The following is a 144,179-nucleotide window of genomic DNA, read 5'->3' as shown; positions in this document are numbered from 1 at the left end:
GGCTTGACGAGAAGCCAAGCTAATAGAAAATGTGATAAAAAGAGTCGCAAGGTTTTAAACGAATTTTAATGGGTTCAAAGATTGACAGAAATCACAAAGTATATGAAGTTGCTCGAACGTTTTGTACAAGTACTGTATATACGGTGGAAAATCGTATTCTTATCTATTTTATCTATTTATTTATTTATTTATTCATTTATTTATTTATTTATATATTGGCGCGCTGTTCTTTCATCGAGCATTTATTTCATGTTTATATCATGCTTTGCGCGCTGTGAAGGAAGGAAGGAAGTTTGTTGAACTCATTTCGAATACGCCAGCTAATCAGTACGGTCCAATCAATCCGCGAGCCAATCAGCGTGCTCCTGAGAGCAATCCGTGACTGTCGGTGGTGCTGATGAAGACACCAAAAAACAAACAAACAAAAAAACAAACAAAACAAAACAAAACAAAACAGCGTAAAACAAAGCACTCGTAATGAAATGTGGGTCCCACCTTTTATTACGATCGCTCTTTTCGGATATCTCAGCTATTTCGAAACCAATTTTCATCAAACAAACGTTGAATTCCTCTTGGCATTACATCCTCGTTCGTATTTTATATAAGAGGTTTCTCATCATCTCACACAAATGACAATCTCATACTTCACCTTTACGACTATAAAACTTGCCTTAAAACAAATCAAAGTGGTGGTACACTTTTGGCTGAGAAGGAGCTCAGGCTTCAAACTATGCTATATATAAATAATGAAAGTTCACGAATTGACTCCATGAAGAAATGAAGAAACAAACTGGTGAATAAACTCTTGCTTTATTGGCCAAAAAAGCATTACCAGTTTTTTTTTTTTAATCTGTATATATATTATTATATATATATATATATATTATACACACATATACAATGGTGCATACTTATTGTTATTAGATAATGAAAAAGACATCCTATACAATATAAAAGAACATACTGTATAATCCTGGTTTAATTGATTTTTTAATGAAAATTGGTTTTGAAATAGCTATATACATAGAGGTATCCAAAATGAAGAGGTTTTGCTTGGATATCTCGGCCATTTCAAAACTGATTTTTATCAAATAAACTTTTTCATCTTAGAATTTATGATTTGCTCACAAAGTCGAGCCGTTAAACAATAAATGAAACAAACAGAAAAGCGTTGATTTTTTCAATCATCAATTGTAGTCAGTGCTCACACTCATCTCAATTGTCATGTCATGGAGGTATTCTTTTCTACGTCCATGGTCATACCTTGCACTCTTCCCTTTATCATTACAAACCTCAGTCTATCACACTTTCCTTTCCACAACTGACGGCTTATTTACAGTCATAAATCAATTGAGTCCATTCATTTCAGGTCACTAACCTGATCCCAGTCTCCAATCGTGAAGCGTGTGGTCTACCCTCTGTTCAGACAAAAATAATAGTAATGTTTTCTATTCATTATCAGCTTTCTTTTCCCATCTTAAATCATCTTGTCTTCTCTCAATTTCTTCTGTCCACTTTGTGCCTTATCCAGCCCCGACCCCACCCTTTTCCCAACTGTGCGTATAGTCAGAGGAAAAATAAAACCATGAAATACTTCATAGATGGAGTATCCATTAACCACTGAGTGACACCATTCTGTCATCAGCTCTATACCGGTGTCCGGTCTGTGTTCTCACTCTCGTCATGCCGACAAGAATTCCACTGTCTTCCCGCGGCACACGAACTCAAAGTAATAATAATAATAATAAAGACCACCTTTCCGGTGGAATTAACAATCAACATCCTCCCAATGTATTACAATCGAATCAATAATATTATGTCACTGTTTCTACGTATCGTCTTTATCAACATGTCGGCTTTCTTTCCCCATCTTAAATCATCTTGTCTTCTCTCAATTTCTTCTGTCCACTTTGTGCCTTATCCAGCCCCGACCCCACCCTTTTCCCAACTGTGCGTATAGTCAGAGGAAAAATAAAGACATGAAATACTTCGTAGATGAAGTATCCATTAACCACTGAGTGACACCATTCTGTCATCAGCTCTACCGGTGTCCTGTCTGTGTTCTCACTCTCGTCATGCCGACACGAATTCCACTGTCTTCACGCGGCACACGAACTCAAAGTAATAATAATAATAATGAAGACCACCTTTCCGGTGGAATTAACAATCAACATCCTCCTCAATGTATTACAATCGACTCAATAATATTATGTCACTGTTTCTACGTAATATATCAACATGATTCCTGAATAAAGACACCTGCATTGTCTCTCTAAAGTTGTTTCTCATTACCGAGATATCAAAACGTCAAACAGAGAGGAAGCGGGATGCCTTTGATTGCGGCAAAGATTTAATTATCAAAGAAACCTCAGAGAGTATTATAAAATCTCCTCCCCCATTTTCGTATAAAACTCCTAAAAACGCCCAATGTCACATCAGTCATTGGTGAAACATCCTATAGGCTTCTTTTCGAACGAGAGAGTTGTATTGTCATTTTCATCTTGTGAGATGGCTGTTGCTCAACCTTTGGGCAGAAATGTGCCGAACCAGGCAGAGTTTGAAGGAATAACTCTAACCGAGATTGGTCATCGATTCAAACATGACGTCGACGCCATGGTTCGCTGGTGTCGGAACCATGGACTTCTTCCGACACACATGGACTGTCCTGCTTGTGGCCAACCATGTCGGGAAAGACCCTACAACAGGGCAATTGACGCTGTCACGTGGCGTTGCCCATCCCAAGTCTGTCGGAAGACTGTGAATATCCGAATGGGAACATTTTTCGAGAAAAGCCACCTGCAACTCTGGCAGGTTATTGCGCTGTCCTATATTTGGTCAACGAACTGTGGTCGGGCGAGAGGGCTACCTCAGGACGTCATCATGAAGGAGACCGGAGTGTCCAACAAGACGATTGTTGACTGGATGCAGTTCTTTCGAGATGTCTGTGTGCAATACTTCCAAAACCACCAGCACCAAATCGGCGGTCCCGGCGTCCTTGTAGAGATCGATGAATCTCTTTTCGCAAGACGAAAAAATAACGTCGGACGCGCCGTACCAGAAAAATGGGTTCTTGGTGGATATGAACCCGCCCGCAAGATAGGTTTTCTGGTTGAAGTCCAGCAGCGGGACGCGGCAACCTTGCTTCACGAGATCCAGCAATGGGTGGCCCCGGGCAGTGTCGTCTGGACAGACATGTGGCGAGCGTACAACAATCTGCCAAACTTGCCAGGACAGTATCAACACGGAGTTGTAAATCACAGTCTGAATTTCGTGGACCCCAACACTGGAGTCACCACGAACAGAGTGGAATCGATGTGGCAACGGGCCAAGGCCAAGTTCAAAGCGCAACAAGGACCGACAAACCGGGAGATGATTGGGGATTACCTGGCAGAGTTCATGTGGTCCCAGCGCTTCTCAGAGAGTCATTTCACCTGTGGACACAGATCGCCACGGACTTGTACCCCGTCAATTAGCTAGCTCGTCTTGTTAACTCTTTTTTTTTTCACGATCGATATTCCGAGTTACCTTTTTTGTTTTCTTTTTGTTAGAATCTATATTCTGACTTTTTTCTTGCCGCTGACATTATTTTATTAGAATACTTTTTACATTACATCTTAAACGTATTTTCGGGTTACAACACTTTAGGTGATCTGCTGTTTATTTTGCAAAGTAACGTGGTCAGTAATTTGTCGTCACATTCTGATTGAAGAAGAGTACAACTTGTAATTGTACATGAGATATCTTGTATATTCTTGAGGTGTTTTTTCTTTTTACAATCGATATTCTGAATTATATTTTCGCCGCTATCGTTATTCTATTAGTAGGATATCTTATATATTATACTTATTAGTTTTATCAGGTTACAACATTTAGCATTATTAAAGGTGATCCGCTGTTTATTTTGCGAAGTACGTGATCTGTAATTTGGCATCACATTATGATTGAAGAGAAGTAATTGTACATGACATATCTCACGTATCTTCTTTTTTTTTAGGTCGTGCATGACAAGCATCTGTTAGGCTTGAAAGTGTGGCAAATTGATTATGCACCTCTGACGTCTAAAAAATTTACGGTATTTTGTCTGGATTTCTGTATTGCTTTGCCGATGTTATCCCAAATTCCAGTATCAATATATGTTGTAACCGCGACTATGACTTTGTCGTATAGTGTGCCAACTTTGAGAGTCGTGGCATTGATGACAAGACTTCAAATCTTCCACAGGTTGCGCACGACTGCATGTCATACACGAAGAGATGCTTTTGATGTGTTTAAGGAGTTACTGAATCCGCTATTCGTCTCAACTTGGAATTTAACTTTTTTTCCCTTTCTTTCATGCAGCACTCACTGTGGTTGATGTACTTTTGTTTTTATTATTTTCTCTGATATCTTGATGTTTCTTTAACCGAAGCTTCCCTTAAAGTATACTGAAGTTGATATCATAATGATTCAGTATTCCGTTCTTTTTGACAGGATTTACATTTTTTTTTTTAAATAAGACAATCTCTTTTTTTTTTTTTTTTTTTTTTGGTTGGAAGTCTATCATGTTCGGAACGTCGTGAAGGATTATCGAAATATATATGAAGAACAACTAACTCATATACATTTGTGTTATTGCATTCTTATTTTCTTTTTGCAGTCAATAATCATTTTGATGTTTGATGTGCGTGTACGCGATTGTGCTGCAGGATAGCTGATGGATGTGGTTGTTTTCCGAGTCTGAATGCCAGAATGTCGAACTATAGACAAGAGCCGTGAGTACATTTATAGGTTGTGATAGCATAACAATGATGGGGAAGGAGGATCGTATCGCACATCTTTGAGCGTGCCTGCACACACACACACACACACACACACACACACACACACACATACACACACACCCTCATGCAAGAATTTGTTAATTTTTACCGGATTAAGCCAACAGAAATAAACTTGGCGGCCTGTCACCTGCTGTCATGGGCCCCGAGGCCCTTTATATCTGCATGTGTATGTAACTATTATACAAATATACTCGGTACCTCTGCCCATAGTTTTAACAAGAAACTCTCAAGGCCAGCAAGTATGTGATATATTATGGAGTTAATTGTCCATGTGTGGTTGCCATAGTATCTAAAAAAAAACAACAACAAAAACTAAAACAAGTTAATGCTACAAAATATTTTTTTGTGCCACAATAAACTGTTGGTAACGAAAGCATGAATGCGATTTCTAATCTTATATATATATATGTATATATATATATATATGTATATATATATATATATATATATATTATATATATATATATATATATATATATCATTATACGTGTATATCCATATAATCATGACCATTCATTACATTTATGCCCATACTGTTATGATCATTTATTGGATTCATTTTCCTCAACGCCAGAAAATTGTAGCCACTCCATTCACAAACATAATTATACCCTTTAATTCATTTTCCTTCTTTTCATTTCAAGAAATCCTTTTTCTTCCCAGTAGTATTTTCATTCTTTCTTTCATTCTAACTTTTATGTATTTCAATTTTAACTTGTTTTTAATTGTAGTTATCTTTTTCTTTCAAATCTTTCCCTCCATCACGTTTTACTGATTTACTTGAGTATGTTTTGTTCCTTCTTTCTTAACTTACATCAGTCTATTTCTTTTCGTATCTCTTTATCTATAAGATCGTTATGTTTTTCTGTCATTTCCAGTCAATTTTTTATATTTCCATTATCCTCCTTTCTTTTCTACCTCTTCCACATCTCTTTCCTTAAAATGTAGGTTCTCCTACCTTCTAAATATTGTTATCATTCTGTTTTCTTAAAGGGGAAGGCTAGTAACTGATCAGTGGGAATCAGTGGAAATGCTGGGAGACGATTGTTCCAATCCTTATGGGATTCATTCAAGAGTACATTATATATCTATTGTTGTGTGAAAATTATTTGCTTCAGAATGGTCTCGTATTCAAGTAATGTGCAGTTAAATGTTTCCAGGTTAGCATGCCTGGTCAGTGACAGGGCATTAAGCTGCACATTACTTGAATATGAGACCGTTCTGAAGCAAATAATTTTCACACAATAGATATATAAATCCCACAAGAATTGGAACAATCATCCCCCAGCATACGCACTGATTCCCACTGATCAGTTACTAGCCATCCCCTTTAATCTTCTTCTATTAAGTATTTGTATTCACGAACTTTCTCATTCTCCCTTCCCATTTTTCTTTTTGTCCTCTTCTTGCCTCTCTTCTCTTTCCTTTACCTCCTTCCTCCTTTTCTTTGATTTAGTGTCACCAGTAAGCCATAATTCACATTTTAGCTATATAATTGGCATATTGTTTTTATTTCCTTTTCCCTTATTCTCCCCTTTTTGTCTCTGTTCTCTCGAATCTACCCCCTCCCCCTCTTTCTCTTCAATTTTGGGGGAAACAGAAAGCCATCATTGACATTTAAGGTACATTCTACCTAGTAAAAAAAAATTGATTGTATTTCTATTAAGTATTAATATTATTCTAAATGCCACATATCCAGTGGCGGGTCCAGCTGGGGGTACAAGGGGCGCAGAACCCCTTTATTTATCACTAAAAACAAAAGAAATTAAAAGGAAAAAAATGAAATGAAGCACGGGAGTGGCACCAGAAATATTAGTTTCCCCCCCCCCCTTTTTTACAGAATTCCTGGATCCACCCCTGTCATTGTATCCACGCGTTTTCTCCTCGCGTCTCCACTGTCCTTTTTCGTTACCTCCCCCACCCCCCCCCCCGCATCTCTCCTCTCTCTCCCGTTAGTATCCCTCCCATTCTTGAGTCATACCAAGGAGGTACTTGGTCATACGCAAGACGTACATTCACACTACACACACCCACACAAACACACACACACACACATACACACACACAAACACATGGACACATGATATTTAACAAGAACTCTGGAAATCACGTACGTTGCCGCAAGACATCGCGATTCATGCCGAGGGAAAGAAAAAAAAATTGTTTTTCTCATTAGAGATACCATACAAATATCGTTGTGATTGCTATGGATATGATCGCTAGCTACACACATTCAGCTCAACACTGGCCTGCCGTACTGCACTGAGCCCCAGCGCTGCCGGCTGCTGGCGCGTGGCTTGGGTACGTACAGTATGTTGAGTGACCGTACCGATTGCTTGTGTTCAAATGTGCTATTTCTCCACCAAAAGTGTGCAAACAGCGAATGTCCACAGTCAAAAGACAATATGATGCCTAGATGCAAGTAATTTGACACTGTTGAACATTTAGGGTGAGTTTGTGCATATTTGGAGACCATTTGACAAACAGGTGCGAAAGTACACTAGCGCCGTTGGTTTTGTACTGTATGTGCGACAGCGTGACATTACAAGTAATAAAAACCTTCAGTTTACTTACAAACACACCAGATTACTTTCATTTCTCACTTCTCATGAACTTTGTCTTTGATGGATACCTGTCGAATATTAGTATCACATGTGATGATGATCAACACGCGATGCGTCGATGGCGTTCAAGTTGTTCGTTTGCGTTATAAATCGCCAAAAAATCGCACAACGTATTATAAATCGCCCAAAAAACACACAAAGGATAATGGTTTATGAATAGTCATTGGCTTACAAGCCGCTTATAAATCGCCACTGACGTCATCAAATCACACCAAATGCTTGAGAGAACTATTATTTGGGATGTAACTCGCCAAAAAATCGCACTCGGGATAATGGCTTATAAATAGACAATGGCTTATACACCGCTTATAAATTGCCGATAACGTTATCAAATCAGGCCAAATCGCAACCAGTCATTTCCTTATGAAAGCATTTGCAGTGTTCCGATAGAGTTTCCGACGAATGGGGGCGCCTTCGGCGTTCCGGGAAGCGATTTTTTTTTCCGTAACCCTAACGCGTCGAAATTGCCAATTGTGTCACTTGAGCAAAGACTATCAGTGTACTTGGCTGGTTTTGTACGCATGCGCTTGGACTTCTTACTGTACTGCTGTACAGTATGTACACATATACCAGTGGCATGGTCGTCTGCTAACACAGAATCAGATTCGAATGTGAATGGCACGCCCTTCAAACATAACAACGGGTTTGTGTGTATGTGTGTGTGTGTGTGTGTGTGTGTGTGTGTGTGTGTGTGTGTGTGTGTGTGTGTTTAAAAAAGAAGGTGATTCAGCAGCACAAGTGTGTGCGTAAGGCAGATATGGATTGGCTTGAAGTTACTAAGTAATCAGAAAGCCTTTTCTGAGATATTCATGCAGAATTCTATGTCAAGTAATACGCTACGCATGGTTATATACACTGTAGGCCTATATTGTACTGTGTGTAAGAAAAATACGATTTAGAAGCACAAGAGATAAGAATTCAGCTGCTTATTTTTGTTCAAATTAATTTCATTGTAAACATGGGCCTGATATCGATGAAATTCTAATGAAGAATATCATCTTTTTTAAGTTTTTTTGTGTATTATTCTGTTCCCACTGCAAGTACACACTCAACAGTAACACGTTCCCATTAATCGAAGTTCCAGATGAAAATGAGAAGTGAGGACACAAGTCGTACATGGTAAATTGGAGCTTTATTCGAAGACGTTTCACATGAGCAAGCCATTTAGCAAGTACAGTATATCATTTTACAAAACTCGGCACTCGGTATATCGTGTACAACATAAGCAGGGAGGTGACTCACCTTGCTGGTATATTAGCAGGGAGGTGAGACACAGGACACAGGAGGGTGCCTTTTTCAAGGTAAGTTACAAATCACTGGTCACTTTCACTGACAGCGATCACTTGTGTTCAGATTATTTATGGGCTGCCTTACGCGGCAGCCTCAAAAGTGGAGTGAGCGTCAGGTGGTGTCCGTTGACAAGCCACAAATGATTTTTTTTTGGGGGGGGGTAGGATAACAGCGCTGATTGATATAATGATGTATACATAGGCCGTGAGGTAAAAGAAATTTCATTTCAATTCAATTCAATTCGATTTTATTGTCCGTTTCTGGAAATTTGTTTTGTTAGCATGCATACAAGTTACATCGATACATACAATATACAGAGCACACGTTTAACATGGATACATAGACATGATAAACGCACAAGAGATATACAGCAATACAATGTCAATGTCATTGTCAGAAATATATAACATTAAAGAAATATTAATCTGTATAAATCAACGTTGTGTTGGGTGTGGTGTGCATTAACATACACAAGTGTGTAAATATGTATCAGATTTATAATAACTATATAAAACTTTTAAACAATATAAATTAATACATCTTTACGTCTCAATAAGTGATTGTATATATAAAAATCTCGAAGGCTATTTACGTGCGTGTGTGTGCGTGTATATGTGTATACGTGTGTGAACGTACAAAAATGTAAGTCTATGTTTTTTGACAAAACCGTATAAATTACATCCATACGATTGTTCTTTTGTTTTTGTTTTACAACAGCTGAGATAGTGTATGATATAGTAATTTGCTAGTCAACTGTTAGGATGGCGTTAACAGCTGTCTGTGAAGGGTTAGTGTATAGGATCGCATTTGTATAACATAAAAAAAATCGACGGTTTAAAGATGTTAAAAGAAATGACAGTATTCAATGAAACATTGTGCCAACATCCATGTGACGTTTACATGAATGGTTAGTCCAGCGTGGCAAGACATAACTACGTGCATGTATAAGGTTGAGCCAACATTGGTTCGAAACCAAGATGTGCTCCACTAGGAATTAATCACCTACACAGTGTTCAAAAATTCATTCTGCCCCCCCTCCCCCGCAGAAAAGTGGTGATTTGATGTGCTCGTCACTTAATTTATGAAGAGTATTTTGATAATTTTCTCCTTCGTAGGCATTTGTAAAGATATCATTGAGAAATTTATTTGAAATGTATTTTCCATGATGTTTTGATGAAGTAATAGAACTGATGTCACAGAGGTTATTTGTAAAATATTTGGAGTGATTACTAAAGAGGATGAATTTAAAATGGAATACAAACATGTATTTTAAAGGTCCTGTTTACCGTTGAGAACAGTGATTTAAAAAGTGTTCAAGAAATCACTTTTGATGCATGTGTAGGTCATTCCACATCCCACCATATAAAACGTTTTCAATAAAGCATGAAATATAAGGAGATATCACTATTTTTCTCAGTAAACCATAACTGTAGACGGTTTAATCTGGAAACATTTTTATTGTAACTATTGTACACATTTTGTATATCTAAAAATACATAACATCGATGATAATGGTTCAAATATTTACATTGGTTGTTTCTATCCCTAACGCACATTTAAGAACTACTTTGAAGCACCGATGCTGGGTTTTTGTTTCATATGCAAAAGGTAAATGATGCCTTTACGTTAGAATATGAAATTTTGCATACATGTACTTTCTTTTCTATTCTCTTGTATAGGAAGTCGCTGGAAACGTAATAGATTGCCTGATTTTCTTGATCGATTATAATTTGTTGAAGATTAGAATGATACCTTTCTTAAGAAAGTTTTCCTCAATCTTTAACCAACAATATTTTCGTATTTGCCAAGGGATTTTTTTTTTAAAGAAGTTATCTTTAGTTTGGACTTCCCCTTACTTTAGGTTTCAGACCTGTAAATTCATCTATTTCAACGTTTGACGTTGTATCTCAGATCAGCAAAAGTTGTCGATTTCTACAGCCTGGATGCATTAGGATGCGTGCAGAAAATGCACAGAAATTGGTTAGGAAAAACATATATCACAAACATATATCACTAATAGTAAAGTAGTCATATGAGCGGTTGAATTGGCAGAAAGGGATGGAACAAACTTTATGAACATCCCAGCTAGCAGACGGAGGTCAAAAAGACGTCTCAATTTGGTCGCAACTACATGGTCAAAGTTGTCGCAAGTCTGAAAATGACCAGAAAATGACGTGATTTCAACGTCTCCTTGAAACGAATTTATCACGTCATGTTATGGACCTCCTGATGTGTTACGTCAGTTTTGCGACGTATTTATTACCTAATATTGGTGACATATTGATGACGTAAAATTTACGTCAATTTTGCGACGTAATTTTAACGTCATAAACACGTATTAATGACGCAATCTACGTTGGTTTGCAACGTATTCATAGCGTTATTTAAAGGACGTCTTAATACCGTAATATATACTTTGTTTAACAACGCATTTATGACGTCATATGAGCGACGTATTAACGTGAAATTTTCTTCAGTTTTGCGACGTATTTATGACGTCATTTTAGCGACGAACTAAAGACGTAAAATTCAAGTAAATTTTGTGACGTATTATTCACGTCGTATTTACGACGCATAAGTGAAGTAAAATTACCGTTGCTTTGCAATGCATTTATCACGTCATTAATTCACGTCATATTAATGACGTATTATAACGTGAAATTTAGGCTACATTGTTTTGGGGCGTATTTATGACGTTATATTAGCGACATGTGAACGTTATGTTCCCGTCAGTTTTGCGACGTCTTTGTGACGTCATATAATTAGGCCTACGAATTAAAGAGTTTTATAGTTATATGTTTTTTTGCAACGTGTTTATCACGTCATATTAATGACGTATCATAACGTTAAATTTACGTTGATTTGCGACGTATTTATGACGTTATATTAACGACATGTGAACGTTATGTTCACGTCAGTTTTGTGACGTCTTTATGACGTCATATAATTAGGCCTACGAATTATAGTTTTGTAGAGTTATATCAGCTTGTTTTGCAACGTATTTATCACGTCACGTATTTATGACGTATTATAACGTGAAATTTAGGCTACATTGTTTTGGGACGTGTTTATGATGTTATATTAGCGAAATATGAACGTTATGTTCACGTCAGTTTTGCGACGTCTTTATCACGTCATTTTATTAGGCCTACGAATAGTTTTATAGAGTTATATTGGTTTGCTTTGCAACGTATTTATCACGTCATATTAATGACGCATTATAACGTTAAATTTATGTTGTTTTGCGACGTATTTATGACGTTATATTAACGACATATGAACGTTATGTTCACGTCAGTTTTGCGACGTCTTCATGAGGTCATATAATTAGGCCTACGAATTATAGTTTTGTAGAGTTATATCAGTTTGCTTTGCAACGTATTTATCACGTCATATCAATGACGTATTATGACGTTAAATTTACGTTGTTTTACGACGTATTTATGACGTTATATTAGCGACATATTAACGTTACGTTTACGTAAGTTTTTCGACGTCTTTATAACGTCATATAATTAGGCCTACTAATTATAGAGTTTTATAGAGTTATATCAGTTTGCTTTGCGACATACTGTCGTCAGAATGACGACATTATCACGTCATTACTGTCGTCAGAAAGACGTCGAAACTGTCAACAATAAGAGGAATTTTTGTTCAAATGGAAAATATAAAAATGACGTCATTATTTAGACTTCAGAAAGGCGCAATAATTGTCGTTTGTTTAACATAAATAAGCAAAGAAAGCAGACATTATTTAGACGTCTTAAACTGACGCCAGAAAGTCGTATTTCTGCTCAAATGGATGACGTCTAAAAGACGACATATTTGTGACGTCTTTCTGACGTCTGGGTTGTTATACAAAGACGTCATCAAGACGTGTAAATTACTAATTTAAAGACGAGACTGACGTCAAAAAAAAATCTTTTAGACGAAAATAAACAAAGATACTGGACGTCATATTAACGTTTCAAACTGACGTCAATATGTCGTATTTTTGCTCAAAAGGAAGTTGTCCAAAAGACGTCATATAAGAGTCGTCTTAATGACATGTAAATCACAATTCTAAAGACAAGATGTACGTCAGAACGTCATGAGCACGTCGTTTACACGTCAATTCATGACTTTTTAACGTATATTGGAAAAGAAAACAAGGAATACATCTGAAAGACGCCTTTTCTTCAAGAACAAGGGAAATGGACGTGATTTTGACGTCATTTTGAAGTCGTGGCAAGTTGGTTTATCAGTATTTCAGTTTAAGATCTAATAAAGCGCTTGTGAGCACCTCAAGGTACAAATCATGATAAAAATCTAACCTACCCTACTCCTGCAAAATGTCCTAAGCCTTATATCTACGTCTACCACCTATTCATAACATAGTTGCTAGCATTGTTGTATCAGAAGAATTTGTAATGCTTTATGACATGGTTGCTAAACTAGGTCACAGCAGGCTCAATCTTGAAATATATAAATATGTGTTCATAAAACACGCTGAAGTTTGAATAACAAACATTTTTGTAACAATAGAGTGCACAATTTCTGACACTTTTATGATTATAACCAGAATGTTTACTTTTTCAGACGTGAACAACGACCAGCTGTGACCTCGCTTTCATTTTCTTTCAGAATAACTCTTGATTACGATTTTTACGTTAGCATACACGAAACTTTGCAAGTAACGATATACTGCACACCTACCACACCCACACAAACACATAAACACACAAACACACAACACACATTGCACGCACTCGCACATACACACAAAGACACACACACAAAGTGCATGGAAGGTGCAATCATTGCACTTTCAGGCGCCCGCCGTCGAGTTTTCGGTGCAAAGAAAACACACACACACATTGCAACATTGCTGACAGATTCCTACTTTTGTCCAGGCTTGGTATGGAGCTATATAGGACACCATAATATGATGGCTAACATCGTTTAAACGTATATCAGTTTCCTATAAATGCATATTATAAAAACGCGTAAGTAGCGTCTGTGACTCTGAACAGATGCTTGATGTTCCAACTTAATGAAAAGACCTTAAATTTGGCTAATGTCGGGTAGATTAATTTTCTTTTGCTTATCCTTCACCATTAGAATAAATGAAATTAATTTGTGCCAAATAACAACACATTATAAAACGATCGTTTCAAGTCGCTTCCACAAATGCGTATTACTCATAAACTCATGAACCCACCTGGGAATCTGATACCAGTTAATGCCAGGTGATTGTTTCTATATCTAATATATCGATCATGACGTTTCATAAAAAGTTACGAGTATAACAGGAACTCGAGTTTTGGAGCGCGCTCGGTAACCAGCTAACACGTGTGAATGCGGCTAGTGTTCTTATAAACAAACAAACAAACAAATCAGTGTTTTAATATTCAATCATTTATCTTCATCATCCATTGAATCGACTTACAATAAGGGTGCTAGGCCATGTAGGCATTGAAGGGAGGGATCGAGTAGGAATATATTGATAGTCGCAATGCTTATTTAGACTGATGAAAATGATGAAGCTGAAAATATGCAAGAGATTTCGTGAAGTTGTTGATGGATTGGTGACATGAAAAAAAAAAAGTATTGATAAGTGCAATATGGTGGAGGAAGATTGCTTGTGGTAATTTGTATACGATGGTAATACGAGTAGCAATCATGGTGATGATGATGATGATAAGATGATATCCAGTTGTGAAATGATAGTAATGATGTTTATGGTCGATCCCACAGAACTCTTTTCTGTGATCGATCCCTCAGTTTTATAATCTAATTGAAGCAATGATGGTAGTGATGATTGCTTGATATTAAAGAAAACCAAAACCCAAAAGAGCAATATGGATTGAGTAAACGCAGCAACATTAGTGAAAGTTTGAGGAAAATCCGACAATCGATGCAAAAATTATTCATTTTTATAGTTTTGGTGTTGTAATCACTGGATAAGGAGAGTACTAGAGTCCATGACGTCATGTGTGGACAACAATGTAAAGAAAACATGAAGAGAATTCCACAAAGAAATCATTTTTCATGAAAATTACACATTCCATCAACTTAATTGATACTGACATAAGTTATGTTAAAGGCAGTAATCATTCCCCCTACTTTCTGAAAGCGGTTTTTATAGTATCCCCTTATCCAGTTGTACCAACATCAAAACGTTAAAAATGCATAACTTTTGCATCTTTTACAATTGTGCGATTTTCCTTTAACTGTCACTGATGTGTTTTACTAATGTTGCTGCTTTCACTCAATCCACATTTCTCTTTGGGTTTGGGTTTCCTTCACTGATGGTCGTTTTGGTAGAGGTAACGAGGCACTTGATGAGGAGAACTATAGGTTTGGCAATGATAAAGTGAACATCAAAAAATATAGACCTATTATCTATATTGATAGATCAATTCAAACCGTACGTGATATTAGAATGAAAATGAGTTGCTGTTTGCTTTATAAACGCTGTTTCAAAATGCCTTTATAAAGTTGATTGAATTAATATATTAATATAGAGATTTTATCGATCGAAATCGATGATTACTCTCCCCCAGCTTCTCTTCGATCCCCATCTTCATCTTGGATGTTAGTGCATGAGAATTTCATCATAATTATATCTTGATCTATGAACCTGAAATAAAAAGGAGCCTACTACGCCTTTCTGAATCACTTTTTTAAAAAGCACAATCATCGTGAGGTTGGAGAAGTATAAACCCAAATTAACCAAGTAGTGTATTCATGTTACCCAATTAGACCTAATGCCCACTTCGAATCTGATTCTGCGTGGCTTAATAAACATGATCAATGTTAACAATAGCAATTGCTGCAGTTGTACCCCTATATAGGCCTATATAATACTTATATCATAATTCATTCCAAGCTTAGATTTCCAATTTACTTTTGCAAGATATTGATGAAAACTTCGAGTTTGCATCTTAACAACAATTTGTACTCCATGACTGAATTTCTCTTTTCTAATGTTTTCATTGAGACACTCAGCGATTAGAAACATTGTAATAAGCGCTTTATAAATGATATTTATTATTGTCATTAACAGCGCAATTAAGTCTTGCGAGACAAAGGAAAAGTGTCAGCAGACGGCGAACAAAACCACAGGAATATCAGTAGTGTAAGCAGACGGCAAAGCAGAACGCGATGCCGATGGCGAAGTGGAAACACGCACACAGACACAACACACACACACACACACACACACACACACACACACAAAGCCGTTGTTATGACAGTTCACAAGGCGGCGTGCCATTCTCACATTCTAATCTGATTCTGTGGTTAGCAGACGACCATGGTACTGTATACAAGAAAGCAACACAAGTATCGCAACCAACTAGTACACTGATAGTCTTTGCTCAAGTGCCACAATTGGCAATTTCGACGCGTTAGGGTTACGAAAAAAAAAAATCGCCGCTTTTTTTTTCCGTAACCCTAACGCGTCGAAATTGCCAATTGTGGCACTTGAGCAAAGACTATCAGTGTACTAGTTGGTTGCGATACCTGTGTTGCTTTCTTGTATACAGTACCATGGTCGTCTGCTAACCACAGAATCAGATTAGAATGTGAGAATGGCACGCCGCCTTGTGAACTGTCATAACAACGGCTTTGTGTGTGTGTGTGTGTGTGTGTGTGTGTGTGTGTGTGTGTGTGTGTGTTGTGTCTGTGTGCGTGTTTCCACTTCGCCATCGGCATCGCGTTCTGCTTTGCCGTCTGCTTACACTACTGATATTCCTGTGGTTTTGTTCGCCGTCTGCTGACACTTTTCCTTTGTCTCGCAAGACTTAATTGCGCTGTTAATGATAATAATAAATATCATTTATAAAGCGCTTATTACAATGTTTCTAATCGCTGAGTGTCTCAATGAAAACATTAGAAAAGAGAAATTCAGTCATGGAGTACAAATTGTTGTTAAGATGCAAACTCGAAGTTTTCATCAATATCTTGCAAAAGTAAATTGGAAATCTAAGCTTGGAATGAATTATGATATAAGTATTATATAGGCCTATATAGGGGTACAACTGCAGCAATTGCTATTGTTAACATTGATCATGTTTATTAAGCCACGCAGAATCAGATTCGAAGTGGGCATTAGGTCTAATTGGGTAACATGAATACACTACTTGGTTAATTTGGGTTTATACTTCTCCAACCTCACGATGATTGTGCTTTTTAAAAAAGTGATTCAGAAAGGCGTAGTAGGCTCCTTTTTATTTAAGGTTCATAGATCAAGATATAATTATGATGAAATTCTCATGCACTAACATCCAAGATGAAGATGGGGATCGAAGAGAAGCTGGGGGAGAGTAATCATCGATTTCGATCGATAAAATCTCTATATTAATATATTAATTCAATCAGCTTTATAAAGGCATTTTGAAACAGCGTTTATAAAGCAAACAGCAACTCATTTTCATTCTAATATCACGTACGGTTTGAATTGATCTATCAATATAGATATATAGGTCTATATTTTTTGATGTTCACTTTATCATTGCCAAACCTATAGTTCTCCTCATCAAGTGCCTCGTTACCTCTACCAAAACGACCATCAGTGAAGGAAACCCAAACCCAAAGAGAAATGTGGATTGAGTGAAAGCAGCAACATTAGTAAAACACATCAGTGACAGTTAAAGGAAAATCGCACAATTGTAAAAGATGCAAAAGTTATGCATTTTTAACGTTTTGATGTTGGTACAACTGGATAAGGGGATACTATAAAAACCGCTTTCAGAAAGTAGGGGGAATGATTACTGCCTTTAACATAACTTATGTCAGTATCAATTAAGTTGATGGAATGTGTAATTTTCATGAAAAATGATTTCTTTGTGGAATTCTCTTCATGTTTTCTTTACATTGTTGTCCACACATGACGTCATGGACTCTAGTACTCTCCTTATCCAGTGATTACAACACCAAAACTATAAAAATGAATAATTTTTGCATCGATTGTCGGATTTTCCTCAAACTTTCACTAATGTTGCTGCGTTTACTCAATCCATATTGCTCTTTTGGGTTTTGGTTTTCTTTAATATCAAGCAATCATCACTACCATCATTGCTTCAATTAGATTATAAAACTGAGGGATCGATCACAGAAAAGAGTTCTGTGGGATCGACCATAAACATCATTACTATCATTTCACAACTGGATATCATCTTATCATCATCATCATCACCATGATTGCTACTCGTATTACCATCGTATACAAATTACCACAAGCAATCTTCCTCCACCATATTGCACTTATCAATACTTTTTTTTTTCATGTCACCAATCCATCAACAACTTCACGAAATCTCTTGCATATTTTCAGCTTCATCATTTTCATCAGTCTAAATAAGCATTGCGACTATCAATATATTCCTACTCGATCCCTCCCTTCAATGCCTACATGGCCTAGCACCCTTATTGTAAGTCGATTCAATGGATGATGAAGATAAATGATTGAATATTAAAACACTGATTTGTTTGTTTGTTTATAAGAACACTAGCCGCATTCACACGTGTTAGCTGGTTACCGAGCGCGCTCCAAAACTCGAGTTCTTGTTATACTCGTAACTTTTTATGAAACGTCATGATCGATATATTAGATATAGAAACAATCACCTGGCATTAACTGGTATCAGATTCCCAGGTGGGTTCATGAGTTTATGAGTAATACGCATTTGTGGAAGCGACTTGAAACGATCGTTTTATAATGTGTTGTTATTTGGCACAAATTAATTTCATTTATTCTAATGGTGAAGGATAAGCAAAAGAAAATTAATCTACCCGACATTAGCCAAATTTAACTGAAGGTCTTTTCATTAAGTTGGAACATCAAGCATCTGTTCAGAGTCACAGACGCTACTTACGCGTTTTTATAATATGCATTTATAGGAAACTGATATACGTTTAAACGATGTTAGCCATCATATTATGGTGTCCTATATAGCTCCATACCAAGCCTGGACAAAAGTAGGAATCTGTCAGCAATGTTGCAATGTGTGTGTGTGTTTTCTTTGCACCGAAAACTCGACGGCGGGCGCCTGAAAGTGCAATGATTGCACCTTCCATGCACTTTGTGTGTGTGTCTTTGTGTGTATGTGCGAGTGCGTGCAATGTGTGTTGTGTGTTTGTGTGTTTATGTGTTTGTGTGGGTGTGGTAGGTGTGCAGTATATCGTTACTTGCAAAGTTTCGTGTATGCTAACGTAAAAATCGTAATCAAGAGTTATTCTGAAAGAAAATGAAAGCGAGGTCACAGCTGGTCGTTGTTCACGTCTGAAAAAGTAAACATTCTGGTTATAATCATAAAAGTGTCAGAAATTGTGCACTCTATTGTTACAAAAATGTTTGTTATTCAAACTTCAGCGTGTTTTATGAACACATATTTATATATTTCAAGATTGAGCCTGCTGTGGCCTAGTTTAGCAACCATGTCATAAAGCATTACAAATTCTTCTGATACAACAATGCTAGCAACTATGTTATGAATAGGTGGTAGACGTAGATATAAGGCTTAGGACATTTTGCAGGAGTAGGGTAGGTTAGATTTTTATCATGATTTGTACCTTGAGGTGCTCACAAGCGCTTTATTAGATCTTAAACTGAAATACTGATAAACCAACTGGCCACGACTTCAAAATGACGTCAAAATCACGTCCATTTCCCTTGTTCTTGAAGAAAAGGCGTCTTTCAGATGTATTCCTTGTTTTCTTTTCCAATATACGTTAAAAAGTCATGAATTGACGTGTAAACGACGTGCTCATGACGTTCTGACGTACATCTTGTCTTTAGAATTGTGATTTACATGTCATTAAGACGACTCTTATATGACGTCTTTTGGACAACTTCCTTTTGAGCAAAAATACGACATATTGACGTCAGTTTGAAACGTTAATATGACGTCCAGTATCTTTGTTTATTTTCGTCTAAAAGATTTTTTTTGACGTCAGTCTCGTCTTTAAATTAGTAATTTACACGTCTTGATGACGTCTTTGTATAACAACCCAGACGTCAGAAAGACGTCACAAATATGTCGTCTTTTAGACGTCATCCATTTGAGCAGAAATACGACTTTCTGGCGTCAGTTTAAGACGTCTAAATAATGTCTGCTTTCTTTGCTTATTTATGTTAAACAAACGACAATTATTGCGCCTTTCTGAAGTCTAAATAATGACGTCATTTTTATATCTTCCATTTGAACAAAAATTCCTCTTATTGTTGACAGTTTCGACGTCTTTCTGACGACAGTAATGACGTGATAATGTCGTCATTCTGACGACAGTATGTCGCAAAGCAAACTGATATAACTCTATAAAACTCTATAATTAGTAGGCCTAATTATATGACGTTATAAAGACGTCGAAAAACTTACGTAAACGTAACGTTAATATGTCGCTAATATAACGTCATAAATACGTCGTAAAACAACGTAAATTTAACGTCATAATACGTCATTGATATGACGTGATAAATACGTTGCAAAGCAAACTGATATAACTCTATAAAACTATTCGTAGGCCTAATTATATGACCTCATGAAGACGTCGCAAAACTGACGTGAACATAACGTTCATATGTCGTTAATATAACGTCATAAATACGTCGCAAAACAACATAAATTTAACGTTATAATGCGTCATTAATATGACGTGATAAATACGTTGCAAAGCAAACCAATATAACTCTATAAAACTATTCGTAGGCCTAATAAAATGACGTGATAAAGACGTCGCAAAACTGACGTGAACATAACGTTCATATTTCGCTAATATAACATCATAAACACGTCCCAAAACAATGTAGCCTAAATTTCACGTTATAATACGTCATAAATACGTGATGTGATAAATACGTTGCAAAACAAGCTGATATAACTCTACAAAACTATAATTCGTAGGCCTAATTATATGACGTCATAAAGACGTCACAAATACGTCGCAAATCAACGTAAATTTAACGTTATGATACGTCATTAATATGACGTGATAAACACGTTGCAAAAAAACATATAACTATAAAACTCTTTAATTCGTAGGCCTAATTATATGACGTCACAAAGACGTCGCAAAACTGACGGGAACATAACGTTCACATGTTGCTAATATAACGTCATAAATACGTCCCAAAACAATGTAGCCTAAATTTCACGTTATAATACGTTATTAATATGACGTGAATTAATGACGTGATAAATGCATTGCCAAGCAACGGTAATTTTACTTCACTTATGCGTCGTAAATACGACGTGAATAATACGTCACAAAATTGACTTGAATTTTACGTCTTTAGTTCGTCGCTAATATGACGTCATAAATACGTCGCAAAACTGAAGAAAATTTCACGTTAATACGTCGCTCATATGACGTCATAAATGCGTTGTTAAACAAAGTATATATTACGGTATTAAGACGTCATTTAAATAACGCTATGAATACGTTGCAAATCAACGTAGATTGCGTCATTAATACGTGTTTATGACGTAAAAATTACGTCGCAAAATTGACGTAAATTTTACGTCATCAATATGTCACCAATATTAGGTAATAAATACGTCGCAAAACTGACGTAACACATCAGGAGGTCCATAACATGACGTGATAAATTCGTTTCAAAGAGACGTTGAAATCACGTCATTTTCTGGTCATTTTCAGACTTGCGACAACTTTGACCATGTAGTTGCGACCAAATTGAGACGTCTTTTTGACCTCCGTCTGCTAGCTGGGATGTTCATAAAGTTTGTTCCATCCCTTTCTGCCAATTCAACCGCTCATATGACTACTTTAGTATTAGTGATATATGTTTGTGATATATGTTTTTCCTAACCAATTTCTGTGCATTTTCTGCACGCATCCTAATGCATCCAGGCTGTAGAAATCGACAACTTTTGCTGATCTGAGATACAACGTCAAACGTTGAAATAGATGAATTTACAGGTCTGAAACCTAAAGTAAGGGGAAGTCCAAACTAAAGATAACTTCTTTAAAAAAAAAAAAAAAATCCCTTGGCAAATACGAAAATATTGTTGGTTAAAGATTGAGGAAAACTTTCTTAAGAAAGGTATCATTCTAATCTTCAACAAATTATAATCGATCAAGAAAATCAGGCAATCTATTACGTTTCCAGCGACTTCCTATACAAGAGAATAGAAAAGAAAGTACATGTATGCAAAATTTCATATTCTAACGTAAAGGCATCATTTACCTTTTGCATATGAAACAAAAACCCAGCATCGGTGCTTCAAAGTAGTTCTTAAATGTGCGTTAGGGATAGAAACAACCAATGTAAATATTTGAACCATTATCATCGATGTTATGTATTTTTAGATATACAAAATGTGTACAATAGTTATAATAAAAATGTTTCCAGATTAAACCGCCTACAGTTATGGTTTACTGAGAAAAATAGTGATATCTCCTTATATTTCATGCTTTATTGAAAACGTTTTATATGGTGGGATGTGCAATGACCTACACATGCATCAAAAGTGATTTCTTGAACACTTTTTAAATCACTGTTCTCAACGGTAAACAGGACCTTTAAAATACATGTTTGTATTCCATTTTAAATTCATCCTCTTTAGTAATCACTCCAAATATTTTACAAATAACCTCTGTGACATCAGTTCTATTACTTCATCAAAACATCATGGAAAATACATTTCAAATAAATTTCTCAATGATACCTTTACAAATGCCTACGAAGGAGAAAATTATCAAAATACTCCTCATAAATTAAGTGACGAGCACATCAAATCACCACTTTTCTGCGGGGGAGGGGGCAGAATGAATTTTTGAACACTGTGTAGGTGATTAATTCCTAGTGGAGCACATCTTGGTTTCGAACCAATGTTGGCTCAACCTTATACATGCACGTAGTTATGTCGTGCCACGCTGGACTAACCATTCATGTAAACGTCACATGGATGTTGGCACAATGTTTCATTGAATACTGTCATTTCTTTTAACATCTTGCTGTTAACGCTATCCTAACAGTTGACTAGCAAATTACTATATCATACACTATCTCAGCTGTTGTAAAACAAAAACAAAAGAACAATCGTATGGATGTAATTTATACGGTTTTGTCAAAAAACATAGACTTACATTTTTGTACGTTCACACACGTATACACATATACACGCACACACACGCACGTAAATAGCCTTCGAGATTTTTATATATACAATCACTTATTGAGACGTAAAGATGTATTAATTTATATTGTTTAAAAGTTTTATATAGTTATTATAAATCTGATACATATTTACACACTTGTGTATGTTAATGCACACCACACCCAACACAACGTTGATTTATACAGATTAATATTTCTTTAATGTTATATATTTCTGACAATGACATTGACATTGTATTGCTGTATATCTCTTGTGTGTTTATCATGTCTATGTATCCATGTTAAACGTGTGCTCTGTATATTGTATGTATCGATGTAACTTGTATGCATGCTAACAAAACAAATTTCCAGAAACGGACAATAAAATCGAATTGAATTGAATTGAAATGAAATTTCTTTTACCTCACGGCCTATGTATACATCATTATATCAATCAGCGCTGTTATCCTACCCCCCCCCCCCAAAAAAAAAAAAAATCATTCGTGGCTTGTCAACGGACACCACCTGACGCTCACTCCACTTTTGAGGCTGCCGCGTAAGGCAGCCCATAAATAATCTGAACACAAGTGATCGCTGTCAGTGAAAGTGACCAGTGATTTGTAACTTACCTTGAAAAAGGCACCCTCCTGTGTCCTGTGTCTCACCTCCCTGCTAATATACCAGCAAGGTGAGTCACCTCCCTGCTTATGTTGTACACGATATACCGAGTGCCGAGTTTTGTAAAATGATATACTGTACTTGCTAAATGGCTTGCTCATGTGAAACGTCTTCGAATAAAGCTCAAATTTACCATGTACGACTTGTGTCCTCACTTCTCATTTTCCTCTGGAACTTCGATTAATGGGAACGTGTTACTGTTGAGTGTGTACTTGCAGTGCGAACAGAATAATACACAAAAAAACTTAAAAAAGATGATATTCTTCATTAGAATTTCATCGATATCAGGCCCATGTTTACAATGAAATCAATTTGAACAAAAATAAGCAGCTGAATTCTTATCTCTTGTGCTTCTAAATCGTATTTTTCTTACACACAGTACAATATAGGCCTACAGTGTATATAACCATGCGTAGCGTATTACTTGACATAGAATTCTGCATGAATATCTCAGAAAAGGCTTTCTGATTACTTAGTAACTTCAAGCCAATCCATATCTGCCTTACGCATACACTTGTGCTGCTGAATCACCTTCTTTTTTAAACACACACACACACACACACACACACACACACACATACACACAAACCCGTTGTTATGTTTGAAGGGCGTGCCATTCACATTCGAATCTGATTCTGTGTTAGCAGACGACCATGCCACTGGTATATGTGTACATACTGTACAGCAGTACAGTAAGAAGTCCAAGCGCATGCGTACAAAACCAGCCAAGTACACTGATAGTCTTTGCTCAAGTGACACAATTGGCAATTTCGACGCGTTAGGGTTACGGAAAAAAAAAATCGCTTCCGCGGACTTTGGGTCAAGCTTAAATCGTTTACCTGTATAGAAAGGGCGGGGATACACACTTATCGCAATAATCGGGATTTGAGAGTGATACAGTCTATTACTTTTCTTCATCTTTCCCCCGACAAAGACCATGGTAATTCAAAACAAACAAACAAACAAGCAGGTTGCATTATATGGGATGCCTTCTCCAGGATAGGCAAACCAAACAGCAAAATCGCCCATGCATGGAGTGTGGATGGCAGAATCTGTGTGTCGATCAACACATCAAGTGGCGGTACTCTGAAGAAGATGGTACACTCTAGAAGGGACTTGGATAGTTTGTGAAATCTTGCCAAAATGTGAAACGACGAACATGAATCTACACACAGTGTATTTATAATGTATGACATATAAAAAGGCCGCTTTTGGCTCTTTGGCAAATCTCCAGGTGTAATGTATAATTTAATTTGATTTAGTTTGATAAGTTTTTTTTTTTTTTTTCAGGAAAGCTTTTGCATACTCCAATACCCTTTTTTCCTTCATACTCCAATACCCTTTTTTCTTCATAAGTCTACATCTTATTGCATTTTTTCAGTTGATATTTGATATGCATGTATATGCAGCTTTATTTAATGTATTTTTGTGAAAGTAATTATAACCCCGTGTATGTGTATGTTTCCTTTGTCCAAATTGTGTACTACATGTCGTAGGCAAACTGTATTAAATACCTCCAACTCAGATTGTGACGCGTGTATATTGAATGGTCATGAAGACGAAAGCATTTCTAGTGAATATATGACTCTTGATAATGTGAATTATATTCTTCCAAATGATTTTAACGACTTGATGAATAACATTTGTGCAGAAAACAACAATGTTTTGTCAATGGTACATTTCAATTGCAGAAGTGTGAAGAAAAACTTCGATAACCTTTGCAGCATTATTGCCAGTATTTCTTGCCAATTTTCATGTATAGCATTGTCAGAAACCTGGTTAACAGATGTTGATTCTATTCATATACCAAATTATACGTTTTTTGGAAGTGGGAGAAATGATAAACGTGGGGGTGGGGTTGGATGTTTGATAAGACAAGATTTACGGAGTAAACGGCGCAAAGATTTAGAAGTTTTTGATTCATGCATAGAAACCATATTCATAGAAGTATCTTTTAAAGCAGGTAATATTATTTTTGTTATTGTTTATAGGCCACCTGGGCAAAGTGTATATGACTTTTTATCTGCATTGGAAAAACCGCTAAGTGCAATAAGTTGTGAAAATAAACAGTGTTTTATTGTAGGTGATTTTAACATAGATCTTTTGGCCACCACTCAGCATGTCCATAGTTTTATTGATCTTTTAACATCTTTTTCTTGTATTCCACTGATTCTAAACCCGACAAGGATAACTCAAGAGACGGCTACTCTCATTGACAATATATTCACTAACAATGTTGAAAATATTTTAAAAAGTGGTATTCTTGTAAATGATATTAGTGATCATTTAAGTGTATTTGCAATTGTCAATCATCAAAAAGATAAATGTTCCCAATTTAATTTATGTAAACGTTTTGTAGATGATAATAGTATCAATAGATTCAATAGTTTATTACAATCTGTAGAATGGAACGATATAAATGAAAGTAATGATGTTGACGGAAGATTTGATATTTTTATGACTAAACTGTCTACTGTTTATGATGAATGTTTCCCTCAGAAAGAAGTATTGTATAAAAAAACAGATGTAAATCCATGGTTTACAAAAGAATTGAAAAGAATGTGCAGAAAAAAACATATTTTGTATCGTAAATACATGAAGAACCCCACAGATTATAGGAAATCGGTTTATACCCAATACAGAAACATAGTTTCCCGTTGTATTCGTCAACAAAAGAAATGTTATTATAAAAGCCGCTTTGATAAAGTACGTAAGGATATGAAAGGGACATGGCGTATAATAAATGATATTTTGAATAAAACAAGGGACAAAGTGCAATATATACATCTTCAACACAATGATAAGGACATATCTGATCCTCAAGAAATTGTTAATTTGTTTAATGATTACTTCAGGTTTATTGGATCCGATATAGTAGATAAGATACCGAATACATCCAGAAAATTCAATGATTACTTGTGTTTTAGAAAGTCTTCTGCTTCTTTTTTCATGAAACCTATAAAGCCAAAAGAATTATTTGATGTTGTTTTAACATTTAAAAATAACAAGAGTCCAGGCTGTGATGAAATTGATTCTTATGTGTTAAAGCAATCTATTCAAAATCTTGCCAAACCACCGTGCAGTATCCTTAATCTATCTCTTGAACAAGGTGTATTTCCCACATCATTAAAAGTTGCTAAAGTTATACCAATTTATAAGAAAGGTGATACTTTTAGTATATCAAATTACAGACCAATCTCTATTCTATCTGTTTTTTCCAAGCTATTCGAAAAACTCGTACATAAACGTCTTCTTTCTTATTTGTGTCATGCTAGGATTTTATATCCCAAACAATTTGGATTTAGACCTGGGTACTCAACGTATATGGCTCTCCTTGACTTTTGTGATAGAATTGCACAGGCATTTGAGAAAAAGGAGTTTGTTATTGGTGTCTTTTTAGATCTTTCTCAAGCATTCGATTGTATAAGCCATGATATTCTTGTACACAAATTAAGTTTTTATGGTGTTAGAGGTATCGCTTTAGAATGGTTTAAAAGTTATCTACAAAATCGTAAGCAGTATGTATATGTAAATGGTTATTCTTCTCCAACTCAGAACATTAATGTTGGTGTGCCACAAGGCTCTGTTTTAGGTCCGTTACTTTTTATACTGTACATAAATGATCTGCAGTACTCAAGTAGCATTTTACACTCAATTTTATATGCAGATGATAGCAATTTATTTATCTCTGGCAATGATATCACTAGTACCTGTGCAATATTGAATAATGAATTAGCCAAAGTTCAAGATTGGTTTTTAGCAAACAAATTAAAGCTGAATATTGACAAGACATCATGTATGATATTTAAAACAAGAAATAAAGTGGTAAAAGTTAATGATATTGATATTTGTATTGCAGGTATCAGCCTTCCCATTGTACATACAGTAAAATTTTTAGGAGTTATACTAGACGATCATCTGACATGGAAAAATCATGTTGGGGATGTATGTTTTAAAGTATCTAGGGCAATTGGGGCAATAAATAGAATAAGTGCAATAGTTCCTCCTGCCGTACTCTTAAGTTTATATCATACCATGATCTTGCCTCATTTCATGTATTGCAATATCATCTAGGGGAACTGTGCAAAATCTCTTTTAAACCGTATTTATATTTTACAAAAACGTGCAATAAGAATTATTACCCATTCACAGCCCCAAACCCACACAGGTCCCTTGTTCAAAAAGCTAAAATTGCTTTCTGTGTATGAAATTAATAAATGTGTTACCTGCACATTTGTATATTCCTATATTAACAATATCTTGCCACATTTTTTAGACAACTGCTTCATTGAAAACAATACTCGTGTTGTATACAGTACTCGTCAAAGTAATAAGTTATATATTCCATTTTATAAATACAATGCTTCTAGACGTACTATAAGGTATGCTGGCCCACTTTTGTGGAAAAATTTACCAGACAACATTAAAAGTACCATTAGTCTTTCGTCATTTAAAAGAAAGTATAAACAATTTCTTTTGATTTAGTAGTTTCGTTTGACACACGCATGAATGACTTAGATAATATATTGCTTGCCTAATCACTTATTTATTGTAATGTTTTGTCATCTGTATAGTCCCATGTATTCTGTAATGTTTTGTTCTGTGATAGTAATTAATAATCGTACCATTTTTAATTGTCAGGGATCAGCCTTTGAAAGGCCTTTATGGCCTATTGTTGATTCCTCCACGTGTTATACATTTATTGCATTGCATCTTGCATGATGTAAGTTGCGTTCACGTAATGCTTGTATGTCTTTTTATCTACCCTGTGGAAATAAATGAAATGAAATGAAATGAAAAATATCAGAACGTACAGAATTTCTGTGTTTCATGTATGTGTAGGTCATCTCTTGATGTATAGCAGGCATTTGTTGTCGTTTTTACAGCGTTTCCTGATAAATGCCTATAGCAAAAACCCAACACAATTTTATCAAGGAGGGAAGGGAACTTATAAAAATTTAAATATAGCATAGTTTACTCTCTAAAAAAAATCGAGTGAAAATATTCACTCTTGAAGGAGTGAATACAAAAAAGAGTGAATTTATAGTGAAATTGGAGTGAATTTCGAGTGAAAATGTTCATTTTCACTCATTTTAGAGTGACCTCAGGGATCACTCGAAGATTTTGGAGTGATCCCTGACGTCACTCTAAAACGAGTGAAAATAAACATTTTCACTCGAAATTCACTCCAATTTCACTCTAAATTCACTCATTTTTGTATTCACTCCTTCAAGAGTGAATATTTTTCACTCGATTTTTTTTAGAGAGTACAGAAATCAGACATGTAGATAAGGCAATCATATACATCCGCATGGCCGATTGTAATCTCTTACTTTGATTATCAAACATGATCGCCTGCATTGACGTGCTTTTTTTCTAATTTCTTGAACTTTGCCTCATTTTCTCTTTTTTTTAAACAATTGTTCGAAACATTTGATTTGAATCGTATCACAGTCTGCTATCCCACAACATAATATTCCATTTGATTCGTCACCTATTGTTGGTTGGGTGACGCCAAATGTTGGAATCTCGAGCGATGATACACGGCATTTTGTTTGTTGGTTTTCGTCTCATCGCTCAAAAGAATTTTGACTACGATTACAGAGGTATCATCTACAAGACATAACTGATGGTTTACAGAAGTGATCATCAATTCAGTATAAGGATTAATCAAGTCGCGAATTCACTTTACCCATCATGTCTAATCGAACTACGACATTGTGTGGGTAACCGCGCCTTTTTATTCTCATATTTCAAACTAATTCTTGACATAATCAAAACAAATAATTCTTTATATAATTTCTCAAAATACTCAAAAGATGGCCTAAGTCAAAACTTTCTACAAAGATTGCATACAGCAATCTTTACTGGCCTAAACAAGTTTTCTAGAGTTATCTGTTCCCCCTATGACGATGACTTCGATTGCGTTTTGTACTTGTATCAAACTACTTTCAAAACAACTATTACCTATATAGTTCGATTGATGAACCAGTCTTTTGAATTCATAACCAACATTCGTAATCGTAACCATACAGTAACATAATACTGTCAATAAAAGTTGGAAAATGTAAATGCTATAATAGTAGCGCAAAATAAATGAGTAACGATTATCTTCATACATTCTAATTCCTAAGTGATGTCGCTACGAAAATGACACATGGTTTGACGACTGCTTCAAGCAAATAAAAGTAAAAAGGAATGGGATATACTTCTAATGATAGTACCACGCCGTACAATGCATTTCACTGTATTTGGTAACGTTTGGTTACGTTTCTGTGCGCTTTACGTACAGAAAATAAAAGGCAGATTGATGCTATCAACATGCTAACACACAACGCATTCAAAATGGTTTTTTTTTTAATACACCGTGCACAATCTAATGTTTCAGTATACGGTTTGAAACTTTGAATTTGCGAGTCCTTTATAAAGTTATAAGCAGGGTTATTACATTATCAAGCAAAAATTAAAATATTTAGGGATTCGGATTTGCGCAGAAGACTAACAGTGCCATAATTATATGGCGATCGTTCGCAACAGAGATAATCCTCTTCAATAGATATACAATGTAATTCTGTTTTAATGAATTGAAAGAGAAACAAAAAGAAGTCAAATTTTTATTTCATTTAGCTTTCTCACCAATTGAACTTGATTTGATCTGCCATGCATGATACATGTATCGCTGTGCTTAATTCTATTAAATTATTTAATCGGCGTGCTTGTTTTTTATGCAGAATATCACAAGTAAGTTTAATTCATTGAAGTTCATAATCTTGTACATATGGCGTGTTCGTTGTTTTGTATTTTCATTTTTATAATATACCATGTGTCCATTATCTTATTCTGACCACGAAATTATGGCGACTGTTTAAATGCGGAGCATGTACTGGAAAACTAATGTCTCCTGCCAGTATAGACAAACTAATTTCTAGTCTACCCCCGCTTGAAATGGAAATGAAAAAAAAAAAAAAAAAACGAAGTTCGACTTTCAATAGGTTTCAACCGTTTTGTATAGTGCCTGATTCATGTAATGGACACAAGTCTTTAGCACATAAGCAATCACACAACTTTCGGGAATAGATGTATGTCTTAATGATTGTATCTCACGGAAGAAAACTCGTCTCCTTGCCTGAATTTTAACTTCTTCCTGTTCAAGCTTGCGTGAAAGAAATAGTTGAACATCAATCGCAATCATAAAGAGAGGCACATCCTTAAGAATAAGCACAGGAGTACTGAGACAGACTACGAAATAAAAACAGGCCTTTTATCACTATTGACAACGCATGACATTGAAATGCTTTTTTTTTTATTCCTTGGGGGAGGGGGGGGGGGTAATACAATTGATTATTCTGAAGGTTCGTTAATCACACAATGAAATATGATTGGCTATTAGCTTAGGTTCGTTAACTAGAAAATTAAATGCGGTTCCTTTACCTTAAAGTAATCAAGCAATCATTTTTTCTAATAAGGTTTGTGAATACAAAACGAAGTGAGGAAGGCCTAAGTATTGATTCCGAATATTTGTCAGTATTATTATCTGTATACTCCACTTCTAAAATGCAGAAAGATTGTAACTGCAAATGTGATGTGAAAAAAAAAAACCATTCAGCTTAAGCTACAAGTTGATGGTATTTTGTATGCTATGGTATTACAAAAGTGACTGAGAATAAGAAGTATATTTATGATACAATCATTGTAAACCAAACGTGAAGCTGTCAAGCCTACATCAACCTTTGCTTCTGATACGTATAATATGTGCAGCATTGGCAAGCGTGATAAGCGATAATTACTGTGCACGCAACGCCTATAAAGGAAATGTGCCTAATGTGGTGGGAATTCAGAATGCTACGGCTGTATACAGCTGCAGCAGAACAGACGCGAAAGCAGTCTTTGATGCTCTGCAACATTACGACCATGTGCGTAATTTGAGGGGTTTTAGGACACGCAAAGAACACGATCTCAAAAGACGACTATCGTTTATTAACTTCATTGAGTTTTTCTACCGATGCTGTCTTTTGAACCCCCGCCTACAGTAAGTTCTCAGGTTCTATTTGGGTATTGGTACTTGCTAAACGCATCCTCTTTAGTTTCCATTGACAACAACATGGGAGGAGAATGGAAGCGATCAACGCCCTCGCTAAAAGACGCTTCTCGTAAGACGCATTGCGTGCCCTTTTTTTTTTTCTTTCTACTGTTTCCTATTGTTTGTGAGTTAAAAACTTGCGGCAAACCACAACGCAACCGACACACAACGCGTACCGACTCATTCATGCGGCGGCAGCGGCACGGACACAAACGCGCCGAAGTTTACATTCGGGCTGCCGTATTGGTCAGAATCGTTAATGATAGACCTGTCCTGCGATTGGTTGATTATCTTACACACCCAAGCTATTGCCTTATATGGTAGTGCGTGCGATGGAGCGTAAACGCCGTCGCCAAGCAGGACTGTTGTATTGTTTCGTCCCGTGAAAGAAACAGGTTGTGAGCTTGAACATAGCCTGAACTTTGAGAGTGAGTTTCTCCGTTGTTCAGAAAATGGACTGACATCATAAACGTACTTAATATTCGTTGTTATGATCTATAGGGATGTCGAAACGAGTTGTATTACATATCAGGGTAAAGCTTAGAGTCTGTAGAATTCACACATGGGCATAACTACGATTTCATTTTTTGCGACTTTTGACAATTACTCACTTGCATACACAAACACAAAAGATTTTGCATCCTGCCCAATTAAACCCATCTGTGTTTACTATATGCTAAAATCCTGGGCTATGTGTTATTGACCTGCTAGTCAGACTGGTACCTTATCCTGTTCCTCACGGCTACATTCGAGGAGCACATCGTCACTCTAAAGGAGGTACTGAGGAGACTGAGGCAGGCGAACCTGACGGCAAGACCGACTAAGTGCTTCATCGGGTACCGGAGCGTCGAATTTCTTGGTCACTGTGTAGGACAAGACGAGCTTCGACCAGTCCAAGACAAGGTAAAAGCCGTCCAAAATGCATCACGACCGAAGAGAAAGAAGCAGCTCCGCTCCCTTTTGGGCCTTGTCGGGTACTACCGACGATTCATCCCGAATTTCGCCGCGATAGCCGCCCCATTGACAGATCGCACCAAGAAAGGGGAGCCCACAGTCACTAGATGTAGTCTGGGTGCCAAAGCCACTTTTTGGACCTAACCTTGCTTTACCGTCCACCCAATGTTTTTTTATGGTTTTACCCTATTTTGGGGGTGCTGAATCCGAATCAGGATGATGCAAGTCTTGCATCCTTGAGGGTTTTGAGATATTCAAGATGGCCGCCAAAATGGCCGCCCGAACTGGAAATTCCCACGTATTTCCTTCTAAATGGTGATGAATTGAAAACAATTGATGGTTCTACCCTATCTCTAGGGTGCTGAATCCGAGTCTGGATGATGCAAACCTTGCATCCTTGAGGGTATTGAGATATTCAAGATCGCCGTCAAAATGGCCGCCACAATCGAAAATTCCCACGTATTTCCTTCTAAATGGTGTGAAATTTAAAAAAAAAAAAATCGGTGATTATATCCTATTTGGAAGGTGCTGAATCCGAATCTGGATGATGCAACTCATGCATCCATGAAGTTGTTGAGATATTCAAGATGGCCGCCAATTAAAACCGGAAATTCCCATGTATTTCCTTTTAAATGGTGAGTTGATGGTTCTACCGTATCTCTAGGGTGCTGAATCCGAATCTGGATGATGCACCTCGAGATAGTCAAGATGGCCGCCAAAATGGCCGCCAAAACGGAAACTCTTATGTATTTCCTTCTTATAAATGGTGAGAAATTGATAACAATTGATGGTTTTACCCTACAGATTTTTTTTTTTTTACTGACAGATTTCAGGTTTTCGTCAATGGCACAGTTTGGAACTGATATCTTTTGAGTTGGTACGATACAAGTGTGCCAGCAATGAACCCTTCAAGACTACAGATACTCTTGAATAATTGCAAGATTACACTGCTTCCTCTACATATAATGGATAAGTTTTGAACACTAACAATCAATGGACAAGACATGTTCATCTAAATCATATTGTGATAGTGATGTAGAGAAATGTACTGAAATTACCCAACATTACCTGTCTTAATCCATGAGCAGTTTTAATCTCTTCATCCATGAACACTCAAATTGGTTATTTGGTTTATATTGGTGGTCTTGATGACATTGTTGAAGACACGAGTGGGACATTTTTGTAGTTATGCTTCAATTTTTTTTTTCGGCAATATATGATGCAAGATTATATGTGTGTATATGGATTATATAATATCACAGGTAACGCGCCGTGAAAAAAAAAAAATGAACACACACAAAAAAACAACGAACGACAACATGGAAGGTAATAATTGATAATCCAGTACTTACGAATATCATAATCGTGCAGAGTGCTTTTGAAATTACCCTTATTGATATCTACTATAGTGGTCATGGATGCAACCATTTCCAATGACGTAATCAGAATATGCGACTAGTTTCACAAGAATACGAGGCGACTAGACTCGTCAGGATACAAGACAAGACAGTTTCAACACCAAATACCAACATGCCATAATTTAGGTTTACGTTTCAGTATGATGTCAATATCACTTTTTTTTTTGCAGTACGTGTTAAAGTTCCGTTTGAGACATATCGGAATATCTCAGTATGTATACAATACCATTCTGACAGTCATTTTGGATGTCAATAACATTTGGCTGATTTGACAAATTCGCTCAACTGAGTTGAATTTAAGAATACGAATAATTGTTTTTCACCCTGCATGGTTTTAATCCCCCGCTTCGCGTTCATTTCATTTCATTTCATTTCATTTTATTTCATTTCCTGCCAAAGCATATAATATGACAATTGCATATAAACAAATTAAGTACAATGTAACTTTTACATTTCCAAATGAAATTTAGATACACGTCATATGTTTACATGAATCAATATAACATACTTTAGTTGAAGAAATACATGGACAAACTGTGACTGAATCATAACAAAGAAAAGGTCGGAAATGGAGGGGACTGCTAAAAAGCGTTACAGCACAGTACTTCACCATTTAAGTATAAGGAAATGTTAAGGAGTTTCCGTTCATGCAGGACATCTATAGATGTCCCAAAACCTTCAAAGACCTTCAGCACCCTCGAAATATAATAGGGTAAGACCATCAATTTATTTTAAAATTCTTACCATTAAGAAAAAATATATTAACATTAGAATTTCTGCCACTTATATTGGCTGTCATCTTGGACGTCTAAAAACCCTAAAGAATGGACGAATTTCAGCAACCAAGTTTCGAGGGTGCTGAATAGGTGTCACATTGAAAATGCATTTCCAGGTTGTTTCATGTACATCACCTATCGGTCATTCAACTAGACAAACATGTTTACGTGTAGGGATAACGAGACAAAGAGTGCGAGTGAGGGAGCGAGAGAGAAAGCGAGAGCGAGAGAGAGAAAGTGCTAGGACAGGTGTAAATGTTTTACAAGTCGCGCCATCGATGACCGAGAGGAGTTCATTTATTTTTGCATGTCAATTAATGTAGAAAGAAAAGACAGGGAATAGCTCCAGTTCCGGGAGAGTGCTGTATAGGACTGGTGTTTTCGTTCAAGTCCTTTTAGTTGTATCAAATATTCCAAATGCCTCGAAAAGGAGTGTCGTAGTCGAGTAGCAATTTAACAGTAGAGTTGGATCTTTTCGCGGCAGACACCATTTTGATTTCACCGAGAGAACATTGAGTTAGCTCTGTGATGGCAGGAAACCAACCTGCCACACCCAGGCGCCAGTTGGCAAGATAAATTTGTGTCTAAGCCCAATTTCGTTTGCGGCCAGGAGCCGTCCGTCCACCTTACCGTCAGCCTGTATACTGGCTGATTAGAGTTCAGATTTTGTTTGCTGCCAGAAGGCGTATTCCAACAGCCTTTGCAGCCTTCCAGTGGACAAGAAGAAGAGGCATTTTGGTTATATTACACCGGTCATTGGTCCGTCCACCTTACCGTCAGCCTGTATACTGGCTGATTAGAGTTCAGATTTTGTTTGCTGCCAGAAGGCGTATTCCAACAGCCTTTGCAGCCTTCCAGTGGACAAGAAGAAGAGGCATTTTGGTTATATTACACCGGTCATTGGTAAGTTAAATTGCGATTTGATTTCTGCTTTGTCGTGTATTAGGATGTGAATGTGTTTCAGGGCACCACTAAATAGCCCCGGAAAACCCCGTGAATAAGTGATGAAGTATATTATAATGGTGTACAGTCTCTGAAAACGATGTGGTGATGTTTGATAAGCTATACACTGTTATATTTCCAATGTTTGAAACATTTCACGATGTGAATTTTGTATGTTAATTGGATAATAATGCAGTTTTCAAATTTTCACTGTGATGTCAGGAGTTTAAGATGATAATCTTTTTGTGTGTGTGATTAGAACACACCCCATTGGTATATGTTGCATTTAAATAATTTTGTAGATGGCGCCAAGGCCGAGGTCAAGTTTAGGCTACTCCCAGGCAGACGCATTCCCAGCCGAGTGACTGTGTCCGCCCCTCGCTCGGGAGAAACTTGGACGCCAGTGAATACGGAACGCGGGTCCTCGCGACACTTTGGAGCTAAAATAGCAACCTCGCATACAAGGACGCTCCACCCTCGAATTAGTTATGTTCTGGAAGCGGACAGTTTGACATTTCAGGTGATTCTGTGGACAACGCAGGTGAGCGATGAACTTGGCGGGTGCATGACACCCTGTAGACATGATTGGTTATGACGTGGAGGTGTCGCTGAAGTAGAGAGATGAAGGTCATGTTAAATTTGTAAAAAGATGAATATAATGTGCATATAATTCGAATATTGGTAGTTATACACTCCATGATAATTGCGGGTTAGCACAGAACCCGGATGTAAACGGAAGCAGTGTAATTGACGACAAGTGTTATAACCGCGGTAAACCGTCGTGCGTGCAGGCTGGTCATCTCAGGATCAGCACTACGGTGGTGTGAACCAAATAGTGTTGCGCTTGATAGCAGATAGTGTATTGTCAGGGATAACGAATTGATAGTGAAGCTGTTATAATTATTCTGAACAAGTGTCAAGCCAAAATTACAGGTGGAACCGGACCAAGACAGGGTCCCGTTCACATGGTTGTCGAATATAAGAGTATTGTAATTTAATTTATCCCACTCAGAATTTTGATTTTGCATTTTTTGTTGGTCACAACTCCTTGATTTCAGTCCTGTAAATATTCCACAAATGGTTATATTAAATTGTACCTTAAAGTGAATGGCACGAGTGTGACTGAGTTTTATTTGAGTCCGCCCATGTGACAATAGAGTTTAAAATTTTCGAATTTTTGACAATTATTTTGGCGGTCATCTTGGACATCTCAAAACCCTTAAAAAGAACACGAAAGTTGCATCAACCAGGTTCGGATTCAGCACCCACGAAATAGAGTAAAACCGCCAATTGTTTTCAATTTTACACCATTTAGAAGGTAATATAGGCATAGGGCTTACATGGAAATTTTCGTTTTTGACGGCCATTTAGGGGCCATTCTGGCGGCCATCTTTATTATCTCAAAACCCTCAAGGAAGAAAGAGCTGTAGGCCTATCCTGGAGCTTCAAATTCAGCAAACTCAGAATAGTGTAAAACCACCAACTGTTTTATATTTTACACCATTTAGAAGGAAATAGGGGGTCTACATATGAATTTCCGTTTTTGGCGGTCATTTTTGGCGACCATCTTTATCATCTCAAAACCCAGGATGCAAGAGTTCTATCCTGAGCTTCGGACTCAGCACTCTCAAAATAAGATAAAAACCGCCTAATTGCTTTCAAATTGTCACCATTTAGAAGTAAATACATGGGAACTTCCGTTTTGGGCGGCAAATGTTAACGGCCATATTGAATATCTCAAAATCTTCATCAATGCAGGAGTTGGTTCTGATTCAGCACCCTCGAAATAGGGAAAAACCATCAATTGTTTTCAATTTCTCACCATTTAGAAGAAAATACATGGGAATTTTCGGTTTTAATTGGTGGCCATTTTGGCGGCCATCTTGAATATCTCAAAAACTTGATGGATGCAAGAGTTGCATGATCCAGATTTGGATTCAGCACCTTCCAAATAGGGTACAATCATCAATTATTTTCAATTTCACACCATTTAGAAGGAAATACGTGGGAATTTTCGGTTTTAATTGGCGGCCATTTTGGCGGCCATCTTGAATAGCCCAAAAACCTCATGGATGCAAGAGTTGCATCATCCAGATTCGGATTCAGTACCCTCGAAATAGAGTTAAACCATCAAATTTTTTTTTCAATCTCTCATCATTAAAAAGGAATCAATATGGGAATTTCCGGTTTTAATTGACAGCCATTTTGGCGGCCATCTTTAATATCTCAAAAACTTGATGGATGCATGAGTTGCATCATCCAGATTCGGATTCAGCACCTTCCAAATAGGGTACAATCATCAATTATTTTCAATTTCACACCATTTAGAAGGAAATACATGGGAATTTTCGGTTTTAGTGGCCATTTTGGCGGCCATCTAGAATATCTCAAAAGCTTCATGGATGCAAGAGTTGCATCATCCAGATTCGGATTCAGCACCCTCGAAATAGGGTAAAACCATCAATTGTTTTCAATATCTCACCATTTAGAAGGAAATACGTGGGAATTTCCGGTTTTAATTGGCAGCCATTTTGGCGGCCATCTTGAATATCTAAAAAACTAGATGGATGTAAGAGTTGCATCATCCAGATTCGGATTCAGCACCTTCCAAACAGAGTAGAATCATCAATTATTTTCAATTTCATACCATTTAGAAGGAAGTAGGCCTACGTGGGAATTTTCGGTTTTGGCGGCCATTTTGGCGGCCATCTTGAATATCTCAAAATCCTCAGGGATGCAAGAGTTGCATCATCCAGATTCGGATTCAGCACCCGCGAAATAGAGTAAAACCATAAAAAAAAAAAAACATGGGTGGACGGTAATACAAGGTTCAGCCTCTGGCACTCAGACTAATGGGGAGATGCGGAGGAGATGGCCTTCAACACATTAAAGAAGAAGCTAGAGAAGGAGCCCATCCTCCACCTTCTCGACTTGGATGCACCCTTCATTTTGAGGACAGACGCCTCGGACATTGGCCTGGGAGCTATCCTCCTACAAGAACGAGATGGAAGGAAATTCCCAGTCGCCTATGCCAGTAGGAAGCTCCTCCCAAGAGAACAGCGCTACTCCGTAATGGAAAGGGAGTGCCTCATATGGGCAACACAGAAGTTTGAGGCCTATCTGTTTGGTAATTAAAGCACTCCGAACTCGAAACTGACCATCCACCGCTCAAGTGTATCGCACGATCGAAAGTGGCAAACGCAAGGATCCTACTATGTGCGCTTGCTGTTCAGCCATATCGATTCACCATCACTGCGATCAAGAGTAGCGAGAATGTAGGTGCTAGTTATCTCAGCAGGATCCCTGAAACCTGAACTTAGTACTGTCGCCTAAGCAGGGAGACCTGTTTTCTTTCTCTTTCAGATATATTGACACTGAATTCCACCCCGATGTGTATTTGACAGGAGAAAGCCACTCCGCTCCTTTTTGGGCCTTGGCGGGTACTACCGACGATTCATCCCGAATTTCGCCGCGATAGCCGCCCCATTGACACGATGAGTTGAGTGAGCGCCTAGGCAGCTCCTCTCCTAGTCTGGGCTCCGTCCCCTTTTCCTTGGTGCGACCAAGAGAGGGCGCAAATTTTCTGATTGCGATAATCGAGAGACTGCGCGCCCACTCGGGTATCGCAGTTCTCGGCGTATCGCAATCCTCGGGTGTCACGCCCTCATACGGCTTGTCGCGTACACTGAATCACCCCTACGAGTAAAAACAGTCCAGAAGCTAGACTACTCCTCTCCAAGCTCTCCAAACTCTCATCATCAGTGCCGAACACTTTACGTGATTTTACTGATTATTTTTCCTATCAAAATAATAATTCTTTCTTCTGTACACCAGTATCTACTCATGAAATAGTAGATATATATGAAGAGTTTGTTTGCAAAAACCGATAAGTCCATTTTTAAAGATTTGGAAGTACATTCTCTGTTATAAAGTACAAAATAATACCTTTTAAATGATATATTGGTCACTACATGTAAAGATATATTTTTGAAGTTATGGTCAAAAGAAGCAAAACTTTTCTTATTATTCTCTTTATTTTTCTTGACCTTTAATAGCAAATATCTCCATTTGACAAATATGGACTTATCGGTTTTTGCAAACAAACTCTTCATATGTATCTATTCAAAGTTAAAAGGCAAGCGGTCCTGATAAATATCGCGCCAAGAATTATAAAAGAATGCATTCATTGTTTTGTTGAATCTCTTTGTTATATTCATAATTTATTCTTGCAGTCTGGTGTTGTTCCTGATAATCTTAAGATAGTTAGAATTGTTCCATTATTTAAGAAGGATAATTCAGAATGTATTGTAAATTATAGACTGGTTGCAATTCTTTCTATTTTTTGCCAAAGATTTGGAAAGACTTATGTATTATCGTCTTTCTAATTTTTTGACCAAAAATAATATATTGATACCAGAAAAATTTGGATTTCGAAAATATTTCTCTACATGTTTTAGCGTAATATCCTTCACAGATTATATTTTGCAGAAAATAGATGATAGTAATTATTGTTGTGGAGAATTTACGAATTTGTCAAAAGCATATGACACCATCGACCACAAGATTCTACTAAAGAAATTGTATTTATATGGAGTGAGAGGTGTACAATTACATTGGTTTGAAAATTATTTGTCCAGTAGAAAACAGTATGTGATGGTCGATGGTGTCAGATCCTCCTACTCTCTGTAAATATTGGTGTACATGGTTCTGTTTTGGGTCCTCTACTTTTCTTATTTATGTTAATGATGTAGTAAATTGTTTCATTTTTTGCTGATGATACAGTGGTCATGTTTTCACACAAGAATACTGCTTCATTGATAAGGACAGTGAATGCACAACTTCAATTATTTATTTTTGAATTATAATGAAACGAAGTATATTATTTTTTACTCTATAAATAAAAAAGTATCATTGAATAGTGACACTTTTATGATAGATAATAATGTTAATGAAAGAGCTGAATCAATTTCTTATACTTATCAATGAATCCCTCAGTTGGAAACTTCATATATCCATTGTTTCTTCAAAAATCTTACGGATCGTTGGGATTTTATCAGAACTCAAACATTCGTTAACCAAGAAAAATATTGATTATTATTTATAACTCTATTGTATTGCCACATTTAAATTACTGTAATGAAACTTGGAGAAGAACATATAATGCACATATAAATAAACTTGTTCTTCAAAAACAAACAATACGTTTAATAAGTAATGCCCCATATTATAGCCCCATTCTACCATTGTTTCTTAAATTACAGATTTTGCCATTGCATGACCTTGTCAGATTGAATATCCTTATCTTTATGTTTAAATACCATAGAGGTATGCTCCCCTCTGTATTTGATATGTTTCTAACAAACTCTTATTTTCACATGTATTCCACTCGTTCTCGAAGTAATTTACGGTATCCTTTTACTCGTTTGACTGTACAATCCCACTCTATTTGGTTCACCGGTGTAAGTGAAAGGAATTTATTAAGTACTGCTCTGAAATGCCATGCAACTCTTTCTGGATTTGAGTGCTTACTGAAGTGTTCTTTCTGTGAACAGTTAGCCATGACAGAGTAGTGTAGTAGTAAAATGTATGTATACTGCATGTGTGTGTGTTGTGTGTATGTGTGTGTGTGTGGGTTTGTGTGTATGTATATAATATGTACGTATTGTGATGGTGTTTTATCTATAAATTACTTGATTTCACACAGAATCAGTAGTAATGTATGTTGCTATTGTAAAGTATTTTCATGTGTAGGCAACCTAACACAAGCACAAGATGCTTTCAAGGCTGCCTGGCTCTCATTGTAAATACCACTATGATATGTTTTTGTGTTATATTTTGCCGAATAAATGGCCTTAATTGGCCCCAAACAAATCCAAAATTATTTTAAGCGCCGCAAAGTTAAGCTACATGTATAAACGCAGCTTTGATAGCGCGTTTCGTTATAGTCGCATCGATATTTTCCTTTTCTTTTTCCAAACATTCTCTCTATGCTTATTTTTTCTTCTTAATAGTGTGAGTTGAAAAAAAAAAACCCACCAAATATAAAGGTAAAAAAGCGATGCGAACTTGCACTTTATTACGTGACAAGTATATCAACAATATTGTATTAAAGAAAAGATAATTACAGAGACTTTAAGTCACATTTTCAGCGGCGCAAAGTTAACTCTTTACTCAACGAAGCGTTGATAGTGCGAGGTTGCTCCTATTAGTTCCATCAGTATTTTCTTTTGTTGTACAATCTTTTTCTTGCTCTTTTCTCTTCTAAATTGCGCGATTCTTGAAATTAAAACAAGAACGCGAAGAAAGGATAAAATGGAATGCAAACATTCACTTTAGTTACGCGATTTATGTCAGCTCTTAGCTCTGAGTAGTCTGGCTGACGATAGACTAAGTCCTGTTCCTCATGATAATCCCTAGCTAATATGTTCAAAATAAAACTAAGATGTGAGCGTGCATGATCCTAATGCAAATGAGAGGAGAAGGGGGGGGGGTAAACTGGTTGCATTGTTACATAATCTCCCCCTTAGTGAATTAGAACATAATAAAATCATTAGTTTATTTATTTATTTATTTATTTATTTATTTATATGTTTTATTTTCACAGGGTGGCTCCGTCAGTGGGTTAAACACTGTTGTTCTTGGAGGCCCTGCATGAACACATACATACAAATAAACACATGATAATCATACAAAACCAACATCAAAATCAAATTTGCAGTATCAAATCTGTATATATGTTAATATACTGTATACTGATATATGTTATACTCAAAATTTAACAAATATTATGCAACACATTACATCCTCATATCCTTAAATTTCCCCTACCTCAGAAAGAAAAAAAAAACACACAGAAAAAACAACAACAAGAACAGAACTATACTTGGGCACAGTGGAGTGCCCTCCAAAATTGGGCTGAAAACGAATGTTTAGATGGAGCATGCCTTAAGTTTATTGGTAATCTGTTCCATTCGAGTGCGCCGGTGTATGAAAAAGACTGTTTCCCAGCATTAGTTCGAGTTCTAGTTACTATTAGCCCGTCAGAGACTGCTGATCTAGTCTGGTAGTTGTGTGTATTACAAACTTTCTGAAACAAGAGTGACAGGTACTCTGGATCGTCCCCATTTAGTGCCCTTTAAACCAGTTTGCACCTTTGAAGCTTCCACCTATCCTCTATCGTGGTCCAGTTTAGTTGACTTAGTACGTAGTCAGTAGATGTACGTTTGTCTACCCCTAAGACTATTCTGGCCATTCGTTTGTGTTGTCTCACAATAATATCTTTTGTAGTAGAGGGACATTTTGACCAGGCGATGCTGCAATAGTCAAACAATGGGAGACCTAAAGAGTTTGCAAGAAGTTTTAGTGAATTCAGAGGTAGGGATTTTTTTCAAACGACTCATCAGACTTAATCTGGAACTTATTTTCTTACTTGTATGATATACATGTTCCTTCCAGTTAAGAGCCGGGTCTAAGTGTACCCCAAGATATTTGTAAGACTATACTTGCGAGAGTGTGTGGCTCTCCAGCTTTATGTTGACAGGATTTGGGATAGCAGCTAGTTTTTGAAGCGTTCCGAAAATCATAAATTGTGTCTTACTAGGGTTAAGTATGAGGCCATTTTCTTGTACCCAGTTGTTAACAAGATCTAAATCCTTATTTAGATGAAATTCAAGTTCATCTACATGCTTAGCACTGTATGTTAAAACAGTATTGTCAGCATACATTATGACCTTGCTCTTGAAGGTGACACTGGGTAAGTAATTTACCATTATGGTGAACAGTAGGGGTCCGAGGGTTGAGCCCTGCGGTACCCCTGACAGTATTGTACCCCAAGTTGACGCAGTATCCCCAACTGTTGTTTTTTGCTGGCGGTTTGAGAGATAATTTGTAAACCATATGAGTTCAACCCCTTTTATTCCATAGGATGTCATTTTCTGTAGGAGTATTTCATGGTTTACCGAATCGAATGCTTTTCGGAAGTCTAAAAACACCCCTCCAGTAAGTACACGTTAATCCATGTTCTTTATACAATAGATCAGTAAGAAAAGCTAAAACAGTGTCTGATCTATGATTTTTTCGAAAAAAATTATTGTTCGGGTGCCAGCATTTCATGTGCCACAAGATACTCGGTCAACTGGAGGTGTACGGCTCTTTCAAAGACCTTCATTACAACAGAAATAACTGATATGGGTCTGTAGTTATTTGTATCGTCAGCGTTGCCCCCTTTGTGTATGGGGGTGACACAGGCTTTCTTCCATTCTTCAGGGATGAGCCCAGTACGCATTGAAACATTAAACAGGTGAGCTAGATGGCTGGAAATGATAGAGGCAGCTGCCTTCAGCAGTTTTGGATGTATCCCATCAGGACCGGTTGATTTAGACGTTTGTAAGTTTTGTAGTTCCTTTTGTACAAATGCTTCATCAACTTCATGAAAGGAAAAAACTGAATTCACATAATTTCTTTTATAGGGTTTATCACATGTTGCGGTGTTATTTTTGTCTTTACAACTTGACCTTGCACCGACAGATATGAAGAACTTATTGAACTCTTCAGCTATCTTTCCTTCATCTAGCTCAGATGCACCATTAATGATTAAAGAATTCACCTTCCTATTCAATTTCTTACAGGGTGTTACAGTTTTGAGAATTTTCCATAATTCTTTGGAATTTATACGGTTTTCAACAATGCTTGCATGATAGTATTCTTTCTTGAGTGTCTTCCCTAAATTATTTACATAATTTCATATCTGTTTATACTGCGCCCATTGAGCAGGATTGTTTCCAGAGTCTACAAGCTTTTTCAGTCTATCCCGCTCGTGAGAGAGCTTGATATATTCATCATTGACCCAGGGAGTTTTCTTTCCCCTTACCCTACGTGTTACTACAGGAGCAAACTTATTACATATATCGAGGAATTTTTGTTTCCAAACTTCCCAAGCAGTGTTAGGATTTTCTTCAAGTAAAACTGGCGACCAGTCTACGTCCTGCAGAGCTAACGTAAATGCGTTATCATCAAATCGTTTAAATGAGCGGTATCTTATGGTACGAGGAGGTAACTTTGGTTTACACAATCTTCTAATTACATAAACAAGGTTATGATCACTGACACCAAAATATATAACGTTACTTTCCCTAACATTCTGTGGATTGCTGGTAAGTATTACGTCCAAAAGAGTACAACTTGTCTCTGTTATTCTGGTTGGAGACTCAATTAACTGATACAAACTATTCTGGTTACAGAGCTTCTTTATTGGTTTTGATTCTGTGGTACATAACATGTTATAGTTTAAATCACCGAGTACAATCAATTCTACGTTTGAGTTTGACACTCTAGAAATCATCTGTTCAATAAGTAACTGGTACTCACACGGTGCCCTTGGTGGCCTATAAATTGTTCCAATAAGTATACCTTTACAGTTCTTAATCTTTACATCTATCCAGAGGGCTTCAATGCCGCTGCATTCCAAATCAATTCTACGGTGATAGGATATTGATTCGTCCACGTATACTGCTACTCCACCACCACGGCGATTTCTGTCCAGCCTTTCAAGGCAGAATCCTTCAATAGCAACTTCCGAGTCCGAGACGGTTGAGTCCAAGTGCGTCTCTGATATGGTTATGATGTCAGAATGCCGACTGATAAATTTTCCCTTCAAATTATCATACTTTGCGGTGAGGCTGCAAACATTAAGGTGAGCGATTTTAAGCCCTTTCTCCTTTAGGTGGATAACACCCCCCGTGTCCAGTAGCTCTTCCCGTATGGGACCTTCCTCGAATTCCAGTGTGGGAGGTAAGTTTGTAGGAGGTAAGTTTGTAGTTTGAGCATTCTTTCGTTTCCCCCTTCTAGTCTTGTGTCGTCGGGCTATTCCGAGTTCAGATATTGTCTTCCACAGTTCCTGTGGAAATCGCTGATGCTGGCATATGTTCTGATTTACGTTGAGGCTTTGCAGGTATTTAAGGTCGTAACATATCCTATCTGTTCGCTGTGAACTGTGTTCACTGATGTGTTGTTCACTTTTACCTTTCGAATTGGGACCAGGGTTAGGCACTGGCGTAGCCAGGGGGGGGGGGGGGCGATGGGGGCGGTCGCCCCCCCCCCCCCCCCCTAAGATTTGGACCGGGGATTTGGGAGGAGGAAAAAAAATGCGTGTATACTGTTTGCATGCACATGAAGCGGGTCTCCTTTGCAACCTTTCATCAAATAAAATATTTTTTTTTTATATTTCACTCAAAGTGTGCACCAGATCGTTGAATTTCAATTCAAAATATGCAAAATCTCTCGTGCTTGGGAGGGAGTATCCCCCTCCCAAACCCTCCCCCTCTGTGCCTCTTTTCCTAGCTTAGTACACTTTTTAGATTTTTTAAAAAATATGAATAATTCTGAGTGCACAAGACTTATCACTTATATTCCGAAAACTCAAGGTTCCCTCGTGTATAAGGGGAATTTCCCCTTTTAATCGACCCTTTCCTCCCTCAGCCCCCATCAGTTGTTTTTTTTTTTTTTTGTGGGTAGGGGTAAGGGGAAAGAAAACTCCCTGGGTCAATGATGAATATATCAAGCTCTCTCACGAGCGGGATAGACTGAAAAAGCTTGTAGACTCTGGAAACAATCCTGCTCAATGGGCGCAGTATAATCAGATATGAAATTATGTAAATAATTTAGGGAAGACACTCAAGAAAGAATACTATCATGCAAGCATTGTTGAAAACCGTATAAATTCCAAAGAATTATGGAAAATTCTCAAAACTGTAACACCCTGTAAGAAATTGAATAGGAAGGTGAATTCTTTAATCATTAATGGTGCATCTGAGCTAGATGAAGGAAAGATAGCTGAAGAGTTCAATAAGTTCTTCATATCTGTCGGTGCAAGGTCAAGTTGTAAAGACAAAAATAACACCGCAACATGTGATAAACCTATAAAAGAAATTACGTGAATTCAGTTTTTTCCTTTCATGAAGTTGATGAAGCATTTGTACAAAAGGAACTACAAAACTTACAAACGTCTAAATCAACCGGTCCTGATGGGATACATCCAAAACTGCTGAAGGCAGCTGCCTCTATCATTTCCAGCCATCTAGCTCACCTGTTTAATGTTTCAATGCGTACTGGGCTCATCCCTGAAGAATGGAAGAAAGCCTGTGTCACCCCCATACACAAAGGGGGCAACGCTGACGATACAAATAACTACAGACCCATATCAGTTATTTCTGTTGTAATGAAGGTCTTTGAAAGAGCCGTACACCTCCAGTTGACCGAGTATCTTGTGGCACATGAAATGCTGGCACCCGAACAATAATTTTTTTCGAAAAAATCATAGATCAGACACTGTTTTAGCTTTTCTTACTGATCTATTGTATAAAGAACATGGATTAACGTGTACTTACTGGAGGGGTGTTTTTAGACTTCCGAAAAGCATTCGATTCGGTAAACCATGAAATACTCCTACAGAAAATGACATCCTATGGAATAAAAGGGGTTGAACTCATATGGTTTACAAATTATCTCTCAAACCGCCAGCAAAAAACAACAGTTGGGGATACTGCGTCAACTTGGGGTACAATACTGTCAGGGGTACCGCAGGGCTCAACCCTCGGACCCCTACTGTTCACCATAATGGTAAATTACTTACCCAGTGTCATCTTCAAGAGTAAGGTCATAATGTATGCTGACAATACTGTTTTAACATACAGTGCTAAGCATGTAGATGAACTTGAATTTCATCTAAATAAGGATTTAGATCTTGTTAACAACTGGGTACAAGAAAATGGCCTCATACTTAACCCTAGTAAGACACAATTTATGATTTTCGGAACGCTTCAAAAACTAGCTGCTATCCCAAATCCTGTCAACATAAAGCTGGAGAGCCACACACTCTCGCAAGTATAGTCTTACAAATATCTTGGGGTACACTTAGACCCGGCTCTTAACTGGAAGGAACATGTATATCATACAAGTAAGAAAATAAGTTCCAGATTAAGTCTGATGAGTCGTTTGAAAAAAATCCCTACCTCTGAATTCACTAAAACTTCTTGCAAACTCTTTAGGTCTCCCATTGTTTGACTATTGCAGCATCGCCTGGTCAAAATGTCCCTCTACTACAAAAGATATTATTGTGAGACAACACAAACGAATGGCCAGAATAGTCTTAGGGGTAGACAAACGTACATCTACTGACTACGTACTAAGTCAACTAAACTGGACCACGATAGAGGATAGGTGGAAGCTTCAAAGGTGCAAACTGGTTTAAAGGGCACTAAATGGGGACGATCCAGAGTACCTGTCACTCTTGTTTCAGAAAGTTTGTAATACACACAACTACCAGACTAGATCAGCAGTCTCTGACGGGCTAATAGTAACTAGAACTCGAACTAATGCTGGGAAACAGTCTTTTTCATACACCGGCGCACTCGAATGGAACAGATTACCAATAAACTTAAGGCATGCTCCATCTAAACATTCGTTTTCAGCCCAATTTTGGAGGGCACTCCACTGTGCCCAAGTATAGTTCTGTTCTTGTTGTTGTTTTTTCTGTGTGTTTTTTTCCTTTCTGAGGTAGGGGAAATTTAAGGATATGAGGATGTAATGTGTTGCATAATATTTGTTAAATTTTGAGTATAATATATATCAGTATACAGTATATTAACATATATACAGATTTGATACTGCAAATTTGATTTTGATGTTGGTTTTGTATGATTATCATGTGTTTATTTGTATGTATGTGTTCATGCAGGGCCTCCAAGAACAACAGTGTTTAACCCACTGACGGAGCCACCCTGTGAAAATAAAACATATAAATAAATAAATAAATAAATAAATAAACTAATGATTTTATTATGTTCTAATTCACTAAGGGGGAGATTATGTAACAATGCAACCAGTTTACCCCCCCCCCCCCCTTCTCCTCTCATTTGCATTAGGATCATGCACGCTCACATCTTAGTTTTATTTTGAACATATTAGCTAGGGATTATCATGAGGAACAGGACTTAGTCTATCGTCAGCCAGACTACTCAGAGCTAAGAGCTGACATAAATCGCGTAACTAAAGTGAATGTTTGCATTCCATTTTATCCTTTCTTCGCGTTCTTGTTTTAATTTCAAGAATCGCGCAATTTAGAAGAGAAAAGAGCAAGAAAAAGATTGTACAACAAAAGAAAATACTGATGGAACTAATAGGAGCAACCTCGCACTATCAACGCTTCGTTGAGTAAAGAGTTAACTTTGCGCCGCTGAAAATGTGACTTAAAGTCTCTGTAATTATCTTTTCTTTAATACAATATTGTTGATATACTTGTCACGTAATAAAGTGCAAGTTCGCATCGCTTTTTTACCTTTATATTTGCGTGGGGTTTTTTTTTCAACTCACACTATTAAGAAGAAAAAATAAGCATAGAGAGAATGTTTGGAAAAAGAAAAGGAAAATATCGATGCGACTATAACGAAACGCGCTGTCAAAGCTGCGTTTATACATGTAGCTTAACTTTGCGGCGCTTAAAATAATTTTGGATTTGTTTGGGGCCAATTAAGGCCATTTATTCGGCAAAATATAACACAAAAACATATCATAGTGGTATTTACAATGAGAGCCAGGCAGCCTTGAAAGCATCTTGTGCTTGTGTTAGGTTGCCTACACATGAAAATACTTTACAATAGCAACATACATTACTACTGATTCTGTGTGAAATCAAGTAATTTATAGATAAAACACCATCACAATACGTACATATTATATACATACACACAAACCCACACACACACACACATACACACAACACACACACATGCAGTATACATACATTTTACTACTACACTACTCTGTCATGGCTAACTGTTCACAGAAAGAACACTTCAGTAAGCACTCAAATCCAGAAAGAGTTGCATGGCATTTCAGAGCAGTACTTAATAAATTCCTTTCACTTACACCGGTGAACCAAATAGAGTGGGATTGTACAGTCAAACGAGTAAAAGGATACCGTAAATTACTTCGAGAACGAGTGGAATACATGTGAAAATAAGAGTTTGTTAGAAACATATCAAATACAGAGGGGAGCATACCTCTATGGTATTTAAACATAAAGATAAGGATATTCAATCTGACAAGGTCATGCAATGGCAAAATCTGTAATTTAAGAAACAATGGTAGAATGGGGCTATAATATGGGTCATTACTTATTAAACGTATTGTTTGTTTTTGAAGAACAAGTTTATTTATATGTGCATTATATGTTCTTCTCCAAGTTTCATTACAGTAATTTAAATGTGGCAATACAATAGAGTTATAAATAATAATCAATATTTTTCTTGGTAAACGAATGTTTGAGTTCTGATAAAATCCCAACGATCCGTAAGATTTTTGAAGAAACAATGGATATATGAAGTTTCCAACTGGGGATTCATTGATAAGTATAAGAAATTGATTCAGCTCTTTCATTAGCATTATTATCTATCATTAAAGTGTCACTATTCAATGATACTTTTTTTTATTTATAGAGTAAAAAATAATATACTTCGTTTCATTATAATTCAAAAATAAATAATTGAAGTTGTGCATTCACTGTCCTTATCAATGAAGCAGTATTCTTGTGTGAAAACATGACCACTGTATCATCAGCAAAAAATGAAACAATTTACTACATCATTAACATAAATAAAAAAAAGTAGAGGACCCAAAACAGAACCATGTACACCAATATTTACAGAGAGTAGGAGGATCTGACACCATCCACCATCACATACTGTTTTCTACTGGACAAATAATTTTCAAACCAATGTAATTGTACACCTCTCACTCCATATAAATACAATTTCTTTAGTAGAATCTTGTGGTCGATGGTGTCATATGCTTTTGACAAATTCGTAAATTCTCCACAACAATAATTACTATCATCTATTTTCTGCAAAATATAATCAGTGAAGGATATTACGCTAAAACATGTAGAGAAATATTTTCGAAATCCAAATTTTTCTGGTATCAATGTATTATTTTTGGTCAAAAAATTAGAAAGACGATAATACATAAGTCTTTCCAAATCTTTGGCAAAAAATAGAAAGAATTGCAACCAGTCTATAATTTACAATACATTCTGAATTACCCTTCTTAAATAATGGAACAATTCTAACTATCTTAAGATTATCAGGAACAACACCAGACTGCAAGAATAAATTATGAATATAACAAAGAGATTCAACAAAACAATGAATGCATTCTTTTATAATTCTTGGCGCGATATTTATCAGGACCGCTTGCCTTTTAACTTTGAATAGATACATATATATCTACTATTTCATGAGTAGATACTGGTGTACAGAAGAAAGAATTATTATTTTAATAGGAAAAATAATCAGTAAAATCACGTAAAGTGTTCGGCACTGATGATGAGAGTTTTGCCCCAACATTAACAAAATAAGAATTTAATTGTTGCACAATATCCTGTCTAGATGAAAGCTTCACATCATTATAATACATACATTGAGGTAGTGAGTCATCTTTCTTCCTTCCAAGTACATCATTTATACATTGCCATGTTTTCTTCATATCACATTCTAAAGAAGTTCACTCATCAGTACAATATCTATATTTTGAATACTGGATAATATTTGTAAGTCTATTTCTATAGTTCTTATAATTCTCAAAGTATATAACACTTGGATTCTTCAAACTCAATTTATACAACTTGTTCTTATGATTTATAGATTTCAATGTACCTTTTGTAATCCAAGGCTTTCTACAACGTGAACTAATATTTCAAGGAATAGACCGCAGTGGAAAACAACTATTATATCTAGAGGTAAGCATTTCAAAAAAGATATCATAACTTTCATTTACCCCATTCTGGTTGCAAACATTTGACCAATCAGTTAACATTAATTTGTGTTTAAATAATGATATATTTTCATTTGTTATGCATCTTTTCCGAGTATATTTCTTTCCTTTGTCAACAACAACCATACATTTTGTTTTAAGTATACAAAAAACAGGAAAATGATCGGAAAGATTGTCATAGATGAAACCAGTCAGGAACTGATTATTCAACAAAACGTTCGTATAAATATTATCAATCAAAGAAGCATGTTTCGTAGATACACGAGTTGGTTTTGTAATCAAAGGGTATAAAATAGACGAATACATCATATCCACAAAAAAAAAACTCTTTTGTTTTATTATGTACACCAGATTTCAATAAATCAATATTGAAATCTCCTGTGAAGTAAATATCTTTCTTTTCACTTTCGAATTCTTCAAGTACATTATGCATTTTATCAGAAAAAGATGATATATCAGTATTTGGTGGTCTGTAAATACATGCTACAATTACAGACTTTTTCTTGTTGGCTATTTCAATGAAGAGCATTCCATAATCTGTTGTAATACATGATAAATCCTTGCATAATATGTAATGATGATCATTGCGGATATGCATAGCAACTCCACCGCCAGCCTTCTGAGTTCTAAATTCATAAAACAAGAATTATCAATATCGTAACATTTGAAATTTGCATTTTCATCAAACCAAATATCAGAGAGTGTTATAGCACTAAAGTTATAATCAAGTGATGAAAGTATCACATTAAACTGATCAAAATTTGGTGGGAGACTTCTCACGTTTAAGTGAAAAACTGAGAAATCTGATTGCTCATGAGAAAATCTGGAACGGAAATCTTCATGAAACATATATTGACATTTAGGCCTTGCTTATGTTTGATTATCATCTTTATTATCTGTATCATACAATATTTCATTATCAAAATTCACTGAATTTATTTCAATAGGATTTATTTCAAGTGAAGAAAATTTTGATATATCTATATTTATTTGACAATTAAATATACTTACAAAGGGTACATTTGAATTCGTTGTCATCATATATGTGATTAAATTGTAGAATTTCTGAAACACAAGATATACACAGCCATGACTGAGTAGAAGTACTGCAATGCACACACATACACATTCACTGAACAAAGTAATAAACCAATACTAGAAAAGAAATAAACAATACAATCTGTTCAAGAAAATGTGGCTTAAAACATGGAAGTAGCCTAGAATACATATACAAACAATAAGCTCTCTGTGGAAGTAATAAGAGTATTGGTAGATTACATCTATAAAATGAGGTCATCTTCATTTCGTATCATTTTTTTCACAGCTTTTCCACAGCTGGCAGGCAGAAGGGCGGTGACCTTGCCATCTACTGTCCACGCTGTCAGAAATTTTCTGTTTTCTCTAGGTTGTTTTGTTTTGTTGTTTGTTTTTTGTGTTTTTTTTTTTTTGCCAGGAGTGCTTGGTTTTTGACTGTCAGACCCTCCATAATGGAAATTCCAGATCCCTTCAGCTTCCTCCTGTTCGCAAGTATTTCACGTCGCTTTTTGTAGGCCGATAGCTTCATGATGATTGATCGATGGTGTCTTGTTTGTTCCCGGGCGTTTGGTGTTGTCGTTGGCTTTGGTGACTTTCCAGTGCGGTGGCAGCGATCTACATCTCCTGGCGTCAAGGTGATACCAAGCCGATCACGGATGATATCTGCTGCGGTGGCCTCAGTGTCTTCGCCAGGCCTCTCCTCCACACCGAAGATTAGAATGCAGGAACGTCGAGAGATACTGCTCGAGGTCATTGACTGTGTTGCTGACTTTCTGCAGATCACCATTGAGGGTCGTCACAGTTTTATTCAATGCAGCGATCTCTTTTTCTTTCATGTGAAGTTTTTGTTGCAGGTCCAGCACCTCACCCTGAACAACCTGGATTGTTTTCATCAGTTCTCTTTCCTTCTATGGCCTCGGGTACAATGGATTTCAGGAGTGAGCTGAACTCTTCATTCTTCACAAGCTCTTTCACTACCGGTACTTGGCATGTCACAGCTGCAGATTGTCTTGTGCTGGTCCTCCAGTGGTAGTGGCCATTGTGTCTGGACAATAGGCAACAGGATTAGTGTGAATTGTTCTCTCCTTCTAGGTTGACCCTGGCAATGAAGAAAGAGAGGACTGGCAAGTAAAGTTTAGAGGGCTGAACTGTCACAGAAGTGTCAATATGTGGGACCAACACAGTCAAAGTTGGTTCATGGAGCTCTCGAGTTGAAGATTTCAGTTCCAGAACTACTCCATTTGAGGGGGGAATTACACAATATTTACATACTCTCAAGGTGCTGAATGCTTCATATATCCAGGATATAGTCACAGTTCGCAGAAAAGGTCCTTTCACACACGCATTTCAGGAGAGATTTGGAGAGCAGATTTTGACACAAAAAAAACACACATCAGGCAGTTCTCGAACGAGATTGTGAAATAGATAAAATTATGACATAAATTTTCCGAAATTTTCTTCTATCACGATACAATTCCATGATAACGTTGATACCCATCATGTAACTAAAGTGAAAGTTTGCATCGCATTATTTTCTTTCGTCTGATTTTTTTTTCTTCTTCAGAAATCACGCTATTTAAAAATGTGGAAAGAAAACGAAGACGAAGTAGAAGAAAAAATAGTGCCACAACGAAGAGGCATCCATGCATGCTCATTCAACGCTGCATTTAGTTTAAGCTACCGTCTCTGTGAAGTTAATTAGTGTCCGAAAATATATTTTCTTTCATGACATGATTGCTGATATTTATCACGTAACTGAAGCGTATGTTTGCATCGCATTTGAATAATTTCTTTTGTGTTTTTTCATGTCAAGAGTCGCGCAATTTAGAAGAAAAAAACAGTAAGAAAAAGATTGAAAGAAGAATGTATTAGTGGAACGAACTGAGATCAGAGTCAGTGGCATCACAACGCTTTGGGTCGCTGGAAATGTGACTTAAAAATATCTCCGAAATTATCTATTCTTTTGTAACAATATTATGGATATCTATCACTTAATAAAGTTAGGGTTGGCATCGCTTTTATACTTTCTTTTGCGTTTCTGTTGTCATAATTTCAAGGACTACACTGATTTGAAGAAAAAAGGAAAACAACGAAAATATTGATGCAACTACAACGAAGCGGCATCTCGCTGCATCAAAGCTGCGTTTAGCTTAACTTAGCGTTGCTGAAAATGTGACATAGAGTCTTTGCGTTGTTTTTGTTGTTGTTTTTTGGATAATTTAAGAATCGCGCAATAAAATTCAGAAGACAAAAAGCAAGAAAATGATAAAAGAGAAAAAAGTATGAGTGGAACGAACTGAGCGCAGAGCCGGCGGCATCGCACTATCAACGCTTTGTCAGTGTTTGTGTCGCTAAAAATGTGACAATGGTGTCCGAAATTTCCATTTCGTTGAAAATCGTTGATACTTATCACGTAATAAAGTGTAGGTTTGCATCACATTCTATCGCTTCGTCTTTATTTCTTCCTTATTTTAATAGTGACTCCCGTTATAACAAAGTCCTCCGGACCGGTAATTTTCTTTCGTTTTCTCGAAATTTCTTGATAACTGTAAATATAAACAATCAAGAAAAGTATAGAGCGGATGAGGTTGCGGCCTGAATCTTTACTCTGTTGTTACCGGAATGTTATTATTACCACTTTTGTTATAACGGGAGTGCACTGTACCTCCTGGTTGTACGCCGTTCTCAGCAGCTCCTTTCACCTTCATAAACTTTGCACACAGTAAAGACGTACATTAAATGGATCGTATACTTTTGGTTGAGACCTAACCTTGGTTTTCTAACATTTTGGGGTGAGAATATGAAAAACCTCTTCTGATATATGAAAGAGCATGTAATTCCAACAGGAATTCATCATTTATTCTATGAAAATTGGTTTTGAAATGGCTGAGATACCAAAAATAGTGCAATTCTAATAAAATGTGTGACCCATCTTTTATTACGATCGCTTTGTTTTACTTTATTTTGGGATGACTCAGCCATTCCAAAACCGATTTTCATCAAACAATCTTTGAATTAGGTGATCCTCTCTGATCACCTTCTGTATCTGTACTGATTGTTTATTCTTCTTTCTTTATTTCTCCTCAAAAGTTGTGCAGAAGTTAACTGCCTATCAATTTCAAACTTATACCATATCTATATGTATCATGTCCCAAAGACGACAGATCTAGTAAAATCATTGTGATCAGTCGACCATGACGTCACTATGACGTCATTATATGAAAACACATTTTCCTTCATATCTCATTAATGGAATGGAATTTTTCAATGAAATTTACGTCTCATATAGTTCAAGTCAAGTTCTTTCTACTCATATTCTCAAATTTCATCTCTACTCTTAAAACGTGCGCGTACGCGCGCAATGAAATATTTACATGCTCCAATCGAGCTCAAATTTTTTTGCACACGTTTCAGACCATTTGGAGCATTTTTTGAAAAATTAAAAAAATTGAATGGACCCGTACGCCCGCGCACATATACGCCGCGCAGCTCATACGCAATAGAAATTTCCCTTTTTTCACACGGATCGGATGTCTGAAATGTCAATGAATATTTCTATCAAGTTTAAAGTCAATCCCACTCAATATGACGTCATACGGGCCCGTCAAAGTTGAAATTCCGCGCGCGCGTCAATGGCGAAATACAGTGCAACTATGCCAAAAAAAACGCCAATTTTACATCCGATTTACTCGTCAGGATGGACGGTGACCCACCCCCCCCCCCCCCATTTTCTTTACATATTCTAAACGCTGATGACTTTTACATGTCATTTTATGGGTTGGCGATGCTGGAAAAATAATTAAAAGACATACAATTTCTTAATAAAACAAAAAAGTAAATTTTTAAAATGACGTAATCAAATTTCAAGTTCACTCGAGCGTATCTCATTTATCCTTTGCCGATTTTCATCCCGATTTCAGTGTCTTGTAGCTTATTAAATGCTTTTTCATAAATGTATATAAAAATTTTGACTGGATGACGGCATCACCTCGTAAAATAGATTGTATGTAATCTTGTCAAATTTGACAAGGTTTTTTTCTGGAAATAAAAATTGACATGACTATCTTTATCGAGCACTAGCTCACTTATCCTTCGGTAAATTTCTCCCAGATTTTAATATGTTGTAGCTGACACTTTGGGCTATCGTGAATATACCCTCAGTTTTGTTTTGTTTTTTATATATATACAATGTCAAGATCACATCGAAAAACTTGGTTGAAATTGGCACTTGGCTTCGACGTATCGTCATTTTGCTTTAATTACACACAGAGCCTACGGGGGATGAAATAGGTCAGTGCATAGCGCATCGGACTTGTAATCTAAAGGTCCTAGGTTCGAGCCTCACCCCTGCCATTTCTTTTGCTTTTTTTAAACACTTTTTTCTTCTTTTTCTTTAGTTCTCCCTTCCTAACTCTATCTTTTTCTAATTCTTTTATGCTTCTCCTTCAAATTTCTATAAAATACCTTAACTCTTTCTCTATTTTTCTTTCTTTCTTCCACTTTCTGTGCAATAGATAAAGAACAACAGGTCATATCAACCCCATATTTTGCACATGTTTAGTTCATGTCACGAACATCATTTCTTAAAATAACAACTATTTCCTCCAACACCATCTTGGGTAGGTAAATTAGGGTCAAAGGTCAAAAGTGTTTAATCCTGTAACTTGGTAAATACACGTCCTATCTTTCCCACATTTTGCGCACGTAAGGAACATGTTGCAAGAATCATTACACAAAATAACAACTTTTTGCTCAGATGCCATCTTGGCTGTGTAAAGTGGGGTCAAAGGTGAAATATACTTCATTCTGTAAGCTCACAAGTGTATATGGTATCACCGCCATATTTTGCACACACATGGACTTCGATAGATGGATCATTTTGTAAAATAACGACGCTGTGGTCGGACGCCATTTTGGCTGTGCAAATGAGGTATTATCTCTATAGGAGTACATTTTTTTCTGGAAATGAAAAATGATACGACTGTCTTTATCGAGCACTAGCTAATTAATCCTTCAGTGAATTTCTCACAGATTTTAATATGTTGTAGTTGAAACTTTGGGCTATCGTTCATGTGATCCATATTCTTATGTGAAGTCGGGATTACGTCCAAAGACCTGGTTAAAATTGACGCTTAGCTTCAATGTCGGCAGATATGTCTTTCTTTCGGTGACTTTCTTTGCAATAGCTCAAGAAAAACTCGCCCTTTCACCCTCACAGTTTGCACATGATTAGTCCATGTCATGCACATCATTTCATAAAATAACAATTAATTCATCAGACACTGTCTTTTGTAGGTACATTAGTGCCAAAGATCATAAATGTTTCTTCGTCCTGTATCTTGGTAACTACTTGTCCTATAATATATCTTTGACATATTTTGCACACTTATAGACCATGTTGCACGAATCATTTTTCATAGATTAACAAACTTTTGCTGAGATGCCATCTTGGAATAGATCGGATCACCTAATTTGTCAGTGTTGACAAATTGAAATCTAGTTCCTCTTATCCAAGGTACGCTCTGTACTATTTTACAAACGGTTTTTTGATATCTCGCAAGCCTAATTCTCACCTCTACCAATGCTATACCATCACTGTAAAGGGGATGGCTAGTAACTGATCAGAGGGAATCAGTGGGAATAATGGGATTATGTTCCAATCCTTGTGGGATTCATTGAACAGTACATCACATATCTGTGTTGTGTGAAAATTGTTTGCTTCAGAATGGTCTCATATCAAGTAATGTGCAGTTAAATGTTTCAAGGTTAGCATGCCTATATATGTACATATGTATATATATACATATATATATATATATATAGTAGGATGGCAGGCGTTGTTTATTTGTGACTTAGCTGGACAGTCTGTTTCGGCCGAAGCCTCTTTAACAAGAAACTGATTTAGTTGCCGACGAGGCTTCGGCCGAAACAGACTGTCTAGCTAAGTGAGATTTGTATCCATGTTCGACCGTGACGCCATCTTGAAAGCGTACGACGCAACACAGCGGCAGCTTCCTGCTGGCATCACCCTCCCATTTACCATCAGAACGGATCTTCCACCTCTACTCAAGGCAAAGCGCTACCGTCTTGAAAAGATAGCTTACGAACAATGTAAGCTACACGGCAAGTCAACCCGCATTCGCCTGATTGGCGTTGATCTCCGCCTTGCAGTCCGAAACAAGGGACAACAAGCAGCACCATGGGTCTTGTACAAAGATTGAGTACCTGTATCTGATTCTGTGGTAAGCTTTTATCGGCTACTTTGTGTACTGAAACCGTGGAAACTGTATTAAACATCTCCGATATTTCCTATAAATCCTATAAGTAACTCAAGCCAATGAGCTACATGTATCGTATTATCGAGATTTATTACTGCCACTGCTTTTCTTCTCTTAGAAATTACTTCATAAAGCAGAAACTCTTATTTTCTCAGGTTGTCACAAGGAAATAGATGTTAATTTGTGCGGGTTGGTTTTTGTCTACCAGAAAAGATAGCTATAAATCTAGCAAGTTCAACATCACTTCTTTGAATACGGTATATAGATGTTTGGACACATTCATTGTGGATTTAATATCTGTACTACTGTAGATGATTATGTATACTGATTTTATGTCTATGTCTATGTTGTTGGTACTTTTCTGTTCCCATGGCTGCAAAAACATACGTCTATTCTCATTAGTACTCGAACACCAAGAAATTCAACCATATCTTTTCATGACATGTTTGATGGGGTAACATCTCAAGCTTCTCATGAAGCTTTTCAGTTTCCTTTTAGTCAACTTGACGATATCAGTTTTCTCAATGAATTTCAAAGTCACACAGTAGATCCAGATCGACTGTCGAACCTACAGTTCAATCCCTTTTCTGTATCTGATGGCTTGTTTGGGACCGATGACCCAGATCCGGATAGGAATTTTGTTCTTAGTAATTTTGAAAATTCTAGTCGTTACTATGAACTAGAAAACTTTGCCAGTCGATTTAGTCCTTTAAAAAATGATACCTTTTCTTGTATACATTTTAACTCTAGAAGTGTTCCAAAACATCTAGAGTCTATTACAGACATATTACATTCACTTGAATTTCCATTTGATGTTATCGGGTTTTCTGAAACATGGCTGAAAGACACAAGTCCATCTGTAAACATACCAGGTTATACCATATTATGTAATAACAGAAGTAATAGAACAGGTGGAGGTGTCGCACTTTATATGGAAATCTTATAACGAGAGATCCGATCTGCTGCTCCCAAGTAATTTGTGTTGTGATTCATTGTTCATTGAAATCAACTCTCCACAAGAAAGGAATATAATAGTCGGCACCGTTTATAAACCTCCGAATGTAAATATCACACGATTTAATGAGGCTTTTTCTACATTGATATGTGATCTTGTCAGAGAAAATAAAAAAAATTATATAATGGGTGATTTGAATATTGATCTTCTGAAATCAATACACATTCAAACATTCAAGATTTTATGCATTCTCTGTCAAGTAATTGTTGTTTACCTCTGATATCTAGGCCAACACGCATTACTAGAACTTCTGCAAGTTTACTTGACAATATCTTCACCAATCAATTTGATTTACCTATTGAGAGTGGTATTCTATACTCTGATAGCTTATAATATGTTTGAATTAAGATTACGTGGTTTATATGATGTATATTTCCCTCTTCAACGTATATCTTCTAAAAAGAGACGACTGAAGCCATGGATGACTGATAGCTTATTGAAATTCGTACGATATAACAATAAATTATATAAGATTTTTTTTACATAAAGGTACGCTTGATAGCGAGATTAAGTATAAAAGTGTTCGCAATAAATTGATTTTTTTACTGCGAGAGGTTAAGAAGAAGTATTTTGTTAATAAATTTATCCAGTATAAATCTGATATTGAAAATACATGGAATGTTATTAATTCATTGTTACCATTTAAACAGGGCAGAGATGGGGATATTAAACTGAAAAATAATGGACAGATTATTGACAGCTGTGAAGGTGTAGCTGAGAGTTTCAACTCTTTTTTTTTTTGCTGGCATCGGGCCAAACCTTGAAAGATTATTACCTGAAAATCATGGGAACTTCCAGCAATATCTTCGCACACCTGTACATGCAACAGTGTTTTTATATCCAGTAACTGAAAATGAAATCTGTGATATTGCAAAATTGTTTCAGAACGGTAAATCATCTGGTGTTGATGATTTTAAACCTAGTGTTGTTAAAAATGTCATATCATTTTTAAGTGAACCACTTTGTCATATTTTTAATATGTCTTTGAGTAAAGGTGTTTTTCCTGACAAATTAAAGATTGGGAAAATAACCCCTGTATTTAAAAGTGGAGATAAAGTTGAAATAAGCAATTACAGACCTATAACTGTCCTCTCGTGTTTTAATAAAATACTTGAAAAATTATATTTACACGGGCTATGAAATTTATTGATAAACATAAAATATTAAGTAATAGTCAATATGGTTTTCGACAAAAATTCTCTACATCTTTAGCCTTAATTGATTTAACAAATAAGATTGTTGATGCCTTTGAACATGATATGTACACGTTGGGAGTGTTCATTGACTTGTCAAAGGCTTTCGATACTCTCAACCATGATATTCTGCCTTCTAAGTTACATCATTATGGTTTTCGAGGTACTGCCCATAGCTGGTTTTCTAGTTATCTTGAAGATCGTTATCAGTGTACTAAATATAATTCTGTTGTTTCACAACTCAGTAAAGTTCAATGTGGTGTTCCTCAGGGTTCACTACTTGGCCCACTTCTTTTTATATTATATATAAATGATATAGATACTGTTTCTGATAAGCTCTCTTTTATACTATACGCTGACGATACAAATATTTTTTCATGTGGTAAAAACCTGGATATTCTATGCAATGAAGTCAATAGCGAACTTCAAAACGTATGTGATTGGTTTCAAGCTAACAGGTTATCTTTGAATAGTAAAAAATGTAATTATATTCTTTTTAATAATAGGAAAAAGGTTGATGTTAGAAATGTTAATATTTACCTAAATAATGATGCAATCCCTAAAGTAGATAAAACAAAGTTTTTGGGTGTATTTATAGACTCCAAGTTATCCTGGAAATTTCATATTGCAGAAGTTGAACGAAAAGTGTCTAAAAATACTGGTATTATTCGAAAATTTGCGTATTTTCTGCCTGTTAACATACAACGTATGCTTTATTGTACACTTATCTTACCTTACCTAACGTATTGTAATATTGTCTGGGGAAATACGTTTGAATCAAGTCTGAAACGATTACAGGTTTATCAAAATCATATCATTAGATATTTATGTAATGTACGAAATATAGGTCCTGGTGGTGTTCGAACTGATACATTGTTTAATGAGTTAAAGTTACTGCGTTTAAAAGATATCAATACACTCCAATTGGGTTTATTTATGTATAAGTGTGCAAATAATCTTTTTCCTGATCATCTATGTCGCTTATTTGAAGTAAACTCGGAATATCATAGGTATGAAACCAGATCAGCTTCATTAATTCACATTCCAAAGCATAAAAAAGTCTCATTTCAACACACAGTGCGTTTTTCTGGTCCCAAGGTCTGGAATAATCTCCCAGCTCATTTAAAATCTGTACCGTCTTTTAGTCTATTTAAATGCCACTATAAATCGTCTTTCTTTCTGGAATGACGGAGTTCTTGCTGTTGCGGTCAAGTCTGTTCTCTCGGGGGCGTTCAGGCTGCCACCTTCTCTTCCAGCCATAATGGAAGGCAGCAAATCGCTGATGTGCATGAGCTCGTTGTTGCTTCTGCCTCAGACGGAGGCAGGTAGTACAAGTGGGGTGTGGACGAAGTTAACGCCCCGAATCCCGCTTTTCCATAGAGTCCCTATCTCGCCCTTCAACGTCCAGAACCTGGCGGCGCACTGGGTTGGCCCATTGTTATCTGCAAAAGATGTCACCATGGGAATATAAGATGGAGGAGTGGTATTAACTATAAGTGCTTTTGTTCAGTACCACATAATTAGGCCTACGTCCCGTCGCTATATATTGTATTCATTTTGCTCACTTCTTTTGACATATATTTGCAACACGTAATCCATGGTGTAATTTTCTCTGCTGATGTTAGTTTTTCATTTTTTTTTTATTCTTATATTGTTAGGACATGTGATTATTATTCTCTTTACCCCCTTTTAGCGCACTTTACATATTAGTATAATGCACATAGACTATATATTATAACTATCTGAAATGGAATAGTAAGGTGTGTCCATTTTACTAAATTGATATGATCAATGCAAATATTCATACCAGTAAAAGAAAGGATAACAGTGTTGTTGTACAGGCCGGAGTGTCTCAACGCCTTCGTAATGTAATACATCCGCCGCCGCTCGCTTTCCACGTGCGCGTGAGGAAATTTGTATTTTCGAGAGACTTTTCTATGTCTGACATAGACCAATAAAGAAAGAAATGAGAAATGAGACTTCCAGGAGTTCATGCACCGTTTGAGGTATACGCAACGTATAGAAACAACGGCTACGGTGTGAGAAATAACTAGGAAGATTAAACATGACACCACAATATGAGACCATAAACAACAAAACAAAGCTGAACAAAGAAAACCCCAGAGAAAAAGAACCATATATCTATCTTGATTCAAATCCACTGGTAGAAGTGTCAATGTTGGTAAGTCATCGTCCTTTCATTCATTCGTTCAAAGCCCTGCCACACCTTTCCGGGCAAGCCTTGAGTGTGACTTGTGAAGAGCAATTTTTGCTACCGGAGATCCCCGCAGATGGCCCGTAAATGGTACATGTCACATGGTAGAGAAAAGAGAGGCTTACACGTATACCCGTTGACAAACGGGGAAGAATCAAATAATTCAAACAGTCCGCTTTCATCTTAAAAACAACCATCAGCCTTGGTTTGATGCAGAATGCAGAGTTGCCCGTCAGGAGTATTTAAATGTTAAAAATCGATTAAAGAGGAAGTTTAAATTTCTGGGCAGGTCAGGGGCTACTTGTCTATTGAATCATTATCAAGCTACAGGAAAGCATTTATTAAGACATAAAAGAAGGACTTTTCAGTGAGATTTGAATGAATCTCTCCATTCATTACAGGCATCCAATCCGAAAGAATATTGGCAATTACTCAACAGTAATAATGAACGCAAAGTAAAGAAAACAGGAAATATTTCAATAGGGAATTTTGTTAATCATTTTTAGTCGTTTAGGTAATAGCCAAGATGACCAGCCCACAGGCCTGGAAGATAGTACCTGTACTTCAGAAATTGTTGAGACAGATGGTCCCTTGGATGCCCCAGTCACTTTGGAAGAAGTGGCACTAACTTAAGAATTCAAAAGCTTGTGGAAAAGATTTCATAAGAAATGAATTCCTTAAGAATTGTCCCGCAGAGATGCTTCATGTGTTGGTAAAGTTCTTTAATGTGGCACTAGACAGTGGTGTTGTCCCAACTGAATGGTGCATAGGGATTATCATTCCTATTTTTAAGAATAAGGGTAAAGACACAAATCCTGATAATTATAGAGGAATGACTCTTCTCAGTTGTCTAGGAAAACTTTTTACTTCCATTTTGAATCATCGAATCTCAGAGCTTTTCGAAGCTGCTAATATGTTAGGTGAAGAACAGGCTGGCTTTCGTTCTAATTACTCTACAATCGATAATATTTTTGTTTAGAAGACTATAATTGATGTTTACCTGCAAAATAAAAAAACGCTTATACTGTGCATTTGATTATAAGAAAGCGTTTGATCTAATCGATGGATCATCTTTATGGTACAAAATGTTGAAGATGGGACTTAGGGGTAAACTGTTTACTGTCATTAAGAATATTTATGAAGGTGCTAAATCATATGTGGTGGTTAGGGGGGAGATGTCAGAGTTTTTTACTTGTAACACTGGACAAGTGTACGTCAGGGTGAAAACCTTTTCCCGCTTTTATTTGCCATTTATCTGAATGATTTTCAAGAATACATTAGAAATTCATATGATGAACTAAAACATTTGGAAAGTGAGATTTCTTACCACCTGGATTCTGATGATGTCAAAAAAAGCTTTAAATCTATCTTGATTACTTTATGCAGACGGCACAATAATTTTAGCAGAAACTCCGGAGGAGTGGCAAAAAGCTCTTGATGCTGTAGATAGTTATTGTCAGACATGGCGCTTGACTGTAAATGCAAGCAAGATTGTTATTTTCTCCCGTGGGAAGGTTAGAAGAATTCCTGAATTCGTTTATGCTGGTGATCCACTTGAGGTTGTAGATGATTTTGTGTACCTTGGAGTTAAATTCAATTAAAATGGTAGTTTCAAAAAGGCAATTCTAAACAAGTCACACAAGCTAGAAAAGCACTTTATAGCATGTTGGTTAAGTCTAAAAAGTTACAGCTCTCTGTGGATACACAGTGTCATCTATTTGATCATCTAGTTTTACCTGTTTTACTCTATGGTTGTGAAGTCTGGGGTTATGAGTGCATGGACCAAATTGAAATTTTCCACAGGAAATTCTTACGAAAAATTTTGCTTGTGAACAAATGTACTCCTGATTGTATGGTTTATGGTGAAACTGGACGTGGAGTAATTTTGAACCATATTAAATGTCGAATGATTGGATTCTGGTTGAGATTAGTCAAGGGAAAAGAAACCAAACACTCATGTACAATTTTCAAATTTCTTCTGCATTTACAAGGAGACATACACTCCCCGTCAAAATCACAGTGGTTATTATTTATCATAAATATTTTTTTATAATGCAGGGCTGGGGAATGTGTGGTTAGCACAAGGAGCTGGATTAAGTGCTGCATGTATTTCACATACCTCAAAAGTTAGACTTTTTGATATGTTTATTCAAGAGGGGAGAGCAGCAACATGGTCAAATAGAATCTGTACAAATTATAGAATGTTAAGGATAATTTGATGTTAGAGAAGTATTTACAGGTCTTGTGTAAGAAAGACTATATTACAATAAGTAAATTCAGATGTAGATCTAATGGATTACCCGTTAATAAGGGCAGGTTTGATGCAAGCCTGACAGATAAATTACACTGTACTATATGTTCATCCGACGATATAGGGGATGAATTTCATTATATTTTTGTTTGTCCCTTTTTCAACAAAGAGAGACTTTTGTATTTGCCAAGTAGCTTGACGGCCAGTAGACCAAGTGCATTACATATGGCCAAATTATTCAATTCAACTAATGCTTGCCATTTGAAAAAAAAAAACTAGCCAAATTTGTCAGAATTATTATGTTTCAGTTCTCTTCAATACCAAAGAAGAAAGACAGTAGTTTTGTAGAAAGTAAAGTAGATGTAAATGTTTGTACACGTAGTGGTAGAGTAATTGAACGTCCTTTACGCCTTGTTTTGTAAACATATTTATTTATATCTGTTATTTTCACATGTACACATGTATATTATCACGTATACTTTTGTATGAATATTGTAAATATGTTTGTACTCTCATACCCCGAGAGGGGGTCGATAGAGTCAATAAAATCTTACAAATCTTACAATCTTTTTACTAAGTCTTGTACAGTGTTGTAGGTGTAGTACCGGACGCATAATAGGGAAAATAGTTTTATTTCATGAACTTATGGGCCCATTTTATAACACAAATGATGCACAGGCCTATTTCGTGGATCGATGAGTGGATGCCCTCGTTTAACTTTGGAACAATCTAAAACCAACTAGCTGCGCTCGTGGGTTTAAACAGTTCCAAAGTTAAACTCGCGCATCCAATTCCCACCGATCCACTCTGTCCTGTGCATCATTTGTAGGCCTACATTGACACCCACACTGCAAGAAGGGTTGGAACTTCCATCACAAACCTAATACCCCTTCAATCCCACAAAATATCAAAGAACGCACAGCTAATTTCTAAGCTAAGTAGCAAAATAATTCAAAACTGAAGAACGGCACACATGTATTCAGTCATCATCACGGCAGGGCACAGTCATACAATAACACGATTAGAAATACTGTGATCATAACTCGTCGATTACCTTCAAACTCTGTGCTTAAAAAAACAAAAAAAAAACAAAGCTAAAGATATATGCATAATATATTTTCCCACAAAAATGGTACGAAATAGTAAGGGATAGAACACTCTTTCTATCCATAATCGTTCATGGCTGGCTTTTTGAATACATTGTCATTTTCTGAGTGTATAGTTCTTCTCTAACCCTAACCCTATAGCCCATCCTGCTCCATACCCTCATTGCAAAGCCCAAATATAAATACCGATTGATTAAAAACAGCATTGTAGAGAACAATAAAAAGAAAATATGAGGATAAAAAAAAAAAAGTAAATGCCATTCACATGAAGAGAACATTCCATCGACCTGTTACTAACATACATGTTACCTAGGGTAATATCATTCCCCCTGCCCCTGTCCTCTCTTTTAGGTACATACGTGCTTTCATTTTCGGAGAAAAGTGAAAAATATGTTGAATTTTCTTTTATTTCCCATACATTGATGTTCATAATTACGTCAGAGAAGCGTATAAATACACTTATCTAGCGATGACGGCATCGTTTAACCCTAAAAAGGGCGGGGGGGGGGTTGAATCAACCCCCCCCCCCCCCCGCATTGTTAGGAATTGTTAGGAATGCTAACATTGTTAGGAATGCTACAAAGAATGTTTTCACCAAATATTAGGATTCTAGGAGCTTTAATTTCTGATTTAGAGCAAAATGTATGATTTTATGCATATATTAGCATAATTAATTATTATGACGAAAATTTCCATTTCTTTTTGTATAGCTTGGTAGATTACGCCACAGGTAATGCACGTGCCAAATTTCACAGCGATTGCGCGATCGACGGCCGAGATCTCGGGGGGGGGGGGGTTGAATCAACCCCTCCCCGGCCACAGAACACCCAAAAAAGCCCGGCCTGGTTAGGGTTAAGATGGTAAGAATTCAAAGAATTACATCGATATTGAGAAATATAGTAGCTAGTCCTTTAAACGAATCCCATGACGATATCGTTGGCTAAGTTTATGTTGGCATGGAAACGAAGCAAGGCAACATATGACCTGCGCTCGTACATGTGACGTGTTTGGAAGGCCAGGTATCATAAAATAAAAAAGATGTGTTCCGTGCCAGACTTTGCTTGGCATACTTCCCGGCTTTATATTTAAAAACAGTCCCTCGCACGTAAGGCATTATACAGTCTAAATGCCACGTTGACTGTACTATGATGCTCATATCGTCTGCAAAACAAAGGAGTAGGCCTACTAACTGTTGTGTAAGACTTCAATGGAGTGACGCAGAGCACGAGGCCTTTGTGCTGATAAGAATCACCATTGTTTCAACATCTAAGACGTGAAAGTTGAACAGCCCGCCCTGCACGAGTAATTTATTTCCACTGCGGAACACGGCCAGACTCGACACGTCAATCTCCTAGCTGACGCGGAATTCTTTCTTTACTTTTATAATTTGTAGAGTGTGGAAACTATTATACTTTCTGATTTGAATGAAACTTCCGTAAATGGCCGACACGTTTCACTTTTCTTAGTCGTGCCTAAACAGACGAGGACGAATTGTGAAGTGGCATCTCCATACGACCGAGTCATCACCCTATCGTTTAACGGACCAGACAGAAAGATCCGACTAAACGTGTGAACGTGTACACACTATCTTCGTTTTATCTCAACACTTGCTGTCTTGTCTGGGTTAATCACTATACATGTATATATCACTGTATATAGTGAAATCATTTCAGCTATATACGATTTCATTTATTGGGATCTCTTGATTTTTTATGTCACTTGTGCACTGTAGGAAATGACGCAATAAATCACAATGAAATAGGTTATTACAGCCAGCGAGTGCTGAAGCGGCAAGTTTCTGATGTCACTGCATCGATTGAAGTTGTGATATTGCTGCTGTGGTATGCTATCCACGATCAGTTGTGTTCAACGCTACGAGTTTTCGATAGTTCCCAGAGCAGATTCATCTCAATATTTCTGCAAAGATATATCTTGCAAACACTCATGTTTATCATGCTGGATCCACATAAGATTTGAAATCTTTTACCTCCGCTAGATGACGTAACAATGGCGAGCTGTAACGGTGACCTTTTAACACAGAGCAAGGAGAGTGAATGGGATGACAATTTGGTTTTGCAAGAAGAAGAGATCAAGACAACAAAAATTTGTTCCGTGAAAACTCGTTCTAAGAGACAGAAACCTAGGCGAGTCGTTGGGGCCGTCGGGAAATCTGTTCTCATCGTCTTTCTCGTTTTCCTGGTGGCAGCTGTTAGTCTCTTCTTTCTCCTGCTTCCCGCCATAGTGAGGTCGTCCACCGATCACGATGCGTTTTCATGGGTCATCGTCGTTGCCATCGGAGGAGGAATCGTCATTGTCGGTATTGGCATGGGATGCTTCGTGCACAGAATGAGAAACAGAAGAAAACGAAAACTACGACTTGCCTTCTCCCGGAAGGATGAGAGACTTATCATAAAGACTGGGAGAGAAAACACTATGTCGGTCGAGGAAAAATAATGGATACTTTTTACATTCTTTGTTGTACACTATGTTTAAGATTGATATCATTTATTGTTATTTATGATATTCATTGTCATCAATGTATGCAACAACAACAAAATAATCGTATAATGAAAAATATTTGCGTAACTTATTTGTTCGAGAGTTATGTCCTAAAAAGCAACAATGTCAATCCTTGACGATACTAAGTATATAGTAATTAACTCTTATTCAAAACTGGAAAAGATTAAGCCGCTGCGCAATTTATGAGTTTCCATCATCGTCCATAGTTCTCGGCTCTCCTAATGTACTTATGTCACATCAGAGTCATCAATTTCCTCTGTTCCCAGCAAAATGACCTCTTTGCTACACAAAACACGCATTGTAAAGCTGGGCACTGTCTGCGTCCTTGTGACCAAGCGGAGCAACGGAAATGACCCGTTTGCTAACTGCGGTTGTCTACCTTAGCAGCGTTAACGAAGTTAGGAACCCCTGTAAAAGTTTTCTTGTTCGGATTTAGTGTGAAATACTAAGAAAAGAAGACTGTTTGGACTGCAAGAGGATACGCGGAACATTTTTTTTTTTGTCAAAAAGTATATCCAGATGTACATCTTCGTACACAAATTTGAACGTATATTATATAGGACATGTACATGTATTTATATACGTGAAGAGCCATACGGTTTACTTCGAGGGACTAAATCCAGAGTTGGAAATGCATGTTCAACAAGTTAACAATTAGGGTTGTATAATTTAGTGTAATATAGATGTAATAGCCGGGTTTCAACACATGTATCAAGAAAAAAAAAAACTGGAATAGGCTTCACATGTTTGTGTCTGTCTATTTGACATGTATTCATTAATTGCGTTGTATTGTTAAGGGTGCTTTTGTGTTTTGTTTGTAAGATTTTGTAAGATTTTGTAAGATCTTTATTGACTCTATCGACCCCCTCTCGGGGTATGAGAGTACAAACATATTTACAATATATGAATACAAAAATATAAGTGATAATGTACATGTGCATGTGAAAATAACAGATGTGAATAAATATGTTCACAAAACAAGGCGTAAAGGACGTTTAACTACTCTACCACTACGTGTACAAACATTCACATCTACTTTACTTTGGTATTGAAGAGAACTGAAACATAATAATTCTGACAAATATGGCTAGTTTTTTTTTTTTTTTTCAAATGGAAAGCATTAGTTGAATTGAATAATTTGGCCATATGTAATGCACTTGGTTTACTGGCCGTCAAGCTACTTGGTAAATACAATAATCTCTCTTTGTTGAAAAAGGGACAAACAAAAATATAATGAAATTCATCCCCTATATCGTCGGATGAACAGAGAGTACAATGCAATTCATCTGTCAAGCTTGCATCAAACCTGCCCTTATTAACGGGTAATCCATTAGATCTACATCTGAATTTACTTAACGTAATATAATCTTTCTTACACAAGACCTGTAAATACTTCTCTAACATCAAGTTATCCTTAAACATTCTATAATTTGTACATATTCTATTTGACCATGTTGCTGCTTTCCACTCTTCCCTAGCCCTGCATAATAAAAAATATTTGCGATAAATAATAACCATTGTGATTTTGACGGGGAGTGTATGTCTCCTTGTAAATGCAGAAGAAATTTGAAAATTGTACATGAGTGTTTGGTTTCTTTTCCCTTGACTAATCTCAACCAGAATCCAATCATTCTACACTTAATATGGTTCAAAATTACTCCACGTCCAGTTTCACCATAAACCATACAATCAGGAGTACATTTGTTCACAAGCAAAATTTTTCTTAAGAATTTCCTACGGAAAATTTCAATTTGGTCTATGCACTCATAACCCCATACTTCACAACCATAGAGTAAAACAGGTAAAACAAGATGATCAAATAGGTGGCACTGTGTGTCCACAGAGAGCTGTAACTTTTTAGCCTTGACCAACATGCTATAAAGTGTTTTTCTAGCTTGTGTGACTTGTTTAGAAATTGCTTTTTTAACACTACCATTATAATTGAATTTAACTCAAAGGTACACAAAGTCATCTACAACCTCAAGTGGATCACCAGCATAAACGAATTCAGGAATTCTTCTAACCTTCCAACGGGAGAAAATAACAATTTTAGTCTTGCTTGCATTTACAGTCAAGCGACATGTCTGACAATAACTATCTACAGCATCAAGAACTTTTTGCCACTCCTCCGGAGTTTCTGCTAAAATTATTGTGTCATCTGCATAAAGTAAACAAGAAAGATTTAAAGCTTTTTTGACAACATCAGAATCCAGGTGGTAAGAAATCTCACTTTCCAAATATCTAAGTCCGCCATATGAATTTCCAATGTATTCTTGAAAATCATTCAGATAAATGGCAAATAAAAGCGGGGAAAGGTTTTCATCCTGTCGTACACCAGTGTTACAAGTAAAAAAAAACAAAAAAAAAAAAACTCTGACATCTCCCCCCTAACCGCCACACATGATTTAGCACTTTCATAACAGTTCCGGGCCTGTTGTGTGTTTATGTATATGTTTGTACAGGAGCAGTTGTACCTTCGCATTAATTTCTCGCGTGTAGGACACATAAGATGGAAACAAAAACATTTTAGTGTCAGTTCTTTTTGATGCTGCTCTTCAAATCATCACCTTAATATAACACCATTCATTCTTTAACACAGGGTGTCTATTATGTGTAGTGACAAAGCCCAAGATTCACTATAAGAAACCATTAAAAAGTATCCCTTTAGGGTTTGTTGATTAATTTATGTTCGTCTAGCAATAATGTATTTTAAACTTTTTTTGCGATGTGATGAATGCAATAATGTTTTGGTAAATAGTAGTACAGTATAAGTATACGCTCTTTTGGGGCTGAAGTGTATCTGACGTTCTTCCTTTGAACACTTATTCACACATTTCGCTACCGTCTGATGATTTCAAACCCATTAACTTGTCGGTTGATATTCTTTGTTAGAAAAACTGTTTGTGAGGCGCCCTTAATAGTGTATCGGTGAATGACATGATCTGTGTTTACACTTTGATTCGGCCTGCTGTATTGTTTGGTCTGACTGGATCTATTGTTCAACAAGAACTGTTCTATTGTCTGACGATACAAAGCAATCCTTCATATCTCTGGAATGTGCGTATACCTATATACTGTATATAGTAGAGTACATCATCTGTCTTGTCAGAAGTTTCTCATTCTCTCGATTAGTCTGTCTACACAATTCAGATTTGATGATTTCATGTATGTGTCATGTTACATACTCTAATCTAGTGTTATATTTTTGCTTTTATTTCCTCACTACATGTAGTCAGAAGAAGCACACTTGCTGTTTAAGTAATATTTGTATCCATGCATATAAATCATTAACTAATCACAGCAAAGAAATTCTTCCCAACATGTTTCTCTTACTATAAGTTACGTCTTTGTTGAACATACCCAACAAAATACATCTCATCCTCACAAACATAGACAAGCACATAACAAGCAAACGTAAAAAAAAAAAAAAAAAAAAAATTAAAAAAAACTTAGCTACGGAAAAGCATATGCGGATCAAAGAGATACATGTATATGTTTATTAATCATTGCAAATTATGAAAGACAAACTGAGCAATTCAAATTCATGAAATTCTTCCGTCGAGATGTTTTCATTGCAACTGATTGACAAATTGCCCTACATCGACGTAAATAAGCACTGAATTGATCAGTGTTTCAGTAGTAGCCATGATAAAAAATCATGGGCGTACATACTAAGCAGTACCCGCTGCATGCTATAAGGACTAGAACCAACACTTGCTGTCGGGCGAAAGCTCGGTGGTCTAGTGGAGATGACGCCTGTCCGGTGATCAGGAGGACGTAGGTTCAAATCCTGCTCGAGTATGTACGCCCATGATTTTTTATCATGGCTACTACTGAAACACTGATCAATTCAGTGCTTATTTACGTCGATGTAGGGCAATTTGTCAATCAGTTGCAAACTGAGCAATGTTTCAAACGTAATATACAATGTACAATAAAACGAAGGGAGCCACAATGTCGCCACCTTGTCTCCAAGCCAATAAGATTCCCACGATAATAAGTACAATTGCACGACCATTTCTTTGGTCGAGCGAAGAAGAACTCGCATTCACCATATAGGGCGCCTTCTTTGCCATTTTTTTCTCATTTTTCTATTTTAACTGTGTATAATATGTATTTATTACAGAGTGCAATATATATGTTTTTATGCTATAATGACATTTTACGTGTATCACTACTTGGGTATTTTAAATCAAACAAATATAATCATAATTATGGCACAAGAAATTGTATTTAAAAAAATACTTGCCTCTGATTCGTACATTCGTACTACTTCTATACACTCTGATGTGAAATGTAAGAAGACAGTAAAAAGTTTTAAGAAAGCTTTCAAGCGTATTTTACTTGAAAAGTATTCTGGAAGTACTCATTATCATTCTGAATTAACATCAGAGTAGCATGACAGGGGTGTGTTTGTGTAAATGGCGTCTTGTGTATTGTTAATGTGCTTGTGTATGTTTTGTTTCATGTGTGTATGTATGTGAATGTGCGCGCGTGTGCCGAATTTTTTTTGTCAGTTACTGGTTACAGTTTGTAGAAAGAAGAGACAATACATTGTATTTACTTTCCCGGGGTTAGTTTTAAATAAGGCCCAGCGCCTTCTCATTAACCCCTTCACTTGATACTAAGTAACTTTGGTTGTTTGTTTGCTTGTTTGTTTTGTCACTTTCTCATGTTACACTTGTCATTATTGTCACATTTTTATGTATGCATGTTTTATTAAGTAAAAATAAATGAAATGAACGAATGAAAAAGAACAGCTTGGAGCATGAACATACAGCCAGTGGAGTGCTCAGCATATCACAGCTGCCATTCAAAACAACCTACACATACATTGCGAAGAGATTCCACTCCTGCAACTCTTTGGGTGCAGTTCTATAAGGCCGGGGGGGGGGGGGGGGGGGGAATGGAATTGGGAATTGTCCCAACCTAAAAATCCGCGCCTGATTATATTTTGTGTTAACCCTAACCCCCCCCCCCCCCTCGACGTTCCGCGCGATGTATCGCTAACGCGAAAAGCTAACGCCGCGACGTTTCATGACTTTTTTCTTTTGAGTCTCCCGCATCTTTTGACACCAAATTTGCAATGCCCGGGCGCGCGGTTCCGAAGTTGCGCATAAATATGTACGTGCATATCAGACCAAAAATTGCTCAAAAACGTGAATTTGTGTACAATTTCAATGCAAACTGTGCTTACAGGCATATTTCACAAAAGCATGATTATTTAGGGGTTTTAATGATTAAAATCGATTAATAGCATATTTTCTTGTTCGGAACAATGTCGCGGACAAGTTTCATCGAAAAAACAATGAAAAACATAAAGTCGAAAAAACAAAGAAATACATAAGAAATTCAAAAAACATTAAAATACTTAAGAAATTTTTTCTGATGCCGCAATTTTTTTCTCTTATATTTGCTCAGGACACTAAAAGGAATATTTACACAAAAAATGTGCCCATTTTGAGCTTTATTTAGTGATTTATACCAAATTATCTGATTTCATGCATCATTATGCATAAATTAGCATAATTTAGCATAAATGATAATTTTTTTAAAATTTAACTACGTAGTACCGTAGATTACGTCATAGGCAATTTGTGGGCCTGGGAGGCCCCCCCCCCCCCCCCCCCCCCCCCCGGCTCTATGATCTACCTAAATAGCCCGGCCTAGTTGGGGTTAACATACAATGTAATATGTTAGCAAGTGTCTGTACGGCACCTCTGCTCTTTTTCTGCATTCATCCATTCGCGCATCAAATGTTAGTTTACCTATTACACAATCACAAGGCCAGTTTATGTTTGTTTGTTTTTTTCCTGCATATTCGCGATCCCCATAACTTTCTCAATCACTTTCTCAACCCAGATGAGACACTAATGGAAATTTAAAAGAGTTTTCGGGGTAGTAAAGTGTATAAAAACTGTCATATATGAAAGACATCTACAATGCGGCAGCAGAATTCACTTTTAGCAAGAAAAAGCTTTCTTTACTGACGACAAACCAGAAACGGCCCTCCAATATTAGGGAATTCAGCGGGGACTGTCGGCCACGACCACGCGCCAAATAGTTTGGGTACCTGATGTTTAATCTTCTTTTACCCAGTGTTCTTCATGGTTTTACCCAACTCCGAAGGTGCTTAATTCGAGTCTGGATGATGCAACTCTTGCATCTGTGACAATTTGTTGGGATGTTCAAAATGGCAGCCAAAATGGTTACCAAAAATCTTGAATACGTGTATATCAAAACTCTCAGGGATGCAAGAGTTGAATCACCCAAATTCGGACTCAGCACCTTCAAAACAGGGTAAAACCACACACACACACACACACACACACACACACACACACAAACACACTAACAAAAGGTGAAACATTGGGTGGACGGTAAAACAAGGAAAGGCCAAAAATCTGACTTTGGCACCCAGACTAAACTCCTGCCAGCTCGCGGCATTGTCCTGCAGGTCCGGGGGGCATGAAGACGTCAATTTGGGACACACATTAGATCACCTGATCAGAAGTCACTTATTGGCCGCATTCAACTTTGAGCGAGAGAACATCAGTCCCTTGGAAAGAGTATTCACAAATGTACAGCATAAGAAAATGAAAAAGATTGTTTACTAATACATTTGCATATAATTATGATCGTTTAAGAAAGCATCAATTCATTTCATCCATGTATTCGAAATCATTTAAGACCAGTTAAAAACGCTTCAGTTACAACTGGTATGACCCAATGAGACTGGTAGTACATGTCCAGTTGTGTTGCTAGTCATACAATTTTCACCAAAGTGCTATGAACATCTAAGTTGGGTTGGGGTGAAGAGATCCCACCTAACCTGTTGAGGAAATGGCACAACCAGAAGATAAATTACCAAAGCCCATGCACTTAAAATGGCAAGGTGCCTAAATCCATGAGATTTCGATCAGATGCAGTCACCTGCATTAATCATTCTTCTGATATGTGTGAGATAGTATGGTAATGTCACCCATCTGCATAGGCAAAATGACGAGAAAGTTCATGAGCTAGCCAGAGTAGCACTACGGAAGGAGGTGTCCATCCCTGGGAATGCAGCTGACAACAGCAGCTGTAGCAGTGAGGGAAGGTCATATGAATAAGCAAGAACACTTATCAATAGACACACGAGACACAGACAATATTGTAGGCACAAATCAGACAGAAATAATCCAAATAGTCGAGGCCTTGTTCTTCAATTTCTAGAATAAGATCATCAAACCAAATAAACATTAGAGTGGGGACCCTTAAAGGACAACCCTACATGAAGGAATCAAAGGCTATCCAACAATAATATTTTTTTTTTAAATCTGAGAGACAGATTTGCAAGGTGATTTGGCAAAAAAAAAAATGTTGATAGCACAATCAGAAACTTCCTCCAAACAACCAGCTTGCAGGCTCATAATGTTGCACGAAGACCAGTACTGACTCCCTTTCATTCTTATGCCCATATCCAGTGGTGTAGTGAAGATTTGTGATAGAACCAAGAGATGTGACACTTGTTCTCTTTTCTGATCAGTTCAGGTTCTGTCTCAGGAAGCTTGATGCAGGATCAAGGTTTGGCGTCATCGTGGCATAAGGTTTGCAATTTGTTGGATCAACAGAGTGAGAGCATTTGGAGGGGAGGCCCTATAGGATGGTATCACAGCAAAGAGCAAAGTGTTGCTTATTATCATTGATGGCAACACAATGATCCAACAACACAGAGATAAAAGTCCTCTAGCCAGTGGCACTTCTGTATTTGCCCCTGACCTTGGACCAAATGGTGAACTATTTCCTACACAGAACAGCAATCATTAATGGGTACGTGCTCAATAAGAGCATGGAGAGAATGGAATGGTGAGTAAACAGGCCTGACCTCAACCCAATCAAACACTAGTATAGGATCAGCCTGGTTGTTTTCTCAGCCAGAGAGTGACTAACCATACATCTATTCAGTGGACCTGCTGCTGATCCTTGTTGGAGTGGAATGCCATCCTACAGCTTTACAAGGTGAGACTAATGCAAAACATGAGGTGTCAGGTTGTGGTTGCTGTGTTCTGGTACTACCTTTAGTACTGAGATCTAGCTCTTTTATCAAAAGTACGATAAAAGAAAATAACTACAACAACTGCACAATTTGGTGTGTGTGTGCGTGTGTGTGTGTGTGTGTGTGTGTGTGTGCGTGCAGTCTTTATATCAGCATCAGTTTGATTTGAGTGGTTTGTGTTAATGCAGAGAAAGTATGTTTCCACCATTTGTTACTGAGTGTTTCAGATGACACCTGAAAAGCTGAAAATCTCCCACTCAAAAAATAATTACACTTGTACTAATGACAAATACAAGCTTATAGTCTGGGTGCCTGAGGCTGAACCTTGTTTTACCACCCACTTAATATTTAGTGATGATTTCTCCCTATTTAATGGGTGCCGAATCTGAATCTGGATGATGCAACTCTGGCATCCTTGTCAATTATGGTTTTGAGATATTCAAGATGGCCACCAAAATGGCCATCAAAAATCTGGAATACCTCGGGGATCCCACAGTCACATTATCCAGATTCAATTCAGCACCATCAAAGCATCAAAATACATTGGGCAGATGGCAAAACAAGGTTAGGTCCAAAACCTGATTTTGGCACCAAGACTCAGTACATGAGGACACATTTCAACTTTAGACTATAAATCTTATCAAGAAATTAATGAAACATCTTCAACTTTAAATGAAAACTCAATATTATCCCAGATTTCATCCACACACGTACATGCAGATGAGAATACATCCATGTGTCAACTTTCATGCATCACCACAGCAACATCATTCAACACCATAAAAACTCAAATCATCACCATGTGACGATACGCTATTGAAAACAATGAATTTTGCAACATTTCATTTTGACCAAACTGCATGTTCAATACAAATGACACATCAATGTAAAAAGGATTCATCATACTTTAAAATGATACAACATTCACAAATGAAAAGGCAATAAGAGATACATTACCCCTAAAGATTGATTTGAAGAACTGTTCTTGAGGGGTTTATAACTCAATCAGTTTTCTTCATACTGGCAATTCCATAATCTATAGTCTCTTGGATGTTCACTGTTGAACCAAACTATAGTTACAACACAAAACATGAATTAACGTCATACAGTAATGATGTATGACAGTTACCTGCATGATTGTCTGAACAATTACTGCTCCAACAATCAGCTCATGAGGAAAATATAGTCTTAGTCATATAACAGGATACCTCTGTAGAATCGAATCAGTTCCCATCATACGATTTGAGGTCACACTTGTGTATTGCTTCTTTCAGTACAACTCAGTAGATTGCAAGTTTTATTATGCTGCATTATATCTACCAAAAGCACTTCAAACTGACCCTGAACATGTTTAGCCCAAGCTTTAGTTGACAGTGTTCTTAAGCAAAAAAGAAAAAAACAACGAAAAATAAAGGGTTTTAACATTTGGTGTTTCCAGTATTCTGTACTAAATCCCACTCATGTAGTATTTGTACAAGATGTCATCCTTTTATGTGAACAGTAGATGTGATCTGCACAAGAAACCATGTAAAAGTGATTAATACTTGATACCACACTGATGCCTGCCATTGAAACTTGCTGGATTTCTTGTGTAAGTAACCAAATTTTCTTCCAGCTGCAATGATTTATCCTTCAAAAACATTGTTCTTCAGGTCTTGAAACAACACTTTTTAGCAGTCAGCAATGTTCAATAGAAATTTGATAACTAATTCAAAGTTTACATTTCAGAGGGACTGCTCAAGAAAGTTTTGATTACCATCAAGAGCTGTGAGCTGATTTTTACTGGCTTCACAGTGCCTCACTGACAAAAGCCACTGTAAACATTATTATCACACAATTGTAGCAAGAGTTTACGCACTAGGCAGGATTATTGTTCATGTACTAAGAGATGCCTATTGGTTGGCTCACCATGCATCCAGTAAAATTTAGTGTGCATCCAGTAATTACTAGATGCACGGTTTGCATCTATGGCAAGCCAAAAGCAAATGCATTAAAGTAAACTTGCCATCAGGTTTCATGCGCAAACAATGGATTTCTGACAAACAAACAAAAATGTCCTCATCCTTTAATATAAATGCTGGATGCAAGTCTTTTTGTGCATCAGCAGGAATAATGTATGCACATGTACATATACATGTACATGCGGTAACTACGTAATTTCGTCTACACCCACTCTGCATTGCCTTGTGGGTTAAACACTGCATAGTTACCTTATGTGCACAATTCTTACTGATGCACTCAGACCTACAACGTAGGCATCACTTGTATAATAGCAAGTTGCCCAAACTCATGGCTTACATGTGAAGACTTTGTTCGCAAAAACCGATGAGTCCATATTTGCCAAATGGAGATATTTTTTATCAAAGGTCAAGAAAAATAAAGAGAATGATAAGAAAAATTTTGCTTCTTTTGACCATAACTTCAAAAATGTACCTTTATATACGTATGTAGTGACCAATATATCATTTAAAAGGTATTATTTTGTACTTTATGACAGAGACCGTACTTCAAATTCTTAAAAAATGGACTTATCGGTTTTGCGAACAAACTCTTCATGTAGAACTGAAAACATTCTTCTACATTTTCATTAAATTTATGATCCAACATAAAATGTCATGGGCTTCTGTCTACAAAGCTATGTGACACACACAATGACCATGAGTCCACTTTTGAGACTAGTAATCTTGAACATTGAGGTATTTCCTGAATATGACTCAATAGATGCCTGAAATAAGATGGTCATTTACTTTTGGGCTTTAAATGAGAAATGTCTACACAATATTATCTTGTCACAGCTAAAGTCTGATACATCATATTGAAATAAAAGTCTTATTTCAAAGACCTCTGATAATATTAAATTACCCAGTAGGCCTATTCTCATACTTCATCTTAACCCGTTGAAGATGGGCTGATTTTGCTACAACACGCATTTCCCGTAGACCCTTGCCCGAGTATACTCGGGACTCGTCCTCAACGGGTTAATCCTGCCTGCAACGTTCCACAAGATGGGAAAAAGTCTCTTCATTAAGAATGAATCAAAGCTTCATATTGCAGGCAACATGATCTCCACAGATACAGTAGATTTTATCTTTTCTCAAACCATTCTTCACAGAACCATCCAACCTGACCTTGTCTTCTCTGTAGTGGGCAGGATACAAGCAAAAGAAGAAAGATCTCTATCATGGGATGATATTGACTGGTCATTCTCGATGGACAGTCCAATCAGCAGTAGTGGTCAAACTTGTGGCTGGACCCAACATGGCTGTAGCGGCTGTCCTTTGACCTGGCTTCAAATACCTGGAATGAAAAAATATGTGAATAGGAATCAGTCAAGTCACCGCCATGTCACTGAGTGACATCATAATATGTTAGCTGAGACAGACATGAGCTCAGTTCATCTAAAAATACAGGTATTAAAGTACTTTATCATAAACCTTCCTGTGAAAATGGCTACACACATGTAACTGTAGACGGATGTCACTGAAAAGGTATCAAGATATAGATTTCCATGTCAGTTAAATGCATTGCGATTGTAAGGTCGTATCTGCACAGTGACATATAACTTTAATGACTTTAGGATCAGTATATAGCAATCCACATTCAATCATAAAGCCAAAGTGAGTACTGCACATTTGAATTTCAATTACAATTTCAACTATGCTTAATGAGGGTAACCCTCTTTGCCTGAAATAACCTTATCAAGAGACAAAAATCAATCACATACACACAGCTGAACACCTTTCAATTTTGAGAGTAATCATCTGGTACTCTTTACTGAAATACTTGATCTTTCTCATAGATTCTAAAGACAGGTGTAATATCGGGATGCGATAACTCTGATACATACAATGTACATTGTTAGACATCGTGTATAAACGTGTCTCACTGAATTTTGATTAACTCACTTTTTTCGACACATTACAAAGATTTAACTTTCCTTTCATTGTATCTCGTTGTCTGTGTTTCAGTCCATTGCTAAAAAGAACTCTTAATGCATTTGAGTATATGAATATAAGAACGACCCAAGTCCATGGAAGATCATTTCGAGTAAACTAAAAAAAACTTCATATCTTTTTTATTTGTCCAATAATATTCTATTTAACTGTGATGGGAAGGCAACATTGTATATACAAATTAGAACATATATTATTATGACAATTAACATTTACGTGTGGAGAGGCCATTTTGTGTGGTGGACTTGGGTCGTTCTTTGATTCATATACATGATATTCTGCTATAGAGATGGGAGAAGGATGAGAGAGGGCGCTATTATATGAATGTAAGAATGACCCAAGTCCTTCATTCTTACATTAATATAAGATTTAACTCCTTCATTTCAGGCACTTCCGGGGGTAATTAGGATTTATCATTTACACACAAGATGAGTCCATGCATAAGCTACAATTTCCCATGTCAAACTAAATTTGGCCAAAAATTGGACTTGGGTCGTTCTTATATTCATATAGTCATTTCCTTGACCACTTCCTTTCATGAATAGTGGATCATTGACCTTGGCCTGTGATATGACCACTGACCTCATGGCTAAAATTCTTCACAACTATCCTTTGCATAATCAACTGCATAATTACATTATTACAGGCATTTCTTTGGGTATCATGGTTGAAATAGAGAACTATGCACAACCAGACATGGTAATAGAAAATAGTTAAGAAGAACTGTGTCTTTACTACTGAAATGGTGCAAACAGAGAAAGAGACCCCATCTCACAACATTTAAGATTTGGAGTGATGCTCATTAGTAAGGTAAGATGGAATCTCTAGATCTTGACTCACTTCTCAGCAACGTGTATGAGGTCCTCCTTGGAGACGAGGAAAAGTCTGTCTCGGTTTGTTTGTCTCATGTCATCTGTGACACCAGACAGGAAGAGGGACACACCTTTATCTGATGGAGACACAGGACTGTCCACCTGTCAAGATGACAATCAACTCACTTTAGCTTTCCTTCCTATCACTAGGAATCCAATACTACAAATTTACATCAATCAGCATAATCTAATGAATCAACATGTCACATCCAGGTTGCACAATGAAATCAAAACTCACAAAAATAGCTGCTATCACATAAAAACACAATTTGTGGAATTACATATTTGATATGTATTGTAAACACGACTGCTATACAAGGCATAGAGCTTAGAGTAAATGTACAATATGATGACAGAACATCGGATAAAGGACAAGGGGTTGCAGGAATCAAATGCTGTGAGGATCAGGTAGCCAACTACAGGACAAATTGTGCACGTAATATCAAAGCAAGGTGTAAACAGCAATGTATGAGAACATCAATCCATCCAAAGTGGGTATATGAACTATTAGTCTTTGTGGTCTTTCATTCCACATATTTTGTTAGGATTAAACATTTCTGATTTCCTAGCTCCAACAATATGTATCAATATTCGTGACAAAAGGAATGTGTGATCATGCATAGGTCAAAAATCAGCTTTTATGATAGATACACAAAAATAGACCACCTGCTTGTCATCTACAATCTAAGGATGGCAGTCTGACATAATGGTTGTAAAGCTAGAAAGTTTTCTCAAAACATGATGTACACAGAGGAATGGGCTAATATATAGGGAACTCTTCCTACTTGAGATAACCACTGTACATAAATTTTTGTTTGATTGAGATGGAAGAGATATCTGATAAGCCAGCTTCCTTCTGGTGGCATCAGCAAAATTTGGTGTTATAGGTATACTACAAAGATAAATGATTGTAGGTATACTGCAAAGATAACTGTCTGGGATCATTGATCGAAGCAAGATTTCATTCTTCTGATAAAACTCACAATGCAATTTGAACAGATGGTAGAAGTAAAACAGTGGGTGAGAAATAAAGACAGAAAGAGATAAAGAAACAACAGACAGAGAGAGAAAGAAAAAAAGAAAGAAAGAAAGAAAGAAAGAAAGAAAGAAAGAGAGAAGTGACAGAGAGAGAAAGATGAGAAGACGAGGTAAGGGTGTCAGATCAGCAGGATATTTACCACAGAGAAGACTGACAGCTTGGCTTCATCAATATCTTGCTGAGTGAAGTTACCATCCATGGCCCACTGTACTGAAGACTCAAAGGCTGCCAGAGTTTCTACAGTATTTGGATCTCTGCGATTGTAAAGGAGATTTAGCTTTGTGTAAAGCAGGAATACCTAAATGTAACCTTTCTCCTTTTAGTACATCTCACTGCCTAGTGTGTACTCTGTGTTTTTATGTTGTTAAAGACTCTCCTGTCCAATCTTTCTACTTTCTTCATTCACATTTTTATCCCTCTGCTTTTATTTTTCAGCCCTTACAACTCACTCATTTCTTTCAATTCCATGTCTGTTTTCAACTGTTTCTACCATTCTAAACAGAAATGACAATATCACTGTTTAGATTTTCCTGGGACAATTATTTTTTATTTTTTTATTTTATTTTTTGCATGATGTTGATGAACATTTTTATAATTCATAAATCAAAACCCTTTGAAATTCACTTAAAATAATCAGGGAGTTAAAATGTGCTGTGCATTCTCAATGATATACAATATTTCAGATATACTGTTGTTGTAATTCATTTTAATATTGATAGCCTTGACCAAGCCATGATTTTCAAAGCTTATGACTCCCAAACCTTGTGAATATCAATCCTACTCACTCTCATACTACACTAAAATTTGTGTCTGACTTCAAAACAAAATGATCCATCGAAACAAGTTAAACACACATCTCATTTTTTTCCAATGCATCGAATTTATTAGACCACTGTTTCCATGGAGGATTTAGTCCTACCAAACTGTCTCCTAGTGACTCTAAACCCTGACTCCTAAGGTAACTGACTCCTAATGGTAAAATAAATCACTATACCTCTGACTCAAACCTTCAATGAGTCTTCATGCCACTGACTTCTATCACTGAGATTTCAAAGCCCCAAACCTATGATTCCCAACGTACCATTAAGTGGCACTGTGTGACATCCATCTCACCTGTAAGAGTAGAATTTGAAAGCTCCCTCCGTTCCCATGGATGCACCTCCACCATATGCCCCACCTTTTTCCCTACAATGGGAGAAAAGGGTTGAAAGGTTATCTACAGTAAGTCTTGGAAGTAACCAATTTTCACTACAATGAAGAGTATACCCAAATCTGCAGTTAGTGCTAATGACATTCTTTGCTAGGATTAGATACTCCTGGCTCTAAAGATAGATGTGGACAAGAATCAAAAATATTCTGATGAAAGTCACAAGGAATAATAATAATAATTTTGATAATAATAACAACAATAATAATAACAACAAGGAAAAGTAGAAATTACGCGGTGCGTAATACATGTCCCCGCCGGAAGTAGCATTTAGTAGCAAAATGTACAATATAGGTAAAAAGATGAAGGTCAAAGGTCAAAGAAGTCAAAGTCAAAATTCTATGTAGAAGTTTTGAAGCCCTCACCTAGTGCCATCACATAAAGCAAACGGAATCGAAATCGGGTTAGAAATGGCGAAGGAGTAGCATTTGGTAGCAAAATGTACAATACAGGTCAAAAATCAAGGTCAAAGGTCAAAGAAGTCAAAGGTCAAAATTCTGTGTAGAAGTTTTGAAGCCCTCACCTAGTGCCATCACTTAAAGCAAACGGAATTGTAATCGGGTTACAAATGGCGAAGGAGTAGCATTTTGTAGGCAATGTACAATATAGGTCAAAAATCAAGGTCAAAGGTCAAAGAAGTCAAAGGTCAAACTTCTGTGTAGAAGTTTTGAAGCCCTCACCTAGTGCCATCATATAAAGCAAACGGAATCAAAATCGGGTTAGAAATGGCGAAGGAGTAGCATTTTGAAGCAAAATGTACAATATAGGTCAAAGGTCAAGGTCAAAGGTCACAACTGAAATTCTGTATAGAAGTTTCAAAGCTCCCATGTAGTGCTATCATATAAAGCAAACAGAATCAAAATCGGGTTAGAAATGGCGAAGGAGTAGCATTTTGAACATTTTGATCACACACGGACGCACACACGGACACACGGACACACGGACGGACGGACGGACGGACGGACGGACGGACACACGGACACACACACGTACGGAGCCCGTTTCATAGTCCCCTGCTCGAACTCGTTCGGCGGGGACAATAATAATGATAATAATAATAATGATAATGATAATAATGATAATAATAATAATAACAATAATAATAATATTGATACTAATAACAACAATAATATTGATAATGATTGTAATGATAATAATAATAATAATAATAATAATATAGATAATAATAACAACAATAATAATAACAATAATAATGATAATGATAATAATGATAATAATAATAATGATAATGATGATAATAATAATAATGATAATAATAATAATAATAATAATAATAATAATAATAATAATAATAATGATCAAAGGAATTCCTTAAAGGGGAGGGGCCTTTACAAAATTTTTTTTCTTTTTCTTTTTTCTTTTTTTTTTGCGCACACCCGGTGCACTCCCTCCTGGATACCCCATTGATAATGCTGTTCTTATATAGCACATATCACCACCATAGTGTCTCTGTTCTTTCAGGGAGAGGATTGAAAAAAAAGTGGCATTTGCCTGGAAATCTGAGATGATTACAACACCACTGATAACAACATGACAATCTGCATCTTTTCCCAAAATGGATCTGAAGATCCTACTCATTGCAGAAAAAAACAAGAGACCCGCAGGTCTAGCGCTCACCTGAGTATCACAAGTTCACCTTTCATGCAGTCACTAATCTACATTATTCACAGCTCTACTAAAATTTGACCAGGCATTCTCAAGTAGAAGATGAAAATGTACAATAAAAAACAAGGGCCCAAATTTTTTAAGATTCCTAATTTTTTTTTTTTTTTTTTTTTTGGGGGGGGGGGATTGGGGCCCCCTGGGGCCCTCTGGGTGGGGCATGGTGCCCATTTTGATAAATTGAGATCCCGAGTCTAGCGCTCACCTGAGTATCGCAAGTTCACCTTTCACGCAGTCACTAAATTATTCACAGCTCCACTAAAATTTGACCAGGCATTCTCAAGTAGAAGATGAAAATGTACAATAAAAAAAAGGGCCCAAACTTTTTAAGATTCCTAAATTTGGGGGGGGGGGGATTGGGGCAGCCTGGGGCCCTCTGGGTGGGGCATGGCGCCCATTTTGACAGATTGAGTTCCTAACCCCCTAGGGATGCTACCTGCCAAGTTTGATGGAAATCAGTCCTGGGGTTTTCAAGAAGTAGATGAAAATGTAAAAAGTTTACGCATGACAGACGACGCACGACGGACGCCGGACAAAGGGCGATCGCAATAGCTCACTTGAGCCTTTGGCTCAGGTGAGCTAAAAAAAAAAAACAACATTCTACATAGATGGTACATAATTGGGAACAAAGTTCTTGAGCTTCATTAAACCATTTAACATTCTTAGCTTAAAATTGAGTTTGTCAGTCTCAAAATGAAGGTCAGTATCCTTACATTTGTCTAACACTGTGGTTGTGGATAAAACTGATGAAGATAAATGACTCCCTCATATGTTAGTCACAACATACAGGTTTGACTGTGAAGACACAAACTCTTGTAACATATCATCTTGCCTCAGACACTCATTTCACAACATTAAAATTTTACGTTCGGAAAAAAAAAAAATAATAATAATATTGTACTGCATACTGCACATGCAAGTATTATTTCAATTTCTTTTTTGTTTACCTGATTTCTCTGTGTAGAAATTTGGCAGACATCAACCTAGCAAGAACCCTCAGTCTGTTAAAAAAAAACAACAAAGCATCATCAATGAACTTTCTTTTCACATGAATTTTACGTTGATCATCTGAAAGTCTTAATTCTATATAAAATTTTGTATTTCCAATTAAACTTGGTGTGGCTCCAAAAAGTTTGACACTACAACTGCATACCCTAAGACATACCTTCCATTCTACATGAAATTCTTTACTAATTGCAGTAAAAGGTCCCCAAATTTATGAAGAAAGCGCTGCCTTTTAGTTGTTCAAAACTTATGTCAATTAACTCTATAGCCCCAGTCCTTGAATAGAGTTGTGCAGTGTGCATAGGAGCTGAATCCTCAGATTCATTTCACCTGACTGACAATTTAAAAAATCTGAGATCATTGTTATTGGTACATTTACACAAAAAGCTGAATGAAACACTTCACACTGAATTAGTATGTAAAACACCCCTAATATTATGTAATGTACTCTACTGAGAAGAGAACATTCTTTACTCAGCTTTAAAACTCTGAGGTGTAATGTATAAAATTTCTACAGTGCTGACTTAATATAACAAACATATTAAACAGTGTGACTCACTCAATTCACATGAAACATAAACTCTAAAACTTACTTTGGGAAGTCTGGATGTGTGAATGGTACACCACAAACAGCATGACTCATGTAATTGACAGGGAAAGGAAGTTCATAGTGCGTCTTCTCTTCTGATGGTGAGAATGTATCAACCTGCCGAGAGACATAAAAGAGTTGAATTTTTGGTCAATTTTTTATTAATACATATACAAAAACAAGACCTCCTCTTTCCACTTCCCTAAGAAAAAGATTAAAGTATGTGTCATTACTAATATTATCTCACTGGTAAAATCTCCCTCTGTACAGACTCACCTGGGTTAGTTGTTGGTCATGGATTCTTGGTGTCCCTGGTATATTTCTGATGAGTCTCTCAACCTCACTCATTGCTTGATCCATTCCTTCTGGGCTGGAGTTAATTGCACACCTACGGCATGAATAAACAAACCACAAAACATTTTACAGAGTTTGTGGAATACATTACACTACCTGTATTAATAATTCAGCAAAAAAAGTTTTTCATTACATGTATACAAATGCAACATTTTAAATACACCACAAGATAACAAATACATGTCCCTCTTTATACATAATTCCACATACATGTATCAATACTATCATATATGATAAACAATGTAAGTATACTAACAAAGTTCATACAACTGGTTTGTAATAATAACCCTAGCAATATGTGTGCAAAGACATACAACAACTCAGAGAGGGCCTGTAAGCAAACCTGTGGTTTTGATTGCCTCCCCCGCCCCCCCCCCCTTCCCCATTCACACACATCCTGTATATGTGATGCATGACAAATCTGAAAGTGTAAGGGTTCATTGCTTTTCCCTTTCTGTAATAAGTTTTTTGTTATTCAAATTACTGTTTCTTGTATCAAGTTCTTTTCACTGCAAGTGATTGACAAATCACCACACATTGACATAAATACACACCAATTATTCATTGTTGTTGTTGTTTTTTCAACAACCATGACAAAAATTATACATAATATGCGGGTTTGCTTTTACATTTCTTTGAATAAAGACACATAATTCATGTAGATGTAGTTCATGCACAATTGGACTAGGTTCATACAAAGGAATGACACACTATCTAAATTCATGAAATTCTTCCGTCGAGAAGTTTTTCATTGCAACTGATTGATTATTTACATTGATGTAGGGCAATTTGTCAATCAGTTGCAATGACACACTATTTGTATGAAATACTAGTCCAAGATATCCATGAGATGTCTGTGTTAACCCTAAAAAGACTGGGGGGGGGCCTAAAAGGCCCCCCCCCTCGACATTTCGCGCGATTACTCAGCAACACGCAATGCTCTCGCCGCGATGCTCTATGACTTTTTTCTTTCAAGTTTCCCGCACATTTTGACACCAAATTTGTGACGCCTGGGGGTACGGTTGTGAAGTTACATAACTTTTTGTACATGCACGTGAGACCGAAAATGGCTCAAAAATGTGATTTTGTGTACAAAGTCAATACAAATTGAGTTTTATCACATGGTTCATATAAATATGCTTATTTTTACTCTCAATGGCTAAATCAATTTGTTTTAGTCGTGTTATGCTTCAAAAAGGGTCTGCCACAAATTTTGCTGAAAAAAACAACAAAAACAAAAGGTCGAAAAAACAAAGAAATACATAAGAAATTCATAAAACAATAAGATAAATAAGAAATTGATTTTGATACCGAATTTTTTTTCAAGTACATTTGCTAAGAATGCTACAAAGAATATCTAGACCAAAAATGAGCACTTTTGGAGCTTTATTTACTGATTTAGATAAAAAAGTCTGATTTCTCACATAAATTAGCATAATTAATCAAAATAAAATAAAAGAAGACTATTTTGGAAAATTTAAATATATGATCTTGTAGATTACATCGCACACTACCATTGTGCAAATTTCCGCGGCGATCGCGCGATCTACGACCGAGATCTTAAGGGGGGGCCCTTTAGGCCCCCCCCCAGTCTTTCGAGCTACCAAAATAGCCCAGTCTTTTTAGGGTTAAATGTTGATTCTTTTTGTTTCCACAAACCGTTGATGATATTCTTGGAAGCCTGAGAGATTAGTTGTCATGACATGAACTGCCTGCACATACACACACCTACCTCAGGTTACACACACACACCTACCTCAGGTTACACACACACACCTACCTCAGGTTACACACACACACCTACCTCAGGTTACACACACACACCTACCTCAGGTTACACACACACACCTACCTCAGGTTACACACACACACCTACCTCAGGTTACACACACACACACCTACCTCAGGTTACACACACACACCTACCTCAGGTTACACACACACACCTACCTCAGATTACACACACACACCTACCTCAGGTTACACACACACACCTACCTCAGGTTACACACACACACCTACCTCAGGTTACACACACACACCTACCTCAGGTTACATACACACACCTACCTCAGGTTATCTTTATTGAGCACCAAGGAAGCTATGGTCTGTAGCTGGCTAAGAAGTGGGTCAATGTCTTCCTTCTCAGCTAGTTCCTTCAGGAATGCAACCTACAAAAGGTTACACAAAACAAATATATTAATTCACTGTCAAGATGTTACTAACACAATGCACAGACAAAGACACAATGATTCAATACTAAAATTTCTTGCTGCTTGATACACATTAAAATTATTTCACATTTTCACAATTACAAATTCTTGTAAAAACAAACACACAATTACATACACGTATGTACAACAATGTGCCCTTGCTTTTAATCTTGATAGCAACCGACCAAGTGAAAGAAACCATTTGTCTGTGATTTGTTGCTACGTCTTGCTTATTTAACAGTTTATCATCCATTTTTACTGTTTTATAAGGTGGACTGCAACATTCTCTCTTTATTGTAGCTTTTTGTTACTGTATAACTCTTTGTTTCGGGTACAGAAATTTCAAACACTTCTAAATTGCTGAATTCATTACTGATTCCAAAGTTGGCAACACATTTCAGAAAAGTACTGTTCCTCTTCCTCTCTCAAATTGGCAATGTGTTGTAAATTTCTTCTGATTTTGTAGAGATTTGATAAATTAAACTAGTTCCAGCTCAGCTGAGATATATAGTGAACTTCACAGGTGTTAATCTAGTGGTGACAAGGTATTATCTGCAGCTAACCCCAACTCTCCTCCCTCTTCTCCCCCCCCCCCCCCCCATGATTTGATAGGTTAATAAGCATGCCATCAGGGTCACATGACCATTTGCAGGCTGGAAATCCTTACTTCGAATACACAGAATACACCTCTGATGTAGAGGTGTGTTATCTCTCATGTGGCATAAAATCAATCCATTGAGAAGTCATTTCTTGTGTGCAAACAAGTAAACAGGACTTCTGACATCAATTCAAAATTATGTGCTACAACTCATCCAAGTTTTCTGAATGTACTGTGCAAAGAGAAATAGTTAGGTATTTAGACTTCATTTGATCCTTGAACTAGTCATTCATTGACCACACGACTCACTTGTGACATGCCACTTGCTATTTCATGGAGCCTTCCAGAGGGCGACAGACTGCTGCTTGCTCTTTTCATGGCATAGGCATGTCCCATGTTGGTCAGAGAGCTGGACAGGTCAGCTGCCTCCATCCTTACTAGAGTGGTCAAATGTTCTTTATCCTCAAGTCTGGGGCTACATTCGGTATTTAAAGACAAGTTAGTACTTAACTTATACTGGCCAGACCTGTTCAGAAAAAGTTCACCTATGGTGTAACATCTTTTGTTTTCCAAGCCATGAATTGCTTTTTATATGTCATGAATACAAAATACATAAATTTATGCCTTTACTCAGATTTTTTATTTATGAAATATAGCTTTACAGGACATCATGAATTTTAATTCTTGTCCCTGCCTACACTTTGTTTCATTTTTACTTTTTCAAATGTTGTAGTGATAACTGCAGCATGTGGTAACATCCAAATAATGACTGTCATTTTTTTCTCATTTTGTATGCCTTTTTAAAACATACATGGCCATTTTTTAAAGTTCACAATATCAACTATTTTCCCCCAGCAGATCAAATCTCTGGTAGATTCAACTTGTAACAATTGCACTTCAATGGTGAACACATCAGAGACTTTGTTTTAACAAAGCACGCTGACTTTGGATTGCACTTATTATTTGTCAGACCAAGAATTGTTTCACTTGTATAAAACAGCCTCTTGTAGAAAGTTTCAACATCGACATATGAAGACAAACCAAAGAAGTATGTGTACAATGTATATGAGTAAACAAACATTTAGAATGACAGCAAACATAATGAAGACATACCTGGTGAAGACACTGCAGAGCAAGTCAAACATTTCTTGAAGATTTCTGTCCAAACAGAAGGAAAACATGCCAATTCCCTGAAGTGAAAAGAGATCAAAACACAAGTCACTACAGACAGAGCTCCGTACACAGCTTGATTCTTTCCATCATTCATGTCATTCTCTTTATACGTTGTACTACATTTGTACCTCATCTGTGTATTAGTATTCAACTACATAGATATACTATGTAGCACGTTTGGTATACAATATCAATGAGTTTTGGATGATGTATGCTCGCAAAGCGACACGAAGAAAAAAAAAATTAATTTTCATAGTAATTGTGTGTGTTGGGCAGCACTGGCTGATATTTCTTCACATATTGATAAGATTCCCTCTCTAGATCCAATATTATCCTCTGACAATTACTTGATTAGATTTCATAACAAGGTTTTGATGGCAACTGTTCAAACTGATACCAGGGATGTGAATTCTTAAATTTCCACATGTTGATCAGACTCTATTCATTCAGACAAACTTGATATATTCTCTGAATGGAGATACAGCATACAGCAGTATTTTTCACACCAAGTGCCATTCAGATTTGATACAACAACACAGCTTCTTGACAATGTATGTCTGGCTTGTAGCACTGAGTGATGTATCACACTCTGTGTTCACATGATTAAGAAATGAGATGTATGATAAAACCATTGTTTCACAAAATATTTGACATGGTGCTCTTTATAGCACAACATACCTTTTTACACTACTTTGTTTATCACACTACCTGTTTGCAAACAAGACCACTGTGGAATTGACCATGCTACCTATTCAGATTATAGAACAATAGGGATCTATTCACACTACCTGTTCATACTGCATGATGTCACTATGAAACTGAGCGATGCGTCTGAATGCAGTGATTCCACCAGTCTTCAATTCCTCTCGCTGTGCAAATTCACGAAAGTTTAGATCACCAGCACCCATCCTTGTAAAGAGAAACATATCAATAGCTTTTTATTTTTACACGCTGGAACAGAGTATACAAACTTGCTTCAACACTATTCACTGATGCCTTACAGCAATTAATTGAAGGTGTAAACATTAAACCTATATATCATATACATGTATTTACACACACTTTAGAGCATGTGTTCAGTGTGCAATATCATGTTACAGCTCACTGAACAGATGTCTTGGGGATGGCTAGTAACTGATCAGTGGGAATCAGTGGGAATGCTGGGGGATGATTGTTCCAATCCTTGTGGGATTCATTTAAAAGTACATTATATATCTATTGTTGTGTGAAAATTATTTGCTTCAGAATGGTATCACATTCAAGTAATGTGCAGTTCAATGTTTCCAGGCTAACATGCCTATACAGTGATATGGCGATCGTTTACGGTCGTTTAATGATCGCCCCATCTCTGTACAGGTATGCAAACCTGGAAACATTAAACTGCACATTACTTGAATATGAGACCATTCTGAAGTGTCAAATAATTTTCACACAACAATAGATATATAATGTAATCATAAATGAATCCCACAAGGATTTGAAAAATCATCCCCCAGCATTCCCACTGAATCCCACTGATCAGTTACTAGTCATCCCCTTTAACCCGTTGAGGACGAGTCCCGAGTATACTCGGGCAGGGGTCTATGGGAAATGCATGTTGTAGCAAAATCAGTCCGTTCTCAACGGGTTAAACAGTCACAGTACTTTGTTTGCACACTGTCAATGCACTGATGTCTGGAAACTAACTGTCAATGCACTGATGTCTGGAAACTAACTGTCAATGCACAGATTTTAACCAGGACTGTTTTGTGCACTCATTCTGGAGTGCTTTCTTCTCTGATTGGTAAAGATGTGTATGAACTCATACAGTAGATCAGTGATACAGCTGTAACTTCATCAATATCTCAAGACATTCATTCTACAGAAAGAAATAAGTTAATCCATTTAATAAAGTTGTAGTATGAGTACACACTTGTGTACAGCTGTATACACAAACCTACACACAGAGAGAATAGTACAAGTTAAGAGACTGGGCAATATTGTATTAGTGGATGTTGGTCATTTCAAAACCTGATGATTCTGACTCCAGTGCTCACTTTGTGATGATGTTAGAGGGGTTAGGATCACTGGAGGAGTAGTACCTTTACTAGGTGGCCCCCTCTGCCCCCTGGGCGTCCTAGACTGGTCTCCCCATATCCAGCACCATGAGTAGTGCAATACATGGGACCTAGTCCCAAAAACACACCAGCTTCCCTCATGGTGAAGACCGACCATGTGCCTGTACGAGGCGCCCCTACCACGGCTGAACATGGCGGATCTAGGGGAGACAACCCCGATAAAAAACATGCCACTCTGGGCTGGTGGAACCCTCAACCCTGAACACCTTGGTTGAAAATCTATCTCAGGAGAAGGAAACCTCTGACTTCAAAACCCGGGCAGGTGGAACTCGTTTGCCTTGGCAGGCCATTCACCAAGGGACTTTGCTCGCCTGAACCAATTAACCAAGCCTGTTTCGGCAGACCAGGCGGAAGAAATCTTGTGTTTCAACGGCTGTGAAGGCGACTCAGCAAAAGCACTGTGGAGTGCGAAGGGCATGTCAGAGCACGAAAGAAGACCTGGCCATCCATTGCAGCCAACGAAGCCCCCAGACGTAACGATATATTCGTGCCACTGGAACCTGACTTCTGAGGCCGAGAGAGTGGGTTTGCTCCAGTGCAACAGTTTTCCCACTTAAAACCCATTCAAGCACAGGTTACGTTGTGCTCTCTACCTCCCACGTAACCCAACTTCTGTAAAAGTCCTGCGGCGATGGAGGAGCGGTGAAGCAACAGGTGTAGGTGACCACTGGCAGTTGTAGTCGCAATCCCACACGTAGGCGGTTCTGGACAAGTGGTCGCTCTTCTATGTACCCAGGGCAGCAGAGAAGTTCGGCAGCATCCAGGGCGACTGAGCAGCCCTCTTTAGGACAGCACTGCTCACCCTAGTAAGGGAGGGACCTAGAAAAGGTGGCCTAAACATTGCCTGCCCTACTGCATCTGGTCAGTTTACCGCAGCTGACAGGATCATCCAACTCAGCGGTCGAAATCAAATAAGGAAACAAACAGAAAGAAAAACAAAACTGCTTTTGGGAGCACGGAATGTCCGTACCCTCATGGACAGAGATGATGCAGCAAGGCCGCAAAGGAGAACAGCCCTAGTTGCCAAAGAGTTGTCACGCTACAACATTGATATTGCTGCCCTCAGTGAAACTCGGATTGCAGAGGAAGGCTCACTCACAGAACCTACCACTGGCTACACCTTTTTCTGGAAAGGCAAAGCCCAAAAGGAAGACGGGATCCATGGAGTTGGCCTGGCTATAAAGACCAGTCTGATGAGACAAATTTCAGACCTACCCACTGGCATCAGTGAACAGCTTATGACATTACGCCTGCCCCTCAGTCATAAGCGACATGCAACAATCATTAGTGCATATGCTCCAACGCTAACAAGTTCAGAGGAAGCAATCAAAGAGTTTTATGCCGACCTCAGTTCCATACTCAATACGATCCCGGCCACTGACAAAATCATCCTTCTAGGAGACTTCAACGCTCGAGTAGGCAGCGACCATGGTCGATGGGACAGGGTTCTTGGTAGACATGGTGTTGGCAAGATGAACAACAACGGCCTCCTGCAGTTGATTAAGTGTGCTGAGTTTGACCTCGTCATTACAAACACAGTGTTCAGATTGGCAAACAAGTACAAGACTACCTGGATGCATCCCAGATCAAAACAATGGCACCTGATGGACTATATCATTGTTCGACAGAGAGATCTCCGGGACGTCTATGTTACCAGGGTCATGCGAGGAGCTGAATGCTGGACAGATCACAGGCTTGTCTGCACCACCATGAACTTGCACATCGCTCCCCATCACCATAGACGACCAAAGCTTGTTCGTACTGCCTTCAACACAGCCAGACTCAAGCATCCTTTCGTCCTGCAGAAGTTCCAATCTAGGCTCAATGAAAAGCTGTCTTCCACTGGACCACTGACTGGAGACCCAATGCAAAAGTGGAACCAGTTGAAAGAAGTGCTGACCGACGCTGCCAAGCTAGAGCTTGGCCTCAAGAAGTGACACCACAAGGAATGGTTTGATGAGAACAATGCTGCCATCGATGAGCTGCTTGCCGAAAAGAACACGGCTTTCATGGAATGGCAGAACGATAATGACTCCATCTCTAAGAGGAACAGATTCAAGTCATTACTGAAAAAGGCCCAACAAAAACTGCGCAAAATGCAAGATCAATGGTGGGAGAAAAAAGCTGAAGAGATACAGAGTTTTGCTGACTCGAACCAATCTAAAGAGTTCTTCAGCTCCATCAAAGCAGTCTTTGGCCCTGTAAAATCAGGCTCCTGTCCATTGCTGTCAGCAGATGGAACCACCTTGATCAGGGACAGGGCTGGCATAAATGAGAGATGGAAGAAACACTTCAGTCAACTCCTGAATCACTCGTCTGCAGTTGAACAAGCCGCACTTGATCAGGTCCCACAGCAAACAGTGAAAGAGGAACTTGATGTTCCGACATCCATAGCCGAAGCCAAGAAAGCCATCAAACAGATAAACCCAGGAAAGGCATCTGGCCAGGAGGGTATTCCTGCAGAGGTGTACAAGGCACTCAGCGACCAGGCCTTTGAGGCATTCTATGATGTTCTTACCAGTATCTGGAATGAAGAAAAAATGCCAGCCGACTTCCGTGATGCCACTATAGTTGCCTTATTCAAAAACAAAGGCTCAAGAGCAGACTGTGGAAACTATAGAGGCATATCCCTCTTGTCCATTGCTGGAAAAATCCTTGCCCGTGTCATTCTGAATAGGCTGATCTCCACAGTTGCAGAGAAAAACCTCCCTGAGACTCAGTGTGGTTTTCGACGCAATCGTTGTATTGTCGACATGGTCTTTGTTATGAGACAGGTCCAGGAAAAGTGCATCGAGCAGAACATGAACCTCTATGCTGTCTTCATAGATCTAACAAAGGCATTCGACAGTGTCAACAGGGAAGCACTCTGGACAATTCTTAGAAAACTTGGCTGTCCAGCAAAGTTCACTACACTCATTAGATTGTTCCATGAAAATATGACTGGTCAGGTTCTGTCAAACGGTGAACCATCCGAAAAATTTGCCATCTCCAATGGTGTAAAGCAAGGTTGTGTGCTCGCCCCCGTGTTGTTCAACCTCTACTTCGCACAAGTCCTGTTCCACGCTGTCAGAGACCTTGACCTCGGCATCTACATCAGGTACAGATTAGATGGGTCGCTGTTTGATCTGCGACGCCTTGCAGCAAAGACAAAGGTGCTGGAAAGGCTCATTCTTGAAGCTCTGTTCGCAGATGATTGTGCTCTGATGGCACATGGAGAGAACCACCTACAGTTGATCGTCAACAAGTTCTCTGAAGCGTCGAAGATGTTTGGCCTTACAATCAGTCTCAGAAAGACAGAAGTCCTCCTCCAGCCAGCACCGAACAGTGCACCCTGCCAGCCAAGCATCACTGTTAATGGCACACAGCTTAAGCATGTCAAAAGCTTCAAATACCTGGGCAGTACGCTCTCCAGTGACGGTACTCTTGACAATGAAATAGCAGCAAGAATACAGATGGCCAGCTTGGCACTTGAAGGACTACGCACGAAAGTCCTACAACACAAAAACGTTCGCCTTTCAACCAAACTCAAGGTGTACAACGCAGTTGTCCTGTCATCTCTGCTCTTCGGCTGCGAAACATGGACCCTGTACCGCAGGCATACCAAAAAGCTGGAACAGTTCCACATGCGCTCTCTGCGGTCCATTATGCATATTCGATGGCAAGATCACATCACAAACCAAGAGGTCCTGGACAGAGCCAGGACATCAAGCACTGAGGCCAAAATCCTCCAAGCTCAACTTCGATGGTCTGGTCATGTCATCCGCATGGAAGAGTCAAGAATCCCTCGTCAGCTCCTCTATAGCAAGCTGTCGCAGGGCAATCGCAATCAAGGCCATCCCAAGAAACGTTATAAAGACAATCTCAAGGCCAACCTCAAATGGGCGCATTTACAACCCCGTGAACTTGAGACAGCTGCTGTAGACAGATATCGATGGCGAGCCTAACAAAGAAGGCTGTAACTGCCTTTGAAGTTAACCGCCGCCAACGCCTTGCAGCTGCTCGGGAGAGACGGCATCAAGCTGTATCTGTGTCCCACCGTCTGGCATTCCATGTTCCACCTGTAACCGCATGTGTGCCTCCAGTTTTGGACTACGCAGTCACATGCGAACACATTAACGAGGGCGCAACACCTAAGTCTTCCTCGGACTTCGAGAGACAACCAAGAAGAAGACTTTGTTTGCACACTGTCAATGCACCGATGTCTGGAAACTAACTGTCAATGCACAGATTTTAACCAGGACTGTTTTGTGCACTCATTCTGGAGTGCTTTCTTCTCTGATTGGTAAAGATGTGTATGAACTCATACAGTAGATCAGTGATACAGCTGTAACTTCATCAATATCTCAAGACATTCATTCTACAGAAAGAAATAAGTTAATCCATTTAATAAAGTTGTAGTATGAGTACACACTTGTGTACAGCTGTATACACAAACCTACACACAGAGAGAATAGTACAAGTTAAGAGACTGGGCAATATTGTATTAGTGGATGTTGGTCATTTCAAAACCTGATGATTCTGACTCCAGTGCTCACTTGGTGATGATGTTAGAGAAGAGTGGAAGGTAGATTTGTAGTTCCTCAGGGATGTTGGAAGGGGTGAGCATCGCCCTGAAGTATGTGATGCCATTGGTTGGCTGCTCACAGCACTGTACATGCACACCAGCTGGTATGGGCATTGAATGAAAAAAAGAAATGACAATAATCACAGTCAAAAGAATAATGAAAGACATTATTGCTATTTGTTCCTTTGTACTTTAACTTCTGGATTCACTTTCTTAGAAACTCTTCTGACATTATATCAATACCTTACCTTCTTACCTATGGGAATTAACCCTATTCTAACTGGGCTATTTGAGACCAAGTTTTTACTGACTGGGGGTCAATTTGACCCCCCCCTTCAGATCTCGGCCGCCAATCGTGCGATCACCGCAAAATTTTGCCTGAAGATAGAGCTGGATGTCAACTACAAGATTACATGGTCATACAATAGAAAAATATTGCCTTTCTATTTTTAATAAATTAATTATGCAAATTTGTGCATGAAATCATATTTTCACCTATAACTCCATCAAAAAGACTGGAGGATTGCTAAATGTGTCAGAATTCCTCAAGACACATCAAACAATTTGCGTGTAAAACAATAGCACAATCGAAATCAATTTCTTTTGTTTTTTATTGTTTTTTTTAATTTCTTATGTATTTCATTGTTTTTTCGACCTTTTGTTTTCTATTGTTTTTTGGCCAAAATTTGTTGCAGGCACTTTTTCAGGCTTATCTACACTAGAATTGATTATTTTTAATGGTTAAAAGTTGAAATAATCTAATTTATATCAGTTTAACCAAAAAACACAATTTGCATTGGATTTGCACACGATATCATGAATTTGAGCTGTTTTTTGGTTGACATGCATATGCAAAACATTATGTAACTTCAAAACGGTGCACCCGGACGTCGTGAATTTGGTCTCAAAATATGCGGGAGACTTCAATGAAAAAAGTCGTGAAATGACGCGGCAAAATCTTTGCGCGTTGCGAAATCGTGGCGCGAAACGTCGAGGGGGGGTCAATTTGACCCCCCCCCAGTTAGAATAGGGTTAAGCACCTTGACCACTCACGCTCAAATCAAATCCACATTTCCCCCCTCTTTACATGTATTGTTCAAGCTGTCTACATCACATTCCACTCAAGACTTAAACCTCTTCCTCAATAAAATTACTACTTACTTCATCACTCCTCTCTTCCAGGTAAAACAGTCACTTCTCCTCAATCAGTACATTCCTAGAGTCTATCTATTTCTTCTTTCTTTTTTAATGGTATGAAACCTTTAACTTTACATCCATCAATCATTTTCAGGCAATCACCTTCTTACTTTTCTGTGCGTATCTTTCCACCTAATTTTTCCTGAATTTCCTTCATCAATCGTTTCACCACCTCATAGCTAGCACTGGGGACATTATGGAACTAAACCATATATTACAGCGTCTAATTCTACATTTCCCATATTCAAAGCATTTGTAGGGGAAATATTCTTTCTGAGAAAGACAGAGCATGAATGCATACAGATCTCACAGCAAAGTGACATGCTTGTACTTTGTAAAAAAAAAAAAAAAAAAAAAAAAAAAAAAAACTATGTGTTTGTGGTGTTTGTATTATCTTCCAGCAAATATTGAATTTCAGTCTTACCTATCTCTCTGGCTTCAACAGATGTTCTTATGACCTTTCGGTCAATGTCATTGACCTTTAAACTTGGCAGACAGGTCAAATCTTCCTCCTTCTTCTGCTCTTCATAGAGCTCACAGCCTGAAAACCAACCATTGTAAGACATAAAAACAGAGATAACAAGCTTTAAAACTATACAGTGTCCCTGGGGAAAAAAAATTGAACTAAGTTTCATTGCAACTTTTTGCTATCAAAATTATACATCACATGCGTTATGAGATATATATGAATGGAAAGATAAGCTACTCATCTTTCATTTAATGCACAATTCAGTGTTCATAATTCATGCATGTCTGAGTTAAAACAAAGGACAGTGAAGGCGTGCATCATTCATATTTTGTGCATAAGGTCTCATATGAATGAAGAAAGTATGGATTTTAATTATTAACTTTGTTTTTCAAAAAGATAACTGTAAAAGTCTAATAGAAACTCACTCAAAAGTTGCAATTCTGCATGCAAATGAAAATTTGGTAGCCCCACTGTCCATTGTTGTAGCTCAGTTATGCATGAATGATGAACACTGAGTTGTACATCAAGTGAAAGAAGAGAAGCATATCTTTCCACTGATACATCTCATGAAGAAAATTTATGATTTTGATAGCAAAAAGTTGCAATGAAACTTTTTTTTTTTTGGGGGGGGGGAGTGTGACATGCAGTACTGCAGCTCTTTGAATGAATGCAACTTCTTTATAATCAGAACTTCAAATTTACAGTCTATGATTCCTAAATGTACAGGTACTGTACATTGTAGCTATTATGGATCTTCTTAAAGTTAACAGCAAACACTTGGTTTATACAAACTTCAGAGTTCATAATAAAACAAAAGATTTTCATGCACGAGCAGTGGTACAGGAGAAGCAAGATTTTTTTTTTTTTAACTCACCTTTCTCATACACAGTTTTTCTGTCTGTCTCATCCAGATCACTAATCATTCCAGCTAACTTCTCTCTTTCCTCCTTCTCCAATTCTTCTGTGTAACTCTCCTTTGGCTTCATCGTCAGCCACAACTTGTGCTGGTTGACCTGGAAGTAGTCTTTGACCTTCATCTGCAGAAACTTGGGGTCAGAGGTCATCTTTGACTTGAAATGTTCCACCAATTGACTGAGCTTGAGAAATGGTGTTGGGTCATCACCATGGTTCCAGAAAGGCATCAGACCCTGGAAAAAAAGATGGCAAATTACAAACAGATCTTACTGATGTTATCACAAATATGTAAACAAAAACATATGCCTCCAGCGACACTTTGTGGCGGAGGCACAAAAAAAAAGTCACAATAGTCATTACATGTACTAATCTGTCATAACACAAATCATTTAAATGATATACAAACTGTATTATTTTGGTTTTGGCGGACACACATTAAATAAACTGAGAAGTAATCAACAACACTTCACATAAAAGTGGTGTAACAGTGCATACAACACCTTCCATACTATGGTACATTACACATTTTACTGTCGACCAATTTCAAAGTGAGTGACTGGTGGATAATTTGGTACATTTCTTGTTTCTTAATTCCTACTTGTCTTGTTGATTTGAACACCTACTCTGCTCCCCACAAGACTCCTTAGTACATTATATGAATTATGCCTAAAATAACTGATGCAGTCTTGTCACAAAATAAGTCATTTAAAAACACCTGAAAATAGATTCAAGTTTTACAGCTGATGAGAAAAATCAGTTGATAAGATATAAATGGTGACAGGGAACTATCAACAAGCAAACATGAACAACAACAAGGTCTACAGAAAGATGAACATACTACAGCAACAAGGCCGAGAGAAAATTGAGCATACGTACAGCAACAAGGCCAAGGCCAAAGTGAGTGGTCTGGTGCTTCTGAGAGAGTTCTATCTTATGCAAAATGGCTTCAATGCGCTCAGCTTCAAATCCTGTCCTGTGAATACAAAAAAAAAAAAAAAAATTATAATAATGATAAAACTTTGTTTCAAACTCCTATGAAATGATAGTGGGCAATTCACACATACAAATGAGGACAAAGGCAAATTATCCATACAAAATACATACACTTTCATGCTCTGATTGGCAAGGGGACAATGGAACATAATCAATTGCTTTGTCAAGTGACTAAAAGACATATTGTAATTCAAAGAATACATTTCACCTTCATTATTATACAAGCAAGCTACTTTGAACAAATTAAATTCATCATGAATATAAACCAAATATACTATTATGCATGTAATAAAAGTTGAAATGCATGCACTGCAATTTAAAAAAAATGCTTCTCCATAAAAAAAAAAGCAGGTATAGACATTCATTGCTTGTGTGTACTACTGGTGATAAGTGGCAATTTTTTGTGCTGAATAACCTTACAAACTGATTGCTTAGATTTGGAGATATATTGAATTCTGTGTAAGTGTACAGCATTCATGTTGGCAAGATTGTGTCACAATTCAAACTCAAGAACATAAAACTCACTCAATGACCTCCTGGAAGGTTTTCTCAATGATCTGCTTGACTTGGTGTGTGTCCTCCTCCGAGATACCACGAAGCCCAACACTAAATGTGCAGTCTTTGGTATGGTTGCTGAATCTGAGGAGGTGAGCAATGGATTCAAACAAGCATCACTATACAAGGATACCATACAACTCTCCACAGTCACTGCCTAGTGGTACTCAGCAGCAGAGTGACTAGCTTACTATAGCTTTGTAGGAAACTTCATCTAAGAAATGCAGCTGAAACTTGTCTACAGCTACAGTACAAGTGGTTGTTTGAAGGGGAGGGCCATTAATTACTAACACAAATGTCTATATAATCTTGTATCGTCTACCAGGTAATCTGCAACTGCATAGGGCCTACTTGGAAAATTCCTAGTGATTGCAAATATCATAATTTTGGAGAAACTGTGAGGTGCTGCAAATTGATATAGAGCACTGAGGTTTGGGTCAATGAAGTATTGGTCCAGATAAGGATTCAGCTTTTAACTTTTTATGAGATACTTAGAAACCACTTTATAAAATGTTAGAGCATACAATTCTAAGAGGAATGCAAAGTTTACTTGATGAAAATGAGTTTTGAAATGGCTTAGATATGATAATCCAAAAACAAACACAAAACAATCCTAATAAAAGGTGGGTCCCACCTTGTATTAAGATTGCTTTGTTTTTGATATCTCAGCCATTTCAAAACCAATTTTCATCAACTAAACTTCGAATTCTTCTAAAATCATATGCTCTTTCATATTTCATAAGAGTTTTCTCAATATCTTGAAAAAATAATCATCAAAAAATTTTAAAAACCTGAAGTCCCATCTCAACCAAAACTACATCAACCTTTTAACATGTTGAACATTTAGTATACAATCTTTTCAACATATCACTATAGCAGAACTTGCTGCAGCACACTGCAGCACGCTATGCATAGGAGTCTAGTTGCACATGATGCATGTTTAGTAGCGTGCATGCGGCTTGATGAGGGTGTTGTTTACATGATGATGGGGGTATGATCCACACCAACTGTTTTTATACTAAATTATGCTGCAGACACAAACTCTTGTACGTGGATGAAAGAAGAAAAGATGAGACTGTGGAAGACAGAAAAAAACTCTTGTTGACAAATCATATATCTACAAGCAAGTATGTTCCGCTGCATAAAACTCACTATCAAACACGAGTCAAGTGGAGTTAAACAGCTTGTCAGTTCCTTTTTCTTTCTTTTTTCTTTCTTTTTTTTGCAACTAGACCTACAAAATTACACTCCTACACATCCCCAGCATTTTTGGTGATTTACAATTTAGTGCCATGTTGATATGATTTGTCCAAAGCACATTCTGTACATTCATGAATGCTAGGTCTGCCTCCGTGCAAGCAGGGCCTCAGCATGAATGACCAATTATCCCTTGAAGTTGGTCATCAAGAAGATACAGCATTCAAACACAATAATTTTCATGATTAATATTGATGGGGACAGTATGTTAAATGATAATGGCGATGCTGAACAAGGTAAGTTTCATTGAAGCTTAGCAAAATTCACTAAGCTCAAATAAAAACCTGACACAAATTGTTGCATGAACCTACCCCACAACTGGTGCATAGTCAGATCCAATATTGGCTTCTACCAGAGAGCGGTAGAAAGGTGAGGTTGGCCCGTCAACCAGCAGAGAACCCAATAGCTGACATGTAAAGACTTCCTCAGCATCAGTTATGCTGTAGGATAATGAATATAGGACAAATTTGAACAACACCTTTTATGAAAGTTAAGTATATCAAAACACTATACAGTTCCAAGATATTAAGAACTAATATTAACAATTACTTAACAAGAGAAACAAACACATAAACTCAAATGCAAGTTCAAATCATTTAAGCATAGCACAATCAGCAATACTACCATTCAAATAGGCCATTCTTGAGATTCTTTTAGAATGTGTAAGGAAGAGTCCTTAATATGGTGAATATGTGTAAAGAAAGAAAACCATACTCAACAGAAAAAAAATATGATCAAAACTTCTGTTTTCTGGTTCATCTGAAATTGATCCACTTTATAAACAGTCTAGATAATAGCTCAACATAATAGAATCATACAACAATTAAATGCTTCAATTTTCAAATACCTCAATTCCCTCCTACATGCCTACTATGATCCACAGACTGTAATCTCAGTCCCTACCTGTATGTCCTACAACATACACATTTACTTGGCTTAGGGTATACTATATGTAACTGTTACTATTACAATGATGTCACGATGAAATCATGATGTAAATCTAAAAGGTTAAAATGTCAAGCAGATACAAGGGGTGACCGAAAAGTTTGGAGCCTAACATTAAAAGGGTTAGGATATAAAGACCAAAATTTAATATGGTCCATGAAATCCTTAATTATATCTTGACCCAACCCACCAAACTTCTTGGTTATAGTACGGTAGACTATAACCTGTTCCTCCAGAAGGAAGGTACATTGTTCTATCAATGGACAAGACTACTCGAACCTTCTGAAGCTCCTATGGCCAAAAAATGAGAAAAGAGGCAAAGAATGATCACAAAATGGGTCTTGTTTCTATCACAGTGGCATGGAGACACTTAATCACCACTGCAGGAAGTGTGTGGACTCACAGGGGGACAATGAAGGCAATAAAGTACTTCTGCCTCTTACCATCTCTTGGAGGCTCAAAACTTTCAGTCCCCCTAAAGGCTAGTTCATTGTACATTACTATGTGAATTCTGCAAGCATGACATACCTTCCCATCATGTAGCTTGCACTCAGTACTGTCTGCTTGCTGGGGTCAGGGGTCATGGGGTCAGGAGGGCAAAATACTGTGTGCTCTTGCTGTGCAACAGAAATATGATCTCAGTCATAATTTAAGACACTTTACTAAACAGTCCATTAGGTACAATATGTAACAGCAAAGATATGGAGAAATATTTTGAAAAAGAGTCTTTTTTTTTAATCAAGAGTCTATGTTCTATAAGAAGATGTCCAGAGAAAATACCTCATCATCAGAACATTTATATTCTACATCATAATGTTTGTTGTATATTTGCTTGGATGATAACAAAGCCAGGGCCCATAAACCAGTTCAATTCAATTTGACCGTGCAGGTAATTTGTAGACCTACATATGTACATGTAGTTTTAGTCTACAGAACAATGGAAATCCACAGCCTCTATGGTCAAAATTTGATCATTTCAAATCAATAGTTGTTCACACTTTTCTAACCTGTGTAAATCTTTAGTATACTTAACCAATGACACATTGAAGCTATTTAGTGACATTATAGGGTGTGCACTAAACAAGTTTATGGAGTAAATTGAGGTATCTACCACATGATGGTAAACTAAGAATTTAAAACTCACTGGACTGGTCCATCTCACTTCATCTGGTACCATGGTGTTGGGATCTATGCTGCCAAAGTGAGATAGTGCCTTCTCCTCTATCAACTCTAGGTGGCGCTCTACTGGCAAGTCACCATATGTATAAAACCTGTAATTTAAGACAGCATCAAGTAGAAACCAAAAGGAATTACCTATAAAGTGAGTTACTCATTTGTCAAACTGTGCCAGTGGCTATGAAGATAAAACTCTGCTTCAAACATAACATACAGAAAAAAAAAAAACACAACATATTCCATCAACATAAAACAGAAGGTGTTACATCAGGATGAATATCTCCTCAAAACAATGGCTCCTAAATAACTGCACACCACAGACTGACATACAATAACTCCTTCAGGTTGAGACATATGACTAACTATCCTCCCTTGATGAGCTAGAACAAACCAGAATATGATCCTGATTACAACATACTCTTTCATGAACACATTAATAGAAAACCTACAAAACTACAAATTGACTTCATAATGCAATACCGTACTGTAATGGTGTGCTATTCAAAACCTATTAGCTTTTAGTCTAATTTTTTTTAATTATGTTCTACAAACCAGTGGAAACATTGCCAAAGCACTAAAGTCTTCACCACTGTCCATTTTAGTAAAGCTCTGCAAGCTTCCCCCCCCCCCCATTACATTATTGCATGCCAGGATAAACACACATGACATGTTACCTTGAATTGCTTGGATGATAGTGTGTAGCATGAAACTGTTTGAGTTGATCCCATGTTAGATCAGGTATTTGAAGTGGATCCCCACCGCTATTGTGTGAGTACGTGTGAGAGGGAAGAAGAGCTGATTGAGCACAGCGTGCATACAGCTGGTCAGGACTGGACTGTGGGATAGAATATAATAAACAACACTGCTCTTTTAACATAGAGATATTCACAGGTCACATGACTTGCTTGGACTACGAACAGAGACACTAACAAATTATACAAATAGAACTTCATTTCAGCAGAGTTATGATAGATCAATACATTGAATAAATGTCATTTTGTCAACTTTGAAAAGATTTTTGAGCAACTATTTGGCTAGTGTATATTATGAAAATATGGGCTGATTGGCATACCTTTGAATTTCGACGCAAAAAATCAACCAATCTGAGTGTCTGTCTGAGCAAACCCAATTTGCATACAGTGAATGCATGCCACAAACCTCCACTGGTGGTCAGTGATGCATGCTAACACGCTGGACAACACAAGAGGAAGGATGTGGGGAGCACGCTATTCCATGGATCGACCAGAACCCGTTAATATGAATATTCAGTAGGGTTCACTTGTCACGAATAATAATGTGTGAAGCAGACCTTAAAAGGCCCTCGTGCTGTTGTGCTCACCCATTACAGCCATCATACAGTGAGAGGGCCTTGACAAAAGGCTAGGGAATTGTAACCCATTGAGGATGAGTCCCGAATATACACTGTACATTGTACTCGGGTAAGTGTCTATGGGAAATGCGTGTTGTAGCAAAATCAGCCCCTGCCCGTCCTCAACGGGTTAAGGAAGATCACATGTTATCTCAGAGGTTGTCATGTCGCTGGAATACACAAGTAAAGGTTTGAAGTTCTTATCATTTTTATAAACTTGCATGACCTCATAGTATCTGTACAGTAATAAGACATTTTAGCTCCTTGTAGTTTCAATCCTCATGATATCTACATCACCACCATTTATTATACTTCTGAGCTTTTAAACATATGAGGTAGTCAAAACAGCTCTACTCTTCTCACCATAGCTCCTTTCATCTCATTGAAGACGACACCTTTGTAGATGATTGGAGACGATGAATCTTGTGTGACTTCATGCTCTAACCTCCAGCCTTCCTGCCTGAAATCAAGTTGGAAAAATCAATCTTGAACAGTTGTCAGTGCTGTAACACGTAGCAATATCTTTCACTGTTACTTCTACTAGAAGAACAAATTTTACTCCCTTCAAATATGGTCATTATCAAGGCACTTACAACAACAAAAAAGTTAAAAATGTGACTTAGTAACACACTATCAGATGAGGAAAAATATACAGTGTAGTTACATGTATAAATAATAGTTGCCACAGTGCTATCCCATGGCTCTGCTGCATGCATCATCAATGGAGGTAAAGACCATAGTCTACACATTACATCCATACTCAATTGTAGCAGAATTCACAACCCTAGAGTGTCACTGTGTTTTTCCAGATCCAATTAGGCCAAAAAAAAAAAATGGTTTGTTTGCCCTTCGCGACCGACCGAAAATCACGGAAATTTCGGGTCGCGTTTTTTTTTTTTTTTTTTTTTTTTTTTTTGCTCTTTCAAGTTTATTTTTTCCACAAATTTCATCTTCTACAAATTTGTGAATGGTTTTAAACCCAAAATTATCCATTTTAAGCTAAAGAAAGAATGAAAAAAAGTCTAAAAATGTTTTTGTGTGTGTGTGTGTGTGTTTTTTTTTCATCTCATCAACCCGTCGTAATAAGTACGTTCGGGCCGCGCGGGGCCGCAGGATACGTTTTATAGCATGCATTGCATGCTAGCTACCTTTTTGGCTTACATGCGTGCACGCGCACGAAAGCATTGTACAGTGTAACTGCTTTTCGTTTGCTTGCGATCGGCGGTCATGCTAGTCCGGGAGCCAGCGGGGGTCAGCCTAGCTGAAAAGGTTACCAATTTTTATGTGTATAGCAATTTAGTACATATGCCCCTGAGTATGGAAATGCACGTCTGGCTGGTCGTAGGTGGTGGGTGTGGCCAGGAGGGCCACAAAAAGGACCCCTCAAAATTAGGCTAGCCTAGCTGGAAAAGTAACCCCATGAAAACAACTGGAACTTGTTCGTTACACTTACAGGATAAATGAATGACCATTGCCAGACGTTTTAAGTGGTGGGGGGTAGCCGCCAGACGCTCTTAAAGGCCCAACTCCAGCTAGGCTAGCCTAGCTGAAAAAGTAACCTCATGAAAACCACTGGAACTTGTTCGTTACACTTACAGGATAAATGAATGACCATTGCCAGACGTTTTAAGTGGTGGGGGGTAGCCGCCAGAGGCCCTTAAAGACCCAAATTTTTCCAGCTAGGCTAGCCTAGTTGGAAAAGTAACCCCATGAAAACAACTGGAACTTGTTCGTTACACTTACAGGATAAATGAATGACCATTGCCAGACGTTTTAAGTGGTGGGGGGTAGCCGCCAGACGCCCTTAAAGACCCAAATTTTTCCAGCTAGGCTAGCCTAGCTGAAAAAGTAACCTCATGAAACCCACTGGAACTTGTTCGTTACACTTACAGGATAAATGAATGACCATTGCCAGACGTTTTAAGTGGTGGGGGTAGCCGCCAGACGCCCTTAAAGACCCAAATTTTTCCAGCTAGGCTAGCCTAGCTGAAAAAGTAACCTCATGAAACCCACTGGAACTTGTTCGTTACACTTACAGGATAAATGAATGACCATTGCCAGACGTTTTAAGTGGTGGGGGTAGCCGCCAGACGCCCTTAAAGACCCAAATTTTTCCAGCTAGGCTAGCCTAGCTGAAAAAGTAACCTCATGAAACCCACTGGAACTTGTTCGTTACACTTACAGGATAAATGAATGACCATTGCCAGACGTTTTAAGTGGTGGGGGGTAGCCGCCAGACGCCCTTAAAGACCCAAATTTTTCCAGCTAGGCTAGCCTAGCTGAAAAAGTAACCTAATGTAACCCACTGGAACTTGTTCGTTACACTTACAGGATAAATGAATGACCATTGCCATACGTTTTAAGTGGTGGGGGGTAGCCGCCAGACGCCCTTAAAGACCCAACTTTTTCCAGCTAGGCTTGCCTAGCTGAACAAGTAACCTTGTGAAACCCACTGGAACTTGTTCTTTACACTTACAGGATATATGCATGACCGTTGCCAGACGTTTTAAATGGTGGTGGTGGGGGGGGGGGGTAGCCGCCAGACGCCCTCAAAGACCCAATTTTACCAGCTAGACTAACCTATATATAGCTGGAAAAATAACCTCCTGAAACCCACTGGAACTTGTTCTTGTGATACACTCAAAGGATAATTGAATGATTGTTGCCAGACAATAGCCGCCAGACGCCCCAAAGACCAAACTCTTACCAGCTAGGCTAGCCTAGCTGAAAATTAGGAAAGTAACCCCATGAAACCCACTGCAACTTGTTCTTACACTTATAGAATAAATGCATGACCGTTGCCAGACGCTTTCAGTGGTGGGGCGTAGCCCCCAGACGCTCTCAAAGACCCAATTTTACCAGCTATAAGGTTCACATATTTCAGAAATAATAGCAGTGTAATTCCATAACTATACCGCTTGCTTGCGAGTTCACCTGTCTATGCATACCTTATTCTTTTGTTCTGCTTCCTTGAGCCCCAACTCATGCATTCTTATGGTGACTCTCCCATGTCATCATCCTTGTTCATTGCAGTTTGTTCTATTTTTTGAAAATATTCTTATTCTTCACCTCAATTATCACAAATTCTGGAACTCTGCCCTCAGTATGACTAATTCATAGTTGTACAAATGTAAAAATCTGAGAATCACCCGGAGATCTCCTTTAATGGGGGAGTTTCTTGAGCGCACAGGGAAACATGCTTTGAAATATCAATAGGGCAAGTGTTGAGACGAAATACTATAGAAATATGAGAATATACAGTGCTGTGGTTTTGGTAGAAGAAATAGGGTATCTGTATTTGTCCTCAGTGATAACCAAAAAACTTATTTGGAAAGAATGATAGACATCAAAAAAGAATTGCCCAATCAAACATGTCGGGATTTTTCTCAAACATCAGTGTTCTCATTTTCTTTGCAGTGTAAAACAAAAATAAAAAACAAAAAAGCAGGGCCGGATGCAGTATCCGGATGGAAATTGGTGGGATGGGCGTAAACCCGCGAGTATTATAACATACTGACGTGAAGAAAAAAAAAACAAGACCAAGAACTACTTTCTTTCTGTGCCCGGGGGAGAAATATTCATCAATTGCATTTTGGAAATGTTGGAAATCACAACTTTTGATGAAATTGTCTCACTACAGTATCTCTTCTTATATCATGAAGGCTTTTTTATATAATTAAGTTTCTTTCCTCTATGACCATGATAAAACAAACCCCTGATGATTAAAACAAAAGACAATCAAAACTTGGCAAATGAACTCTTTGGACATTAGCAAAAGGGAATACATTAACAGCTTTTGCAAACACTTTATACAATTGTCTAATACTCCATCAAGCTCATAAAAAATACAATTCTACTGCAACAAGAAATCCATTCAGTAAGACTCGTCCTCGGTGTACATCGCTTAAAATGCCAACTTGTTAAAAATAATGCCCCAGCTCTTAAATTTACTTTAAAAGGGGGAATTAAAGCTCAACACCTTTGGCCTATGACTTTTTTAGGTACCGTATCACCTTACGGTTGAGGAGATGGGTAAAGAAAAATTATTAACGGAGATGGGTAAAGAAAAATTATTAAAGAAATAAAACTTATAGGAACATGCTTCACATGACCTCACCGTTTTCTTCTCTTAAGAAAGAAACGAAATCTGAAAATTGTTCAAGAGTGTTTTTGAACATAGTACATTGCAAAAGCAGAAAAAAATCAGTGTTTTTAAGAAACATAACTCACAACAACAAGGAATTCCTGTCGTGTCTAGTATTGCACGTATTTTGGTTTGGAGGGTTTAGGATGCTAATATTTCAAGACAAGTTTATGCTCCGGCACTTCAATGAACTTAACTGTAAAGTAATGATCAACCTCTCTTGGCAATAAACTCAACATTTGCTGTTCTTCAGTAAAGCATATGACAGAAACATATGAGAAACATGTCTAAAATTCATATGAATAAGCTCACGGCAACAACAAAAATACTATGTTATCTATAAACTAATACTGCATGTACTTAGTTTCGAGGGATTTAGATGCAAAATGTTATGACAAAAGCCCCTACGTGGCTACCAGCAATTAAACATCCTTCAACTTCTTTAGCAAATGAGCTCATGTGTATCATCTTCTTGTTGAGAAGACGAAGATGAGTAATGATAAAATAACCAAACTATCAACTTTCCTTAACATATTTTACATGAAATCATTATTGCCTTCTCGTAACGAAATAGAAAAAAACCAGAACATCTGAAATTGTTCAAAATCGCTTCTTGATAACGATGAAAGCAAAGGAAACTTAGTGTTTGTAACCACTATGACACGTGTCTACAGATCTGTCATGCTCATAAGAAACGTAACTCACAGGTATAAGTGTAAAAAGTACTTGGTTTGGAGGACATTTAGATGCCAACTTTTCAAGAATAATACACCAGCACTGACATTAACTGATGAAAAAAAGTAATGCTTAGCTTCTTTATCCAATTAGCCCATAGGTAATTCCTTGTAGTTGAAAAAAAAAAAAAATATAGACTTTCCGTAACATGTATCACAGGTCATGATCTCCACATTTTTGCTCCTCTTAACTTAAAAGAAATAAATATATATTTAAATTTATTTTAAATGACCTTTAAACAATATGACGAAAAAAATTCTGTGTCTGCAAAGGCTTGACACGTGTCTAATACTGGGTCACGCTCATATTAAACATAGCTCACAGGAACAAGGAATTCACGTGTGTATAAAATAATACTGCAGAGAGGGTGCAAAGTTGAACCCTTTATTGAGGGTGCGAAAATGTTCCCTTGGATACATCTTTCCATCCACACTAAGTGGTGCTAGGTTGCACCAGTCCTCTTCTTGAGGGTGCATCTTTCCACCCACACTAAGGGGTGCTAAGTTGCACCTTTCTTGAGGGTGCGATCTTGCACCCTTTACCTTTCGGCGCACCTTTGCACCCCGTGTAGCCTTTACATCTTTGTGCAACTTTACATCCTTTCGTGAGGGTGCAAAGAAACACCCAAAGTTCCAAGATTGTGCCTTGTTTTGAGGGTGCAATCTTGGAACTTTGCGTGCTACTTTGTACCCTCAAGAAAGGGTGAAAGTTACACCCTCGGGAGCAACTTTGCCCCCTTGAAAAAGGCGCAACCTCTTTCCTTTAGGATGCCCGAAGGATGCAAGAATGTACCCTCTCTTGAGGGTGCAATCTTGTGCCTTATTGGTATGATGTTGCACCTATGTGGTGCTTATTTGCTCCATGACTGCTGCAAAATTGCTCCTTTAAAGGAGCAAGTCAGTGTCACCGCCTGCTCCTTTATAGGGGCAATATTGCCCATCATCTCAAGGTGCAACTTAGCATCACATAATCGGGTATAGTTCCTTAACTACTCTAAACCTTGAATAGTGCGAACTGATGTAAGCCTATTTGCTCAGAATATAACTTATGTTGTTGCACTCTGCAAAGTAAATAGGATTAGTGTAACTTGGATCTTGTGAATCATGAAATGTGTGTGCGTGTGGAATTTGTGAGTTGTGAAAATGTTAATGTAAAAGTTAACTTAGTTGTGTTTGAATAATATACTGAAACCAAAAATTTACCCAATTACCTTTTCAATATTAAAAAAAGGTGAGCACTATATCTATCAAACAGTTAACCTTCTCGGCAAGAGTATACATCTGCATGACGGAAGAGGTGAAAATATGATATGCAGTTGTCTGGATACGTTTTATTCAAAACGTTTGAATGCGTACTTATTCACATAATCTATAAGAATAACATATTATGCTTCTTACCAGTACTCAAAGCCTCTAAAACAAGAGCATGCTTCTTACACTTCTAAAGTATACACCATATCTTAAAAACAAAATGTAAGAGGATTTAAGAAGCTGTTTGTATGCATTCAAACGAATCCATATTTCTATCTAAAATCTAAAACGTGTCTTGTAAAAGGGGAATTCGTTTTATAATGACGATGCCAATTGTCTGAAAGTCCTTATCACGACATGTCTTGGAGTTTACGCTTATTGAAAACATGAGATTCTTGGCAAGTAGATTACAACTATGGTTTAAAGAGTTAACTGAGATACCCTACGCATACCGTATACGGGCATTTCGATGAAAACATTTAAATACAAGGCACTGTAAATAATATGAAAATCAAACTTGATACCAGCCCTTATCGGCAACCAATAGAGACTATGGAGGACTGCAGTTATAATTGTGTTTAGATATTATTGTTTTGGGTGATACACGCATGCCGACTGATTTGGGATCAATTCGAGTCCCTCGAGCTGAGATTCCGGAACTGCAATGAGCAAACCATCATTATGCATAACAAAGTGACTGAGAATAATGCATGAACCAGTTTCTGTTTCGTTGTTCTATACACAGAAAGTTGTTTCGTTTTCCAATCCTGTGCAGGCACACAGATTTTACAGAATTCAATCATCTTTGGCTATAACGCCATGGTCGCGTGCAAAATGAATGCAGCTTATCTAACTTAACTTGTAGTTACTGAATAGGGGACTATCAACTCAATTTGTACATTATTAATCGGATGATAGAACCTATCAAAGAGTAAATTGCGGATATCATATACCATTGTCAAATTCACTTTAATTCTATAAATAGTATCAATGGAATGTTATGAACCACTTCAGCATTAACAATCATTATCATAATTATTTCCCTGAAACGGCTGCATTTGTATGAGAGGGAAGAGTTTGGCATCATACATAGCAAGAGTCGTGACTACAAAACTAAATTCATGTATTATACAAGGTTTTAGGACACTTTGAATCATGCCCCCCCCCCAAAAAAAAAAAAAACAACAACAACAAACAAACAAAAAACAAACCAACAACTTAGTGAAATGTTGTACAATGTATGCCCTACTTCCATTAACCTATGATCTTTGACCTTTGAATACATGGCCCGCATTTTTTCAACGAATAGGCATTTGGATGCAACGTAAGTAATAATATATAAAAGAAAAAATGTTTTAGGAAAATACAATCACTTCAGAAATAATTATGGAACAAAAATCAATAGCAAAATATTGACACGTTCACTTCTTCCGTAATGACATGACAGAAAACTTTCCTCACCGAATCGTTCTGCCGTAATTCATGAGCAAGTCATGGATATATACTTAGTTCGATTAAAAGTATACATTGAGTCATTGCAAAAGCATTTAATGAAAAGTATGCTTCAGAACTACATCATTGTCATTTATTCTATAACACTAATAATATAGAGTTATTGGTCCGCCATATTGCCGAACAGGCAATATAAGGCACAGAATTTAATTTTGCACTTACTGCCAAAGACTCTAATCTTCTTTACCGCTATTCCCAGACATGTATGTTGGTGCTGTATGAATTAGAAACGGAAGCTTACAAATATTCACCATCTAACAAGGCAAAAGCGAAGTGATGTCTCGTCCAGGTATCGACTTTCTGATTACAGAGATTTTCAAATGGCATAGGCCTAGTTCATTGACTTTTTGACTGTTGACGTAGTCGGACTTCACCAATATTAACACTTGACAGCAATCATTAGATGATCTGAGAAGTGAATTTGGTGGTCATATAGCTCAAAAGTGTGGAACGTTATTGAAAGAACACCAGAATACTATGTCGACAGTGTTTATCAGGTGAGATACAAACATCGAACAAGTTCCAGTGGGTTTCAGGAGGTTACTTTTCCAGCCATCAGGGCTATAGTCTAAAATTGGGTCTTTGAGGGCATCTGGCGGCTACCCCCCCCCCCCCCCACTTCTTAAAACGTCTGGCAACGGCCATGCATATATCCTGTAAGTGTAAATAACAAGTTCCAGTGGGTTTCATTAGGTTATATTTTCAGCTAGGCTAGCCTAGCTGGAAAAAGTTGGGTCTTTAAGGGCGTCTGGCGGCTACCCCCCACCACTTAAAACGTCTGGCAATGGTCATTCATTCATCCTGTAAGTGTAACGAACAAGTTCCAGTGGGTTTCATGAGGTTACTTTTTCAGCTAGGCTAGCCTAGCTGGAAAAATTTGGGTCTTTAAGGGCGTCTGGCGGCTACCCACCACCACTTAAAACGTCTGGCAATGGTCATTCATTTATCCTGTAAGTGTAACGAACAAGTTCCAGTTGTTTTCATGGGGTTACTTTTCCAACTAGGCTAGCCTAGCTGGAAAAATTTGGGTCTTTAAGGGCGTCTGGCGGCTACCCCCCACCACTTAAAACGTCTGGCAATGGTCATTCATTTATCCTGTAAGTGTAACGAACAAGTTCCAGTGGTTTTCATGAGGTTACTTTTTCAGCTAGGCTAGCCTAGCTGGAGTTGGGCCTTTAAGAGCGTCTGGCGGCTACCCCCCACCACTTAAAACGTCTGGCAATGGTCATTCATTTATCCTGTAAGTGTAACGAACAAGTTCCAGTTGTTTTCATGGGGTTACTTTTCCAGCTAGGCTAGCCTAATTTTGAGGGGTCCTTTTTTTGGCCCTCCTGGCCACACCCACCACCGATGACCAGCCAGACGTGCATTTCCATACTTAGGGGCGTATGTACTAAATTGCTATATACATAGAAATTGGTAACCTTTTCAGCTAGGCTGACCCCCGCTGGCTCCCGGACTATGCCAGACAAGAAGCATTGATAGAATAGAAGCGCACGCATTTCTGGGTCATTTTACTCACGATCCGATCCCGGCTTCGCAGCAGCGTGGCAGTTGACATGTTAGAACTAATTTACTTGTGTCGATTTTTAGAAAAGTAAAAACATATTCGATATTCAGCGATACAGTAAATGGATCTGATTGCGTTCAGTTTCATTTTACACAGTCATTTCACAAATTAATATTTTCATTCGTTCAAAATGATCTCACTATGAAGATAGGCGGAAAAAGGATCACGAAATCGGCCCTTCCGTGTACTTTTTAAGAACGCATGCACAAAATGTGAAGAGATAATACTAGGAAGAAAAAAAAAATCATGAAATCATCGCAGTCCCGCTTACATATTTGAGGTAGAAATCGTCCCAAAAAGGATCATGAATTCGGCCGGCCGCGTCGTACACCTTTCAAAAGCTCATGTACGAAATGCGAAGAGATTATAGAGGAGAAAAAATAAATAAATAAAGGACACATTTATGTCGCGTGCATCATAAAAGATTACAGCCGAATAACAATTCATGAAATCAACGCAATCCCGTTGAAATTTGAGGAAATAATACGCGCAAAAAGGATCTTGAATTCAGTCCTGCATGCCGTGTTGGTTATCAAAACGAATGCACAAATGCGGCGAGATTATCGGGAGAAAAATAAAAAAACACATTTTCACCCTTCTGGTACATGCATTACAAAAGATTACATCCGAAGTAATTCATGAAATCGCCACAATCCCGCTGATATTTGAGGTAGAAATAGGCGCAAAAAGGAACGTGAATTCGGCCGTGTCGTATACCTTTTAAGAACGCATGTACGAATGGGAAGAGATTAGCGGGAGAAAAATAAAGGACACATTTTCATCCCCTTTTGGGGCTTGCATCATATAGATTACAGCCGAGTAGTAATTCATGAAAATTTCGCAATCCCGTTGAAATTTGAGTAAACAATAATAGGCGCAAAAAGAACCTCGAATTCGGCCCTGCATGCAGTGTATAATTTTGAAAACGCATGCACAAATGCGAAGAGATTATCGGGAGAAAAATAAAGAACGCATTTTCAACCCTTCTGGTGCATGTATCACAAAAGATTACAGCCGAAATAATGAACGAAATATCGCAGTCCCGCTGATATTTGATGTAGAAATAGGCGCTAAAAGGATCGTGAATTCGGTCGTGTCGTATACGCATGTACGAAATGCGAAGAGATTATTGGGAGAAAAATACAGGACACATTTTCAACTCCTTTTGGCCCGTGCATCATAAAGATTACAGCCGAATAATAATTCATAAAATCATCGCAATCCCGTTGAAGTTTGAGGAAACAATAGGCGCAAAAAGAATCATGATTTTTGGCCGTGTCGTATATCTTTTAAGAACGCATTACGGAATGCGAAGAGATTATGGGGAGAAATAAAAAACGCATTTTCAACCATTCTAGCTGGTGCGTGCATCACAAAAGATTACATCCGAAGTAATTTATGAAATCGTCACAATCCCGCTGACGAGGTAGAAATAGGCGCAAAAAAGTATTCATGAATTCGGCCGTGTGTGTGTGATTACGAAATTCGAAGAGTTTATCGGGAAAAAATAAAGGACACATTTTCAACCCCTTTTGGCGCGTGTATCATAAAAGATTACAGCCGAAGTAATTCATGAAATCATCGCAATCCCGCTGATATTTGAGGTAGAAATAGGCGCAAAAAGGATCGTGAATTCGGCCGTGTCGTATACCTTTCAAGAACGCATGTACGGAATGCGAAGAGATTATTGGGAGAAAAATAAAGAAACGCATTTTTAACCGTTCTAGCTGGCGCGTGCATCACAAAAGATTACATCCGAAGTAATTCATGAAATCGCCACAATTCCGCTGATATTTGATGTAGAAATAGGCGCTAAAAGGATTGTGAATTCGGCCGTGTCGATCCGCATGTACGAAATGCGAAGAGATTATTGGGAGAAAAATACAGGACACATTTTCAACCCCTTTTGGCCAGTGTATCATAAAGATTATTCATAAAATCATCGTAATCCCGTTGAAGTTTGAGGAAACAATAGGCGCAAAAAGAATCATGATTTTTGGCCGTGACGTATATATCTTTTAAGAACGCACTTACGAAATTCGAAGAGTTTATCGGGAAAAAATAAAGGACACATTTTCAACCCCTTTTGGCGCGTGCATCATAAAATATTGAAGCCGAAGTCATTTATGAAATCGTCACAATCCCGCTAATATTTGAGGTGGAAATGGGCGCAAAAAGGATTGCGAATTCGGCCCTGCATGTCGTGTACCTTTTAAGAACGCATGCACAAATGCGAAGAGATTATCGGGAAAAAAATAAAGAACCCATTGTATCGCGTGCATCAGAAAATATCACACCTGGCTAAAATAATTCATCAAATCATCGCAATCCAACTGACCACCAAGAGCAGGTTACGCAGCAAGTTCGTGCGCCGATGTTTAGAAAAAGTCACAAACGCATTTGATACAATCTGATTTTGTTCATTATCATTTTACACTAATTCACAAACAAACATGATAATTTTTTCCTATCTTTATTTTTAAATTTCTTGTGCAATAAATAATGCAAGTTTTAAAAAAATGTATTAATCTGTAAAATGTACATGAAGGGTGGGTACGTCCATAAAAAACAAGAAAATAAGTTTGCAAAGCATTTAATATATTTTATGTTGTCGTTGTTGACCGGTAAATTTTCTGTTCGGACCTGTAAAAAATGGTAAAACGGGGCATTTACCGGTCCGACAGAGACATGTCAGACCGGCAGAAAAAATGGGTTAGTGTTAGGGTTATCTTCACAAGATGGCTACTTTTGCAGCATCCGTTACCAGCTGTCATGGCACCAAAACTGTTTGGAGTTCAGTTGCCAGCATCTCACTGGAAGGTACTTTTTTGGAGCTGTTTGCAAAATCTAACAAAGATGAACGTTATAAGTGTTTGTCAGTGAGTGTTTCTGCCTCGCGTACCGGGCCCTGGCAAGATGTAAATTTGAATGAATCCCTTGGAGTTTTGAGTGCATAGACATGGGAAAAAAAAAAGGGTACCCTGTATTAAAAAAAAAAAAAAAAAAAAAAACCCGACCTACCGACCCTCTTGGGTTTTGACAATTAAGGGCAAACAAACAATTTTTTTTTTTTTGGCCTTATGAATCAACAACACATTTGACAGCAATAAGTTTCAAGAGTGAGAATTATGCACATGGTTCATGTTTATGTAGAGGCATGCAGCTTTTGTTCCTTAGAATTCCTCTCCCACCTGTCTCCTTGCCTTTCCCTTACCTCACAATCATTTATCAAGAGTCCTGGTCATACTTTCAATACTGTCAGAACTCTTATTTTCACGCAAAGATATTTTTGCTGATAAGGTCACAAGACATTTTTGTGCGACATTGTTTTCAAAATTTGACACCAAGCTATTGTACGTATAAGTGCACTAATGCCTGCCCGGTCACAATATTTTCGTGTGGTGTTAAATTTGTGGTCCAACAGTGATTCGCAAGCTTCACGAATATCAAACCCTTTTCAAAAATAACAGCTTTTGCAGCACACCACAATCAATCATGTTTTCTTACAAAATCTAAAAATTTCCACAAATAAACCAAATCTAGACCAGTTTACCAGGACCTGGTGTGGTCAGTACATTCATATAATCACTAATCTACACACATTCAGACAAGCTGCACTAACTCCCCTAAGATCTGTGTAGTTTTCTGCAAACTCTATTTGCTGTATGGATTCATTATGTTATTTAGATACATTCTCTCCAATGTACATTACAGGCGATTGCAGAAAGTTAGGACATCTTGGCAGTACTACTGTTCAATTGCATCCTGGTATGACTTTCAAGGGAGTGAATTTGGGACTACTGTAACAAGCAAAGACGAGGAAGTTATGCACTGCCTGACTTACACACAATGCGTATGTGGGGGCATGTAGGTGTAAATAAGTGCATAAATTTCAGGACAGCTCCTGACCCAACGCCTGTATCTTTCTCATGGTCATGATATAATTCTATGGGCACATCTGACCTTGACAACAAGTTTGTTTTTGTTTTGTTTTGCTTTGTTTTGTTTTAATCATTGATCCCTACACATGGTATCACCAAAATCCTACAAAGCATGTATTCAACAAATAATTCATACAAGGAAGAAAGCTGGGATACATTTTCCACAACCTGGACAGTTATCATTACACTTTGTTGGCATTGTTTCATATCATTCGCTGAACTCTCTCTCTTTCTCTATTGGATAAGTTCTGCACACACATGTGATCAGCTCTTCTAGTTTGTTGTATTATTCAAAACATTGTTGTTGTTTTCCTTGGGAATCAGTCTGAATGAAGAGCATCAAAGAGTAGACTTACATGAAATCCAGTTGTCTCAATCTAGGGAAGAACACAGCATCAAGGTAGACTGAAAGCAGATTCTCAAAATCTGTGGCATTCTGGGTTGAGAATGGATACATGGTGTAGTCACTGGCTGTGGATATGATCATCAGAAAAATATATTTATTGTTGGCTGAAAATTGCTGAATATTGCTTAAATTCCAATAGACATTCAATGTGTACAAACCTATGAGTTATTAATATTTTCATGCATACTGTTGTTGTGGGTTTTTTTGGCAAGCCAATGACTTGGTGATAAATAATTCACACAGAGGTTCAGAAATTCTGAACTATATTCACTACATCACAGTATTCTATTTCAAACAATTATGAGTTCATTCATTCTCACATCAGAACAGCAAAAACAGAACAAAAATCAGCATACAGGCATGACAAGAAGAAATCCAACATTAAGGCTTCAAGAGTGTGAAATTAGAAAGGAGCCATATTCTCTGCACATGTAGGGCATTTATAACAGTGGTATCTGAGAACACTACATCTGATCTGCTATTACAGGGAAACTGTGTTAGCACTTGCATTTCCTCAAAAGTATTCAGTGTTTTCATACCAAACTCATTTCTGTTTTCATTTATTTCAAATGACAACAAAATGTCATATTCTCATGAAGCAAATTCACAAATATGAATCCTAAACTTACCTCTGGAGGTTCAGTCAAATTGGAATATATGTTACAACAAATGACTTTTGGCAACTACAAATGTACATAGCTCTCAATGATACACCCTGAAAAATGTCTAGGAAGAGCTGAGTAAAGTAACATGGTGAATTACCTGTCCAAGCATTCATGAAAGTTGAGAGAGATCTGTTGAGCATCTTAAAGAATGGATCTCTGACAGGGAATCTCTGAGAACCACAGAGGACTGTGTGCTCCAAGATGTGTGAAACTCCACTACTGTCCATGGGTGTGGTCCGAAATCCAACACTACATCAATGACAAACACATCTTCAGATATATCTGGTATTACCGAAAGAAGACAACTATGCTGCTATTTTGCTTTTCATGCTCCTGGTCAGGTAGATTCAATTGTAAGTATTCATGTAGATGAATCTGTCCCAGTTTTCTTTTGTGAATGGCATGAAATGGAAAGCAATATACGGATGAAATTGCTAAGAGGCATTACTCACAAATGTCTTCTGTTTGTTGCATAATTTCATACATGCATGCTTCATACTAACATTACTTAGTATTTGATTATGGCAATTATCTTACTAATACACAGCTATAACAGGCATTTATTGGAGGCATTATGTTATTGCACAATTGTAGCACCACCACTTATAAAATCTGCAAATTTCACACATTGCAAATTTTTATCCAGGGTAGTTAAACAACACAAAATTCCATGCATCATGATCTACAGGTACATGTATGTTGTATCATATCCTGATATGGGGGGGGGGAGGGGGGAGCCTTACCTGAAGACATTGTTGGCGTCTTCTCTAGCGACATGGAGATACTGAGCACCGGTCTTGTCATGAGTCAGTTGCAATGCAGTCAAGTACAGCTCAGGAATAGGAACTACCTGGTAGACCACAGAATGAATGAATCACATTCAAAAGCATATTGAATGTCTTGCTACATTTAGATAAACGATGTGCTTGGGTGGATCTTTGTAATTTTATTAGTTATCAATCCTGGAGTAAGCAAGGATATTTGGAGCTGTTTTCAATGTAAATATTTGGGGGGAGGTAACAAAAAGAAACATACTTCATTATTCAGCTGTACACAACTCTTGTAAAATTACATATTAAAACTACTCTACACTAAATCTGGAAATGATGTTTGGCAACTGCAGGTCATTTCACTATCACACTGATTGATAGTAAAATCTCTACATGGTTTGCACAAATTCCACTCCCATCAAAACATGAAAATGTAAAATGCATTCTAAGCACAGCATGGTTCTATGTTACCCTACATATTGTAGATTCAGATACAATTTTGTAGCTCATTATTGACCTACACTCTGGCAAATACACAGCCTGAGATTTTTGCTTCCTTCATAAACAAAAAGAAATATGTTGCAAACAGTAGACCTTAGGGAAAATGAAATTTGCCATGCAGCCTTTATAAAAATCTACATGTAAATGAATCTGTATGAAAGTGTGAAACATTTTTTCTTTACAGTACTTTAAACTTACTACTTCATACTCCATACAGCTGTTGAGGACAACTTCACTATGGACTACTGTACATGGGATTGAATGCAACAATATGCAAAAGGGATGCACGTAATTGGAAAAAAAAAATTGCGATGTATAATTTGACTGATTCCATAAACTGCATACCATTTCCTATCTCTTGCAAAAAAACAGTTAAAGTATACTAAACACACACACACACACACACACACACACACACACACACAAATATGTTAATGACAACAAAAGAGTGATGGCAACAGGCCCGTAGCCAGGGGGGGTGCGTCGGGTGCGTACGCACCCCTCCCCCCCCCCCCCCCAAATTCTGAAAGGTCCACTTTTTCATAATAACGGTTTTTAGCAATTCTCAAGATAACAATCCAAATAAATATAAAGACACATTACATGCTACGTAAATGTGGAAGAGTACGTTTAACAATGTTAAAAATAATTGTACGAAACCCTTTTGTTGTATGAACCATCGGATCGCCCCCATGCACACAAACACAAATATTATGTATCAATTTGTGCAAGCTATTACATATTGAAAACTTTCGGTCATCTGCGAAGCCACGCTTCCGCGCGAACGCTACAACACGTAAAATGGGTCAAAAATCGACGCATTTTTCCACAAAGTCTGCCATAACTTTTAAACTGTTTAAGAAGCAAACTTGGGGCGCCCGGATTCTGAAAGTGGACACTTTAGGGATTATTTATGTGTATATATCTTTATTGTAACATTTGTAGCAGTGACGCAAATTAGATCAGAAAAGTACCTTATGAGTAGAATTGTCTATGGCGAACAGTCCAAATTTGACGAATTTGAGCATATTTTGCCGTCTTGCAATTCTTCCAGACGGGATATCTCGAGAACGGAAGATCGCACAAACTTGGGGCGCACGGTTTCAGAAAGTAGAGGTTCTGCCCATTTTTGTGACATAAGAATCTTGTCCATTGGTTGAGCAGTCCTGACGCAAATTTGCAGTAAAGCTAGACTACCCATTCACAATTGCTGTCATAGGGAACATGTACAATACATACAGAACTATCACGTGACAAGACTACCAACGAAAATTTGAGCCGTTGACCTTCACTGTCTGCCGTTGTCAGCAGTGTGAATTCCTGTGATTTCAAGCTTTTGTTTCTCGCCAAATATCATTTTCAACGCAATATCCAGATACAGTTGTATGTGAGACATTATCTAGATACGTAGCAGCCTTATTGACAACATAACTGTTAAGTTTGGGAGCAAAAACGACCAAATACATTCCACATTCCATCTCATTTTTCGATGATGGCTGTGGTCGGACTGGTGCATTTCCTTCGGAGGTGGTAATAATGTAAAGTTGCAACGGTCACCTTGCCACCTGCTGTCTGCAATCGGGCGCTTATATACACGTGTTGTACACAGGTAATCAACTGAAATAATGTTGTAAAGGAATGATAAGGTCATAGACTATATCATTTCAACTGCAGATTTAACCCGATTGCACTCATGCATATCCATTACAACTTTGACGTTGATAACGAGAGGGTGGTGAAATTGTTCGCCAGAAAGCATCCCAGAAGACTGGAACTTCAAACAATGCTTAAAGACTAGAAAAAGACTAAGCGAAGATCACACTGCACAAGTGCACATTCAGAGGACCGGCAAATGCTCCCCTCTAACTCCTGTTATGTAATCATCATTTTCTATTTTGGATGATTACTTGCCTGTCTCAATATATTGTTGATTATTAGTTATACATTTTCTCATGTTGTGACAGTTGGATTGGTTCTCATTTTGAAGTGAGCCAAAACCTAAGAACATTCTCACTTATAATTTCCAAAGAGTATTATGCAGGCACGCAAACTCAATTTAGTTGTATTTCATTTACTAGTAAATGTAATGGGTAAGAGGGTATGAGAGAGAATGCTGAGCTATGAAGTAAAATGGTAAAGTAAAAAGTTTGTCAGATAGTATTACAAAAGCCTGAATATTGCAAGAGCTCCGGAGTAAAAACAGTCAGGGAAAACCCTATGTATGATAACATTGTGAGAGCGTTAGACTGCATTGTGACGCGTCGTTATTTAATCTACATTCTTTATTCATATTTTTCATAAAAAACACAGGTAATGAGCCGGATTGAGTTAAAATTCTCACTTACAGCTTTGTAGAAGTCTGAGTCAACAGTATCACACAGTACTTCAAGACGTATTAGTACAAACGATTTCTTGAGCCTGCACCGTTTCAGGCTCTGTTCTGGATACGGCGGTAGAAACTCCTTCTTTTTTGTTGTTTATTTTATCATTATTTACTAATCTCTTTTCTAACTTACAGGTAGCGGATTTCTTTGCAGGCCAAATTCGGAAATGTAGTGTTGATTATTACTTATACATTTTCTCATGTTGTGACAGTTCTATTGGTTCTCCTTTTAAAGTGAGCCAAAACCTAAGAACATTCTCACTTATAATTTCCAAAGAGTATTATGCAGGCACGCAAACTCATTTTAGTTGTATTTCATTTAAATGTAATGGGTAAGAGGGTATGAGAGAGAATGGAAAGTGCTGAGCTGTGAAGTAAAATGGTAAAGTAAAAAGTTTGTCAGATAGTATTACAAAAGCCTGAATATTGCAAGAGCTCCGGAGTAAAAACAGTCAGTGAAAAACCCTATGTATGATAGCATTGTGAGAGCGTTAGACTGCATTGTGACGCATCGTTATTTAATTTACATTCTTTATTGATATATTTTCATAAATATCTCAGGTAATGAGTCGGATTGGATTACAATTCTCACTTACAGCTTTGTAGAAGTCTGAGTCAACAGTATCACACAGTACTTCAAGACGTATTAGTACAAACGATTTCTTGAGCCTGCACCGTTTCAGGCTCTGTTCTGGATACGGCGGTAGAAACTCCTTCTTTTTTGTTGTTTATTTTATCATTATTTACTAATCTCTTTTCTAACTTACAGGTAGCGGATTTCTTTGCAGGCCAAATTCGGAAATGTAGTGTTGATTATTACTTATACATTTTCTCATGTTGTGACAGTTCTATTGGTTCTCATTTTAAAGTGAGCCAAAACCTAAGAACATTTTCACTTATAATTTCCAAAGAGTATTATGCAGGCACGCAAACTCATTTTAGTTGTATTTCATTTAAATGTAATGGGTAAGAGGGTATGAGAGAGAATGGAAAGTGCTGAGCTATGAAGTAAAATGGTAAAGTAAAAAGTTTGTCAGATAGTATTACAAAAGAAACTCATTCTTTTTTGTTTGTTTATTTTATCATTATTTACTTATCTCTCTTCTAACTTAAAGGTAGTGGATCTCTTTGCAGCCCAAATTCGAAAATGCCTAGAGACAGCTAGTAACCAAATATGCTACTATAATTTAATAAATAAGAAATAACCATTCCATGTATCTTAGTGTGCACAGTAAGACAGATCAAATCAAATAGGAAAACATCTGAGCACTAAGCCTGAGGTCTGAATTTGCACTCAACTTCTTCCAATGGCTAACGGATGTTTAATTTTTGAATTTCACTGACCTCCAAATTTCACAAAGAAAACCTTCTTAGCATGATGGTTAATATGACATTTGACTGATATTGGAGATGTTTGCGAATCGGATCTACTACCTTTAATATTATTAAATCTAAAATGATTATTTGAAAGTTCGGAAATGCTGGAAATATCCTACCACAAGGAGGCAAAATATAAATGGTTCACATTTACAATTCATTTTGTTTTAAAAATTTTCTTATTTATTTTCGTTTTTGACAAACTCGCATACCAACGGCTGATATACTGTATAGTAAAGTGAATGTTTCATCTTCCAAACAGCATCCAATGGGATGGAAAACTCCAACTGAAAGGTGGACACCGTGACCATACTCGCTAAAGAAAACGCGTAATAGGGGTCGTTTTTTCTCACGGATTAGATGGAAAGTGTGATGTACGAGCGTATATAATCAAAGGGTATCAAAAAGGCCGAAATTTGGGAAAATGGTATATTGTTCAATCATGATGAAGTACTTCGTTAGGGTGCAGGAAACATTTAAGGAATACAATGTACTTGTTTTTAAGGCCCGAAAAAATCATATGATCATTACTCGTTTAGGGGCCATTTTGAAAGTCCATGTATGAGCATGGTGTCCACCTCTTAATTGTCGCTACCCCTCCCGGGACAGTATCAAAGGATCGTTTTGTTAATTAACGCAATCCCCCCTTCCTTTAAAAATCCTGGCTTCAGGCCTGCTAACGCGGGTATATACAATAGAAAAAAAATAAAAGTTAAAACAACACCAGGAAAATCACTATTCTCAATTTTGCGGCGCGCTACGCGCGCAGAGTCTCGAACACAATTAAACTTTGCAACTTCCTGGCAAAATGAGTTTTTACTATTTCCTAGATGAAATATGTAACGCGATTGCATGCAACAGACAAAAATGCAAATTTCCTAGAGACTTTAAAATGTCATTAAAACAGTCAAAATTCACAATTTGCGGCGCGCTTCGTGCGCAAATTCTTATACAACTTTTGTAGTTCGGTCGTCCAAAGAATATATATATATATATATATATATATATATATATATATGTGTGTGTGTGTGTGTGTGTGTCATCATTGGTATTGGTACCGAAGGTCCGTTTTTTTTAGTGACCGCACCCCCCCCTTGAAAAATCCTGGCTACGGGCCTGGGCAATTATTGACCCTTTGAAGACTATTTCCAAGTACATGTATACTCGGGCAGGTGTTTATTTCATAGCAAAATTAACTCATCCTCAACTGGTTAAAATATCAGTGATGGTATCCATTGCCCCTTATACAATTTATCACTCATTATGTAAAACCCAATATCTATCATTAATTATTGTTCTCTTGACTTCCTATGTTATTTATCACAATTTACCTGACTTTAACCAGTCGTAATTAATGACAAATGACATTTAATGAAATTTGATGAAAAAATATTTTATAATAATGGTGCCACAATTCATTGTTTAACATTATTAAGTTTTCATTCCATTTCAGGATGCTGTGAAAGCTTACTTCAGACATACATGTAGCTTACCTTCTGAACTGAGAATCCATGAATTCTGTCCCCTGGTTGATATCCCGACACTCGCTCATGAGCTCTGCTTCCTGCAATGTAGCCTCTAGTTGATATGGTGGGCAATGCATGTGACAATCTCCCAAATGACCTGAAATCAGTTACATTATAAAATTTGACTTTCAGTGCATAAAATTCCATTTGTTGGTCCCTGTGATAAAGACAAAATAAAACAAAAAAAAAAATGCCAGACACTTAAAGGACAAGTTCACCTTCATAAACATAAGGATTGAGAGAATGTAGCAATATTAGTAGAACACATCATTGAAAGTTTGAGGAAAATCAGACGATCCGTTCAAAAGTTATGAATTTTTGAAGTTTTTGTGCAGTACCCGCTGGATGAGAAGACTACTGCAGTGTATGAATAACTTAGATGTCACATGCGTACAACAATATAAGGAAAATATAAAGAGAATTTCACAAAATTCCATCTTTTGAAAAAAGTACACATTCCCCTGACTCGTTACCGATAAATGTTATTGGTAATATTATTCCCCCTGCCTTTAGAAAGAGGCAAGTCAATTGCTCTTTTATTATGCGAAAAAAGTGAAAATATGTTGAATTTTCTTGTATATTTTCTTTATACTGTTGTACGCATATGACTCACAAGCTGTAGTAGTCTCCTCATCCAGCGGTTCCAACACAAAAATTTAAAAAATTCATAACTTTTGCATCGATTGTCCAATTTTCCTCAAACTTTCACTGATGTGTTCTACTAATATTGTTGCATTTTCTCAATCCTTATGTTTATGAAGGTGAACTTGTCCTTTAAGATTCAGAACTGAACTTTTTGTAATTACACTGTAAGCTATGTCAAATGTTGAAAATATTTGAATTATTTTTGAAATAGCGAAAAGAGAGAAAAAAATAAACTTTACTTCAAAATATCATCATTCTGTTTTTGTCATAGGCCTACTGTAGATAAAAGCCGCTCATAAACATCTAGATCATTTGTAACTGCATTCTACATAATTGTAAATAAAGATACTGTAATTCCACAAAATCTAATTTGTTTTCTGTAGAGTCTACACATTGTTTTTTAAGTTTGACTTGTCATTCAGTTTGTAGCATACTTATATTGGGCATTTCCGCAGTAAACGGGTACTTTTCAGGGATGTCTCTTTATTCTCTGTTTTCAATGTGCAGTACCGTACGGTACCCCTCCCCCATACATTGTACAATCTGAATCTGATCTTCTGTTCCAGAACACTTTAATGAGAGAGAACTCAAACTCTGCCCCTGCCCCAACACAAGCAATCAGAATCTATTAGAATTTATGCCAAAATTTAAGATTTGGGGTGAACATGTGTAACGCTGGACAGAAATCTATGTACTAACATATAATAGAGGTCAAATTATGAATGCTCATTGAAAGTCAGTGAAACTTTGTTGTTTTTCAATTGAATGGCTTAATTTTGATGAGAGAAGCTCAATTTGACAGCTCTGTAAAAGTCTAATGAACATTGTTTCTTAGCTCTACATACCATTTCTAGACTTAGGGGTGTATGCGCGTAACATGGACAGACATCTCGACAGACCAAAATCCTTGAACGCATACTGTAGCTAGAGCTAAAGAGCGACTTTGGTGACTCTGATGCACGGTAGACTAGACTAGTTACTGAATAAACAAGCGTGAGTTTGTGCATGTTTACGAGATCATTTTGACAAATAGAACAAGGTGTGAAAGTAATTTACACTAAATTTAGCGCACGTTCATGCCACTGAATCCATATAAGTTTACATAAAATTGGCATTGATTCTTAAATATTCCATTATATCCGAGCATTTATCCTTGAATTGAAAAAGTCTGATGCAACATGCATTTATACACGTGGGACTACGTACAGTAAATATTACTCCTATTAAACGTCGAGACCAATGAGTGAAACACCTACCTGGATGTTCTTGATCTTGCACATCGTGGCCAAGATCTTGCTAGTGATGCTCGCATCATTTCTAATGTCAGGTCACCATAGATTGCTGACTTGCCCGGAGAATATTGATGTTTAGCAATACTTTCGTCGCCGCATGCTAAGCCTAAGGACTATCTGTTAGGCACTACACTACATCTGCTTACAAAACGCCATACCCAAGGCATGATCATGATTGCGTAAGAAAGAGGGAGACTTGCGTGTGACGACGGTGTGTACAAATTCAGTACACGTGCGTTGCACGCAGCTCTCCTACCGGCATCGGGCAGCGGGCAATGGGAAATTACTCAATGCACAGTCAAACCTGTCTGGGGGCAGGGAGGTAAGACCTCCCTGCTGGGGGCCAGTACAGTCTGAGTCACCACCTGTTTCTGTACAGCAAACACGCAGCCATCTAAAAACAAAACAAAAACAAAAACAGATGAAACCGTGGTGAAGACTCTTGCGGCCAACGCGTCCAGCGGAAAAAACACTAAAAAGTCGCCAGACCTGGAGGGTGTTTCATAAAGCTGTTCGTAAAGTTACGAACAACTTACGAGCGACTGGTGATCAGTTCTTGTGCTGCATTAGAAATTCTGATAAGTATAGCACATCATCAGAACTGATCACCAGTCGCTCGTAAGTTGTTCGTAACTTTACGAACAGCTTTATGAAACAGGGCCCTTGTCTGGGGTCCGTTTCTTGAAAGTCTTGTGAGAGATTTTTCGCTCATCATGAAGACACACATGAGACTTCAATGGATAGGAAAGTCTTCAAGCGATTTTGCCTTTGGCCACTCTGAATGAGAAGACTTATGTAATGACTTCATGAAATGGACCGAGCTTTAAACTGATGTACTTAGTATGTGAATGGAGTTCCCAAACCCATCTCAATATGAAATGGAAGAAAGTATAGACACATTCCAGAAAAGTGTTACAGAGAAAAGAGGCTTTTGAGAACGTAGTCTCAAAGCTGCACTAAGTGTAATGATCAATGGGGAAAAACGGGATGTAAAACAATGTATATAGTAACCACAATGCACGGATTATCAGATTAAGCTGAAATTTTGCACACGCTAAGAACACGATTTACTATTCAATTAACTTTCAAAAGTTCTTAGAGTTGAAAGTGAAGTATGTACAGAGGGTTTATAAGAAATTTAAAGTTGCAATTATCAATACATAGACACCAAATGAAATCCTCTATTGGAAATGATTCACCTCTTTTCTCACCATAATAATAATAATAATAATAATAATAATAATAATAATAATAATAATAATAATAATAATAATAATAATAATAATAATAATAATAATAATAATAATGAATTTTTTATAGCGCATATATATACCAAATAAATAATAATGTTTCTTTAGCTGCCCCTTCTTTTTATGCTTGTATTTCTTTGTTAAGTGTATGATTGATATTTCTTATATAGTACTATAGGCCCCTACTCGCATTATGGTACACTAGGTTTCGATTTTGGTATTGATTAATGTTATCATTTTGTATTTATTTTTTATGTGTGTATAATAGTTATTCTGTTTTCAGTGAAACAATGTTGAATGTACATCAAGTAGGCCTATAAATAAAAATGTTTGTTTTTACTGTACAGCAAGGACCCCTAACAGTTAAAAATCATCCCTAACTATGGCTGAAAGGGCAATCCTTCCCATGAAGAATAAATGAATAAATAAAAATCACATACTCTTCACTAACATGTTGCTGAAAACTGCAAAAATCACAATTTCCCATGGATTCTATGATCCCAAACTTCAGAATTAAGTAGAAGAAGAACTGCTCTTTCAGAAAATAACATCTAAAGATTGACCGGTAGACCCACTTCACCTTATTCTGAGTCCTCATGAAAATGCCACTTTTTATTGGTTTTGAGTTGAACGGTCACATACAGCGGTCACAGAGACGCAAGGGTACGAAGCCGTAACCGATATCCACTCATTCAGCCTGTTGTTTGTTTGTTTGTTTGTTTGTTTGTTTGTTTGTATGTTTGTTTCTGCTTTGCAGCCGTGCTTGCAGTCATGCATGGCAAATTACTGCTGTCATGTAATCAGGAATGTCCCCAAACCATCCACCCAAATAAACCTGCATTCCAACTTGACCAACATCTTTAGGTGATGTACTCAAATCTATAAAAAGTTGAGAAAATACGGTACCATAGTATTCTGTGTGAGCAATGCTTATCAGGGAAAGTTCATTAACATTTTGACCTCTGACCTTGTCGGACTATACCCATATTCGAACTTGACCGGCATCTTTAGGTTGTTAATCCTTGTTGAGAGTTTGGTAGTCATGTAGCTCAAATCTGCATGTGGAAAGTTATTGAGAGTACATCACAATACTGCGATTACAGCGGGGATTACAAGCTTAATATCAAGGTAAAGTTCATGAACCTTTTTTACCTTTGCCCTTGACGTACTGCGCCCATATTCGAATTTGACAGCTATCAATGGGTTATGTGTAGCTGTGGCGTGAGTTTATTATTTTAGCTCCATAGGGCGAATTATGACGACCCCTTGTGATTCACCCCAGTTGTCTAGTCAGCAAACGCCATTAACCAGGCACATCAATGAATGAATATATCTCAAAACCTAGGAAAATTAGAGGGAGAACACCAAATCGTTGACGGCGACGACGATGACAACAATGACGACGGAAAGTGACGCCTATATATCTCACGGGTGAGACAATAGCGAGCTTTAGATCTGGGATGCGAACGCTAAGACGATATAATTAGGGAAATGAATGAATAAAATAGATAAACAAATAAATCTACAAATAAATAATGATAAGTTCTCCATCTGCGCGAGACGGCCGTTTCCATTGTTCAATCCGGGAGGATGCGTCGTTTTATTAGCATTCGTGTCGCAGATCTAAAGCTTGCTAATAAACCAAGAGGAGTACTTATCAGAAAGGCAATGTTCATTTTCTACGACGTACGCCCTTTCCATACTGTACGTGAATGAAAGTACGGTACTGTAATATGTATGCAGTGCACTCCCGTTATAACAAGCACGGTTATAACGAAACTAAGGTTACAACGATGTGAAAATTCAGTCCACAACATTATACTGGTTGTTATTTTGTGTGTGTGTGTGTGTGTGTGTGTGTGTGTGTGTGTGTGTGTGTGTGTGTGTGTGTGTGTGTGTGTGTGTGTGTGTGTGTGTGTGTGTGTGTGTGTGTGTTTGTTTGTTTGTTTGTTTGTCCGGTTATAACGAAAGGAAAGTGCCGGTCCCGAAGACTTGATTATAACAAGAGTCTACTGCATGTACAAACCTGCATGCAAACCTGTCTATTTATCTCATTAGGGTCAACGACGCTACTGAATATCTACAAAGAAATGCACATTTTTCATATCATAGGGCCTACATAAAAATTTATACATATCATATAAATATACATATATATATATACATATATATATATATATATATATATATATATATATATATATATATATATATATATATATATATATATATATATATATATATATATATAACATGTTGCGAATTCACGTATTGGCTCCAATATAACGAAGAATCAAGAAATGAATTTGTAATGCATTATTTCGCCAATAAGAATGAGTTTAGATGCACGCTCCCTCTACAAATTAAATCGCAACTGCTGATCTGTAAATTAACAAACATGTCGGAAAAAGGGAATCGGTGGGACTCGAACCTGTCATCTACTGCTTTCCGGGCAGTGACACTACCACCAGGCTGTCCCTGGTTGCCGGCAGTGACACGATGAACATGGAACAAATACCTAAGCTCCGAAATTCCGACATTGTTATGTTAAGTAGTCCAAGGTGGACAAGGCATATGAAATGAATGAAAGAAAGAGATTATTCAGAGGGGCGAAGGTTCAGATGCTAGTTTCTTCACTTTGTCTCCCTCTACAAATTAAATTTGTTAAGATCACAACTGCTGATCTGTAAATTAACAAACATGTCGGAAAAAAGGAACCAGTGGGACTCGAACCTTTCATCTACTGCTGGGTTGTGTTCCTTTTTTCCGACATGTTTGTTACAGATCAGCAGTTGCGATCTTAACAAATTTAATTTATAGAGGGAGACAAAGTGAAAAAAAGTCGCATCTGAACCTTCACCCCTCTGAATAATATCTTTCTTTCGTTCAAGAATGAGTTTATTGTACTCAAATTTTCGGTGGCATCCACCTTCTTCAGGAGTCGACACTCCTGATTAAGGTGGAGGCCACCGAAAATTATATATATATATATATATATATATATATATATATATATATATATATATATATATATATATATATATATAATTGATTATATTTATATGGTGGCGTCAAAAATGAAAAAAAAAGAACAAAACGTGATGATGACGCGGACGAAATGACGTTTATTGTGTTCACACATGTCATTTTATATTTAGCAGGCAAAAAATGTTACACGGCGCAGCGGCGCAGCAGCCGCAATTTCTTCCGTTCTGAAGCGATAGCCGATTGGATCAAAAGAGAGAGCCAACGGTTTCGAACATGGGGGAGGGGCAGAAAACCAATTCAAACAAGATACGAACAAAACATGATGATGACGCGGACAAAATGACAACGTTTATCAGGGGCGTCACCAGCTTTTTTTCAGGGGGGGGTGCGTTTGACATTAAATGTAACCTGCGAGATTTTTTTTTTTTTTTTTATTGGTTCCTGTATCATCACGTATACACTGTATACATATCATACATGTACATACATTATTAGTGGCACGTATTCATATATAAGCATAATATTTTGTTTTCAAAGTATTTTTCTACATTACCTTTAAAAAGGAAACATATTTCGGGGTGTGAAATTGTGCGATCTGGTGCACACTTGATATTATATAGTATCATTTTAAACATTAAAAGACATTGTTTTTGTATTCAGTATTGAAAACGACTTGTCACGAGAAGTTTACATGACGACACTCTACGTATGGAATTGAAATTTAGCCATGGTCTATTAAACACACAAAGTGACACACACACCCATCCACAAGCGCGACGGAACACTCCTGTTTTTGTTTTTTGTTTGTTCCTTCTTTTTCTTTTTTTTTTGGGGGGGGGTGGGGACAAAATCTCGACGGGGGGCACATTTTTTATGTGACGGTGTAAGATCCTCAGCGAGGGAGCGAAGCGACCGAGCCGGGGGAGGATGAGGGAGGGGGATACCCCCTCCCACGGTAGGGACTTTTTGTAAAAGCAGGGTACAGAAGTCGCGTTTGTAGAGCATCTAAAAGCAAATTTATGTGAATTAAACACAGTGAAAAAACCCATGATCATAACATACGGAGGTATATGTGACGGTGTAAGATCCTCGGCGAGGGAGCGAAGCGACCGAGCGGGGGAGGGTGTTGGAGGGGGATACTAGTACCCCCTCCGACGGTAGGGACTTTTTGTAAAACTAGAGTATAAAAGTCGCGTTTTTAGCGCATCTAAAATCAAATTTCTGTGAATACGTAAACGCAATGGAAAATTCACTGTTTATAAAGGACTATGGTCCTAACAGACGGGGGTACATTTATGTGACGGTGTGAGATCCTCGGCGACGGAGCAAAGCGACCGAGCGGGGAGGGTGTTGGAGGGGGATACCCCCTTCCACGGTAGGGTCTTTTTGTAAAAGCAGAATACAAAAGTCGCGTTTATAGATCATCTAAAAGCAAATTTCTGTGAATTAAAGTGGAAAATTCACTGTAAAGGACTATTATCATAACAGACGGGGGGGGGGGGGATACATTTGTGACGGTGAGATCCTCGGCCGCCGAGGAAGCGAAGCGACCAAGCGGGGAGGGTGTGGGAAGGGGATATCCCCTCCCACGGCAGGGACTTTTTGTAAAAGCAGAGTACAAAACTCGCGTCTTATAGAGCATCTAAAAGCAAATTTCTGTGAATTAAACACAGTGGAAAATTCATTGTAAAGGACTATGATCATAACATACGGGGGTTATGTGACGATGTTAGATCCTCGGCGAGGGAGCGAAGCGACAAGCGACTGAGCGGGGGAGGGTGTGGGAGGGGGATACCCCCTCATAAGGTATGGACTTTTTGTGTAAACAGAGTATAAAAGTCGCGTTTATAGAGTATCTTAAATCAAATTTCTTGCGAATTAAACATCGTAAAAAAAAATCACTGTGATGGACTATCATTATAACATACTGGGGTACATTATGTGACGGTTTGAGCTCCTTGGCGAGGGAGGGTGATGGAGGGGGATTGCCCTCCCCCCCCCCCCCCCCCCCACGGTAGGGACTTTTTGTAAAAGCAGGGTACAGAAGTCGCGTTTGTAGAGCATCTAAAAGCAAATTTCTCTGAATTAAACACAGTGGAAAATTCATTGTAAAGAACTACACATGTATGATCATAACATACAGGGGAACATTTTCTGACGATGTAAGATCCTTGGCGAGGGAGCGAAGCGTCCGAGCAGGGGGGACTTTTTGTAAAACTAGAGTATAAAAGTCGCGTTTATAAAGCATTTTAAAAGCAAATTTCTAGGAAATTAAACATATTAAAAAAACACTGCGAACGACTGTGATCATAGCTTATGAAAACTATGCATTTTGCTGTAAGTAAGTGCAGTCGAGGAAGCGAGCCACTTTCACTTTTAACCATTCGTCTGAAATGTATTCATTCAAAGTTTAAACGTGATCGCATTGTTCGAGCAAATTGTTCTTACATTAGCACAGAAGCATACAAGAAAAAGAAAATGTAAGGTTTACTAAATGTATGTTTCAGGGGGCACACTCGAGGACAAAAGGCTACCATCTATGCACTTAATTTACTAATAAGTAAATATCAGTGTACAGATATAATATTGTAAATTGTTAGTGTATTATTCCGCCCCGTTACGGGCGAAAAATTTCGCATTTTCAGTTATGAAATTGACAACTTTTAGACGAGAAAAATGTCTTTATTGTTCATTTTGGTCTTTTAATAATTGATCAATTATTTGTTACACGGAGCACGGGGGGGGGGGGGGGCAAAAACTCGTTTTGCTCCCCCCCCTCCCCCCCCCCCCCCCCCCTCCCGATGCACACTTCCACGTACATGCAAACGTGTACGTGTTTCGTACCGTTCGATATGTACTGTACGGTCGATAAATAGTAAACACTGTAAAATAGATATGTATAAAATCAGTGCAGTTTTTTTTTTTTTTTTTTTTTTTTTTTAGGTCTGAAGGGGGGGGGGGTGCGTTCGCACCCAACGCACCCCCCCCCGGTGACGCCCATGTTTATTTTTGACGTTGTTCACACATGTCGGCTAAAAATTACTTGAATTATCAACCACACATTGAAGAGAATCCCGTATACTTCCTGTATACGACCATGTTCAGAAAATGCTCACACTGATTTCTAAGTTTTAGCAAGCTTTTGGATTCAATTGTCGCATGATCCGTTATTTTACATACAGGGCAAGCCACCATATAACAGTGTGCCAGCATTGTATGATTTACAAGTACAACGAAGTATGAGATAAGTGCAATGTTTCCTACACAGGAGTATACAAATTGTTCTGTAAGCTAAAATACATAAATTTTCGGGTCGCTCGCTGCGCTCGCGCGCTAAAATTTATCAAAATTTATTCCATTTAAATCACCCTCAAAAGACCCCTTTTAAGTGCTTGAAAAAGCATATCATGTGGACTTTTTTGAAGACCCTACCGGGATGGGGTTGGGGTTGGACACTTTTTCAGAAATTAGGTACGCAATTTTCGCGCTTGCCCCGGGGCGCCGTTTTCATTAGATACGCAAGTGTAACATATATATATATATATATATATATATATATATATATATAAGAAAAATGAAAAATATGGAAAATGAGTGAAATTTCATCATAATTTCCACTTGACCTTTGACCCCATGGCTCAAAACTTTCCCTACATAATCACTGTGTGGTATTCATAACACATGTACGTTGCACGAAATTCAAGGCTGCCAACCTCAGTGAGAGTTTGGAATGAGACACTGTGAGGGGGGGGGGGGGATAGTGTTGAAAGGCAGTGTCTCCCCCACCCCCGATATTGATTATATTAGCTGAATTTCAACTGAATTGCTTAAAAGTTTAATCCACAACATTTTGTAAAGATTTTTATAAAAATTTGCCCTCATCATGGCAACTCATTATGTGCTACCAACGAAAAAAGGTGTCTTGCACATCTACCTTTGATAGCATTCACATATGCCAAATTTGGGGTCATTTGCTCATAAACTGAAAGAGTAGTTCAATCAAGGAGGTATGAGAGAACTTTTCTTTCTCTCATACCTCCTTGGCTCAATCAACAAGATTCTTCAACGAACTGACTGACTGCCCAACCAATCGGCCACCTGACCTCAGTGATTCCTACCTCATACATGTACACACTATAATTAATGTGTGCGGGGGTGTGTACAGAGTGCAGGACAGACAAAAAAAAAAAAAAAAGAAAGAAAGAAATATGCCTCCATTGCCACTTCGTGGCAGAGGGACAAGAATAAAGCGGATACTAATTTTTCGCCCTCGGCAGAGTAAGAAGAGTTTTGCATAATCCAGAGCTCTCGGGTTTGAATCCCAATGGAATCCCATTTTCTTTGCTCATTTTTCCACTGTCTTTAATTCCAAGGAATCAAGACATCAACTACTGGAACATATGGCAGGCAAAAATATTTGCATGCTTTTGCTTCTGCACTAGTTTCTGGTTGCGCAAAATGTGAACAAATTTCAACATCACAAAAACTTCCACTTTTACAGTATACAGGAAACATTTAGTAAATATGACAAAACAAACAACTGTATGTGTACTCTTTCAATTTTAATTTCCACTGCTCAAATCTTGGTTGTTGTTTTTTCTCTAAGTTCTCTCTCACACACACACTCTCTCTATATATATCTATCACTCTATCCCCATAAAAGTACAAGAAATATGAAATAAAACATGGCATTCATTGATTTCAATTTGGTGGTGATCATTACTTTCAATTTTCAGGTAATGTTGCAACTATTTGTCACAAAGAGTAATTTTCACCTATATAATGTGGAAATAAAGTGACTTTCATCCACACAGAATGAGTGTCATTCTCTTCACTCTGTCTGGACAGGAATATAGACATGTCAACTTTGTCACACAACTAATTCATTCTGCAGATGTACAATCAGTATCCTCCTCCAAGTGTGGTAATATACTTAGCAAGCCAGTTATTAGTTATATCATCAATATTTGTGATAAATGCACATTTCATGATTACAGAAGAGCATCATAACATAGGCCTACTGGAATTCAGAAAATGGTTCTGTGATATTGAAATGCAGCATGCTATATCCGCATGTCACTAAAATACAGTATCATACCAAATCAAATTCCAACTGACAGTTGTACAACTAACATAAAGTTTGATGGCACACTGTTTATGATTGATATTGTTATAACTATATTTATTGAATAAACGAAGAAATCTTTTGATAAAGATTTTATCAGTTTACAGATTTAAGTAGCTGTGTTATCACACAATTCAATATACAAGTACTTGAATAGATCACACAAGGTAATTGGTCACAAGTGAAGTGAACAAAATGAGCATGCAACTTTCTGACTCAATATTAACTATTTTGAAAGAAGACTTTACTAATAAATGCAGTGTATGCCTGTACTGTCTAGTCTCCATTTCAGTAGCTGGTTTCATCATGTTGGGCCTACAGCTTGATATGCTTCACTGAGACAAGAATTGTTCTACATTTCACAAGTCATGAGAGGTTTTTACGATATAGCTATCAGATTTGCAAATCAAATTTGACTGAAACTTAAGAAAGGTCATACTTGCAGTTAACGGACATGAAATGTATTCAAAAGCCATTGTATTTAGAACACAAGAAGGTAAGTACCATATCAAGTTGTATTTTTTGTATTTCTTCTTTATATATATATATATATATTCTATCAATATAAAGCAAAGTATTCATATCATCAAAACATACAGTTATTTCAATAACATGTCTTGTTACTCAAATGGCAAATGCCCTAATAGAAACAACTTTACCAAGAAAAATAAGATTCCAGAAAAATAGTGCATACAAAAGGACAATGGTTCAAAAATGAAGGCCACATTGAAAGGGATCTTGTCATCATTAGGATATGAACACTCTGACGGACAGGGAGAAATCAAGGCACTTGTAAGAACATCATTCTATCCAAATCCAAATCACTGTCTGTCTACATCATGACCATAAATTTTCAAAAATACAAAATTGTACATGGCAAAAAAAAAACCAAACCAATAATTTCATGAATGTCAAAACTCAGAATTGTGAGAGTTAATCATTGGGTATCTCTATACCTTTCCCAGCTAACCTTGTTGGATGCATTTCTCACAGTTCTATACTTGGTAAAGCTGTGTGCATTCATACTTTTGCTTCACTGTGGATTAGTTTCGTTTTAGAGAGTTTGTGTGAACATGTGTCTCTGTGTGTATATAGAATAGTGTGGGTTCAAAGATGTGTGTCTGTGTGTGTGTGTGTGGAGAGAGGGAGAGAGAGAAATGGGGATATGTATGGAGGTTTAGGGTAGGTAGAGTAGTGTGCGTGTGAAGGGAGTTATGTGTATAGAGATAGGGGCACATATGGAGTAAAGTCAAATGCCACAGTTCCATATTACCTCCATAAAAAGTATGATTTTGGCAAGAGAATCCAATGATTAAACTTTGACACACTACTGTCTTGTTTCTACAAGCTGCTGAGCAGTGGCTTCTAGGGTTAAAGTAATTAAAAGCTTGGCTGGAACTCCATGTGATGCCATTACTTGATATACATCACTGCTGGGTGACGAGTGAAAGTTTCTCATCTGATAGAAGCATGACATACGTTGTACATTAACATCAGCTCAACAATTTGCTTCTCCGGAAAGTGGACATACACTGTACAATGACACTTTGGAATGTTCAGATAGAATATTGCTTGTTTATGCAATATATTTGGGAAATATACATGGAAATATCTTTTGTATATGTACATAGAAATGGTGACTAAAATTTAACGCTTAATCCTACAGAAAATGACAGATGACTTTTGAGGTAAGTCATACTAAATTCTTACAAGGAACATGTAAATTTGATATTTGGTTGAATAATAAGTAGCCATAACATCAAAAACAAAATCAGATTATCCTACACTACACTGCTGGTCATGGAAGCCACATTACCAATATTTGCACTGACGGAATTTTGGCAATACACTAGCCTTCAATGTTCACAAGGAACAATCAATGAAAAGTTGCATTACTAGAACCTTCTCATTCCAAGACAAGCTAAAATTTCTAATCTCATTGGTTTTCAAACCACAAGAACTGCAATTTCCAGGTTAACAAAACACATGAATTGCTACATGCAGCAAAGATCCTGTCCTATCTCACTTTAAGCCTGTAGTATGGGGATCCATGGAGCAGGAAGGCTGGCCTGGCTTGGATATATTCAAGAATCATCATAAAGAATTGTGAAGAGCTTTACCACTGATCTCTGTGTAAGTACACACACAGCCAAAGAATCTTGACTGCAGTTGACCGTTACCACTGAGCATACACTCTGATGCACATATTCCCTGATGGGTGCCGTTTGTGGTTTTCAAATGTACCCTGATGGGCAGCGAATGAATCAGGCCTCCAGTAATAGGTTGCCTTGTCAAGGTAATGTCAGATGTACAAACAATGGAGGCTGATTGGCCTGATCAAGTACCCCAATGACAGGAATGCTTCACAACATATGACTGAACACAAGCAAGATCCATCTTTTTATTCAATCACAAAGAAGTGAGTTCTGTAGACTATGTCATTATACTGTATACACCATATATTTAGCGAGTCTAACAAGTGTTTCAATCGCAATTGAGAGTACAGCAACGCACAAAGAAATGTACACATGTATGTTGCATTCATGCTGCGATCAGAGTTAATATTTTTGCACATTGTTCAATTCATGAAGTAGCAGCCAACGAGCGAAACTGGCGAATATAAAAACCCGGCAAAATATATGTATACAGTAACACAGTGCACAGCTCTTCCTTCCACCTATACATCAAAAGCCATAAACATCACCTAACAAGTGTTCACATCCCTAGAATGTTTAGATCACATGCATCATTTCTGACATGACTTCATTATAACCAGCATTCTCTTCACATTTCTCATCAGGTTGGACACTGGCAAAGAATCTTTGAACTCAAGTAACACTACCAAAACACCAATACAAAATATTGAGTTTGGATTTCATGTCCTTATAAGTATGGTGTTTTTAAATCCTGCAATAGGTCACATATATAATTGTCTAGTTATGTCTTAATATCAAGGCCACAAACATTCTTTTCACATATTGGAATGGTACAACCATCTCTAACACTGACTTTTTGTTCTTCTTAAGAAACAAACATTACATGTTATAATACAAGCATACCTTTTTTTCTGTACAGCTTCTTTACAATATATCTTGACATGTATAAACCATGAAAATAAGTCACTCTCTCTACAGATTTTTGTAGTTGAAGGTTAAAGTTGTTCTTATACCTGAGCAAATGTAAGTCTTCATTGATTGTTAATGCTTAGATAGTATTTATACTCTTATAAATGCAAAGAATGAAAATAAATGTTGACTATATTTTTTTGTACATGGAATATATATATAATGAGGATTCTCTTTACGATACATGAAAAAGGAAAAAAAAGGAAAGAAACATTACATACAGCAATATGATTATGTCAAATGCATTTGGCAATTCAAAGAGTACACACATGTATCAGACTGAGATACACCAGCACAGGTACCAAAGCAGGCAGCTTTAGAGAAGCGTAGAATGGTGCACAAGATATACAGGAGTATTTACAGAGGCTCCATTCTGGCAGCGTTTGAAGACAAGACTTCCACTGACCACATGTGACTGTGCTTTCCACAGGTTTGTATGTTAGGACTGGGCAGTGTGGGTTTGAGACTGGTAGTGAGATCAATATCACTCAGCTACAGTAGGAAAAAAACAAAAACTACCTGGTACTCAGCAGTATGGCAGTGCTAAGTGAGTAGTCTGTGTGAAAGTTGTAGGCTCTGTCTGATTATTGATTCTAATTTGAGAGTTATTCACTTTCCAATTTATTCTACACTACACATCTCATTACTGGAGTATTTGCATCATAGTCATAGAAGTATCAATCTAGGCCACCTGTTCTCAACTTCTATTTATCAAAGAAATCTGTGAGGTGAGAAAGCAAAGAATATTGCAGAGTTCAAACTGTAATAACATGGATAAATGGCCATAATCATGTTTAAACATCAATTACAACAGTCCAAACAGGTGATCTGCCCACAGGTCATCACTTCACTGAAGTCGTCATTCCAGATAAACTTTTACATCCATTTTTGTCGCCATGTCACTTAAACCAGTCAGTAATTTGAACTTGAGGCAATTAAAGCAAGTGGTACCTGGAAAGTTTGCTCTATCATTTTAAAATATTCCATTTCCCATCTCTTGAAATACAGGAAACATCTGAAGGGTTTCAAACTCAAAGCGAAGTGGTATCAATTCATCTACAGTCAAAACCTACACAGAGCTCACAGTGCTAACATGGCACCATCACATCACAGTTTGAAACAAGACTGTGACATTAGTGACAACAGACTAGAATGGCACACAGTTTTAAACATCAAGTAGTGATCACTACTGTGTATCTGATAAAGAGTGTGGATTAACATAAATCATTACACAATGCGCCTACATTGTAACAAATTACAACATGTCAAGTTAAAGGACAAGTTCACCTTCATAAACATAAGGATTGAGAGAATGCAGCAATAGTAGAACACATCAGTGAAAGTTTCAGGACAATTGGACAATCGATGCAAAAGTTATGAATTTTAAAATTTTTGTGTTGGAACCGCTGGATGAGGAGACTACTAAGGCTCGTGATGTCATATGAGTACAACAGTATAAAGAAAATGTAAAGAAAATTCAACATATTTTTACTTTTTTTCGCATAATAAAAGAGCACTTGGCTTGCCTCTTTCTAAAGGCAATGGGAATAATATTACCCATAACACATG

At 37.4% G+C, this 144,179-nt stretch overlaps 2 protein-coding genes across 2 annotated transcripts; one reads left to right on the top strand and one right to left on the bottom strand.

Moving 5' to 3' along the window:
- The first annotated feature begins 2,508 nt into the window (after positions 1-2,508).
- LOC140245302 (uncharacterized) lies at positions 2,509-3,477 on the top strand. Its single transcript, XM_072324887.1, has one exon. The coding sequence runs from the start codon at positions 2,509-2,511 to the stop codon at positions 3,475-3,477; it is 969 nt and encodes a 322-aa protein (XP_072180988.1).
- Positions 3,478-79,412: 75,935 nt separating this feature from the next.
- LOC140245443 (presequence protease, mitochondrial-like) lies at positions 79,413-130,142 on the bottom strand. Its single transcript, XM_072325021.1, has 26 exons — positions 130,087-130,142; positions 128,153-128,282; positions 122,372-122,478; positions 121,726-121,877; positions 120,914-121,028; positions 107,769-107,865; positions 106,711-106,871; positions 106,005-106,131; positions 105,389-105,477; positions 104,227-104,355; positions 102,629-102,742; positions 101,987-102,083; positions 101,070-101,343; positions 100,151-100,267; positions 98,501-98,630; positions 92,637-92,757; positions 91,789-91,865; positions 90,985-91,150; positions 89,935-90,035; positions 87,787-87,898; positions 87,515-87,627; positions 86,864-86,917; positions 84,140-84,211; positions 83,166-83,280; positions 81,956-82,089; positions 79,413-80,459 (listed from the first exon to the last, which is right to left on the bottom strand). Exons 1-26 carry the CDS (start codon positions 130,140-130,142, stop codon positions 80,363-80,365), a joined length of 3,057 nt encoding a protein of 1,018 aa, XP_072181122.1. The 3' UTR covers positions 79,413-80,362.
- Between the last annotated feature and the right edge of the window lie 14,037 nt (positions 130,143-144,179).

The sequence above is a fragment of the Diadema setosum genome, chromosome 22, assembly GCF_964275005.1.
Source record: "Diadema setosum chromosome 22, eeDiaSeto1, whole genome shotgun sequence".
NCBI classification, from domain to species: Eukaryota; Metazoa; Echinodermata; class Echinoidea; order Diadematoida; family Diadematidae; genus Diadema; species Diadema setosum.
The sequence above is the reverse complement of the archived record's forward strand: the minus strand, read 5'-3'. Positions and strand labels throughout refer to the sequence as shown.

What these genes read in the sequence shown, in the direction of transcription:
- LOC140245302 (XM_072324887.1), top strand. Translation starts at nt 2,509, where the DNA reads ATGGCTGTTGCTCAACCTTTGGGCAGAAATGTGCCGAACCAGGCAGAG.
- LOC140245443 (XM_072325021.1), bottom strand. Translation starts at nt 130,142, where the DNA reads ATGCGAGCATCACTAGCAAGATCTTGGCCACGATGTGCAAGATCAAGA. An exon ending in TTTCATGAATGCTTGGACAG is followed by an intron (nt 121,029 to 121,725) that starts GTAATTCACCAT and finishes TCATATCCACAG; the next exon opens with CCAGTGACTACACCATGTAT. An exon ending in AAGTGAGATGGACCAGTCCA is followed by an intron (nt 105,478 to 106,004) that starts GTGAGTTTTAAA and finishes TCTGTTGCACAG; the next exon opens with CAAGAGCACACAGTATTTTG.